The 130348-nt window shown below is 41.5% G+C and overlaps 1 protein-coding gene across 7 annotated transcripts; it reads left to right on the top strand.

The window, feature by feature from the left end:
• The first annotated feature begins 25273 nt into the window (after positions 1-25273).
• ARNT2 (aryl hydrocarbon receptor nuclear translocator 2) lies at positions 25274-121462 on the top strand. 7 transcript variants are annotated; one of them, XR_010029632.1, is made up of 21 exons: positions 25274-25414; positions 49884-49995; positions 55598-55645; positions 58638-58682; positions 61181-61394; positions 63232-63445; positions 80320-80422; positions 82383-82448; positions 82847-82932; positions 89939-90015; positions 91873-92007; positions 92796-92870; positions 96816-96967; positions 102734-102806; positions 102964-103087; positions 106537-106636; positions 109180-109318; positions 111774-111939; positions 114441-114577; positions 116892-120008; positions 120089-121462. XR_010029632.1 is itself a non-coding variant. In XM_063169831.1 (20 exons), exons 1-20 carry the CDS (start codon positions 25384-25386, stop codon positions 116988-116990), a joined length of 2196 nt encoding a protein of 731 aa, XP_063025901.1. In that variant the 5' UTR covers positions 25274-25383; the 3' UTR covers positions 116991-121462. The 7 variants fall into 7 exon arrangements, 4 of the variants coding, with proteins under 4 accessions (XP_063025901.1, XP_063025904.1, XP_063025903.1 ...); XR_010029631.1 differs by having other exon boundaries at positions 120049-121462; XR_010029633.1 differs by having other exon boundaries at positions 116892-120048; positions 120106-121462.
• The last annotated feature ends 8886 nt before the right edge of the window (positions 121463-130348 follow it).

The raw sequence follows: 130348 nt of genomic DNA, 5'->3' as shown, positions 1-130348 counted from the left end.
GATGGGGGCATTAAGATATCAGGAGAAGAGCAGCAGCTCTTTGTTGGTGAGGGAAGGTTTTGACCCCCTTAGCAAAGGCTTTGAGCATCCCCAGGGGCTGATTATCCTTTCTGATAGCACAGGGAAATCCCAGCAACCAAAACAGTGTGGCTAATAAATTTTTCAGGATTATTAATTGGATTCTTTAGAAAAAGGGCAGTCAAGGACAGGCATCTAGAAAGAGCCTATTTCCCCTTTGAAAAGTGTTTTACTACTTGTTTTTCTTGAGTTTCTTCTTATAGGAATTCCTATATAAATGCAGCTTTCTATGGTACCTGTCAGCATCATTGGTCCTGAACCTATTGTTTTCTGTGCTATAATTTCTGTCTGTGAAAATGCCAAAAATACTCAGTCTTCCTGGCTGACAGATGTTGCTGGGAAGGTGCTGCTTTGCACTTTCACAAAAATAACACCTAGGAGGAGAGGGGAAACCAGCACATAACAGTGTCAGCGCCAGTGGATTCCTATGAAATGAGAACATAATTCTATAGTAGCAAAACTGACTTTTTTTTCTCACTCTTGTTCTCACAACTGTGTTCAGCACCTCAAGGTAACAAATTTGTTGAGTCATAGAAAGGAAAACCCAGCAAAGCTGCCTTGAATGTTAAGTTTGTTTTGTATAGTAATTATGCATTATGTGAGCATCTTTACTTTTAAAATGCAGACAAGGCACAGTCCCTGTCCCTGGGAATATCCAGTCAAGTCAGACAAAATGATGCAGATGTAACAGCCAGGATTGCCAGGTGACAGCCTTGTAAACAAAGCAGGAAAACCTGGATGGATCTGGGAGCTGCAGTATTGGTAGCAGAAACAATTAACCCACACTGAAAGTTCTCAGCTTTTATAGGACCCTGTAGAAAGGTGCTCCAATTTCCCTCTTTATTCCTGCCTCGCCCTTTTGGAGTATATTGATCCTTCCAGTAAGTTCATTTACTTTCCTTGGTTGGGGATAAGCTGAGATGGATTTCTTTAAAGTATGAGTTGGACAAAAATAATCAAGTCAGCCCTGTAATTAGGTGTGGACCTTCTCAACATTCCAGGAAACACCAGCCCTGGCCATGGGCAGATAAGCAGTTATTCTAATAAGCATAATAATCTCATGTTCTGGAGCTGTGGTGGGGGAAGGAATATAGATTCCAGTGGATCATTTCCCTTTAGTTTTCTGCCTCAGTTCAGTAATGCAGGAACTATGCTAGGCTAACACATCACTTCACTTTCTGTTGGTAACAGTATTTTAAACCCTGATAACAAAGAACCAGGCAGCTGATTTACTGGGTAGAGGCACAAAGCATGACAGCATGGACTCAAAGCCTCCAGGAGAAATTGAAAACCTAAAAACACCATTGTGCCCTCACACAGAAACCCCTCAAAACAAAAAAGAAACACAAAACCATCTTTGCAGTCCACTTTTTTCAATAAAAAAGCAAATATGCTGTAAAATAACTCTCCCATTTAAGGACAGACCAATAAATAGCCTGGAAGTGTGGGGCTGTCAGGTGGTTGTTGTGTAGGGAGGTACCAGTGACTAAGAAGCAGTGTTGCACAAGATGATTTAACTGAGGAGCTTCTGCAAGCCAGCTGGAGAGTATATTGTATTTGCAAGCTGCAATAAAGGAGAATTGAATTTTAACCTTGCTGCTAGAGAAATATAAAGGTTTATAATTGATTCTGGACATGTAATATTGAAGAGAGCCATATAGTGCAGAGTGCTTGTCCGTGAGAAAAATAAGTTCAGGTACAAATTTATGTTGGTTGTAAATTTATTTACTTATTTATTTGTCATAAACATAGAAATATTTGTATAGTACCAGTATAGCTGTGTCAAGAACAGGCTCTGCACACTTAAAAAATTTGGGAGCAGTCTGGATTACTGTTACAGGATAATCGTGAGTGCATGGAATAGCCCAAGGAATATCCTGGGATAACTTGTGGTAGTTGCTGTACAGCAGGGTGAAGAGCATGGCCTGCAGACAGGGAAGATGAGCTGTAGACCAAAGCCTGCAGGAATATCACCCTGCCACTCTTCTTGCTGCTGGGCAAGAGAAAAATAGGGAAAAGACACTGAGCAAAGGCTGGTCAAGTCACTTGAGCCTTCAGAGGACTCAGAGAGCAAAACTTCAGGTTACAAAAAGCCAAGGGTGTTCTGTGCCTCCTTCCAAAGTTAGGCAAAACATCATCCTTTTTTCTCAGATATTTAAATGAACTGTAATTCAAATTTGAGTTATTCTCTTGCTTCATCATCCTTCAGCTGGCTCCATGGTCAGCTGCTCACTGCAACCTATAGAAATAAAGGACTAGACTAAGGATTTCTTACTGCACATCTCATGACAGTAATCAGAGGGAAGTCTGCCTGATATTGTGTCCTAGAAGAAAAATAGTAACAAAAAATAGACATTTGCACATTAAGGGTTAGGAAAATATTAATTTCTTTTATGTGTGAAACCAGATTTGCATCCACACTGAATTAACTTGTCACAGTTAAATTGTGTTTAATGTGTGAGAAGGACACCATTTCCTACCTTTAGTGCTGATGATCTGTATTTTATTATTGCAGAATAATTTAACCTAAGATGAATGACAAACAACTTAATTTTCAACATAGGCATAGAGCTACAAACAAATAATTTAGGAATCTACTTATTTCAGATGAATTGTCCTGAATATGTCTACATAGTCAGACCCTGAAAAAGTGAATGCAGGTGATTTATGTTTGCCTCCTCTAGCAGGACATTCCCAAGTCTTTCTTAAAATGATTTCATTGTATTCCATTTGAGATATTACAGTTCTTAAAGATGAGGAGAAAAAGGAACTGAGTGTTTAGCCAGCAAAGCATCTCATTTGAATTAGAGACATGCTTTCTAATTTAATAGGACACTTAACTGTGGGCATCAATATCTTAATTAGCTTATATTTTTCTCTTAAATTAGCAGATTCCATACTCTTCTATAATCTGTTTCAGCTTTTCTTCTTTAGTTTCTCTGGATGCTTGTACTTCTACTGTACAAATAAAAGGTATTATTTAATTCATAACTTTTCATCCCTAATGTTTTTCAGTTAAACCCATGAATTCAACTTTACTCTCCTTACACTTTCTATACAATTGTTCTCTCTGAAGCCAAGAATTAGGAGAAATCTTCCTGGCAGACAAATCCAGGTATGTCTCCAATAAAACTGAAAGTGGGATCATGGAATCTGAACCTGATCTAATGGAATATTTAAGGTCTATTTACATAAATTGTAGTCTCTGGGCCCAAAATTGCAATAGATCCCTCACAGTTGATGAGAGGGAAAAAACCCTTCAGTTTGGTGAAGATATGTGCTCTGAGAGGATGTGCTCTGGAGCCATGGGAAGCTGTGGTTTTGTATTTCAGGACGAGAGGGAAAAGAGCAGAATGTTACTGAGCACAGCAGATGATGTGAGCAGAGAGTCATGCAGACTGCCCATGAGATCAGAGAATGTCCTTTCTCCACACACATTCTGCATTTGCCATTCTTGGGGAGCTGCCTCTGAAGACTCATGTGCTCATTCTGGAGGTGGTTTTGACTGGAAAAGAGACGGTGACAGGCTGAAGGGGGGCCATGTGGTGCAGGTTGGATTTTGCCACCATGGGGAGGAGAACTTGAGGCACTTGAGGCAAGAGATTGGAGCTACTGAGAGCCCTGAAGAGCAGCTGAGGAGAGGGCAGGGGGTGTGGAGGAGGGCAGTTCAGCCCTTGGATATGCTGAAATAAGAAGCAAAGTCAGACCTGGAGTGTGTGAACAAAGCCCAGCTAGCCCAGACTATGGCAGGACAGAGGCTGGAAATTCACAGCCCTGATTCAGGTCATGGGATGGAGCCAGGACAGACCACTGGCCTCTTCCTGCTCTTCTGTGATAGTTATTCACTGCACAGCAGGGAGAGAAAATGAAGATTCTTTCCCATTTCAACAGTATTAATTCTACCTCTCAAGCTTCCTTTGGTGTTGAATATTCTGAGGAATAAAATTATTTTATGTAGCCAGTTCCCAAGAGCCTCCAAGAGAATAAAAATTGAATGGGATCATGGGGAAAATATTTTTTTTCTCTTTCTCCTGTGTCATTAGGGAAATGTATGATCTGACGAGCTCCTTATCTGTGCATCTTTATTCTTATTCTCCTCAGAGCTGAAGTCAAACATTCAAAAGCCTGGGTCAAAAGAATTGCAATAGTAGAGAAAGAAATCTGGCTGAAAATGAAGGACTTAGCAAAATGGGGTTTTTATGCAGCCAGCCTCTAAAAAGAGAAAGGCAAGTGCAGTGCCTGTGCTGCCCCATTAATGTTCAGCTGACTTCATTTAGTCAGGATCTGGGATGAGAGAGGAGTTCAGGTCTGAGGGTCCATAATGCTCTCTGAAGCTCATGGTTGATGGCTGATGGTTGTCTTGTGCCAGTAATGCTTTGGAGAATCTACTAAGAAATATTTCTATATGTGTATATTATATAAACACACCTATAATTACAATATTATGTAATTACAATATTATAATTTTTATATATATGATATGTGAGTTACATAAATGGCCAGTGTTGATCCAGGGCAGGACTGCTCCTGTTTTTACAGTCTGTGTGATGGGGCTGGGAGCTCTGAGCAGAGAGTTAATGAGCCCTCCTGAAAGCAGAGAGCTCCTGCTGCTTTGCAAAAAAATGTAAAAATGTGCTCAGTCTCTCAGTGGAACAGCCCAAATGAGCGTGGTTCCTGCTCTGGGAGGTTGGTGACCTGGACTTGATGTTACAGTGATGGGAAGGACTCATCTGTCATCTCAGATGGTGTCTGTGGGCAGACACTGGCTATTAGAGTTTGTTTCAACACAAGAATTTTAGCTTATTAGCTAATGTCTGAATGCATAAAGTAGTTAATGGTTGGGTGTGAATCTGTTTTTAATGCTTTGTATTAAGCAACAGCTTAAAACTTGTGAATTAAGATGTCTAGGGAGCAAAACTAAATCAAAAAATAATTACAGCAAGTTAGACCTTCTTAGGAGATGAGAAGAATCTCAAACCAAACCTAGGTTATTAAAGGCTGGATCACAGGACTGAGGGTAATGGGCTCATACATTATGTGTCTCCCTTCAAGAGTTTGCCATTGTCCATGGCACATATCCCTTGGAACAGCATGCAGGTAAAAAATGCATCATATCTGGAATGTGTAAGTCATAGATGAGGAATAACAGCTATGAACAACCTCATTCAGCTGGGCATAATTTTCAGATTATGTTGTTGTTACTCAGCATCACAAGACATTTATGACCAGGAGAATCAAAATGAAAATATGGACTTGGAACACAAAACAGTTCATCATGCCAAATGCAAGCTGTTTGTTTTTTGGATTTTTTTCTGGACAGCAAATTCCTGCCATGGATGCTTTGGGGTTTCTGTGCAGGAAGCAGGCATCTCGATGCAGTTCAGAGAACTGCAGGGAAAATATCTTCAAACAGAAACCTTCCAGTATGTCCTTTGTCAAAGGGAATACCTAAAAACCTAGGATCCAAATGAAGAAAACTTAAAACTGACTGGTTGTTCTGGAATGCCCTTCAGTGGATGGGATGCTCCTCTGGAAGTAGAATGAGTCCAGGAACTGGCCTTGAGTTAGTGGGCTTTGGGTGGGACATGTCTCTGCTTTGCTGTCACAGTCCTGTTTCTTCTGAAAAGCATTTTTTTGTCCTCTAAAAGGCTGCACTTAATGCTCCCAGCTTTTTTTCATTAGACAAAATAGTTTTCCAGGCTCATCCTCTGCGATTTCCAAGGGGTGCAGTAAAACAGAATGCCAAGCCCGATTTAGATAAGAACTATTATCTCTGAGGTTTTCTAGCTGATGTGCTTGGTAAGATACTTAAATTGCACCTGTGGGCTTATTATCCAGCCACACCACAAACCCCACTGTGGGCCTGAGATGAAGCTGCATGAATAGGATTTATATTTCACTCCTGTACCCATTACGCGTTAGTCAGTGCTTGATTTGGCACAAATGATCAGCTCTGATTAGAGCTGCAGAAGGAAGAGCAAAGTTACATCTGTATCTTGATTTACCTACTCCCTGTATCTCCTTATAAAACATCACAGCCCTAAAAATTACCAGGCAGTGCAGGGGAAAGCTGCATGAAGGTAATGAGGAGTTTTCTGAGAAATGCAGCTCACTCATTACGACTTCGTTCATTGCACTGTCATAGCAAAAGTTGCAGGAAAAGTTTCAGTTATTAGTTCAAATAAACTCAGCTCAGCTTGGGAACAAAATAAATCAACCTCAGGCCTCAGGCATATGACAAACAACAATTCCAGTTGAGACCTCCATTTCTTTCTGACGAGACTGTCAAACATTATTAAAAAATCATGAACACAATTTTTTTCTGTAAACAAAGAACACTTCCTTATAATATCTGCCAGCTGATCTTCTATGCCAGCATATATCAGCAATGAAAATTAAATTCCTTCCCTTGAAAAATAAAACAGAAAATAAAATTACTGAATGTAGGGTTTTTTACATACTTAGAAAGTCCTGGTTATATTGCCTGTATATTTATTTTGTTGCAACCATCTTTTTTAATCAAAATAAATCTCCATCTCTCTTTTTTGCTTTAGCAAAAAGCTCTACTCCAGTAAAACTGAGCCAAATTATAACAGTTCATTACAGCAAACAAAAAACTCAGTTCCCCAGAGAAAAATAACATTAAGGATGACGAGTTGTTTGCTGTTTTATGACCAAGTGTCTGTGAATGGCTCAGTACTGAACAAATTTCTTTTAATTTTTGCTTACATTGGAATTATCTGTCCTTTACTAAAATAGCTTTTAGATCTCTGCCTCAAGTTGAAAGACCAGAAAGCAAACCTAGATCTCAGCCTTGTTATTGTAACACAATTTTCTTTAGGCTTTTGAGCTTTTAGTTTTTTAGTGATCTGCTACTTTTTTCCCCATTTGGAAATATAAGTGATGTTTGTTATCTATTTAAGGTTGCTAAATATTTCAGTATTATGAAAAGACAAAGTCCAGAAAATCTGAGTCCTATCTCAGTTAGTGTGAGCCTGTCTGACCATAGTAGACATTCCAATGTGATTGATGGAAATCTTCATGGGAATCCCTCCACAGACTTTCTCATTCACTATTCAGCTAAAAAGGGAATCAGAGCTTCTTCTGACCTTTCTGGAGGAGCCTTTCCCATTGATAATAACAACTTTTCTTTCTGCTACAATGAGTAGCATCCACACTGATGGATTTTTTTCATCATCTGCCAGGGAAAAGAGAATTAATTTCTGTCAATGAGTCCTATTGTCTAGGATAATCTGAAGACATAGCACTGATTTAAAGGCATCCCAAAACCTGTTTCCACATCCTATCCCAAATGTTTTCCAAGAGAAAGCCTTCAAAGGCTGCAAGAGGACTTTCCCCTGCCAGAGCATCCGTGCACAGAAATGGTCCTGAAGCTCTGTAAGTGCTGCAGTTCTCATCCATCTCTTTTGTACCATGACAGCCCAGTTCATCAAACACCTGAGGCTTCCAGCTGTATCAGAGCCAGGGGTCACTGCTGCACCTCCTGGGGGCCAGAGGATGAGCAAGCCCTGGCAGCTCCATCCCTTCTCCAACAGGAGAGTCAGGCTCCATCCCTCCAAAGGCTGCTGTGCTCACACATCCACACCTCACACTCACCCTCTCGCTCCCCAGTGGATTAACACTGCCATTCCTCTTGGAAACAACATGTTCTCCAGGAGTTCATGACTGGGATGTGTGGCTGGTTACAAATGCCAGCACGCTGAGTGCTTTTGCTGCATTGCAAAGGAACATTTCCTAGCCCTGCAATGGGATACTGCATTTTGTCTCGCAGTGGGATGCTTTGTCTGGGTGGATTTTGTAGTGGCTCCAAAAGTTTCTTACAAAGTGCCAAAAACTCCTGCTGTTGCAATTCCCCCTCAGTGCTAAATTTGGAGAAAAGTGTTACCCTTGCACCAAGAATGAAGAGAGCCCCAGGCATTAGTGGAAGCAGACTCCAGATGGATCCAGGCTGCTCAAGGAAGGTTTTCTCCCAGTGTCACCCTGTTAGCAGTGGCTGGGGGCACAGACAGAGACAGGGTTTCCAAAAAACAAAAAAATTTTAATTCAGTGTTGTGTGGACCTGGACAGGTGGAATCAAAGACAGTTGGTGCAGCCTTATCTCCTCTTTCATTCACTCTGCAGCTTTCTGTAGCATCATGTCAGAGGTGTTCACCATACAGGCTGGCTGATAAATACAACATGCACACTGATAGAAGCTACACTTTTTCCAGAAAATTGGAAATAGATTTGTAAGTTATTTTTCTTCTTCCAGCAATTTATGCTCATTTCCTTAGGTTTTAGGTCTTAATTGTAACTAGCAGCAATGGGGAATTAGGCAAACAAATAAGATGCAGTGTTTTCTGTTTTCGGTGCATTGCTCTATCCACAAACAGTTATTTTAGGAAGTCTTGAAAAATAGTTTCCATTTTCTCTCAGGAGTTCCCACCAGTTTTTAAAAGGAATACAAACAGATTAAGAAACCTCAGGCTATATTGCAAAAAACAGTCTTTGTATAAAATGGTTTATAAAAAGAAGTGGTATGAAAATATGAGTTAGAGGGGAGGAGAAAAAAAAGATAAGGAAACAGATGTGTTGAAAAACTAGAAAATATTAAACAAAGGGACAATTTTAGCAAGGGAATGTACAAAGCATGAAAGATGTGGTTGCTAGGAATTTTTGGAAGGGAGATACTTGTTCATACAATACCTCAGGTGGCAACTCACCTACTCCCTCACCTCACTATTCATGTGAATAGCTGAGAAAACCTACAAAGGAGAGCAAATTCAGCAGTCAGAGACTGCAGCACAGAAACCTTTTCCACTGCTGACCTAACCTGGGAATTGTTAGTATAAAGTTTTAGATAGCTAATCCTAACTCCTGAGGTTTGGAGAACCAGGGGAATTAAGTGTACTGCTTTCATGAGGAGTTTCTGTGCTTCAGTCTGTGCATGTGAAGATTATTTATGGAGTTAAGGCCAAGAAAGCTGTTTAGTCTGGGAGAAGATGGAAACCAATGGGCAACAAAACAGTGATCAAGACATGATACCTGGGGTAAACAACTTCAAGGGAGTTAAAATAACAATAATCCAGCAATCAGTTGGGAAAATGCTGTTTTCCAGGCCCCAGGCAGTTACACAGCTGGCTTGCCAAGTCTGAGAGCCTGGAGATCAAAAAGAATATGAATCTCAGAAGGATTGTGTTGGAACAAGGAAGGGAGGAGTGAGCATCTGCCTGGGGATGAGAGGAAGAGTCTGGAAAAGGAAGGGAATGCAGCTGAACCCAAAGATGCAGATAACTGAATAGACAGGGAAAATGTGGGCTGAAACCTCACTCCTGCAGAGAAATTATCTCAGCTGCAGGTGGAAGTAAGCCCTAGCAGACCTGGGCACACAGTGACCAGAAATACCTGATTTCCATGAGGATTTGCACTGATAACCTGGGGTTTGATGGAGTTTGGTTTTCAGTGGAAGTTTAGTCCAGACTAAAACTGGAGCTGAAATTCCATTGTAGTTTGGAATTCACCCTTTTGTGCTAATATTTCACTGAGCAAGCAAGACTGTTCTTTCCACATGGTGGGGAAATTTCTTGTCTACTGAAAAGGATCCGTAGAGTCTCATATCTCTGTTCATCAAGGAATGTTCATCAACCACCATGTGTTGGCCGAGGTGCAGTAATAACTGGTGTTTCTGTCCATTATTGGAAAACCTAAAGTCTTCATTATATGTTTAAATTAAGTAAGTAAAATAATACATTTCATTGAAACTGTCTAGGAAGTGAATGCCTTTAAGCTGAACTTCTCTGGATAACACATTTTGTTTGAACATGATTGTGACACACTTTGTTTTCTCCTTCCTTTTCCTCTTTTCCCTTCTTTCCTTCCTCTAACACTGCTCCTGTGCCATACAGGGCAAGACAGGGCACACTCACCCCTTTGGTAAATTGTGATCATCCACGTGCTGCACTTCCCTGAAGTCAGTGTCACATCCCCAAATTCATCTCCTGGCAATTATATTTAGAAGCAATAAGGTTTTCTACTGAAAACAAAAGCTTGTTGAGACAACAGCATGTGAGTACATGCACTGTCTGTGTGGGATGAGAGTTTATGTTTGGAATGACTCTTTTATCTTTGAAGCCTTGAAAACCTTAATAAATATTTTGGAAGCTGTTTCCCTGACTGGGGTTTGTTTGGGATTTTTTTTGAAATCCCATCGTGCCTGCCTCCCACCCCATCCCACAGATTTGTGTTGTCTGTCTGCTCTGGCTTGTCAGCCAAGCTCCAGGCTCCATGGATTGTCATTATCTTCATGTTTCAATGAGCTGCCCACCACATGCTACAAAAATATTTGCTATAAAACAATAATAACAGCTCATCCAAGTGGTATTCACTTAAGTGTTGAGTTATTGCTTTTGAATTTGGAATTTCTCGTTCAGATCTTCAGGAATTTTCTGAGAGGAAATTCCTCTGCAGTAAACAGCAGAATGGGAGCTACCAGATAGTGACTTCCATGTTATGCTGCTAAACTGTCTCAAATGATCAGCATTTTCTATTGAATAATTGATGAATATTGGAATAAAATTTGTAGTTTTATGGGTGCTTCAAATTCTGCCAGTGGCTTCAAATTCTTCACTATGCCAGTGGCTATTCTTGCCAACAGCCCAGTTTGCTGTGCAGCTGCCCACAGGCCCTTATGGTGTAGCTGAGCCCATTCCCCTCTCTTCCATGGAATTCATGTTGTGTTAGAGCCAACACCTGCCCCAGTTTGTGCCACTATGGGCTCCATGTCCATGGATTTATGTCAGCATGGAATATTGAGCAGGGCAGGAGCTTGGGTTTTCCCATCTCTGTAGTGAGCTAGCTTAGTTTTTCCACTGGAGGTAAAACGATGCAGTGGTGCAGCAGGGGATTAGGAAGTCTATCAGAAATCCTGTGCCACTGGGCTTTCAATGCACTATCCTTGCTCATCTGCCTCCTCAGAATTAACATCCACCTGAGCAAGTCTCTGCACCCTGGCTAAGGGCCAAGCGCGTTCTCAGCCCAAGGCAGGGAAAGGAAGGCTCAGAGGCTGCTCTCAATAAACTGCCATCCCAGTGGAGGCACTGACAGCCTCCTGAAACCCATGGGAAGGCCAGGCTTAAATCATCACAGATTTACTGCTTTGACTCCTTACTCAACAGGATCCTGGCTGGAAGAAACGTGGGCTTGGAAAAAGTGAGCCTTGAGGTGTGACTGAAAAAAGGAGATGATACTAATGGTTGTGGTTCTGCCAAGGACCCAGAGAGAGCCTTCTCTGACAGTGCCCAGTGTGTGCAGGGAGTGGTTTGGGCTGTGAACTCACCTGTGGCTTTGGTACCTTAATTCTCAAATTCTCAAATGTCCTGAAGCAGCCTTGAGGCTCGGGGACCCACGAGGACAGACCTTTGTGCAGGGAATGCAAACAGGGCAATGTCCTCTGCAGCACCTGTGGGTGCCAGCCCAAGGGTGTGGGAGCTGGGAGCAGCACATCTGCTTTCAGGGCAACTCATTGGGTTCTATCCACAGTGATTTTCAGGATTTCTGCTGCAATTTTGCTTTGGCTCCAGCTCTTGACCCTTCCCTATGAATTCTCTTGCTTTTTTCCGATTCTGATTCTCCATAACAGGACCAAGCACTGTGTTTCATTTTCAAATGCAATGAATTGCTCAAACTCACCACCTTCTTCCTTCGTAAAAAAGGAATTACAAATAAATAATGAAACATTCTTAATCAACAAAAAATGCTCAGCATCTCTGACTGATGACATTAGGAATCTTCCCATTGACATTGGTATCCTTTATAGCTGGATAAAGGACAGAAAATTATGCACTATGGTTCAATATATATTTTTTTCATCTGTGCTTTGTTGAAAAGTGACATAGAATGTGTGAGACATAAATAAAGGTTAAATAATTATCTGTATAGATAAAATAATGGTAATTTGCCTAAATAGGTAGGATGAGTTATCAGAAATTTCAAAACAGCTTGCTGAAGACTCTCATTCCACTCAAAAAATTAATTTTAGATTTTGGCAGAAGGAACAATATTTTGTCCAGGAGATAGCCAGGACAGTCCACCTTTATGTTTTCTTCCCTCACTAAACACAGTACCTGGATAGGTATGAAACAAAAGTTTCATTTGATCTCTAATTTTACTGCAGGACAGAAGGAAGGCTGTGCTACGGAAGGATCTCCCATGAAATTCTGAAATATCTTTTCACACAGTTATCTAATAATACAGTCACTGAATATCAAGGTAAAACTCTATTTGCTCTGTCTCCTGACAGTCATTCTCAAAGAAGGTACTCACAGAAAGCAATTGCTTTCATCCGCTTACATTATTTTGACAATCTGGCTCCTTGTTTTATCCCCAAATTGTTCTAACATGATCCACAGGATGGAAACACAGTGTCTCTGTATCTGTCCCTGCCTTTTCCTCTCCCAGCACATATTTCAGTAATCTCGTGTGAGAAGTAAATAAATCCAACAATGTATATTATTAGTTCTTGCTGTTCTGTGTCCACTAGCCAACATTACTTCATAACCCACTGAGTTTATTAGGGTATTTTTAGGAGGAATTTCTGGAAATGCTGGTCAGATGTAATTCCATTGGACTGAAAAAAATATTTTTTGTCTTTTTGCAGTTGTGTGTCAAAGCCAAATTCACATCTGAGTAGACATTATTTCTTTCTTCTTCCAGATAAGACAGTGATAAAACAATACCACTGTCCGTGCATTCCTCATATTTAGGGATCACTGGTTCAGCAAGCTCTTACTCACAGGCTGATATTTGTCTCCAAGAAGCATATGAGAGGTGACATAACCCATGCCAGAATTTACTTTTGTGGATCCAAAACTCTTTCATTGCAAATATGAATTAGTGATCAGTGACAAATCTTGGCGCTGGGACTGTATTTACCTTTGCATCTTAGGTCTTTTATTTGCCTTGTGTCCATCCTTGGTACCAAGGGTACAAAAATTGATGTAATGTTATCTTTGTGTAATTTGGTTTTCTCAGAACTCCTGGAGGTCCAAGGGAGCTGATCCTGCCTCACTTTTTCACACCAGTGAGGGGCTTGGGGTCTGTCCAGTGCTCCCATGAACTCCAATTCCATCCTGCTGCTGCCCACAGGTCAGTGTGAACTTTGGGAGAGCCACAGCCCAGCCTGGCACGGTCCAGCTTGGCATTTCATCCTTAAACTTTATTTTAATGAAAGCATTTCATGGCATGGGATCCTGCAGGCACTCGTGCTAACCTGCTTTACAACTGGTCTATGAAATCTTCTTAGTTAGCCCTTTAAAATAACAAATTTATGCAATTTTCTGAGACCTGATTCTTTGCTTAAGCATTTACACCTTGTGTTCAGAGTAAGCCCCATTCCAGTGCTCATGGACTAACACACAGCCTAGCCTGCACAGTGAAAGCAGTATCTGGCCATTCATTAACATCTGTATGGCACTTGTATAATGTAAATAACCTCCCATGACCCTTGTGGGAATGCTAGAGTTTATGTAATTACCAACAAAAATTATCTTGCCCATAAAGCGAGTGAACTGTGTATAAATCCTTGATGTCAGGGATAGCATTCTCAAATGTAAGTTATATATAGAAGGAATATAACATGCAGAAGAAATTACTCTTGCCAGAAAAAAGATTGATTTACTGAGTTCTATTTAGCTTTTAATTTATAACAAACTAGCCTAATCTCAGTTTCTTTAGCTTCTGTTAAAATATTAAATAACATTATTATATCAAATACATCCCCTGTGACATTAAAGGAAATGGAAAGCTTAGGCGCACATTAATTGCATTCCAAAATGTGGCATAAACCTTAATAAACCTAATTTAAAGAACCTGAGAACAATGACATTTATGCTTTAATTAGAGCAAAGGAAAGCTGTGCTGCACACTTTTACATAAACAATTTTCCTTGTGGGACTCGACCTTCCTGGCAAGGTGCACATTTCCCTGCAGTGTGCCACGTGTCAGACTTCTTCCAGAGGCAAACCTTGCTTCCTGGAGATGGACACTGCCACAGCAAACACAGCAAGAACAAGCACAATGAGAGCCAAGCAGGCAGCATAGGCAACCTTGAAGCAAGGGTTTTTCAAAGCCAGACTGGACTATCCCAGGAAAATGAATTCATTTCTCTTTAAGGAGAACCCATTAAAATGGCCAGATATGCACCAAACCCAACAATAACAGTTTAAGATGGTAAATGTTTTTTTAATGATCCCTATCACTCTGGTATTCTTATCACAGCACATACGTTTAAAATGGAAAACATCCAAATCTGCAAAAAAAAAACCCATTTGACATGAGATTTAAAAAAAAATCCAAAATCAGATAGATTAATAGATCTAATTTACTTTAGAGGTATTCACAAACTGTTACAAAACCCAGATTGGTCATAGGACTCTAAGTTGTTGCCATATGCATCTCACAGGCTCTGTGTTATGTTCCTTATGCTGGCAAACTGACTAATGAGTTCAAGGCTGTTCCCAGACAAGAACATGACAATTTGTGTGCTGTGCATTACAGCACTTTGTGCTCTGCAGCAGAATGAAACATAAATTTTGTGGAAGAATTTAGATGTTCTTTCACAATCTGCTCTGGTAAAAAGGAAATTGTGCAGTAGCTTAATATATATTTAAAACTGAGAATCTCACTGAATGCAGATGAATGATGTAATACATATACTGCACTTGTATTTACTTTCTTTTTACTTTTTTAATCTTTTACTGCCATTGCCACAGTCTCAGCATCTCATTACTGTTCAGGTCTTCATATTGTTAATTTCTGTGGATCCTTTGTCTGTTGTCTCAGGAATGTCTGCTGTTTCTCTGCAATTAGAGTTTGGAGGCACTTGGGACCACTGGACAAGCAGAGCAGCCAGGTAAACTTGTTGAAAATAACAGCAATTTAATTGTTTACTCTGAAACCTAATGGCACTAATTAAAAATGTCAATACTGTCAACAATTCAATAATGCTATCAATTCCAAATACAGGCATTTGGAAAGACAGCCAAATTATTATTTTCAAAAAGCTGATCATAAAATAAAATTGCAGTTCCTTATGACTCCAGTTCCAGGACTTTCCTTGGTATCAATTTAAAACCCCTAACTTTTAGGTGGGGAGCTGGTTTGGCAATAATGCATTCAAGTCCAGAAATCTTCATAGACTTCATTTAACAGGATGGATGCTGACTTTTGAAATTAATGATTTTGATAGGACTGAAGTAAAATTTGTGAGTCAAAAATGCTTCCATCTTTTTGCAAAAACCTTTTTTTTGGGGGGAGGAAAAAAGAAAAAAAAAAAGGCAGAGTGTTCCAAAGGAATACTGTGATGAAACTGCAGATTCTGGAAAAAGCTGCTGCGTTGAAGGAATGTCATCAACCTCTATTTTGGGGCTCATTCAGGTAATTTAATGAATACAAAAGCTAGCACTTGTAATCAAGAAGGACTAGTGATACATTTTTTAAAGGGAGATTAATTTTGGAAAACACTAGAACTCTATCACTGCAGGACTCATGTGGCATCATGCCAAGTACTTGATATTAGCTGTTAATTGGCACTCAAATTCTCATTCTTTATGTGGGCATGCAAGCCTGAAAAGTGATGAACCCAGGGCAGCTCTTTGCAGGACTGGATGCTAAAGGAGTCCCTTAAATCCATTCCTACAAATGGTCACACCTGGCTAGCAAGAGGCACATGTGTAACATCCAAATCCTGGTAGAACAGAAGCTCAGAGTTCATTAATCTTAGGCTGTACCAGCCCCAAGCATTAGCAGAAAGCCCAGGTGGGTAGGGAACATGTTCCTGAGCTCCTGGGGATGAAAATGATGATGCTGATGAGCTTGGCAATGGATGTCAGGTGATTTGGGAGCAAAGCTCCAACCCCATGTGATCCCGTGGTGAGGGAAAGACAGGAATTTTCTGAGTATTATTGCTGCTGCCTGGCAGTGAAGACAGGAATAAATGAGCAGTTACTAATGAGTTCTCCTCTATTTAAATCCTGTGACATGACCCACAGCATCACACTTAATAATTTAAAAACACTGAATCATGCCTTTAAATTGTGGATACCTAGAATTTCATTTGACTGTGGCAGAGTTTTGTTTCTGAAGATATAATACAGAAAAACAGAAAATTTAAAGTTAATCTATAAATAAAAATGTGGGGTACATATAGTGTGAGTGCCAGAACAATCATTGGTATTTAAAGAAATTTTTGTTTTTTCAGTGTTACCTCTGTGGTGTTGCAGCACAACTCAGCAGAGTTGGCTTTGCATTTGCAACAAGTGATGCTTACATGATTAGTAACACAACTTGACCTTGAATTCCATCACCCACAGACTGGAAATCACACAGCTTATTTCTATTTTGCTATTGCTTTGGGCAGGAGAAAATAGAAGGATTTGCCTTCTTTGAGAATACCTTAACAGCAGGGCTAATCTGATTCCATATGGTAGTAATAGAAGTTCATTCCTTTTTTTTTAAATATTTGAAAAATGTCTGAGAACAGCACTTGATATTAGTCATGGTAGTATGAAAACATTGTGTCAATATTTTTTCCATGGGAAGTACTGTAAGAAGAGATGCATTTTGCAGATTCTGGTCTTCAGGACACATTGCTGCTATTCAGTCACTTCTGCTCAGGGGTAAGGCAGTGAGAGGTACAAGAAATATCTCAAACACATACTGAAGAATGTGTTCATTGGGAATGAGACACAGAGTATTCAGTCCTATTTTTAATGGCTGTCTTTCATCTCAGGAGGAGATTCTCAAAGATCTGATTTGCTCAGACCTTTTGAAGATCATAAATTCAGTAAGGTGTTTGAGGATCAATGAGGGGAAAGAATTTACCCAATCCACATTTTGGCCTTGGAAAATACCTAAACCAACTTTCTCATTCCCAGACCTTGACCATTCCAGAGGTGACTGTAGCCACGTGCCTCTGTACATTCAGCAGCTTTCAGGCAGTCAGATAATGAGTGGGAAGTCTCACTGTTCTCTGTGGAAATAATCTGTTTCAGGCAACATGAGGAACAGAAGGAAACATTAGACTGATGCTGAGCGTGATTAAAGGTGAATTTAGACCAGGACCAGCACCATTCCAGCTGGAAGCACTGGGGAATTATGTGGTTGTGATCCCATATCATTGCTTATGCCCTGAATAACCACATTTCACAGCTCTCCCTGCACCTGCCCAGTGCTCTGCTCTGTCTCCATCACGCACAGTCACTGCCATGGACTCTGCCCATGTAATTGGAACAAGAGGGGAAACCTGTGGCAGACAGACAGACAGACAGACAGACAGACAACATCCTCCCTCCTGGGGGCTGGGAATTTGCATAATCTCTGTGCTCCTCTGCAGCTTCAATGCACCAAGGGCATTTCTGGAAAATCCTGTTCTCTGATTTTGCCTCCCGCCGCCGTTCAATACTCTAATTGATAGATGGGAACTTTGAGATGAAGCACAACGTGCTTAGAATGGGAAATCCCTGGCAAAACCTGGAAACCTCACATTACAAAAGGGTAGCTCAGGCTCTGAGGAATCAGGCCCCAGCCCACCACTCTTCTGGTCTTTTTGGCTTTGTCTTTCTGCTTCACACCAATGGGCAGAATAGAACACACCATGAAAGAGGCAGTATGAAGAAACAGTGTCCTGCTTACCCCTTTAAAGCTATGTCCTTTCCAATTTAGCTGTGAACCCTGCAGTGAAATCCATGTGCACTCAGGGTAAAAGGTTGCTCTGGAGCAGCAGTAAGTGGCTCTTCCAGAAGTGTGAATTGTCCCATGAGCCAAACAGGAGAAGCCCAACATAATACCCCAACCCTCATCACATTCCATTTTGAAATATGGAGACAACTGTGAAAGAGCTTACCACGTTTTATTCTTTTTTTCTACTTTTTATTCTTGTTCTCTTAGACCAGGATAAGTAGGAAAAGAAGATGCTGATTTTCCAGCTTCCAAACACCTAAAATTCATTTGACTAATATTGTCTGGGAGCCTTATCCTCAAAATAAGGCTTATTGCATTGTGCCTGTGAACACTGACACTGTGAATTCAGATGAGATGAACACAGTAAAAATGCATTTCAACCTCTGGATACCCAGGATATTTATTGGCAATTTTTTCACTCTTTTGTCCAATTCAAAGCATACATCTCAGGCATTGCTGTTCCACAGTCTTTTCTTTATAAGCATTCATCTCAGTTGCCTTGCAGTGCTATTTGCACTGTAGTATTACTTCCTACCCCAAAAGATGCAGCTACCAAACAGGAATCTGTGTGCCAACTCTATCACTCCACTGTTCAAAATCCTGACACTCAGCCTCCTGTTTGAGGGGAATCAATACATGATCTGGCCTGGATGGATAGAAATTAATCGATGTGACATTTCTCAATAAATTCAGAGCACTGGGCTAATGCTCAGAGTGCATTTATTTTGCAAATGAAACCCCCTACTGCATGAATTCTTGTAGTTGCAGTTTGCTGGAAGCTGCAAGAGTACAGCAGAGGGAAGTATAGCTCAGTATTTGCCTTGTCTCTGCCTTCTTTCCTCAATTGTTGCAGAGTTAGTGGACATTGCCAGAAACAAAATGCTCAACCAGCTGTATCTTTGGTCTGATTAGTTTTTATATCTTGGCAACTGGTTTTAACATAAGCATATACTGACACAATGTTATTTATATATGTTAGCAGATATGGTAGAAGAATTTTATTATATTCAAGGTGATCTGGAAGAATAGACAGGAAAGAAAAATTATCTATGGCTGTATAGCCAGTTGTTCCTTCTTGTTAATGCAACTGCAAGAACCATAAAGCATATGGTAAGGGATGCTCCATCACTTTTAAAGAACCCTTCAGCTAATGCAGAAATTAATTATGCTGCATTCCATAATTCAGGGATTAGATTTTTGAACATAATTAAGTGTGTACTGCCTGGTCTTTGAGACACAGGTACATGTGCTCAGTTTTTCTGTTTCAGAAATAAAATCAAGTAGCAAGCTCCCAAAAATATTTTGTGCAAGCTCTTTAAATAAAAGGGTCTGCTGAAAATTTGCATAATATCTTACTTGTGAAATGTAAAAACCGTCATAAATCGTAATTCAATTTATAAGACAATTAAATGCAGGTGTTTCTGTTCTCTTTTATGGTTCTTGGAAATCATTATCTTGTGTAGCTGGAGAAAAAGGGGCTAAAGAAAACAAAGAAGAATTAGAATACAATTAGCATTAGGACAGGGGGAAAATATCAGACAGTCACTTCCTTCACATATTTGTTTTTTCTAGCTGCCCTGAGCTCAACTGAAATAGCACAGCATGCTCCACATTCCTCAGAATTTCTTATTTTCCTTAGGACAGAGGTTGCTTTCTATGTCTCATGGGACTCAGATGGTTTTGCTGCAATTAGCTGTGAGAGATTTTCTGCCATTGTAGTCTCTTTGCAGCTTATGATACTCATTAAATCTCTCTGATGACAAAAAGAAAACCCTGTAAAGATGATAGAATGTTATTTCTAAAACTTACTGAAACACTCTTCATAAATTCTCATTTCAAACCAGGCAAAGGTGTCCCATAATTTAGCAGCAGTATTTTTCTAACGTTCCATGTTCTTAAAGTATGTTTTTCAAACAGCTTTGTCATAAATGTAAATATGTCCTGTTATTCTACCAGTGGTTTTATTGTATGTCAGAACATATCAATCTTTTTTTGGTTACAAATAGGTCGAGTCTAGAAATATTAAAAAACTAGAAATCACAAACCAAGAGATGAAAAAATGAGAAACTTTTTTCAAGACGTGTAGTGTGGATGTTGCATTACTTGAATCTTTAAACTTTACATTATTTGCAGACTTTGCAATAGAGCAGATAGGGCAGCAGGAATCTGGGAAAAAGGCAATTTGGTCCCACACTGAGCAGTGAGAGAAAAAGGCTCTTTTCCCTGCAAAAGCCCAGCTCTGGTTTTATTGCTTGCTTTTACTAAACTGACTGATCTTTTACTCCAGCTGGTACTATAGCACTGGTGAGTAAGCGATGTCACACAAAATTGTTGAAGAAAAAGCCTTCACCTTATTGGAGCTACTAGTGATGTGCATGTTTTTGTTTCTGCAGAATTTCATTTCTTATTTCTGAAGGTCAAAAGAGATAAAGATGTTCAAGACTCTCTACTGATGTCGAACTCCATTTCTGCGTCCCCAACAGGTCTCCATGCTTTAAATCATTATATCCTGATTAAAGTATACCAGCAACACATCCCTTCAGAAGGAAAAGCTTTTAGTTCAACATGAGATATATGGCATTTGGGGAAAAAAAGGCTTGACTTGCTTAGTTCTGATTTTGTTGCTGATTCAGTGCTGTTCCTGGGATATATCTTTTTGCTCATGTCTTGGGTTTAGGTAAGTAGACCAGTATTCTCTAAACCATTTTGGTTTTTTACCCATTTGCTTTACAGAATGGTTTCAGGGATATAATTAGGTAAGCAGCGTGAAAAGTGTATTCCCAGATGCTTTTTGGTCAGTTCTGCCTGAGGTAACCACCAACAGCCTCTCTCAGCTTAATGATGCCTACTGTTGGCGGTGCTTCTGCCAGAGAGTGAGGTTAATGTCAGGAAATAAAATAAAATCTGCTTAGTAAACACTGCAAAGAAAACAGGTTATGTGTTAATGTGCTTGCACCACCTTTTCCTCTCTGAGGCTTCATTTTCAAGTTTTGTTGTTTAAATTTTGGTTGTTCATACATGGTTAAATTTATACAAACTTTGAAGAAGCTCAAAATGATAGAGATGAAATTAAGAGATAAAAGATGTCTATCAGGTGTTTAGCTCCTGGTCCATACTTCCACTAGCATAGGAACACTTGTCTGATCTCAGTTGAATTTCTTGGGTAAGAGACATCTGCCACACACATTTCACTTTTAGAAGGCTTTTTCTAATACTCAATGTCATTTTCCCTAAAGGAAAACCACTGCAGAATTTAACAGCAATAGCTGTAGAGAACATCATAGAAATTACATTTCTATACCTGCAGGACTGAATAGAGATTAATATAACTTTCACATTCCTATTGAGGTATTTTATTGCATTTTATAGGAAGAATACAATTTTCTCTTAAATTATATGGGATAGTTTAAAGAACAAGGTTGTAATTTCCTTAAATGCTTTTAAGACCTTCCTATGATAGTTCGTGTTTTAAATTTCACCATTGTCTCTATAGCTTATTTAGGCAAGTGTGGCCACCCATACGTGACAAAACAAATTAAAAAGGGCACATAATGTTCTAGTTTCAAGTACTTGGGTGGATGAGGTTGCTTTAATATACATATATCATACTCTTCCAAGCTATCAAAGACCTTTGGATGAATTGGGCGCAATATATTAACTCAATTACAATGGAAACACAGATCAAAGAATGTAGCTGGGAGGTCTTATTAAAGTATGAGACTTCATTAAAATGTCACTGGTTTTGATTATGCTGGATTAAAGTGTCTGAAATTTCACTTAACTTCTTCATGTGCTCAGAAAAGAAAATTCTGCAGGGTAACTGTAAGTTCACAGTTTCAGAACCTGTTTGGCAGTGTTGTTATTAAAGTGGACTTTTCAAAAATTAGTAAAAAACACCAAAGATCTTTTTTTATTAATTTCTGACACCGAATGTAAAATGTCTTTTGCTTCAATTTATATCCTTTTTCATTTGTGATTTTTGTCTTTTACTTATTCACATCCATCTTGGAAAGACTTCAGTTTTTCAAAGGAAATAATAATAAAAGACCTAACTTTTCCTCTATTTAAAAGAAATAAAACCATTTAGAAATTACTAGTTTACATCATGGGATGAACACATAGAAAGGTAAGAAGTCCAGTTTTTCCCAACTGGCAGAACAGCGCTGAGCTTCCCAAGGAAAGGAGTTAATGTGGAGCAGTTTCTGTGTGCTGCAGTGCTCAGCTGATCTATTTCTGCCTCTCCAGCCAAGAAACAGAACAGACATGAATGCTGAGCACTGCTATCAGTGGTAATAGCCCTTTAAATTGGAAACAATCACTGTAAAGACACCTAACCGACATTCTCTGGTACATAATAACAAGACAGAGATAAAAATCACTTTTCTTAATTTGTTTATTTTCCTGTTGCTACACATGATGTCAACACTTGTTTGTAATTTTATTAAAATGGTGACGCACCCCCTGTTGCGACGCAGGAACAGTGAAAAGTTTGCATTTTGCTATCTTGCACATCCATCATATTTTGTGCTTGATATTGATACAGCCCTGCTTAATCTCTCTGCAAGTGCCAGGGTAGAGTCCAGCTCTGTCTCTTCTTTAGTTGTGAGGAGCCCCATTCCACAGGATTTAGGCTTTCAAGGTACATAGCTCAGCATGGACTTAACAAAACATGAATTCATTCTGTAACTAAATTGATTTCTTGCTTTGCTGTGTACGTGTTCCTTAAATTACAGTGCAAGTAAAACACAGAGCGTGCACTTCCACCACAAGCAGAACACAATTTTATGAACAGCAGTTGCCAGTGTTATGGATCTCCCCACAGATCTGGAAAGGCTCAGGATGAGATAGCAAGGAAGGAGTGTATTACAGATAAACAGAATAATTCCATTCATTTATGGATTGTTTCAGGGATTCTGAAAGACTCTGCTAATACTGGCTATTAAGATAGAGAAGATGGGGAGGAGAGAAAATCAATTCATTTCTCAATCTATTTAAGTGAACAAAGAATTGTGTGTGAAACTGAACAGAGCGTGTCAACAAAGCTCACACCAAACAAAAAAAGAAAAGCAGCTTTATTTTGCATAATTGTGTCTGAATCACTGAAGATTTGACAGAACCTGTTCCATTCTAAGCCCCAAGGTCTTATTTAGGCAGAGCACAATATCAAATACCCTGTAATGTGTTTTTTCTGGGCTAATCTAACATCTCCCAGGATATCACGCAAGGGGACAGCACAGGCAGTTGAGTGGTTTGCTTGGTTTATATTCAGTCTTTGTAGGATTTATTCCATCTGTCTGTTGAAAGCTACGACAGTGCTCTGTCAGATCTCTCCAGTTTTTTAGGGAGGCTTCCTTATCTCTAAAATAGGAACGAAATAAGAAATATTAGTGCATTTCTGGTAAGAGAGAGATAAGGTTTAACCTCTGATTACTTGTAAAGGTCTTCAGAGGACACTTCAGAAGTACCTAATGCTATAAATTCTGGCTTTATAAGTTTTTTTACTATCATTAGACTATTAGGAACTCGACCTTTTAACCTTTATGCACATATGTAACCTGACATAATGGAGGCTCACGGAAAAGCTTTCATGAGCAGCATTACCTGTGCAATCTGAACACCAGAATTTGCAGAAACCTGAAGGAATTGAGCTATGACTCTGCAGCAGGGTAAAGTCACTCCAAATTTTGCCTTCCTCATAAAAGGTAAGGGTCTAGAAAAACTGTGACCAAGACTACCTCAAATCACAATGTTTTATCTGAACAGAAATAAGTTGCATTTTCAAAATTGCTGATATTAAGAGTCTAGTATTAGGAGGGTAAATGCCTTGAGATAAGAATTAAGATTGCCTGCTGAGCATCCAAAACCCTACAGCATCAGCAGGCACTAAAGCAGTAAGATGCTTGGGAAAATGGCTCCACATCTGATAGGGAAAAGCACAATAAATCAAAGATAGAGCAAACTTTCTAGATAACCAGGAGCATTTAGTGCCGTTCTGATTAAACTCCTCTACAGGAAATGAGTCAACACAGCCTCCATGCTTTCCCTGCCTTTCTGCCAATTTACATCTTAATGGATAAACTGGTTCAGGTTACTCATTTGGCAAAGCAAGGGATTGATTTGCAACTTTTCATCTTGACTGCTCCCATCAACTTGTGCAGGGCTGTTCAGGGCAACTGAGCACAGCCATGGGCAGGCATTTAAAGATTAACAGGCTTTTGCAGCATTCCAGGGGGATGACAAAGCCATCAAAATTCATTATTTTTTTTCCCCCAGTATTTCACACACATTACACGTGACTGCTGCAGTTATTACACCCAGTGGCTTTTCAGAAATCTTGCAGTTTAATTCTGGGATAGTGGGGGTTGTTCCCCTTGAAGACCTGATTTATGAGATTATGAGAAGAATCTCCAATTTCATTGAAAGTATATTTTTTGTCCTTGTGTTTGCAATGCAAAGCCTTGAAATGTGAGCTGAGTTACAAAGGATCTGTTGTTCAGTTATCACTACTTAGCATGAAAGCAAGTGCAGTGCGACCCAAAGCAAGGGTTTTAGAGGAATATGGTACCATTCATACACTCCACCCGGAGGGGAACAGAACGTCTGAATTCCTGCATACTTTTGTACACTTGATGAGTGTGAACTCATGGGGCTCTGTCGCCCTTCCATCTTCCAGAGAACCTTGTCACCTCAGGGGAAAAGGGATGTCATTATCTGGGGACAACACCGATGGCAGTAATGTCGTTCTACGGCATCCGCTCATGGGTAGTGGTGACCTGCACTTCGATCTTCCCCTTAAGTTTAGAAAGGCATGGATGGCACCCCAACCTCCTCCTTCAATTTAAGGGTGACAGAGAGCACCCCAACCTTCCTGCTCAGTGCTGGAGGTCATGGATAGCACCCCAACCTCCTCCTTCAACTTAAGAGTGACACACAGCACCCCAACCTCCTCCCTCAATTGAAGGGTGGCACAGAGCACCCCAACCTTCCCGCTTAATGCCAGAGGTCATGGACAGCACCCCAAGCTCCTCCCTCAATTTAAAGGTGACACGGAGCACCCCAGCCTCCCCCTCAGAGCCGGAGGTCAGCGCCCACTCCCCGCTGGTTTTGGGGCCGTTGGGCCGCACCCACGCCCGGCCCCGCGCCCCCTCTGCCCGCGGGCTGCGCTGGCTGCCCCCGGCTCAGGGAAGTTCGCGCCCTGGGGCCACGGGTTCGAGCCCCGAGGGGGGCGGCCGGTCCTGGGCCGTGTCGGGGGCGGCTCCCGCCGGTTCTTGCGGGGGGTCCCGGCCGGGCAGCGGCGACCGCGGGCCCAGCGCACATGTGCGGCCGCCCGGCACATGCTCACTGAGCGCGGCGCATGAGCAGAGGCGGCGCGGGGCCATCGGACATCTTGGGCCGCCCCGCACGGAGCGGGCAGCGCCGCCGGTCCCGGGGCGGGAGCAGCCGCCGCCCCCGCGCCGCCCGGCCCGCCCGCCCTGGCGCCGGCTGCCTGCCCCTCCCGCGCTTCCCCCGGGCTGCTCTGAGCATCCCTCCGCCCCTCTTGCATTTGTCTTAATTCTTCTCAGAGACAAGATGGCAACGCCGGCGGCGGTAAACCCTCCCGGTGAGTAGCTGCCGTCTCGCCCCAAGTGGCCCCGCCGCACAACACGCCCCCGCCGCCGGCTCCCCCCGCCCGGCCCGGCGCGGTGCCCGCAGCCTCGGGGCGGTCCCGCCGCTCCTCCCGCGGGGCCCCGGGCCGGGCAGAGCCGGGCCAGCGGAGCCGGGAGCCCGTGGGGCTTCCTCGGGACGCGGCTGCCGGGCTCGGTGCAGCGCTGCAGACACGAACAGTGGTGCATAAGCATTCCGGGCATAGAGCAGCGGGGACGGGCAGTGCGGAGCCGTGCCTGCCCTGGGCTCGAGTAGGAACATTGGCTTTCCCTGCCTCTGGTTTGGCAGCTTCATTGTCGGCTCCTGGAGCCGGAACGGTGCTGAAACTGACCAAGGGCACCTCGGCATGTGCCCTGTGTTTGTTTCCTTTCCGAAGGATGCAGTAAATATTTGCTGTTAGTACTAGAGTTATTGACTAAAGAAACTTACAAGCATTTTCCCATTCAGTTTTTTCGTGAGGGAAGGCATTCCCCGACGTTTTGTTACGTGTCTGTGAGATGTAACATCTATTTTGTTCAGTGCGTGGTGGAATAAAGTGAGTTTGGATGAAAGGCCAGGGTAGTATTTTGGAGATGGACTTGGGTCAACTTGGTGTGCATCAACAAGTATCTGACACTGAAAATAATCGGGATGATGAATCTTGCACTGGGCTCAGTACCAAGGAAGAATATTGCTATTAAAGGTCAATTTCAGTGTTACTTGTTTTAATTTGTGCTTGCATTGTGTCAATTTTTGTAGAATCAGATTGAGTTCTGACAATTAAAGGCTTGCTTGAGTAAATGCCAACTAATGTTTAAAATTTGTTCATTAGATTAAATCCTGCTGTAGTTGGTAGTGCGGTTGTCATGCTGAAAGTAAATATTATGATATAAACAATGAATTTGGTTCAATAAGTGCCAGTACAGTAAGCAGAAACTGATATTTGTCAGTCAGAGTAGGTTTTAATATCAGAATTCTGCATATTAAATGAAAATTAACAATTAAGGGAAGGTTATGAAATGAATACCATTTAGCTTTCAGGGTACCATGTTGTGCATCATAACAGAGAGTTTCACTGAGTGCACTCAGTGCAATCAGTTTTGCAGACAGAGGAGGATACAAACAGCATTTTTTGCCTTGGGTTTGGTTTGCCATTCTCCTGTCTGCTTTCCAAGCTACACACTGAAGGAACAGCCCTGTCCGCTTAGAGGCCAGTGCTGAAACTGCTGAGTTTCAGCAGAGCCCCTTTGGCACCAGCCTTTCCCACTCTCTGGACCACCTGCCTGAGGCTGAGCCCACAAAAGGATGTGGTTGCAGGAGGTTCAGCATGCATGAACCCCACTCCTAACTCTGAGCGGGGCTTCACCATTGTTCTCCCGTGACCGCTTGATGAATTGAGAGATTGTAATGGGATTATTGAGGAAACATAAAGAAAAGAGGAAGGAAGGGCCGAGTGTGTTGCCTGTGTGCGCCTCTGTGCATGTGACACGGTGAAAGTTGACCTGCAGTGTGGTCCTCAAACCCTCTGAAGCACAGATTGCTGGTCCATGGTAAGGTTGTGGAAAGGTGTTGGTTGTTTGAAGGGAACCAAGATCACCTTCTGCAAGGCTGAGGTTACAGAGCATCGTTCTGCTCCTGTCTGGGTGGCTGGAGCAGGTCTGAGCTGAAAGACAAATTCATTAATGATCCTCCCACGTTTTCTGAGCATGAGAAGTGTTGTTGTCAGACACTGGGGCGAAGTCAAAGTGGGGAGCTGTGAGGAAAGGAGATCCTCAATCTGTAGCACAGTGCTGCCTTTGCTCTACCACGGACAGCAGAAGAAAGAGCTGTGGGAAATACCTCCACTTGTAAAAAACTGTTTAAAATCATAATTTGTCACTGTTCTTTTTTTTTTTTTTTTTTTTTTTTTTTTTTTAATAACTGCAAAGCAATGCAGAGAACCAGTCAAAATCTGTAGCAAAATGATTTTAATCCTGTTGTTTTCCCTTGGGGACAGATCCTCAGCTGGAGTAAGATGAAAGTAGCCCTATTAGTATTAGTGAAGCTGTGCCACCTTGTGCCCGTTGACTTTCTGATCTGCAATGTTAGGGGAGCACAATAGAGGATTAACTTGTTAAGCATCTTTAATGATGATTAGAAATTACAATATGATTAAATTTTTATTAAGCAATTGTCTGGGGTTCTAATAACAGTTGGTAATTTAGGCAGGACATTAACTTGCAGCTACCACAATACAAATACATGTGGTTTTAGTCATATTCTAGATAGTGGAATGGGGATTAGCAGAGAGAGAAGAGCTGGGTGTTCTCTAACAGTGTGAAAGTGTTTTAGTTTGGGATCTCCTGCTGCAGACCCATGTAGTGCTGTAGTAGCATCATCTCTGTTGTGTGAGGTGCAGATTTATCCTTTTTCCCACAGATCTTTTTAAAGGAGAGTTTCAGTTAGGGAAGTTCATAGAAGTGGGAGCAGTTTGCATCCTTTCCCACCTGAGGCTCACGGGAACTGCAGTGTCAGGGACCGAATTTGTGGTGGCTCAGATTTGGGAGCTCTGTGGGCTCCCTGGGCTGTGTGAGATGTTCACTGATGGCTCTTTTTGGTGAGGGTGCATATCTGCAGCTGGCACAGCTGAGGGGCTGTGTGGGACAAGCTGCTTCCTCTTGCTCAGCCTTGGAACGGGTCTGGCTGGGAGTGCTGGGTTGGTTTCTCGTACTCTGGGTGACAAACTGAAGTGTGAAACAATACAGGTGTGTGGGAAGCTCATCTGCATTGGCACAAAGCATCACAGTTAATTTATTTCCTCCTGAAATAAGATTGGCATATTAAATGGGATTTAAGAACAAAAAAGCTGTGGAGGTGTTACAAGCATTTTGTATATTACTGCTTGCAGCACAGTAACTCTGTGCCATGTCTGTTTGAAATGTGTTATTTTTGGAATGCAAACTTTGTATATAACTGTTGCTGCTTTGGGTCCAGATTTTACTTAACTTGAAGTGGTGATTCTTGTATTAGCCAGGGTGGGATGAAAACATAAAACTCTTCATGAGTTTAGGAATTTTTTTTTCCTGAGACATCAGCTGGTTTTGGGGTGCTGAGTTCCAGTCTGGCTCAGTCTGATGGGTGAGCAGCAACTTTCTGCTGTGGTCTGATGATGAGAAATGAACTGAAAGGCATCCTCTCAGTTCTTCCCACTGAGGTACCCCTGAATGGAAGGTAGTACACACAGATGTATTGCCAAAATGCCACGAATTCAAAAGTCAAGACAAGAGAAATCATGAAATTTTGCAGTTTAGAGTTACTTTAGAGGGAAGATCCCACAGGATGCATTTTTGGTGATGTTTTACAATTTTATAAATCCTTAGGGTTGTATTTTTATATTTAATTGGGGAAAAAAAAGTAACTGAGTTGTTCATGTAATCCTTAGAGCTCCTTTTAGTGATTTCTTTTTAAGCTGAGAGCCCCAAATACAAAGGTATGGAGAACATGTCCTCCAAAGGGCATCTGCTAGAAATGTGTAGAGAGATGTTGTGGTATGAGAGAGAGGAGTTGCTGGGGCTTAGGACATTACTGCTGCAACCACAGCAGCTCATGAGGGGTCCTTTCAGCCCATGGCTAATCCAAAATATTAAAAAAATGGCATTTTAACTTAAAGAAATACTATTAAATGAGCTCTCTTTGCTTTCAGACTAATGCGTTAACAGCAAATTTTCTGTCATATTCATGAAGACTTGTAAGCCTTGCATCTGGGCTCTTGGTTTAGGTCAGTGCATTGGGTTCTGGGAGGTGCTTTTGGGGTTTATGTGTTTTTTTGACTTGGGAGTTAAGTGGACAGAAATCAGTCTACTGTTTGAACTAGATATTCTGAGAACCAAATCATTTGTTACCCAGTCCTACATTTGGGCTGAAGTTACTAAGATATGGAGTGCTGTGGAAGAATTCTTTTGATGCTGCCCAGCTCATATTCCCAAAAGGAACTGGCTTTCTGACAATCTGGCCGTTCTTTTCTTTAGTTTTCAAATAGCTTTGAAATTGATGATTAAAAAAAAAAAGAATCTACTTCAGTGTTTTAGATTTCAAAAACATTCAACCCCAAGCCCAAAATTTGTGTTTTATTGCTGCTGCTCAGCCCTTCATTACAAGACTATCCAGCAAACTAAAAAATCAATTTAACAGCATCCTGGGGAGTAAATGGAGTGTTGTAGTGATGGAGGTTATAATGAGCTCTGATGCTTCTGGTATGCAAAAAAGTAGTCATCATTCTAGGGTAAAGTTTAAAAAAAGGGTTTCAAAATTAGAATACTCATTAGCTAATGGGAGGTTTACATTGCAGATCTTTTTCTTCTTGTGTTTTCATACCTCTGGTACTGGAGAATTGGTTCTTAATTCAGTCAAACTGTGGTATGAGATGCCAATGCCTCTTGAATTGTTTTGTGATAATGTTTTGTCCTTCAGGACTGTGAACTGTACTATAACTGGCATTGAAGAAATGCCATTTTATTTTTATATTTCTGAGATATAGGTATAGGTCATACAAAAGATTTAATCTCTTCTATCACAAAATAGTTATTTGAAATTTGCATATGTAGCTTGTGGTTAGTTCCAAATATTTTTTTCAATAGAATAATGTTTTCCCATTCCTCTAATAAATATGCAAAACAAAAGAGATATTGCTGATTTCTGTAATACCATATGGTGTTGCTGATATTTCTTAGCAGTAAGGAAAATTGCAATAGAGATTAGGTAGAAAAGAAAAAAAAATAGCCTTTTCAAAATAGTCAAGGCAAAATAACCCTGTTGATGTAGTGATTATTGTTATTAAGAGGACAGAAATGGGGCTGTCATTATGAAGATGTATTCAGAGATTATGCTTAAATGGTTGTGAAGATCAGATATGTGTGTCGCTCAGAGTAATTTTGGGGGGCTTACTGCTTCAGAACTGACAAGCAGGAATGGAAAATGTGTTAATTCAGTGCTACCTGAAGAAATTACAATGTTATTAAAATTTGCAGTAGGAAAGAGAAAGAGGGGTCTCGAGTTCAAGAGATGGGGATTTAGATCGCGGCTCTTGGTGGAGATCTCTGGCAGATTTTCCAGTCCAGCAAAGTGTCTTTGGCTGGCCAGCAGTGTTTGGGGATGGATGAATCAGCTCAGGATGAGCTGTTCTGTCTGGCCAGCTCTGGGCAGGGCAGGGATGTGTGCAGATACCAACCCCAGCTGCCTCTGGCTGGAGGGCTGTGCTCAATAAAGGTGATGTGGGAAATAAATCAGCAAATTCAGAGCTGCTCCTTCACCATTCTGCGACTTATTTAATGCAAAACATTGCGTTTGCTGGACAACACAGGCAAAAATGTGACATTCCAGAGATTGTGGGTGGGTGCTTGCTCTAGAAACCATTGGTACAGTTTACTTCTTGCTAACAGTGTTTTCTTTGTTCAGCTCTAAAGCATTTCCTGTCACCCCATCTGTATCAATCATTCTGTCAAGGAGGAAAAGAAAAATTTTATGAGGCTGCATTTGTACATTTTATTTGCCTTCTGATTATAACTCAAGTAAGATAGATGCAAAGTAAGAACTTGAGAAAAATAATCCTTCAACATCTTCCATTGTTTCAAATAAAAATCCACATGAAAATGAATAGATGGAATAAACCCCCATGGACTGTGCACTTTCTGTCTGTTCTGAGAAGAACTACTTTGTCACAAAATGTTACAGGATTTTGGCAAGATCTGGCCTTTAATGTGCAGAAATTACGTGGTTTGAAAATGCAGGATGAAACGGAGAATGACAGTTTTTTAGCAAGAGCTGATTCAGAGTTTATTTTGGATAGTCAAAATTTCAAATGGATCTCAGTTTTATTGTTGGCATGGATTAGTGGCCGTAGTCATGCGATGTGTGATGAATTAGAAGCTGTTTTCAAGATAGATGTAATTTCCTTTTTTTTGTACCCAAAGCACGCTGGTCTTCCTTGAGCAGAGCCATCTGCACAGGGAGAAAGAGAAATCCTTTCTTTTGGATACTCTACATATTGATGAATGCTTCTAAACTTTCTGCTTCCTTTTTCTTTCTTGTGAGCGTTTGTTTCCATTTTGCTTATCCTTGCTGTTTCTGTCCTGTGGTTTCCATCCTGCTTTTCACACTTAGGTGTCTCTACCTCTCTCACAACTCCTGTAACTCCTGTATTTTCTCTGTGCTCAGCTTTGTATTGACTTCTCAGTGTTGTTGAAATGTAAATGAATCCTGGCATTGTGCTGGTGCTACTCCCAAGTCTTTCAACAGCTTATGAATTCAGATTTGTTCTGTGGGGAGCATCTCAAGTCCCCCTTAGAGAAAAGTGGTACTTTTTCTGTGCTGCCTCCCTGCAGCCCAGCAGGTACTGGGAGGTGTAATCAGCTGTGACAAATTAGGAGCCTCTATTAGCCTGCATCTGCCCTGGATGGGTGTTGTTGTTTTGTTCAAGGACAGCTCATGGTATTAATTTCAAATGCTTAGATCTGGGCTGCTGCAGGTTTTTCTCATCTAAATGTCAACTGCATGTGACAAGTAGAATAATATAAAATAATTGTAATTTTTTCTCTAATCAAGCAAAAGGGGTGTTGAATTGTTTAATTACTGGCTTTGCCAGCATGCAGATGGAAAGGCTTTTCAGGTAAGTTGCTCATACAAAATGCCTAAAATGGATAGTAATTAACAACTGGCTCTTCATTGGTATGTTAATTATGCTGCCATTTGTCCTGGTGCCTGTCGTTCTTTAAATGTTCAGTTACACTGAAGTGAAGCGTTCACTTCCTGGCAAACACAGAATGTATCAGAACAGTTTGACTCTCAGATATATGCAAATATTTTATGGGAAGAGGCATGCCAGTAAATCACTGAGCTGCAAAGAACAAAAACACTGCATATTTGTATTCCTCAGAGGTAAAAGCAAAGGAACCTGCAGGCCTGATTTTGAAAAATTATCCCTAATACTTTCCCAGTACTAACCCAGAGCACAATTCCATGCAAGTAGATAGTTTTAGGAACTTGTTTACTGCTGGCTGTTTCTATTAGTGAAGCTAGGTGGACATCTGGGTGCTGTTAAATGCCCTTGAAATGCATATATTTTAAAACTGTATTGTTTGTAATGTCTGAATGGAAAATTTGAACTGAACTGGAAGTGCTTTTAGAACTTGGGATAGAACTAATTATTTTGAATGCAAGAAGAGTTAAAATAGCTTGTGCAGTACTCTCAGATTTTATTCAATTTACTGTTAAATTCTTTTGAGAACAGAGATTGTTTCCTCCTTTCTGGACTGTGCTTTGCAGAGTGCATCCCCAACCTCCACATCCTATTGCAATAAGTAAAACCAGGCTGTGTCTGGTATGTCTGCAGCTCATCCAGTAGTGTCCTGAGGAGCGCCAGGCTGCTGAAGTTACATGGCAAGTTTGCTGTGCCCAGCCTGTGAGTATGAGGCTGGTATTTTCATTTGCTGAGCTTGGGAAGTGGTGAATCAGCCCAGCACACGGTGACCCTCACATGTGGCAGAAGTCAGCCCCTGAAATGAGGTGCTGATTGTAACAGTAGCTGTGGGAAGTGGATTATAGCCATAAAATTAGCTACTAAAAGGCACTAGCTACTGTGTGTCGCTGCCCTCTGCATCATGTTCCATCCCTTCATGGACAAAAAAATGTATTGCTGTTAGTACTGCCTGGCCATGGCTGAGCTGGATTTCCATTGTGTTGTGTCCAGTGAAGTTGCTAGCAAAGTTCCTAGCTCAATTTTGAGCCCAGCTTTAAACACTTAAAGTAGTGATAGCTAGAAAATCTTGGTTTGAAATGATAAATTCTGTTGTTCCCAGTCACTGAGAGGTGGCTCATTTAGCATCAGTCCATGGAGGTTGATCTCTGGTCAGTCTGTTGGCTACTCCTGTGAGTCATATTTCTATCACAGTATATGGCACATCAGTGTCTTCCTTGGATTTAATTTATTTTAAAGCATCTTTAAGAGATACCCTGGCCCCCCGCATCTAGATGTCCCACCCTGAAAATGGTTTGCATTTTCTGTAAATGAGTAGTGGTTTGACCAATAGAAAAAAGGCTGTGTAATTAAAGCTTCCCTTTGTTGTAATGAGATTTTCAGTGTAGGAATATAATGGCAATTTATTGGTACTGTGTTCAGTGTTTCAGAGATAATGGTTCCTCTGCTATGCTTTTTATGTTTTCATCTAAAATATTTCTGGTTTAAGAGAAAAAAAGAAAAAGTAAATTTATTTGGTATGCAATAAGTTTTGTGGGAACAGCAGTTGCTGTGTATTTTTGCTTACTAGTGAAGGTTTGAAATATGCATTTTCATTGTTGAAATTGAAGTAAATGAACGATCACTATGAAAAGCATAGCAGCCTTTTCAAGCCCTCTTATGAGGACTGGAAAATTGTTCTAATTTTCTAGCTGCATCTCCAGCAAAGGGACAGTGGACTGCTGGAATTAAGAATGTCTTAAGTGAACATAGCAATCTTCCCCAAATGCCAAGTGTTGAGGCCTACAGGATCCAAATTTCCCAGTTTTACAAAATGAGTTCTTAAAAATGTGTAATGTCTCTGTGGATTCTCTGCCATCTGTGAGTTAGGGTTGGTCCAAGTGAAGCTATTTCTCTGGAACTGGATTCTCACTAACTACAAAATGTTCTAGATCAGACTACATGGAACCCCTACCAAAAATAGCCCATTAGAGACACTATAAAATTAAGTGTAAAATTTCCATTATGGATACTTACAGAATAAGACAGCAATAGGGAATTTTCTTCCTTCTTTGTTGTTGATGATCTCTGTGAAGTACTTGGGTGTATATGAGTCTTTGGGCTCCTTGTAGTTTATTCATACTTGAGACTTGGTTCTTGAATGATCACAGATGTTGGGTTGTTTTTCTTCTAAGTAAAACCCGAGTGTTCCTGGACTTTCTGTACTCTCTGAGCTGTTTCTGATACACTCAATGAACATGTGCCTTTCTGAGATGTATTAGTCTTTTGCTTAAATATATCTTGGTACTCTTTCACTTTTCAGACAAGCTAACATTATACATTTCCTAAGTGTTTCCTGACTCAAAACTTAATCATATTTTGTTTTAGTGGTTCTCCTTCTGCTTCAGAGCTCTTTGGTTCTGAACTCTAAATGGGACTGAGGTGAGGATTATAATGGTCTTTAATGTTTTAGGGGAAGCTGCCAGTCTCAATATCTTTGCTCTCCGAAGTGTTCCTTTTTGTCACCTGTGTTTCTCTCCCCAGGTTCCATGCATATTTTAAAAAAAGGAGGCACATAAATATGTAAATAATGTGTGAGGTTAGGCAGCTGTGGGATGGAATGAAATCTTAGTGCTGGTGTACAGTAGCTGAATTAAAAGGTGTGTGGTTTTACTTGTTGGCATTTTGGTTGAGTACTATCAGCTGGAGATGTGTGAGTGGGTGGAAAGAACAGTAACGTGGAGTTCATGCTGAATTATGTTTTGCTGGAGGAAAGGCATTCATTAGTCTCATAGCTGGCACATGCCTCTTTATTCCTCCTCTAAAGCAGTATCTGACGACTTTGATGAAAAGGTTGATATGACATTAAGGAATTGGTTCTGCCTCATCTACTGATGTGCAAAAGCCTTTCTGCCCTTGGCAGAGCTGAGTGAGACACGGGCAGCATGCCAATCCTCACTTTGCTCTAGGAAGGGCACGCACGTGGTACATGGTGCAGGGTTTGAGGAGCCTTGGCTCCATCTCTGAGTGTTCAATGTGGAGTTAATGATGGTGGATCCAAACTCAGCTCTGAGTTCATGGTGTCTCCACCCACGCCCCTCTCTGGGTTTTTCAGGATGGTCCTAAGGACAAAATACGCTTTTCGTCATTGCTAAATTTAAAATGAATGTGGTAATTAGGAATAAGAATTTCAGAGACAGTAAATTGTCTCTGTGCAGCAAGATTCCTGGCTGCTTCACCTTGGCTGCACATTTCTCATGAATCACTGGCTGCCCCATGTCTGAGAATTGACCAGGGCAAGAAGGCAGGCTTGTGGTACAGCCCTGGACAGGGTTCAGGTTCACTACAGGCTTTCTAGTGAATCACTGACAAATAACATTCACATGCCACAATTAAGTCATCTGACTTTTGTTTTCATTTATCTTACCACCGGTTTGCAAGTCCTGTTTGTAATACTGCATAATTTGAGATGCCTTTTTCATATATATCAGTTGTAAAAATGTCATATTTGTAAGATGCCTATGCTGGGACAAGCAGAGAATGCGTTTCATTGTGATGTACTAATTGATAATGTTTTATTAATAGATTTTTATTTCAACCACTTTTATGTTGGATTAGCAAAAAATTTTCCTCCCTTTGGGAAGAAACAGAGAGAGAAAAAGGAAAATATACAGCTTCTTTCTCTCTGGAAACAGCAGTTATTATTTATGCCAGGCACATGAATAATCATTAATTTGTATTTTCTTTACAAAGTAGGTAGGATATTTGGATAATGTGCTTTTTAAGTGTATTGGCAGAATATACATATGATAGATTGTTATTTCAGTGCTGAACTAGCAACAATCCACTGGCTTTAAAGTATTAATATAGGTTTTACAGCTTGCATCGTGTTGTCTTATGGTTGCTTTTGACACTTAAATTTGCATTTGAAAATGCATTAGTTTATTCTTATCCTGTTACAGTTTGTATTAAGATTGAGAGCAAAATGTACATTGCTTCATAGACCAAAGAGATGATCAAACCATATGAAAAACACAGTTGCACTGAGTGAGAATTATGAGATAGTTTTCAAGTGTTCGTTGTGCATTTGCAAGTTAAATTTAAAAGCAGGAAAATGTATTATATGAGGGTATTTCGTTAGTGGGTTAACTCAAACTGCTCTTTAAATCAAATCAGTGAACTGTCCCTGGAAGTAAATACATTCTCAAAAATGAAATCATGATTCTTGCTAATGTTGAAATGTAAGATAAAGTATTTGCAGTGATTTCCTGGTCAATGCACGTGGCTGCCACTGGTTGTTTGCTTTGTTGCGTGGGGTCCCTGTAGTAGCTGGAACCTGATTGCCAGGTTTGGAATTCAGAATAATCTTGTGTGTCCTGTGTACTTGCCTGTGCTGCTCTTCAGTCAGCAAATAGCAAAGCTAAAACCTTACTTTGGTCAATATTTGCAGACAAACAATCAGCTTGTTTTTTGACAAACATCCAGTTTGTTTACAGTGAGGGTTTTTTCAGTATCATTCCTCACTTCTGCATTTGATGTATGCACAGAACTGTCTGTATGCTTTTGGGAACAAGTGGCTTGTAATGGATGTCAAATCATGTTTAATGTGAATATGGGGACATAGAAAAATAATGCTTTGTTGTTATATGCTTTTTTTTATTGTTTAGTGGTTCACTGGTAGAATATCCCGCAAATCTTGTATTCTGTAATTCTGAAAAAGCAAGCAAGAGCATGGCTGTTACTGCTGATCACTTCAGAAAGTGTAGCACAGCCTACCTGGAAACAGCATTTCTCTTATGTTAAAACTGGTGATTTTAAAATGAAAGCATGGGATTCACTTTTATGAAATATGTTCAGGAAGTAGCTCTGGGAAGAAGTTAAGCAGAAAAAAAGTGTTCCAAAATTCATAAGAAATTATTGGGAGTGTAGGAAACTTAAAGTAACGCTAAGGAATGTTTTACAGCAGATCTTTGTAGTATTTAGTATTTTCTACATCCCTGTGAAGGTTTCCCTTATGCCATAACATTGGGGTGTGCCATTTGGAATATATGTAAGAATGAAAAATTCTAGAAAGCAACAACAACAGCAAATGCCATTGTGAGCACCCAAAAGCTTGTGAACTTCTATTTTTTTTTTTTTTATTTGCAGATACTAAAGATATAATACATGAAATTACCTAAAAGGAGGAATATTCTAAAAAACATTTAGAGAAGTGAAGGGGCAGTGAAAAGTAAAAAAATCACTAAAATCTTTATTTGACATAATGTGGGGTTTATGCTTGCAGAAAAATTCAGGGTTTGGGAAACTCATCTGCAAGAAGGAGGGTGACTGCTGATGTGGGTTGCTGTATCAGATAAGGTAAGACATCAGATGTGAAGGTTGTCCTTGTTAGGAAGTTAAACTGAACACATCCAGGTTGGTGCCAGGTGAACATTGTGGGATCACTGGTGCACTCTTTTTCTGGTTGGTTTTCGAGATACAGTTCAGTTTGAATCTGGAATTTTCTTAACCATAGCCCTTTTCCACGGTCTGAAGGCTGGACTACAGTATTTTGTAAACTGAGCAAGGGGAAATAATGAGAAATAATGGCTGTTCACTTGTACTCCCTGTTTGAGTCATGTTTTTTCATCCTACTTGCTCCTATGGGGAAGTAACGTTGACTGTTTTCTTCAGTCTTTAGAGAAAAAAAAATTAATCATAAAATTTCCTTTGATTTAGAGGCATTTCAGACAGGCATAAAATGAACTGAGTATTTACAATGCTCAGGCTCAGGCTGGGTTTTTTAAAGGAGTTAAATGTGGGGTTTTTCCCCTGCAGTTTTGAGGCAGAGAATATTGTATTAGAAATCGTGAGAAAAGAAAAAAGTACTGAACCACACCCTATTTTTAGAATGTGTTTTCTATATACTGATATTCTTTTGAGGTGTTTCACATAAAAATTCTTATTCTTAGTAATGAATTGGGGTGTGAAAACACCTGAAAGGCTAATTAATTATCATAACATCAAATAAGCATCATTTGCTTGTTGATCAGGCAGAACTGAATTCATTAGTGCTATCAATAGGATGCTGTTTAATGAAAACAATAGCATTCTGATTACCCAACAGTGCCCAAGGACACTGTAAATTTACTGATAATTAAGTATTTGGTAACCCAAGTTGCTGTTCTGAATGAAATTTAAAATTAACAGACCCTTCTGAGGCACACTTAGAAATCTCTGTAATAAATAATAAAGGCATTTGAAGGATACGAGTCAGTAATTTTTGGTGGATAATTTGAATCAGAGTGATCCACATTTTACACCTTTATCGTTGGGCTCTGTTTCTCCCAAGCTTTGTGCAGCAGATGAAGAGTGGATGTCTCAGTCTGGTGTGGTGGGAGCAGCACAAAGGTCTCAAAGGTCTGTGACCACAGTGGGGCTTGCAGGGCAGATCTTGGGGCCACCCCGTGCTGGGTTTGGTGGGATGGCACCAATTCCTCAGAAGGAGGATGCACAAAGCCTTCGTGGTCTTCCTCACCATCCCTGGGTGACTGCAGAGATTCCTGCTGGGGATTGCTGTGTTGTAGGCAGGGACAACACTTGTGTTTTGGTCTGGCTCCAAGCATTTTCAAATTTCAGCGTTTAGGATGAATTATATAACTGCTTGCACCTGTGAACTTAGTGCTCAGTGAAAATGAGTTATAAGAATATTTTTATTAAATAATTGTAAGAGGAGAGCAAGAATTTATTAATTCACTTCAACGTTTCTGCTCATTATTTAAGAAATATGTTGTCAAATTTCTTTGAATTTGAACCAAAAGTTATAGTCATAAATACTGCCTCTTATGCTCATGAAATCTGATAGCTGATTTCTTCTGTAATTAACAGAAAATACAGACAAGTGATGTTGGCAATGACTTTTGTGTGAATTCTGTGCATTTCTGGTTAGAGGAAAAAATTAAATAGTTAAGAGAAGACATTGGATTCCTGGGGAAGCTAGGCTACCCTTGATCTGCATCTAGTTAAAACCCATTTTGGTGAATAAATCTGGACAGATTTATTAGCAATTAGCTTTATTTCTTTGCATTTATACAGCTATTGACTACATTTTATTTAGTTGATAGAAGTTTAGAGTGCTGTCATCTTGTTATGTTGTAAACTCTGGAGAGCCACGGTATTGATCTCAGTTTTATTTCTTATGTATACCATTGCAAGTATTTTAATAGAAGCTTCAAAATAATTTCCACAATTTGGCAGTTGAACCTGTACATGAACAAAATAGATTTGTGATCAAGCACTGAAAATGCTTGAAATCTAAACCAGCTTCTCTTGCTGGAAAATAATTGCTAGATAGATAGTAAGGATCTAGACTACTTGATAGAAGATTGTGGAAATATTATTTTTAAATAAATAGTTTGAAGCTGAATGAACAAAAATGAAGCCTCAAATGATGGCATAGTGCAGATAAACTATTGAGCAGTTACTGCTATTATTATTTATCATAAACCAGTTACATAGGAATTTATAAAAGGAAATTTGCTTGCGAGTATTTTTTTGATGATTATAGAAGAAGGAAAAGGAGATGATGTGTGTAGGAAAGAACAAATAGCAGCGGTGGTAATAAAACTAATAATCAGTGATCCAGAGCAAGGGCATACAATGGAAAATGCTTGGTTTTATTGTTAGTGAAATAAAGTAATAGCAGTAATTTCCTATCTTTTGTACCTTTGTAGAAGAAACTCACTTAAGAAATGCTACTTCTGCTGCTCCTGATGTGAAAATATGCTGTCTTGTCCTGAAAGTAAAATTTTTAAGCCCAGCATGTCTTTTCTAGCACTGACCAAAAGCAGGTGCTTGAAGGAGTATAAAATCAGAGTAAGCATGTGTGGTGCTTCCCCTGGCTGCCATCTCACCTTCCAGCCAGCCAGTGATGTTTATTTATTTTCCACAGTTTTAGCTAGGCACTACATAAATCCTATAGAGTATTTTTTTGGCATCCACAGCTGCCCATTATAGGGAGTTTGGGGCATCCAGAGATAGTTGTGATTGGTCAGGAAAGCTTGGCACAAACAGTAAGGGTGAGGGAAGGTAAGAAAGATGAGAAGGGGGAAGTTGTGGGATGGTGTGACAGTGGCTGAAATGCTTTGACATTGCCTTTGAGGAGTGCACTGGCTTGGGGTGATAACCAAGGGGGGGCAAGCAATGCAGTGGCAGAAGGAATCCAGGCTTAACTCTTCTGGTGTTTATATATTTATATTTATATTTATAAATTATATTTATATTTATATTTACATATGTATGTATACACATGTATATATGCGTGCACATACATCTATATCTCTGTGTGTGTGTATATATATATATGTATGTAAGTATATATATGTGGTCATGAGAGTGGCCAGCAAAAATGGGCTGCTGTGCAAGGCAGGAGATGAGGAGTGGTTGGATGAGAGGGCTTTTCTTTCTGTGTAGACAGAAGTCCAATCTCAATAAATCTTAAAAATATAGAGGCAGATATGACAAAACACATCCATAACTGAAATTACAGTGAAACTGATAGTATGGCCATGTGGGTTATTATTTTTTTTAACTTGAATTTGCTGAGTGGGTAACTCTCAAATTGTTCTCTTTGCATATTTATTAAGCAACAAATTTTACCAGGCCCTTTTAACAATTAGTGATAATCCTGTGGACAGGGCTGTATGCAGGTGTTTTGCCTAATTCCGGATTGTTGTGCCTTTAGCTGGTCTTGCAGCTTCCACTTTACTTCCTGATGTTTTACTGGATGAAGTACAGCAAGTGGCCTATTTTAAAAAGGGAAAAAATTGTCCTGTACATGAATTTCTAATTGAGTGCCAACCTAAACAAGATAAATGAAACAGACTTGTTAAATGAAGAATTAATGGACTGAGCATGATCTGTGTCTGAGAAACTTGAAAGAAAGTCCTTGGAGTTTATTATTTTTTTCCTCATGTTTGTTTGCCCAGGCTGGGTATGTGCTTGCACAGTTTGAGTTCATTAATGGGTCAGCTGTGGGCAGTTTTTCATAACAGAACAGCCATATATGCTATTTGCTAGGTCTGATGCTCAGTACAAAGTATGGAAAATAACACTGAATGTTACCTTCTGTTTCTTGCACATAACTTATAATTATGCAGTTACTTTTGGCAAATACGAAATGTCAGAGAAGCAGGGAGCATCACCATTCATTTCAAATGGAAATGATGCATAGTTTGGGGAGCCTTGTTTTTTGGTGATTTGCTTGGCACTTTTGCCACATGTCAGTAAGATCAGCCAAAATAACATCAATAAAACCAGGGCACATTAATGCAGAGACAATTAAGTGTGGAATTATGTTGTATGATTGCATTATCACATCTGTAGCTGCTGAAGACCAGGTAGGGTCACATTAAAACACCTTAAATGGTCCTGCTGCTCTTATCAGCTTTTTTACTGTGACCCTTTGTATAAACTAAGCACCTGCCTCTCTCCTTTTAATGATGTTTACATCAATCCTGGAGCAGCCTTTCCAAGTCAGATTTTCTTCCTCCCTGTAAACTGGTCTTTTAGTAGCTGCCCTACTTCCCTGCCCGATTTGCATGTGCACTTTCCCACTTGTAACTATTTATATCTGAGACATTTGCCAAGTGTTGGAGGCTCAGGTTGTGTTATCAATGTGAGTCTACCTCAGGTCCTTGGGTTTGTTTCTGGTTCACTCCTTCATGCACTTCCAGACTCTGGATTTAAGAAGCACTTTCCTTCTAATGTGTCAGTCCATCATAATCATGGTGGAGACCTGGGTGTCTTTCTGCTTGAGTTAGAGTTCCACCTCTGCAAGGGGCAGGATTATCACATTTTAGAGGCAGGCCAAGTGCTTAGGTTCAGGCCAGTTTTCACCTTCATTCTGCAGTGCAGATCCAAGCCTTGTTTTAATTCTGGGAGGGTTTCTTGTTTTTCCAAGACTAGAGACATGCCTTCAGAAGAGGAGCCATTAAGGCTTCTTTTTTAACCTTTGCTCCCTGTTCTGAATTTCAGCAACCTCTTTTGAGGTAAATGGTCATAGTTTGGCAGGACTTGTCAGCACTTGGATGCATTGGCTTATTAAAGAGAGTACAAGGAATAGTTCACCTCAGTCAGGGGCTGAATAGGTCAAGAAGAGATAACACAGAATTATTAATAAGAAGTGGAAAAATAGCCAGGGGAAAATGCAGGGGCATAAGGTGCAATGTCATTTGTCAGGAAGATAGGAGGAATGAAGAAGCAGCTACCTTTTCCCTTCTTCCCAGCCTAACTTTAAGTTGGCAAGTGCTTCTTCTCTCTGTTGCTTCAAGTTCAATTTTAGTCTATAACATCCTCTGCAGTGGATGCAGAGGTGTGACTCCTGGCTTCTGCTGGATTGTGCTAATTGATTCTGAGTTTATTCAGTTATATGGGTTGTGTTGGTCATTTAGGCAGTGAATATGAATGTGGTCCACATCCTCTCCTTACTCCACAATGTCTCTGTAACTTTGTGTGCCTTGACCACAGGGTAGATATGGATGAATGGAATTACCAACGTGACTGGACTGAATAAGGTGATTAACATGAAAATTGGAAATTAAAATAAGAAGTGCTGTCAAAATAACATTCTAAATCAGTTGCTAATGTATGAAATATTTTTTGGTTTTACAGATGATAAGATTGATGTTTCCACAGTGGGGTTTTTGGGTACTCTGGTTTCTGCATGGCATATCTAATTTTGGATGTTTCAGAGGATCCTGGTTTTGAGTGTTGGCTGCTCATCCTGTAGTGATTGGTCTCACATTGTCCCTCAAGCCGAGCACTTGCAGCAAGAATTCCCCTAAAGTAGACCAAAAGTCTCTTTTGTCACAGCTTAATTCCAATTCTTAGTCTGCATCCCACCTTCTTTTGCGCATCCAGGTGGTGTGGGGCACACAAAAGGGTGTGGATTGCAGTGAGATCCCAGGACATCCCACAGGGATGGCTTGTGTGAACACAGCGGTCAAGTGTGGAGGTACCAAAGAGGATTTCACCTCTTTGACTTCACAACTTGCTCTTCCAGTGTACTGGTGGGGCATATGGTACCAGTCTGCTGGTGGGGCATATGGTACCAGTCTTTGGCTTCAAAACTTGCTCTTCCAGTCTATTTAGGTGTGTCACTGACCCTGCATCTCGTGCAGAGTCACAGCAGGGAGTGAGGTAACTGGTTTTGGCCTCTGGAACACGTTAGGCCACTCTCTAAAATGCTTGGTCCCAGTCTCTGCTGAGCAGACATTGCCCCTTCAGCTGAGCAGCTCCATCTCATCATCTCCCCCCCTCTGAGTGTGCTTAACATTCACCTGTGATGCAGGCAGAGGATACAGCTCTGATCTTCATTTTGAAAAAAGAGAACGTTTCTCTAGCAACTGCTCACCATATGCCCTAATTTATCTTCAAGATTAGGGGTGGGCCCCCCTCTCACCCCAAAGCACAAGGGCATTGTGGTGGAGGGGAACGTTTTTAGTTAATTAGGATTTTTATATTATTCCTGTCTCAGTAGCTCTTTCCAGAACCTAAATGGTTAAAGTAGAAAATGTTAGTAATTTTGCTGCAAATAAATTGATCAGTATGCAAGACGGTTGTCACCGGCTGAATCATGGTCCACAGTTAAGGTAAACAGATCTGTGATGACATTTTCTGAGCAGAATACCAATGCTGCTACATTTCTTCCCAGAGGTTTCTGACTCTTCTTATATGCGGATAAAATTTCTCTCCAAGAGGGTTTTGTTCATAGGAAAGAAATAGCATCTTTGTAAGAGTCTTCCTGAAAGGTGGGATTTCTTGTATTTTGTGATTTATTTGTAATTGTAATTCTGTCGAGAGCCTGGCAAGGAATGTTTTTGCTTTTCTGCATATCGTCTCTGTACAGTAGATGTTTTTGATGTGGAGTCTATTTAAAGTATCTGGCAATGGAATGCAAGTAAAACAGCATTAACAGAGTTATCAGGAACAATGAAAATGGGGTTTCTTTTTTATATTCTTTGAGAGTGAGCTCTGTTTTATAATCTCTGTAGTTAATACATAAAAGCAATGACTAAATATACAGCTAGATTTTTAGCATTAGTGTTTCTGTGAAATATTTTTGACTACATGATGGCTTTGTATTTTTGTTGGCATATTCTAAAGTAAGAGCTATGATATAGTTTATTCTTAAATGTCTCTGTGCTAGGCAGAAAATCCCCCTTGCAATTGACTGCAATCAAAACCATTTAGCTGAGATGCATCTAACTCCCGTATGACTTCAGGGTGATGAAAAATACAGTTTCTAAAGAAGTTTTTGAAATCTGCTTTCTGAGAATATTTAAAAGAATATTTTGAAATCACTGTGTATGATGCTGTTGATGGGATTGGGAGCATTCATAATTCTGTGTTTAGCCTTAGATCCACATTTACTTGGAGTGATTGACATCTCAGCCATTCTGAGATGTGGATTAGTGGCTGGAAATCTGTCGCATTTGTATTGATAAAAGTAGAATTTCCTCTTGTTTAGTCAGACGTTTGTACCTCACTTTAGTTGTGTTTTTTACAGTAGATGCTGAAGGATAAAGGAGCCCTGTGGAGAGCATGCTCAGTGGTCCCTGGCACGGAATAGCAAACCTGGAGCTGGTCCTCACGGCTAATGTCAGGGATTCAAAGTCTCTGGGAGTCAGCAGAGCCATTTCTCCACTAGACTTTGAGTTTAAACCTGGCCCTGTCCATGTCTGCTGTGTTTAGGCAAGGGAGTATAGCTGAAAATTGTGTAATTAACAGGACCTTTTGTAGGATACACTTAGGAAGTCTTGTCATGCACAGCATTTCAAAGCTGCCCAGCAGGATGCATGGCTGTGGCTTGTGGAGAGGAGCAGAGCAGGAGCACCATCTCCAGAGCTGTGTGATGCTCCTTGTGAGGACACCTGGCCAAGAGCTGCCCTGCCCTGGGGGACACCTCAGCTGGTCACAAATCTGTGTCAGAGACAAGACAGAGCTGCATTTCAGGCAGTGGATCTGGGGTGGGGCTCAAGATTTAAAGTTTGGGCTTGAGAGCTGTGGTTTAATAATTCCCTAGCAAAAAAGGGAAGTCCAGTTTATCCTGACATGCTGGACTTTTCAGTAATTCTTGCTCTGATTGAGGTTCTCATGCACTTTCATGGTATCCTTGTGCAGCATTTAGCTTGCTCTTTGTGCTTTGCTTTGTGAAGTGCACAGCAGCTGTTTCTTTTTCAGATCTACAGCTTGACACAAACGTGGATTTTTGGGGGAATAAATCCCTGTATTTTATCCCAGTATTTTAATGTGCATTTGCAGGTTATCTTTTATTTCAGAAACATCCGTGAATATTTTGGGGTCGACCTAAATGTGGCATTGAAGTAAAGTGCAACGCCCAAACTTTGAATGTCCAGCAGTGGAATTAAATCTGGACAGAAATGGAGGGACTAATTCTGCTTTTACATCGTTCCTGGATTAATGTGGCTCCTCAGGGGTCCCCAAGATGAACATAAATATTAGTGGCAGGCTCTGGCCTGCTCCCAGACCTGACAGTGATAAGACAAGAGCTGCTGAGTGTTGTCCAGCTGGAGGAATGTTCACTAAAGATTGCCAGTGTTGTGCTGGGTATTGTTCTAATAACATTTCTGTGTTCTTTGGCAGATCTCTATGAACTCTCTAACCTCCAAATGAAATACTCCATGCATTTTTTCAGCAAAAAAATTATTTCTATTTGACACTAATAAACACCTTTTAAAGATTATGAGGCAATTTGTTCAGAACTCTGCCTTGATGATTACAGATGATTCTCATGAATGTTCAGCTTGACCTTGTTTCACTTCCTGAGAATTATGTTTGTGCTTTAATTTTGAGTAAAGTAAGCAACACTTGTTTTATTTCCATTGGCAGAAGGGAAGTCCACTCTTTGAAAATTCAGTCTCAGAAAGAGAACACCTTGTTTCCCTTGTTTCACTTGTTGCTGATGAAACACTTCTGTGAGCATCAGTGTTAATGTGTATCTGGACGTGGGTTTAGATAAGCCTGAAAACATGATCTTTATGATTGTTGACTCAGCATGGCTTTTTTGTTGTTTTTGTTTGTTTGTTTTATATATCTATAACCAACTTGATGCTGCAGGTCTGGGCTTCCATACTAATTTATGCTCCAGCAGAGTGACTGGGACTGCCCTAAATTTATGTGACTCTAAAGAATTGTGAGCTACTCTTAAGACATTCTTAGGATATTTTTTTCTTTTGGTCTGTGTATGATGCATGCTCCTTTTTTTGTTTTGTTTCTGCTAATAGGCTTCTTGGAATGCTTCTCTACCGTGGTGTTTCTATCTTGAGACTCCAGTTTATGAGTGCCATTTTTTCTTCTCTCTCTTGTTTTCTTCCCAGAGCATCCATAGACAGGTAACTTCACAGATGTTTAGTCAGAGTAGCAGCTGATGGTTCCATCAGATTTTGCTTTTGGCTCTGCCTTCCCAGGTTGGCTCTTGTTTTTGAGATAAGATGTCAACGTTTTTACTTTTCTCACCAGGCGTATTTTATAAATGTAAAAATATCATCAAGATCTGCTTCTTTTTTTATATTCTCATGAATGAGTAGAGCTGAAAGTAATTTGGGAAGCAGTTCAGATCCATTCCTTCTTCTATCCATATGTTCTTTCAGCCTTCAGCTCTTGTGAGTTAAGTTCTTCCAGCCACGATCTGTTGTTTACATTTCTGCACAGCCATCCAGCTTAGAGCTCCTGACACGCAGCTGAGCACTGAGATCACTTTGTCATCTGTGTCCCTGGAGTCCTGTGGTGTCACTGTTGGAGCACCAGGGCAGTGTGTGAGGAGCTCCACTGCTGCCCCGGTGTGCCGGGTTCAGGGTGTTCCCTGCTCCATGGTGCCATTCCCTTGGAGTTGCTTTCTTTGCTATGTGGCTTAACAGAGACCAAAGCCTCTTGGTTTCTCCATCAGCACAACTCTTCATTCTCTTGTATCAGGAGAGAGAGCCTGGAAAGCTGACTGCTTTTCTCAGCAGTGTATGTGCACCTCGAGCACCTCATGAGAGCTGCAGTGGCTCTCGCCGTGGGTGATGTCTCTGGCATGGGAGGCTCTGAAAAGGAAGGGTAAATTGGGTGTCTTACACACTGCTACATGTGCAGATCTGTCACATCTTCAGTGCAGTGCTGCAGAATGGAAAGTCCTGTGATTTGAAGGGCTTGAGCCTTTTCTCCCTCTTAGATGAGCTTTCATGCGGATGAGTGCCAATGATGAATTTTTTTTTCTTCTTGTGCTCATATCTTGGAAATGGAAACTTTTTAAGACCTCCTTCTAGGGCACAGTCAACTTGGTTTCATTCTCCCAGGACTGTGAAGACATATCTGAAGGCTGATTTGTCTAAGAAGTTATTTTCTTTGATGTGCAGTTCTCTAGAATAAAGATAACTACACAGTAATTCTTCAGCTTATAGGAAGATAGACACAGGATCTGTTTGTTCTTTCACGTGTTTTTCTCTGTTGTTTCTTTCACGTGTTTTTGGACACTGGCATAACTGAACCCCTGATTTGGCCATTCCTTTTACCTTTTTTCCCCTCTTTAAAAGAAGTACACTGTTCAGTTTGTCCTTCGTACTTGAATCTTGATAGCTGCCCTTGCCCTCTTATATTTTCATACATGGATGGCTGAAAATAAGTGCAGAAAAACAACTCATTCTGCCTATCTACAACCACATAAATTGGACAATGATCAAAACTATCTGTCTAGGTCTCCCTGACTTGTCAGGGGTGAGAGCAAGGGCTCTACAGAGAGAGATTTGCTCAGCCTGTTTTGGATGCACCTCTAAGCATGGAATGCATAAAGGAGAGCAAGGGGGCTTTGTTTCCTTTTTGTGGTGAGCTGTAAAGTTACCTTAAACAATTAGTTTTGGCTTTTGGATGCAACCCTTGGTGTGTTTTTTCATCATCTTTGGTTTAGATTGAGGAAAATGAGGTTTCTCATCACAGTACAGTATTGTTCTTACTCTTAAAATATTGCTAAGAGATATCTGAAATTGTCTTACAGTTACTACTTGAAGAAAATCTGATCTCCTTGATGATCTATACTGAAATGTGTTTCTGAGTGACAGGGACACTTTGCAGGTAGATTTATTGTGGTTTTTACCATCTGCTTTAATAAATGAGTGAGCAGAGCATTTCAGAATGCCCTTCGGTTCTACCCATGAGAGATGAGTTAGAATGTTCTGAGTGAATTATGGGCATTAGACAGCTAAGGGTACTTATTCTGGAAATAGTGATTTACCAGTTGTTTGCATGCTGAAGCTTTTATTTGTCTGCAGATATGCTAATGTGCATAAATGTTGTGTTTCCACATAGCTGCAGCTTTAGCCACTGTGGAAGTTTGTGGTGTGGGGGCATAGGCAGCAGTTTCAGTGTTTGGCCTTGCAGACTTTGTTAAAAAATATTGGATTGCTCTGTTGCTTTTTAGTTGAAAAGGAGTTAATAAAACTAAATGTACTAGAAGAAATCCATGAAATCAGTGAACAGATAAAATGTTATTATTTGAAATGCATAATGTTGTATAATGGATGTGTATAAAGTGTGGCAGAGATGGAAGTGCTCTCCAGACATAATGAAAGAACATGGATTCCTGTTTCCATAATTGAAGTTATTTCATACTTATCTGTTGGGGAAAAAATAGCAGGATTTTTTAAACAGATTTGCTTTCCATTAGTAATTATATTTAGCTGTAGCTCCAGATACCTTGCCAAGTTGTTTTTTTTTTTTAAGTTGGAAGGAAGATGCATTTTCTTTCAAGATAATTAAATGTTTTGACTGTAGATTTTTCCTCCAGAGTGAATAAAGTATATGTGCATTAGAAAAAAGTTTTAATTGCTCATATAGTTTATAAGAGTTATAAAGAGGAAAAACATTCTTAATCCCATGCTTAGTATGGGATAGAAGAAAAGGGTATAAATATGTTATATTCCACTTTTCTTTTTTGAAGTGTAATGAACTATTATTAATAGACTTTGGAAGTGCTTGCCATTAGAAGTCTGAATACTATTGCATAAGGTGAGCTTTTGCAGTTTCCCACATCAGAGTTTTGAGGTTTGATTAAACTTGTGGCTGTACCTCGAGCCCTGGCAGAGGGATGAATATCAGCCTGGATTTTGGGCTCAATTCTGCTCTGCAAGACACACACAGAAATGCAGGAAGCCTTTGAACTCTTCCAAGTTCAGTCTGGCCCTCTGAATGCCTCCAGAATATAAATAATAAAAACCAGTATCACCTGATAATTCTTCTCTGCTCTCAGCTCTTGGCCTCTCTGGCAAACTGAGTTTTTGAATTTTTATTTTTCTTGGTACCCTGGCACTATAATCCACAGCATCATTTCCCTTGGGGATTCAGCTCTGCATTTCTGCACAAGGCTTTAACTGTTGTAGGAGGTTGTTGCCCTTCATCTGACAGCCTCTTAGAGACTTAAAATGAGAACCATCAGGTCAGTGGAATTGCAGAGATACCTCCCTGCAATTCTCTCTGTCTCCCCGGCACTATAATGTCTGTTGACCTAGCTGGGCTTTTCGTAAAGGATCTGTGAATCTGCCGGGCATTAGTAGGAGAGCTTTACTTTTCCTTAGAAATGAAAAGGAAAGCTTTCTCTGTTTGTTTTGGGAAGGGCCTGTCTGTAATGTTATCAGCAGAGGTTTCTCTGAAGGTAATGCATTAAGGGATTTCCCCCACCTCTTCCCCTACCTGTGCCTTGCAGAAATGGCCTCAGATATTCCTGGCTCGGTGGCCTTGCCAGTGGCTCCCATGGCGAGTGGACAAGTGAGGATGGCAGGATCCATGCCTTCCAGAGGAGGAAAGCGTCGCTCTGGGTAAGCCATAAGCCATCTCCTTTTTTTCAGGTCTGAAATGGGAAATTACCTGCATTAGAAAACTCAAAATGCACCTGAATACATGTGTGTGTTCATTATGTAATGTTATATTTATGTAAGCTGCATTATGACATTAGTCACTGATGTTTTGTTTTTCTCTTCAATGCATCTGTTCTTCCTGCAAGATCAAACTTGCTGATAAGCATATGGCTTGTTGTTTGGCTTGTTTCAGAAGATTTTCAGGTTTGGCAAAGCATCCAGAAAGGAATTTGGATCCTGTGGCTGTTGTAGATATAATGAATGCATATTGCCCATACCTGTTTAATCTCACAGTGATTTATCAAGTGAAAAAAGGTAGCAGGATTGCACATGAAGACTTCCTCAACTTCATCTGAAGGTTACACTTGGAAGCTCTTAAAGAGAGGCCTGTTAAAGATATTTTCTTTATAGTTCGAGGTACAGAGATAGCATGAGAGCTCACTCTTCAGAGAGTGTGGACAGCAATATTCTAGGTCTCACTGGAAGCAGCCCAGTCTTCTTCTGGGAGAAGGGCCTGTATCAAATTTAGCCCTTACACAAGCTTCAGGGCTCTGCTAAAGAAGATTTGTTTTATCTAGCATCAGAGGCTGATGTGGTGTAGGGGTAGTTGCCCACATCAAATTGTAATGGAAATTCTCTGTGTTAGGAGAAAAGTGGAGCAAGAGCTTGAGAACAGAAAACTACTCTCTAGTATTAATAATTCCCTCCTGTTTTTATCAAAGGTTGGTCACAAATAGTAATGGTTTTTGGATGGTGTTTTCTCAGAGATAACTGATCTGAGAGTCTCTTCAAAAGAGATTGATTAGTTTTATATTTAGTCCTAAATCAGACAGTGGTGGGGCTTAACAGGATCAACAGTGAGTGAAATCTTCCCTGGCGAGCACCTAAGGAGGACATTATTCCTTGCAAGAGCTGCCCTAGGGATTGTTCACCAAGGTGTGTTGCCAGCTCTGTGTCTGCTCCAGCAACAGTGCTGGAGTCCCAGTCTTGGAGTGAATTAACAAGGGGGAAGGTTGACCTTGCCTCGAATGCAGAGTGAGGTTGGTGTGATGGAACACTCTGGATGGTTGTTCTGAGGGATGTTCCTTTGGGCAGAAGAGTTTGAATATCTCCCCCCACTGAGTGCCCTTTTTATGCTGAGCTAACTGTATGAAACTGGTTTGAGAAACTCCTAGAATCTCTTTCACAGGTATCACATTTTTATTTTCAAGCTGCTCAATGAGAAAGCCTTTTTAAACTTGCACTCAAAAGGAAAGACAAAGCATTAACATATTTTCATTGCTACCTAACATAGATAAGGTTTTGTACTTGAGTTGCAGGATATTTGATCTCTTTTTTGATCATAAACCATGTCAGCTCTGAATATCAGTTTGCAATTTACTGTTGCAAGGTTTGATGCTGCTGACTGTGAAATATTCTGATATTAAATACTGACTTGATATTAATTGAAATGCTTTATCTGTTGCATTTTAAGTATTGTCATCTATTTGTGAGAAGGTGAAGTGAGGGGAGGGTGGGAGGAACATAAAATCAAATTAATTCAAATGTCTTTAACATGTTAATTCACTGAGTAAATTAGTATAGATTCACTTTTTTACCTGGATCATGTTATTTCATCTGTGCACCATAGCTCTGAACGAATTGCCTTTCTCTAAGCCTGAGCTGAGAGTGCTTTTTTTTTTTATTTTTTTTGTAATATTTTTTTAATGTTCCCTCCTGTGTTTATTCAGACCTTGAGGGAAAGGATGCCTGCTGTGTCTAATTCCTCTGAGCTTCTTTTTGAACAAAGTTGCAACTAACACTTGTTCCTTTCGCTGCTGTTCTGGTGATACATCTTGGTACGCCCCAGTCCTTGGGCATTGTAGGAGTGTTCTGTGTCAAACATAAAGGAGTGGAGCAAGCATACACAGCCAGCTTTCCCAGTTTTGGTTATCTCTGAAAATTGTTTCTTTTTTCATAATTGCTGAGGCAAGCTGGCAGAATAATTGCTGTGTGGACTTGAATGTAGATCAGTTTAAACTCATTGCCTGTCCAGAAAGTGTTTCTGCCGTGTTGGCATTTGGCTTCATTGACAGCTTGGAAAAATATTTTTCCTTTCTATAAATTATACCAGCTACTTCACAGAAAAAAGTGACAGCATAAGATAATGCACTGCAGTGGTCAGTGACTATCTTATATTAATGCACCCTCAGTTCTTTATTTAATGTGGTTTTAATTGAGGCTTCGCTGTATTAGAGGATAAGGGGCTCTTTCACCTTCCTGGGCTGTCTGTACTTGGACAGGGAGGGTTGGGGTTTTTTGGATGAGCTGGTTTCAGTTGCATTGGTTTTGTTTTGGTTCATGGTGTAGTCTTGCCTTTTCTCTGAACCAAAACTATCAAAATCTGGGGAAAAGAGACCTCACTCCACCATTCTACCCCTCAATTTTGTGCAGAATGAAAGGCTGTAATACAGATCCCCATCTGCTTCTCAGCTGCATTTGCTTCTGACCATTCCTGCCTGCCTTCCCCATACACTGTGTAATCATGGCAAGCATCTTTTGACATTTCTTGGGAATTTTACATAGTAATTGTGTTGCAGTGTTGCAATCCTCTTGCATGTCAATTTTTTTAACCTGTGCAGGTCGACCTTGTTGGAGGCATTTTGGTTTGTAGGGTGTTTTTTATGAAAATGTTTCTAATTGAGAATAATTAATTTTTTAAAGTATTTTTATTGCTGTATTTATGGTAGCCACACATCTTCTAAGGAAAATACATTTTAATAAGTACTTCATGCATCAGGCCTTTTCACGATTGATGTGAACAGTATGAAAGAGGAAAACAAGATTTATGCTGTCTCTTCAAAACAAAAGAGCATAGTGCAGCTCTTTTCTAAAGCCTCTTTTTAATGGGAATTTTAAATGAAGATAAAAGATAGTCTTTCTGAATCTTCTGAAATGATGTCATTTGTCTTCTGGGAGGCTGCTTCTACTGTTTTGCTAATGTGCAGTATATTCTATCTAAACAGAAGATCGTATCTGTCAGGGTATGAGGAGGTTGATGGAATATTATTTTTACGTGTTCTGCTGTTTTCTGCTAAAGGTTACAACTGATTCACTGCCTTTCCTTCTGCCTTGCTGTAAAGCACAGTGGATCAGGCAGGACGCTGGAATCAATGACTTTATGTCTGAGGGGTTTTTTTAATGTTTCAAAGAGTGTTTTCACTTTGCACAGTGAAATTAGGAAATATGTTATTAACCAAGCTGGAACAGAGATACATTTGCTGTTGCATTTTTTTAAAGTATTGATATTTTAAATGAAATTTATGTTCAATTTCTATATGAAATAAAGGGCTTGGGTAGTTTACAAAGCAAAGTCATTATTTAAAGACTTAGTCTAGTGCAGGCTATTGTTATACCCCATGCATTCAGATTCTGCTGTGATGAGCCCACCATAAATGTGGGAGGTGTTACCTGAGGATATTAACCCATCAAGAATCTCCTAAAGGAAGAAGCTGATATCTAACCATCATAAATAGTTGTGTTAGTCGTCCTCACTCCCTCAGAGTGCAGGTAGCAGGATCAAGCCTTAAGCTGTTATCATCATCTCTAATTCCCTGCATTGTATTCCAGTAATAATAAACTAGATTAAATGCAGTACAGCTAATATTTGATTTTGGGGAAAACTCCTCCCTTAGCACTCAGCTGGAGTATTTGGCTGGAAGCTAAATACATCATAGAATCATATCCACCAAGGCATGTGATCTCAGTGTACTGGAGAGGAAGGAAAAGAGTAACAAAATTAATCTGTCCCAGATTAAAGCAGTATGTCATAAAATCCCTGAAGAAAAGGCTTTCCCCCACAGGTGTATAATTTTTTTCTGCAGTCCTTTTCCCCCAGTTTGAAACTGGGTGTTTCTCTCAGATGTGTTTCAGCTGCCAGTGAAACCCAGGTAAGGGTGTGATGCTTTTGTGAGAGCCATCCCAGTGCTGCCCTCCCCTTGTAAACAAACAGCTCTCCTTAACATTGACCTCTGCATTTTCAGTGCAGGTAGAAACATTCCAATTCCTATAAATGGGAAGGTTTTTCTGGAATGTCACATGATTGCATGTGGGGAGGAAGCAGGTAGGTGAGAGGAGACCCTGGGCTATACCACATGTGTAAATGTTAAATTTCTGGGAGTGCTGCAAGGGAATCAAGGGGGATTCAGGCTGCTGGTGCCACATTTGGGGTGCCAGCAGCAGCTGGGTCCTGGCTTAGCTGCAGCCCTTTGGCAGAGCTGAGGCCACTGGGGGTCAGTGCTGTTCTGCATGAGGCAGCTGAGGGATCATCACGGACCTTGGAACCGGATTTGGTGCTAATTAGGTGAGCAAAGATGTAATTTATAGTGAAAACGACGATTGCATCAAAGCTAAGCAAGTTAAATACACAGCTTTTCTTAAAGCTCTTTGGGGAAAATGGTTTTCTCTTTGCTTCCTCCAGAAATGAATAATCACTGTTACCATCTGGAAAATATTATTGTAGCTTTTCTAGTGCCATGTCCAATTCCTGTGCTGACTTGCTGCCCTCATTCCATTTGTACAGAGGTTGCTGTGACTCAGACACATCTCTTATGGGCCAGAGTCTCTTGGTTGTCAGAATTTAAGAAGGAAGAATTGAGAAGAATTTAAGAGGGTAGTGCCTTACTGGCACTTCTCTATGCTAATGTTTTAGACTGTTTTTGCATCTTTGTTCCCACACTCTGGACATACAAATCTCAATTTGTCATTGGTAGAAATCATTTTAATACTGAGATAAATATCATTGTCACTTTGAAGTGTTTTTGCCCCTAATAGGACTTATACCTGTTAATATGAACAGTATTAGAGACATGGAATCTCTAGTTGTACGAAGTTTTACTGCACTGAAAGGATGGAAAGCTTAGAGAGTTAAAGAAATCTGAAAAAATGTTTGCAAAACAAAACTATAATTTCCTGTCTACACAAATTAAGAGTGATTGATCAACGTCTGTATATTATACTAATGTATTTTTTATTAAAATAAATAAACTAATATCATTGTATATTATAGTTTTATATCAGCTGGACTGTCTAATGGCAGAGTTAAGTCTTTATATTTGGGGATATAAATATTTATCCACCTTTTTTTAGAGGTATAGAAATGTCTAAAATGCTTTGTAAATTATATTATTGTATAACTGTAGTGATAATATCTATGATACACTCACTCTGCCTAATACAGGAATCTTATTTAGATGTCTAAATCAGGAAGATAATCTTCCTAGTCTGTGTAAGAAGTGAAGAAACAGGTTTCTGCTTTTTGTGGTTCCTTGGAGGAGCCAAACTGGCAGGCTGGGATTTGGCCCAAGGAAGAACTCAGCTCTTTCACAGCCTTGAGAAGTTCTGGAACACAAATCAGCTGATGAGCTGCTTCTAGGTCTGGAGGGGATGAGCAAGACTGGAATCCTCAGCCCTCAACACCTCCAGGCAAAACACAAATCTAACAACACTGAGAACACCTGGCTTGAATGTTCATGCCACCATTGCCAACGCCTTGATTGCTGATTTGGAAATCTTGCTTTTACAGAATGGACTTTGATGATGAAGATGGGGAAGGGCCCAGCAAATTTTCAAGGTGAGCATTTACAAAAGAGTTGACCAAATCACTGATTTCTTTCAGTGGGGAAAGACAGCTGTCTCATTACTGATGTTTGAAAATCAATATAAACACAGGTGAAGAACTTGCCAACAGCTCAACCCAAATATTAGTTACTCTTTTTATCAGCTTCCTCTGAAAATCAGGCATTTTGGCAGAAACCTGCCTGATGTAGTTATTGGCTTATAAAGCTGACAGCCTGTGTGTCACAATTTCACTCTGGAGCTATATCAAATGAGAAAACTTGTGATTTTTAGCTTATTATTTCAACTGCTGTAGATGGACTTCAGTTATTTGACATTGCTGAAGTTGTCTTTTGGCCACTGAAAAGGAAATTTCATTTCTAATTTATTTCAGATGTTAATTGCTTATTAAGATGATTTGACAGATCATAGAGGTGGATTGTTTTTTTAAAGTTAGTGAACTTTACATTATGTACCTGAATTAGGTGTAACTGAATAGTAAAAATTGACAAAAAAATGTTAATTCACATGGAATATTCAAAGCTAGAAATAAACAGTAAAGCCTCAGTGCCATTTTTTCACTTTTCCTTTTTTTTTCCTGGTCACACTTTGCATTTTTTTATTAGAAACCAAGCAGCTGCAGTGAGGGGTGTAGATACTGGGAGGCCTGTGGGTAACTGCTGATTATCCAAATTGTAATTGCAGCTCTGTAGCAGCAGCCATGTTGCAGCACAGCTGTCACTGTAGGGTTTAACAGGGTCATTCCAGTCTGAAAGAGAAGTGTGCTGAACATCCACTGTGACACCATATCATCATTTACTGGACAAGACCAGCAGTGCTTTTGTTTGGTTGATGTCATTTATAGAACCAGTCCCTGTGTTAAAACTGGTGATTTGAGGGCTTGGTCCTAATATTTGGTAGAAGACACATGTTAAGGGAACAAGATTTGTGAGGAATGGGACCTGATCTGTGCCTGCACAAGCATCAGGGTTTCTGGGCACATTGATACCCATGTGTTGGTCCTTCCCCATTCTGGTTTTGGCCTTTCAAAATTTGGTGGTGGGTTGCACCAGTAATTCCATTGCTTTTAATGGAGAGGTATGCTGTGCTGTGCTTAGACTCAGTTGGTTTTTGGTGTCAGATCAAAGTCTAAGTCTTAAATTCTGCATATAGCCCAGATTGTTCTGGTTTTAGAGTACAGAAGAGGCATGCAGAGACACCCAGGGCTACATTCAGACATCCTCTTCAAGTTGTTCCCTTCTCCAGATTACTCACATGACCTAGCTTGTTTCAGTCAAAATTATTTAGTTATCAAAGAGCTGCTGTTTAAATGTTGAGGCTAACCCAGCTGGCTTTGACTGAAGTGCCTGAAGGAGCACTTGTGCAGAGTTCAGCTGGGAGGCTGGAAGGGATAACCAGTAGTTGGAGGCAAAAACATCCTCAGTTATTGCAGAGCAGGATGAGTGGCCAAGGGCCAGGCTGGTGGGCGCACAGGAGCAGTGCTGTCAGCACAGTGCCCCACGGCAGCTGACACACACTGCTGCTGCTCAGGGCTTCCAGCTCAGCTCAGCCATCCCTGCATGACACCCCACCTCACACAGAGCCTGTGCATGTGCTTCCCCTGTAATGTGCCCATTCCTCATTCAATTGGGCTTTTTGCTGAAAATTTCTTGGCCTCAGTCTGTTCTCCAGGCAGAGTCAAGGGGAATAGAGTGGTGCTGTCACTTGAATGTTCTGAGGGTGCTGGTGTTGAGCACAGCATAAAGAAATACAGCTCAAGATTTGCTTAAGCTTTGTCTTCACTGTTTGAGTGAGGAACTGGCATAGGTGGATTCCCTAAAATTAGTTTTAATTCATTTCAGACAGAAAAAAAGTAAAATTTCATTATTGATTTGTTAGAAGAGGAAAGCATGCTTATTTAGGCTGTATTACTTTTTTAGCTAATACATAGGACCTTCATAGGCTGTCTGTTGTAACAAATTACATCATTTTGGAGAGGTGTAATGTTAATAAAATTCTCATTGAACTGTTCTTGAGCAGTTATAGTCTTCACTTCTAGAAAAGCCATTACCTTATTTTTGTGTTTTCCAAAACATACAATTTGTGTTTTGGAAATCGCAGTTTCATTTCAAACAAATGAATCTTTCCATAACTATGCTAGCAAAATTCAATTTCAAATGATTAGTGCATTTTTAGCAAAGAGAAAGAAGAGCAGCATGTAGTTTTTTACTGAAATATCACATTGCTGCCTGTCTTTGGGACAATGCTTCAGAAACAGTGAAGCTTTAGTCCCACAGGACAAAAGTCCCATTGGTCTGGGTTTCCTCCATAAAGGTGCTGCTCAAACACCACACATACCTGCCTGGGCATCCAACTTCTCTTGATTTGAGTAGGAGTGAGGTACCTGTTTACTTCTAGGGAATTAAGCCAGTTTAAATTTCACTTCTGTTTACCCAGCAGTTTCACCTGCCTGCCTGCCTGTTGCCAGCCTCCAGGACAGTCAGTGCAGTGTCTGTCCCTACAGAAGTTTTTCCCTTATATAAGGCATCACCCTTCAGCCGTGTCTCTGCCCTCCTGTGTTATCTGTGGACCATCAGTGCCCTCTGCTGAATGGAGGGAGCTGTGGTTGCAAGCTGGAACAGATACAGCCCCTTCACTTCCAGCACAGCAATGAATATTTCATGGCCTGCTGTGGATGAAAGCTCACTGGTGTTTTCTGTACTGGTGCTGCTTGTTAAGTTTCCCAAGAAATCAGTGTATGTCAAAGTGTTTGCTTAAATCCACTGAAAATGTGTCTTCTGTTTTTTTAAATATACAAATGAAGTTTCTGGATTGGCATGGCTTGGATCAGGCTCTGTGTTTTCTTTGCTGTATCATTCTCATTCCCTTGTTTTTCTTGCTGTTATTTGTAATGGTTTGCAGTTGTGAATTCTTTTGCTTTCTGCTGTATGTTGGCTATCACACAACACATAACCCCTGCTGATTGATGTACTATCTTTTGTTTCTAGGTATGATGGTGATCAAATCACTGGTGATAAGGAAAAGTTTGCAAGGTAGGCGTGTCCTGTAGAGCTCTTCTGCTGAGAGAAAAGAGGGGGATGTTCGTGTCCAAAAAATCTCAGTACGTGTGCTTTAGCTTAGAGAGATGGTTACTCTGTTTTAGGTGGGATGATGATCAAAGTAGTGCTAAACCAGAAGGGAAAGGTGGGAAAAAGAGAATTCAAATATGGTTTTCCCCCATTTTTCTTTTATATGATGCTGTTCATACTGATCTTTTGGCTGTTCCAAAACTGCTTGAATACAAACCCATAGTGGTTTTGGATCAGCTCCCCTGTATCACAAAATTTAATGTCCCTTCATAATTTCTGTATAAAAACAAAGTTAGAAATGGCAGAATTAGGACATCATTCTGTATAAGTTTGTGAATGCCAGGACTCTTAGGACACACACACTTTGGAAGAGAAGCACAGCCCCTCTTTTTCTTTTAAGGCTTTAAATTTGAACTTGTTTCAGGAAACTTTTGGGGTATTGTCTGCTTGAACATTTCCACAGCCCAGTAGATTGACTTGCTATTACTTTCTAGCTTTTAAGATCCTTTTCTCTCAGGAAGTTTTAGAGTCTCTTTGTTTAGTCTCTATAATGGTTGTTTTCAGTGTCCAGAAGTACTAAAATACTTGAGTGGTAGACAATGTATTATGTACAAGTGTGAAATGTATGTTGAATCTGTCTGTTCTTTGTCTCTCTCTCTCTTTTTTTCTTAACCACCGCTTCTGTGAAAATGCTGAACATAGAGCAAGCTTTCATCATGTAAAAATGCTTTTATCTTCCCTGTGTCCATATTTATCTGCATGTACCAGCTGGCATGTACACACGTGTGCTCTGTGTACATGTGCAGTGTCACACCAGCTGTGTGTGTGACCCAGCTCCCCCTGTTCCCTCCTACACCTGTGCAGACTCACACAGGGGCTGTTCCTCAGCCAGGTGAAATGAAAGGTTCACTATTACAGTGTCCTGGACAGTGAGTGACTTCAGGCAAGGCTTGGCTGTAATTTACTGAGCATAGCTGGATTTTCTGCGTATCACACAGTAAGCATAGCAATAATAATTGTGCATGTAGCCCTAAAAAGTGTTGTTTCTGCAGACTGTGCCTCATGCATGTAACACCTGTATGTGCAGGGGCAGGATACCCAAAGCAGGGCAAGCACTTGCGTTCCTCTATTTCAGGAAGCAGCATACAATTCTTTCCTGCGTTTTAAGAAAAGGCTTAATTCCAGAGAGTATCCAAAAAGTGTGCCAAGCCTAGCTTCTGCTTTCATGTCAGTCTTCACAACAGTCAGCTCCAAAGATTGTTGCAGTTTCTTTTAATGTTGTGTTATCACATCAGTCAATGCTGGTGGACTCTCCAAGTGATCACCTGTCACATCTTGTTGGATCAGCCAGCGATCCCACAAGACAATGCCATGCACAGCTCATTGAAATCAGTGGAAGATGCTGCTTTGACAACTGAAGCATCATCTACCTGTCGTGTACTTGTATTTAGCTGCCACCTGACAGGTACAGTATGAGAAGAAAGAGTGCTGGGCACCGAAGTATTCTAGGTCCATTTGGACCATTTCAGATGTATATATTGGTGTGATTCCTTAATGCTGATCAAGCAGTGGTGATTTCCAGAATGGGAAAACTGAACTCTGAGATGTTTATTTCTGAAAGATTCTGGTGGATGTCCATTTGGGGATTTCTCAAATTTGACTCACCACCTCAGCCATATGATTGCTCTAAAGGATGAGAACATTGCAGCCTAGCCCAACTTGGGGCAGCATCAAGTACTGTCATTGTTGCTTCCCTGCTGTGCTAAATTGTCCCTGAACATAAATTCCGGTCTATGTCTGACAAGCCAGATGTTTACTTGCTGTCTTTCTTACTTATTTTATTTATTTATTGGGATTATTTTTTTTTTTTTGGTATGTACTGTTATCCCATATATGGTCCCAGTGCTGCAGTCTGATCCTGCAGGCATGTAGTGACTCCCTGCAGGGATGTGGGGTGTTCCAAACAGCATTGTTTGGCATCTGTGTTGTCACTGAGTGGGCTTTTTTCATAAGTCAGTGCTGACATTTCCTGCTGACCTGATCCAGTTGTTAGTGAGAGGTTCCTCTAAAGGACAGCTTTTATGAGAAGCTGAGAGATGCACCACAGCAAATCTGGGAGTTTGACTGAAGTTGGCAGATGTTAGCTCCTCACATATTTCTACTTCATTTTTGTCCTTAAACCGAAGGAGATTAAACTGGTTAAGAGATTAAGGCCACAAGCCAATAAATAGAAATACAGGTTTTTTTCGCAGCTATGGGCAAATCATATTTATCTGTCTGTGGCCTGGATTTTCTGTCTGTAAATGGAGGGATAACAGTAGTTGGCTTTGTAAAACACTTTGCTCTCCCGGGGTGCAAACAGCAAAACAAGTGCGAAGCATTATGATTCATTACCTCCAGTTGAGATTCTTACACTGCTCACGTCTCTTTCCTGTTGCTTTGGTGTTTCTTTAAATGCTCAGGGAGAATCACAGTGAGATTGAGAGGCGCAGGAGGAACAAGATGACCCAGTACATCACGGAGCTGTCGGACATGGTGCCCACGTGCAGCGCCCTGGCTCGCAAGCCCGACAAGCTGACCATCCTTCGCATGGCTGTTTCCCACATGAAATCCATGAGGGGAACTGGAAACAAATCTACTGATGGAGCTTACAAGCCTTCCTTTCTTACAGAACAGGTAGAATTTACAAAAGTGTTGGTTTTCCCTGGTTTTTTTGGTGTTAAAAGGTGCAGAGCCTCAGCTTGATCCTTCATTGTAGTGTAGCAGCTGGTGCCAGTTACGTATCCAAAGTGTGAATACAGACAGGTTTTTGTGACTGTTTGGACTTGATCTTAACACCATGACAGATCTTTCTTTTTGGAGAAGCAAATTGGCATTCTTACCATTGAGATATGTCCATCTGAAAAACAAGTACTCACTGCCTCACAGAAAGGAATTTTCACCTTCATATCTGGCTTCTTCCCATCCAAACAGAGATTCTCTAAAATAAGTAAAAACTAGTCTGGAAAGACCTGCCTCTCTCTCTGGGGATTAGAGGAAGGTTGAAAACATCATTTAGTCTTAATATTGGAGTTCCCAGCAGCTGAACTGGACAGAGATGAATCCCATCTCTCCTGGCTGAGGTACTTCTTGGTTGCGTTTTTGATAGAAGAAGGAAGATGCACCCAGTGCTTGAAGGAAAACTTTGTTTATTGAGCACATTGAAAATTCCTACCACCTCCATTGTTTGCGAAGTCCTATGGGTGTAGTGTTCATTTTTGTGGTCTGAAGTGATTTAAGCACTTACACATGGAGGTTATGGCTGGAGGCAATACTTACTTCTCTTAGATAAACAGCATCCGCTGCTGACCCCTCAGTGCTCATGACTGTTACTCCAGCTCTCCTGGAGTGTGTTTCTGAAGGGACTGTGCCATTCTGCTGGTGGCACACCCTAGTCACTTCTCATTGTAATTTTTTTTTTAAATCTTGCAGAATTACAAAATTTGCTTTCATCTTTTTTAATAATGTGGAAAACTGATTATACTATCTTCAGTATAGTGTGGCCAGGTGTGCTATGAGGTTTTTTGTTCAGTCAGTAGTTCAGGATCAGTGTGCTTTCTCTATAACAAAGCAGCAGAAGTTGATAATCTGTTGAGTGTTTCTTGAGATGAGTTATCCGTTTCTTAATAGTTAGCCAGATTTTTATCCTCACCTTAATTAGCTAATACCTACCACTGGCGCACCAACCCTGCTGAGACATCCCACCTGGAATGAGACTCGGTGTTTGAGTTCCAGGTGCAGGATCTTAACAAGCTCTGGTGGTCACTGGAGCCACCAAGGGCTGTTCCAGCTTCTTTTGCAGGAATTGGAGTGGTAGTTGTCATCCTTTGCCATGAGAGGGTTTCAAGCTCTGTTAAGGAAAGGGAGTATTTCTGGGTGATGCTGAGGCTTCACACTCACAGCTGGAAAACCTCCAGAACCTTCTTGTGTAGTGGCTCAGGGCCCTTAATGGAAGAAGAGGCTGGGGATTTTTTCCTCATTCCCATTACACTTTCTGCCTTTTATCACTTGACTGTTTAATTTACAAACAGAGCTCATCCTGAGCAGGGCCGGGGAGAACCAAACTAGAAAGTCTTATTGCTTTCCTTCCAACTAAATTATTCAGAACTTTTAATTAAGGGATGAATTTGCCATGAGTTAGAGCTGTTCATTTCCTCTGTTTGTACTCTGAAATACCTTTTTATTTTTTAATGTTAGATGCCTGTCACAGATTATGCAGTGAGTATTAGTTGTTTATTTTCCTTAAGTGCATGGAGATCGCCAGAGGAAAGGCAATAACAGAAAATAAAACATTGTTCGTTATTGAGATGGGCAATTTATGCCTTGCTGCAAGTTTGGTTGTATTGTGAAAATTTTTGTCTCGGTTTTGATCAGCTCATAAGATCACAAGAAAACAATATTTTCTGACAGTGACAGATGTTATATTTAATTCCCTTTCCTCGCTGGCATTCTAATAAAATCCTTTCTTTGGAAGGAACTGAAACACCTTATCCTGGAGGCTGCAGATGGGTTCCTGTTTGTGGTTGCAGCTGAGACGGGCAGAGTGATCTACGTGTCAGACTCGGTGACTCCGGTGCTGAACCAGCCGCAGTCGGAGTGGTTTGGCAGCACTTTGTACGAGCAGGTTCACCCAGATGATGTGGAAAAGCTGCGGGAGCAACTGTGTACATCTGAAAACTCCATGACAGGTCAGAAGTGGCTGATGTGTGCTTCTGGGTGTTCAGGATCCCTGGAGAGCTTTTCCTGACAGTCAGAGTGCCAGGTGTAAAAATCTGGTTGAAGTGAAACTTGGCTACATTAAATTGTGTTTACTTGCAGACAGTACAGTAGTGTAAATCGTCTTTTGAGTGACTGCATTTTGCTTCCTATTCATTGACTTCAGTCAAACCACCTTCATGTAGCTCTGCATTCAAACTCTGGTTTGGAATCTGGATTGTTCTTAGGCTTGGTCTGGAAATCTAGATTGTTTTCATTTCATCCTCAATGAACTTGTGAGTTCTTGACAAGTATGTGTTTCTTTGGGGCAGTGTTTAACTTGAAGTCAAAAATCATACTTGAGACTTTTCTGTTTTCATACAAGTTCCGTGTGGTTGGCTAATTGGAATCTTGAAGGGAAAAAATCCAGTGTTTGGCAACTAAAAATATACTGGATTTTAATAATGAGGTTCCTGTGCAGCAGTGTAAGTTACCTGAAAGTTGATTACCTATCATGTTGCATGTAAAACTAAACCATACTCATATCTACAACTCTGACTTTTGCAGTTATTCATGCTCAAAGCTGCCAATAGGAACCTACCTTGTCTTTAATAGGATATGTGTATGGTAGAGCTGTGAGAATTATCTAAATCGTGTTGTAACTCAAACTTGGAAAGGAGGGAACTTCTCTTTTTATTCTTCACGTATTATGTTTATAGCTGAAGGAGAAAAGGTAGGAGATAATATTCGAACAACTCCTGATCCTTGCAGAAGTCGTAATTTCGCTTTGCTTTAGTAGTTAAGATTTCTGACCTGGTTTGCTGGAAGTTTTGTTGTGTTTCATAACTCAAAGGACAGCGATCCAGTTTTGAGTGAACCTGCACACTGTTTACAGCTTCCATGTCAAAACAGTGCCAAATTCATGATTTCCTGTGGTTTGAATGTGATGTGGTTTTGGCAGAGCTTTCGTGTATTCAAATGGGAAGCTCAAAGCAAAATTCTGTGGTGAAACTCCAGATGGAAAGAAACCAAGTGAGCAGTTAGGGGAACCTGTGCAGGGCAAAACAGCTGAGTTTCATGCCACGAGACTTGCAAAAGAGCACAACCTCTGTTTTTATTATGTAGCCTGTAGTACATTTTAACATTCATACCATCTTGTCCAAGAAGCAATTACTCCAGTGCCTCAGTGAACAGTCATGTTTTGACTTCCAGAAGTGCTCAGTTATGGGACTTAACCTGCTCAAACCAGAGCTGGACTAGACAAATGTATTTATAGAGCTAAATCTTTTCCCTGCCTGAATCTTTTGGAGTTGTCAGATTGACACAGAAGGCCTGTAAATCTGGTGTACATGGACAGCTGAACATTTGCCCAGCATGAGCAAAGCAGGGTTGCCTGCTCAGCTTTTTAAATACTTTTGTTTTAAAGGTGTGGCTGGTGAAGTACAGTAATTTTGTTTACAAGTAGTTCTGTCAGTTTGTGGAGCATACAAACCGCCAGAAAGTTCTAGATTTGTTAAACTTGTATTTCTTCCACTCCACAAGATACTGTAAAATAAGAGAAGCAGTCTTCTATAAGGACTGTCAGTCCAGCCTCAATTTGTTTATAAACATCAGGCACCATCATTCTTGCTCCTTTGAGATACCTTTCTAGGAGAAAGGTGATTCTAGAGTCCATTCAGCTAGTTACACTTCCCTTGCTGTAGCACAGGCCATATGGACAGCAGCAGCTTTGTTACAAGTACTGAATGAAATCTTGCAGTGACCTGAAATAATATGTGCCTTAGTGACATTTTAAAAGATGTCAAGGAGGCAAATGCATTTCCTCTAATTTGGTGTTTATTAAACCAAGTTTTCCTTGGCTTTCCAAAGGCATGTTTCGTGCAGAACAAAGGGCAATGTAGAGCTTGAAAGTGATGGAAACCACAAGCTGCATCTAGTGTTTTTTGCTCAGACTGAAGTTCACTTCAGGCAGTAAGAACATCCTCATCTCATAGTGACGTCTGGCTGTTGAGCACAGGATCTGCTTAGGGAAAAGATTTTCAAGTGAAAGTTCTGATTTTTAATTTTGCTCTCTTCCTCATTTTCTCAGGGTCCATTTTCTCAATGCTCTAACCTCCCCCTTCAGCCCTTGAGCTGGGAAAGCAGTGACAGCATTTTGACTCAGGAGAAACTTCATTTGCCCTGCAGCAGTGTCCTTTGGTTGTAATTGTCTTGTTACAAGTGCTGATCATTAGTGTGGTGTTGCTGGGAGTTTCCCAGCACCTCTTAGCAGTCCTGCTACCCAGAGATGCTGTTCCAGACCCTGAGAACTTGGGAGGCTGCCACTGCCAATGGGGAGGGACAGAGAACGAGCCAGTGGAGGAAGCAGGCTCCTGCTCACATTTCTGCCCCCAGGAATAAGGCTGGGACTGGGGCTGTGCTCACATGAGCATTTCTTTGGCAGTCACACAGCTTATGCAATCCTCACCTCATTTCACCCTCTCCTCCTTTGGCATTTCTGTGGTACTTACATATGAGTCACATCAAGGGGTTGACCTGCTGAAAGCTAAACTCAGCTAAAACCCCTTGGTTTTGGTAGAGACAACTCTTTGGCCCACCTGATCATGGGGTTTCTCAAACTCTTCTGAGTGCTAACACCAAGGAGAAGCAGAAAGTGAATAGTTAGAAGACAGGACTTCAGGAGCTGTAAAATATGTGTTAAATTGTAGTGTCTGTTAACCATGACCTCAACCACGTGGTGTGTTTGGGGAGTTAATTGCTTGCTCTTCCTTGAAATTTTAGGATATGGGGAAGGATGGATAGTTTGTATTTAATTTTGTGTCCTTGGAGACTTTATTCCCTGGAAATAGAACAATTGTCTGCTTGTTTATTGTGCATTAATTGCTAACACATTGTAGCAACAGGAAAGCTGAACTGTGCAGTGTATGAACAGTTAGAAATTATCTAGAAAAGAGCAGCTGAGCCGTGATGATGGCAAAAAATTGAGCTCCCAATTTTTTTATGTGCGTCATCTGCGTGATTAATCAGAATGGGGCAGATATTCAGAGTGATAATTCATTTTCCCTCTTTGTTCTTGAAAATCTGCAGATGTCAAAATAAATCACTTCAAATATGATGAAGATCAGATCCCACGGGAGGATCCATTAGCAAAGAGCTCTTTGTGGTCAGGGTGCACTGGTGGAGCTTGGGGCATGTTGGGTTCAGGTGCAGGCTCAGTCCCAGTGCAAGTGAGACCTCTCAGCTGCAAACAGCAAATATCTAATGGTACAGGGAACAGACAGAGCTTAGAATTAAGTGTAGAGCAAAGCCACTTTTGAAGAATTCCTCTGCTACATTAGCTTTCCAAAAAATGACTGAGCGAGTATTGTAGTAGACTGTCCTTCTGTTAAAATGCAGTGCTCCAGAGCACTTTGCAAGACTGATTTCTACAAATCTAATTCTCCATAAGTAGTTCATGAAAGAAGAGAGTGATGAGCACAGACAACTCTCTATGGTTGCCTGGAAGTATTCCCAGTGATTCCATGATGTGTCTGAGATGTAAGATCCCCGTTCCTGCACCCAGCATCTCCAGTGGTGCAAATGGGAAACACCCAGGTTTGTTACCTTCAATCCTGGGCTGCAGGCAGCACAGCACATAGAAATTAGCTATAACATCTCCCTTCAGCCCCACCCTCTGTGCCTGGAGAGGCAGGGAGCAGCATTTGCCATCCCACCCATGGCACAAAGGCTCCCCAGGACAGTGGGGTTCCCCAGGAGTCCTTGCTGAACTGTTATGGGGTGCTGAAAGTGCAGAGCAGTGAAAATTATGAGAACCAGAACCTCTACAGCTTTCATTTTCAAGTGATTTAAAAATGACTAAGTCACTTCACTTGCTAGCTGACAAAGATTAGTTGAGGTTACTTCTGGACAGAACTTGTATGCCAAGTTTAGTCTTGGCAAGATCTTTTATTGCCATATTTTTTAAGTGCGACAAAGTAGAACTTGATGATGGAAATGGTGACTGACCAAGCAAAAGTTGAGCTGATAGGCATCTCTTGAGAAGAAAAAAGCATTGTGTGACAATTTTCTGTGGTTTGTGTATATTGTGGAAGCATCACTCCATGCTATACAAGCACAGATTTGGTCTGGGGAGCCTGTCTCACAGAACCTTCTAATAGCATGTTGTCTTGCAGTGATGATTTCAGCTTAGGCAGTTTTCTGTCCAGCTGCAAACCCTTGTTACCAAGCAGTTTGTAGTCACAGCCACAAAATCCAGATGTTGCAAATAGAGTAAAATTGTAAAATTGAGAAAACTGTTCAGTTTGAAAGAGGGAAGGGCCAGACACCAGGGGCTCACCAGTGGAGAGGCAGAGTAAGGCATTCCTCAGCACTGAACAGATGATAAATAACCATGTGAAAGAGAAAATTGGGGATAACTTTTCTCCTCAGCACACAATCTGACTGAAAATCAGTGCAGGATTTTTTGTGCTGTGAGCTGCCTTATGCTGCCATGTCTGTTTTCCAGCTCTGATTTCTGCATGATCTTTCTTAGAAGGAAGAGGATGGTTCTCATATTGACAGCCAGCCAAGTGAATGCAAATGTGTTTTGAACTCTGACTTTCCCTGAATTATTTAGAACTCCAGCTGATACAGAGAAGAGCTGAATGAGACTCCCATTTGGCTTCACATATAAAATTCTCCAAAGAAATTCAAAGACTGAGTTGAGCCATGACAAGAAACACAGTCCTGGCAAATGCAATCCAGTTCTGCCTTAAACGTCATCATCAGTAATAGTAAAACTCATATTTAATGGAAAAGTAATATATTATCAAAACAATGTATGGGTTGAGTTCTGCACTCTGTTGGCAAATCACTGTATTAGTTTCTCCACATCCACTTTAAAATTGGATCAGCCTATTTATTTTTAAAAAATGGGGTAAAAAATGTCTATTGCAGGTATTTGTGCCAAAAGTTCTATACCAAAAATATATTGTCAGAAGGTCTGTCTTTTGTAGACATTAAGATACTTCTCAAAGATTGATACTTTTCTACTCAGAGACTCAGAGCTCTTAATACTCTCTGGGAAAAAAAAATTGAAAAGAAATAAAAAATCCTTTTTTTCGGGGAAGCATATTTTTGCTGAGACAGTTGACTAAACAAGAAGCTGTCGTAGAGATCCCTTGGGACTTTGTTCTGTAGCCTTTGGTTCTGAAGAGCACATTTGTCAGAGGTTTATGCATCAGAAAGGTACTCTGCGTGTGAAGGGCTGTTTCAACTGACAGCACTTGATTTCTTTATTTATTTTTTTTTTACTTCTGTCTGTGAGCTCTTTTAAGTACATGAACCCTAAAGAGCCATCTGTCTGTGAAACGTGCCCAGCCCAGCAGATTGGAAAGTCAGAGAACAGAGAATTAAAACCAGATCCCTGCATTTTTGATTTTAACATCTTAGTACAGGGTGACTGACCTAGTAAGACTGTTGCCTCTGGGCAGGTAGGGGAATGAGTTGTATAATATTTTGTTTATAGAGAGTTAATAGCTACTTGTGCTTTTTATCCCAGGATACAAGAGAGGTTTTCACTGAATGTCCATGAAGCATCACAACAAGCAGGCACCCAGTAAACAACACACCAGAGCTGGTGGGATGGGGAGGAAAGTTTCCATAGACATGATATGTCCTGAATTCTTTTATGTCTCTGCAGAACTGTCCAAGACTTGACTCAGTTTTTTATGGGATTTTCCACCCACCCACACATACCCACACAGCCCCCACTTTATTCCTTGGAGGGCTGGAGACAGCTGTGTCAGGATTATTGTACCTGCAGTGGAAGGTAACAGAGATTTCTGAAAATAGATGCTTCAACACTGTGGTTGCCCTGAAAAAGAAGGAGCAATTCTTGAAACATACTGCCATGTATAGAATGTATATGAGTGGTTGATGTGGACAGCATATTTCAGGTTCCAGTCTGTTTTTACTGTAGAAAAAGCCCATTTTGGCAAGGCATCTTTTTGTCTTTTAAGTGTGAAATCTGGAAAGAGATTCGCCTTGTTGTTGACAACTACCAAATCATCATGTGATACCTGTTTTTCAGTGGAGTTATGTGGTCCCACTGGCATTGCTGAGAGTGAAGAGGATGTTTCAGATGTGAGACTTTCCATCCACAGCAGCCCACTGCTGTGCTGTTGTTCCAGAGAAAAAGACCTGCCCGTATTTTTGTAGACTGCTTGTTCTCATGGCTGGAAGGTCACAGTGCCAGCCAGAGATGGCCTTACAACTTGGGCAGTGCCAAGCATAGGAATTTGTGGATTTTCAGCTTCAGTCTGTTTAGCCTGCAGGATTTTTACATGCAGGATGGAGGAAATGAATGTCCTGCATCTTCCATCCCGATTCTGTTTGCAAGTAAATGATTTAGGGCAGGAAAAGGGGAAGTTGTGACTGTAGGGCATCCTAGAGTGCCATTCCTGCCCTTTGGCACACTAGAGAGTAACACAGAAATAAGAGGAAACAGTCTGCTCTCAAAAAAATGGTACTTTCAAATGATCATATTTTAAATGTATGGTACATTTAATCTCTCAAACATTCCAAGATAATTTTGTTTCCCTTTGGTCTTTAGGACTGTTTCTGGGGGGGAAAGGAAAAATCCCAGATGCTGGGAGAAGCCAACTATGTATAAAGCAGTTCAAAAGCAGCTCTTACACAAACACAGTGACCCAGTGGTCTCCCTGCTGCTGACACATTCCATTTGGGTGGATAGTACTGGAAGAAAAACCAGTGAGAATAAATTGCATTTTTTAAAAATTACTTTGGTAATCATAATGGTGGTTTAAAGAGGTCAGTACATGCTTTTACCAAAACAAGGAAACAACTTTAGCCTAGTACTCCTGAGACAAACTTGTTACACCTGATTAGCATTAGGGAATGCTTTTAGGGTGAATTTTCAGGTGTTTGGACATGCACGTGCAAGTGGGTTTTGTGGCTGCTGTTTCTATTCAGTCTTCACCTTGAATTTCCCATTTGGAAACTGCTGCATTCTTGGGTCTGTTATCACAGATGTTGGACTGGATCACTTTCACTTGCTGGGTTTCAAGGGTGGTGGGTACTTCTTTAATGTTCAATATTTGTTCAACCTCCTCTGTTTTGTTAAACACGATGAGATATATGGAGTTAGTGGGGGTTTCCCCCCTTTCAAAAATACTGGAGTTTTACAAATACCTGAACAACTTCCTTGGTTAACACATTGGCAGTAAAACAGTCCAAGTGTGCCTGGAGGGTTTTGGCACTGGCAAACCTGCAACCCTCTCAGGTTCTTCAGTGCTTTGATGGCAGCAGCTGCTGGGAGAATGCAGCTTTAACATCTGCCTTGTGGAACAGGAGCTTTCACTGTTGTGTTGTCTCAGTGAAGTCAATACAAGGCACTGAAGTATTTTATTATTGGTGATGAGCTGTAGTAGCAGCAGCCTAGGGAGGTGTGGGGAGGAGGGGTGCCTTGTGTGTAGGGATATTCCACCCATAAAATTGGTTTATCCCGTGCTGCTGTCATCTCTCCATCCTTAGCTGAGGCTCAGCTCTGTGGCAGCAGAGACAGCACTTCTTTGTCTTTGGTCCTGCCCTGGCCTCCCAGAGCTTGCTGAAACCACAGCTCCCTCTGGCTCCTCTCTGATTGGAGCTGTGTGGAGGGAAAAGCCTCCCATGTGGCAGCTCACAACCAGTGGGAACATGGTCCATGGGCAGAGTTCTTTAGTTTGATCTGTTTTATTGCAGTCCCTGGGGTGTGAACTTATGTCTCCAAATATTCTTCTTTCTATTTTTTTAGTGTGGAGACTTTTGCATGTGATTTTTTTGCATGTCTGGAGTCTCCAAAAAAAAAAAGAATTAAAACCTATAGTGGATGTTTTACCACACACACTTTATTTTAATTGAACTAAAGAAGTAGACTGTAAAAACAACCAGACAGCATCCTTGAGCCTTTTTCTCCTCCCTCTCTTTCCCTTCTCCTGTGTTTAAATTTGATTCTGTCCACAGCAATGGATCTTACAAGGTCATCTTGTGGTCATTGTTTCCTCAAACAGTATGTCACCACAGCCAGATTTCAGACAATACTAGAATTTACTAACAAAGCATAAATCCCAGTTCCTTGAGTTTGATAATGAAGTACAAATAATATAGAATGCCAGGAGCTGAAGCTTTTTTGGCAAAAGGGCTGTTCAGTAAAGCTTCTTGTTGAGCATCCAAGTGAAGCAAATAGATTAGTTTAGAAGCTACTTACAACATTTGTGTATTGATTTATTATGCAGCTGTGAATGGTAAAAGAATAAATCACGTATTTCAGTGTTGTTTTGGATAGCTGTTCTGCCCTAGGAGTATCTGCTGATGGTGCTTTGGAGTTTCTGGGTTTTCCATCCCTTTTTCTAGAAAGTCCAGCTGTCTTTTGAGGAGCTGTTTGTACAGGTGTTACTGTGATAGTTTTCTCCAGCTCAGTCTTTCCTTCAGGTACATCTGATATTTGTCACAGAAGGGCTACCCCAAGTGCCCAAATCATGGAGCCATGAACTTTGCCATAGGTACTTGTTTTGGGAATAAAAACACCTGCAGAGATCACAGGTAGATGCTGTGTATTTATGTCTACAGATCTGTATGGGCCTCAGTAAGCTATTTTACTTAATATTCTGAATGTGCCCCATACTTTCAGTAACCATTCTTGAGAGGTCAAAATACATTTGGTTAAAGTGTTTTATGGGTTGGTTTTTTGAGGTTTTTTTTTTTTGTGTGTTATAACTTAACTTTCAACATATGCTTTGAATTATTTGCTCCAGTTTCAAGTCCAGTTTTTCCAGGTCCATCAGCAAAGAGACTTGCATGTGATCTGTAACACTATCCCTTCCCTTCAGATAGTCCCTGAAAATTAACTGAATAGCAAGGCTCCGAAAGCCCACATAGTTTCTTTTTTAATTTAATTAAAATGATGCATATTTGCCCAACACTGTGGAGAATGACATGATGCAGACTGGTTAGTCAAACATGAAGGCAGGCACAGCAGGGACCTTTCAGCCTCGTGAGCTTTTGTAATAACAAGTTGTATTAAGCAAACAACTGTAGCATGAGGGGTTTCTTATTGAAAAACATGAGGGGGTGAGAAAGCTTTTCAATTTCCCCCTTGTGGGTCAGTGTCTCCAGTTGGTAAGTAGGGACCAGACAGATATTTAAAAATAGGTGCATTTCAATTGCATTACTTATTTTTAATTTTTTTTAACTTTGCTGTTGATTGGTTCAACTCTTCATTCTATTGTAGGAATGTCATAACTTGACTCTAATGCTTATACAACGCCTTTTGCAATTAGATGATGTAAACCTTAACATATTTAGAGAGGTTCAAGTAATCCCCCTGAGAAGCTAGGCCAGTGAGGAGAGCGAGCTTTGATGGTTTATATTTATAACCATGGAATGGTTTTGCTTGGAAAGGACCTTGGAGTCTCATTCCATGCTCCCCCCCTGCCATGGGCTGGGTCACCTTCCACTAGACCAAGTTTCTCAGAGCTCCATCCAACACTTCCAGGGAAGGGGCATCCACAGCTTCTCTCACAGGGCAACCTGTGCCAGGGCCTTGCCACACTCAGAGGGAAGAGTTTATTCTCATGTCTAATCTAAACCTGCCCTTCTTCAGCCTAAGGCCGTTTATCATTGTCCTTTTATTCCATGCCCTTGTAGAAAATCTCTCTCCATCTGTCTTGGAGGCTCCCTTCAGGCACTGGAAGGGGCTCTAAGGTCACCCCAGAGCCTCCTTGTTTGCAGGATGGACAATTCACTCTCCCAGCCTCTCTTCATAGCAAAGGTGCTCCTGCCCTCTGAGCATCTTCGTGGCCTTTGGGCTAATTTGTTTTATACTGATATATCCTGAGGCTGCTACTGCATGTAAGTAGGACATTCGGCCTGTAGTCTTCTCTTGGAAGCATAAATTTCAGCTGATTCTGTCCTGTTAAGCATATAGGTGTCATGAGATTTATATGGATTTACTGAGAATACTGTGCATTATATTGTTGAGTATTTTTATCTACAGCCACAGCATTTTGAGAACTCTTGTCAGTCATGTGAGCTTGGACCCTGTTCCTCTGCTTCTGACTGACTGCAGGCAGGAGAAATCATTCATTTGGGTTCACTGTCCTCACCTTTAAAAAACAGTAAAGGTGTCAAAGTCCTCTGGAAGCTGCTGGGATGTCTGCTAACAGCAAATGCATGCTCCAAGCCAGTTATTTATTTTCTATGTCAGTACATTTATTTATCAGTGTACTGCACTGTAGTGGTGTGTGCAGTGGGGTAGGGCTATGGGGCTGCTTCCTGCTGCAGGATAAAACAAACACATGAGGCCAGGGAAGCCCCAGCCTGGGGGATCTAAAGCAGTCTCATAACATTTGGGTGGAAGGCAGTGCCAGCTTTGGAACAGGAGCCAAAGAGCAAGAGCAACTGCATTTTATCCCTGCCATCCCACAAATTTCTTGGTTGGTATGTGTGCAGCATGATCACAGCTGGGAAGTCCTGTGTGGTCCCTGGTGCAGTTCCAGGCTGTGTGAGCTGACTGATTTTACACTTCTGCTGTATTCTCAAGGGATATTTGTACAGCAGTGTCCCCTTGACTTCATTCTTGTGGAGAATTTACCAAGCACAAAATCCCGTGTGGCAGAGGAGAGGTGTAGGTGTTGTGCTGCTGTACAGCAGGCTGGTGGGGTGCAATCCCATGTGGGCAGGTCCCATCCTCTGCACAGTCAGGCCAGCTGGGAAGCAAGAGTGGGAAGTATATGTGCAGAGACCTTATTTCCACCTGCAGTGCTTCTTGGTCCTTGAAGCTTCTGAAAGGACCATAATTTTAATATCATGGAAGATTTAGGTTGCATCAAGTGCCTCCACATGATAGGAGCACGTCCATTTCTGTCATTGTCCCCCCAGCTCACCCTTGCCATGTCCTCAGTTTGCTGTGAGCCAGGGATGGAGTGGTGGCTCTGGCCCATAAAGGCTGTGGCACCTGTAAGAGATGACCTGTGCTACCAGACACCTTCCAGGCAGAGCCAGGGGCTCCTGCACCACAGGGGAGGCAGTCTGAGAACAGACCATTCACTCTCTGACAGATGTGAAGCAGGAATGTTACAGTAAAGAGCAGCTTAGTGAGTATTGTCTTGGGAGCTGCACTGTGACCTTCATGTGAGCAAGAGAGGCAGGCTCTAAAAATCAGCACAGGTTCTGGGTGCACTGGGTAATGATGCCAGTCTGGTGCTTCTGCCCTTAGTTTGTAATTTTAAGTCAGGATGGTGTTAATTTCACCTGTGTTTTGAGTATTGATGCTGTTCCTGTTGCTCATGGGTTTGCTTTCCTCTCAGTGAAGGGCCAGAGGGATGCACTTTTTGTCAGTACAGTTTTATTATGATTGCACTGATTGGTGAGTACTCTGATATGGGTATCTGCATGGTAGGTCTTTGCTTTTATGAGCCTTGCCTTTATGTAAATAATAAAACCCAGAATGCAAAAAAAAGGCTGTCCATGTTTTGGGGGTTTTTTTTTTTAATTTGTATATCGCAAACTTCTTCTGGTTTATGTAAATGTGAGTTCCTGGAAGGAGAGTCTTCAAATGCTGTGCTTGCAAAGCAGTTGAGATTCTTAATGTGTTCTGTAATTTTTTTAATAGTGAAATCCACAGGGTGGGTGTGTATTTATTACACTTAATAGAGCTTAAAGCACTTGCTGAGCTGCACTAAACAAGAGATAAAATTGTATCCCTTACAGTTGTGAGGCGTACATTGTAAATTTTTTGGTTTTAATTGTTGAATTAATGCAGAAGAATTGCTCTGGCATAAGCTTATCAAGAGTAATTTAATATAAATTGATCAAATTTTGGCTATTTAGTTTTATTGGAGATGTTTTGTTTATGCATTTGTAATGGATCTGTTGTTTTGAAGCAGAGCTCTGTCAGCTGAGCACCTCAGTTGTGTAATGGTGAATGCTCAGCTGTAGTCTGTGCATATGTGTAAACTGATAAATGGCAGGTTCAAGAAGAGTTTCACCTTGTCTTCTTTAACTTGTTTGTCTCAAACAGTGACCTGGATCTTGATTCTCTATAAACTGTAGAGTGGTCAAAAATTTTTAAGCAGATCTTTTCTGCTAATTTCTAAGGACTTAATGTACTAATACAGAACATCACCACAGAAATCCTTTGTTCTCTGACCTTTCATTTTGAGGGTGAGCTTACATTTGGAGCTGTGTTCAGCAGCAGCAGTACCTTGACCATCACTTTGTTTTTATTTTTAATTATTTCCTCCATCCTGGTCTTGCTTTTTCCGCTTTTATAGTAAGATAAAGATGGTTTTAGTTTTTATAAGGATTTTTGGGTGCAGTATTCCTGTGTTCTGTTTGTCTTCCTTGAGAAGCCTGTGGAGTATTTTTGATGAACACAAAGTCATCTTTTGTTATCTTGTCCAAACCAAACTTAGTTTATCCTTTATTTTATTTTTCCTGGAAAGAAATATGTGGACAATCGGTGGCTGAGAATAATTATGAAATATCTAACTACTTCTTTGTAAGACAAGACATTATCATCTAAAACATGAAACTTGCTGGGTTGCTGAAGGTATTGAGGTCAAGGTGAGAGTCCATATATTAATTCAGACTGTTTCCCTGTCAGGTTCTGTGCAAGACAGGAGTCCATCTACTGATGAGTTTGAGGGAAATGGAGAATTATATCATGTGCTTTGCCAGCAGTATTTCTGTGCATGCCAGGCCAAACCAAATTTCTTCTGAGATCCATGAGCTGGGTTTTTCCATGCTGCAGACTGGATGTGGGCACTGTAGGGTTGTTTTAGACCAAACCATTTCAACTTGCACTGAAATCTCAGCAGAAGAATGTGCTTATGTAACAACCCTTCTTTCTAGTGACAGACTGCAGCGTTCTTAGGAACTGGGAATCCAGCAGAGAAAAAAGCATATGTGGTAGAATTAGATGTTGAAGTTTATGGAGGTTTGAATTAACAAAAAAAAAAAAAAAAGACAAAAAACCAAAAACCCAACCAAACCTGAAAAATGTAAAAAGAACAGACTGTGTTTGATTACCAGGCTATAAACCTTAACCTTAGCATACAGCACAAAAACATGGAGGAAAATTTTCTAACAGGCTGGTGCTATTGTGTGAAAGTGGATTTGAGCCAAATTCCCAGATTTGAAACCCCATGAACTTCAGTAGGCTCAGGCCAATCCTTGGCTTAGGTTCATCTCAAAACATTGCAAGCACAGAACACAAGTTTGAACATTTTCAGTAGGAATTGGAGCCCCAAAAGGAGAAGGTTTGTGAATAATGCAGTCACTGTTTGCACACGCAAGGGACACATCAGTGCCAACCGTGAGCATTTGCCCCTTGATCATAATGAGAATGTTTTTAGAGCATCTTTGAAAAACACCCTGCAGGAAATGTTTCTGGCATGTGTCCTCAGTACTTGAATATGTTATCTCTTTGCTGGTAAGAGCTTTATGTGGCTTCTCTGATTCTACCCAAATAATGAGCTTGCCCATTGTCCTCAGCTCCGTGTGCCAGCCCTTTCCTGTCACAGCAGCTGACATCAGGTTCCTGGATCACACTGTGGTTTCCTGCTTGGAGAACAACTGCTTTATTGCAAGTTGAAGCAATACTGCCTTCTGGATGGGGACTGTAGTGGGGAGATTTCAACAAATTATCAACTACACCCAGACCAGCCAAAGAGATTTATGTGCCCATTTTAATCAGCATTGTGCTCATTTGTTTGCTTTCTCCTTCTCAGCAGAGCAAACTCTGGTTTCCTCTGGGTTGTGCAGCTGCTGTAAAGGGCAATAAGGCAGCAGTGTCAGTCACAGCAGTGCTCCTGCACTTGCTGCATCCCAGGGTTGTGTCTGGAGCTGGAGAGGGGAAAAGTTTAACACCAAAATGAGCTACATGTAATTAACAGTTTATGGGGAAGCTCGTAAAGGATCCAGCTGGTGGTGGCACTGGGCTGTTAAATGGCTCTTCTGAAGAAACCAGAATGAGAAATTAAAAAAAAAAATACACACATGCACTGTTCAGTTAGTAGAAGTTGTCAGAGCATCCTGGAATATTTTTTATTAATAAGAATGTAATTTCCAAGTTCAGCATCACGTGTGCTTTGTGTTTGTCCCATGGAGAATCCTAAATGAGCATTTACCACAAAGGATGCTGGAGAGAACACAGGAATACTTTATGATTCTGTGACAGAGCTATCACCAGGACATGCCAGCTGAGCTGCCAGTGTGATTAAGGTGCAATTTATGTCAGTTTGCTTGATTTAGTCTATTAATCTATAATTAATTATATATTGACATTTAGCTATGATTAATTTATAATTCTTCCTCTTTTAAATATAATTTGATCATAAGATTCTAATGGCAGATGAGACACAAACTGCTTGTTCTATTTCAGAATCTGTAGTGTATTGTTAGAGCTCTGCAAGGTTGACATATGCATCCTGGACTATTGAAACAAGCTGCGGAGAGAGCTTTGTCATAATATCAGTACAGCAAACATTTCTCTGACTCACATACCCCCTGCAGTGATTTTGTAAGTCAGGACAAAATTTAGAACTCTATTTGTTATCTGGTACATATTTCAAAGACAGTGCCAAACAAAAAGCTAAATTTAAAATCTCTGGCTTTTGTTGTTGGGGGTTCCAGACATGCCAAAGGAACATGTGTCAGCAATTTTAGGCTTAGTGGCCACGTAATTGTGAAATATCTTTTTTTTTTTGCTATAGATGCTCTTGGATGACAAAATCAGAGAAATTTCTATTAGCTGTTTGAGTTACATTCACTGTCAGTGCTTTTTGATTAATATTGGTGTCTCTTCAAGAATTTGTATTGGAATGAAAAAAGAAAGTTCACAGAAAACAACTTTTCTTTTGTTTGCATGTATGACAAAGTTATTTTGCCCTAAGAGAATGTTACTTTTAGGGATTTGATTTGACTGGCCTGTTGACATGGACAGCCATTGGATCCTGCACATCTATTCTGTCTTTATGTGCTTTATTGTATATTGCCTTCATTTGTGAATGAGTTTCCCTCCTGCCTGATGGTATTTTATTTCTCTAAACTGTCTGATTAGTTGGTGGCATGAGGAAACAGACTGTGACTTTGGCTGTAGAAAATGTGACAGACTGTCCAGTGCAGGGGAGGGAGGTGTGTTAAAATTTCAGCATCCTGTATCGTGGGGTCAGCGCAGCTGAGCTGGGAAATGTGCTGTGATTTCTTCCCAGCTCACACATGGATCACAGACCAGGATTAATACACAGCCCAGTGCTTTAAAGTGAAGCACCTTTAGGAGTTGTTCCCCAGGCTTGCTGACTTCTTAACCATCTGAGGAATACCTTGGAGATAACACCAAGTGAGGTCTGACCTTCTGTTGGCAGGGTGACTTTCCTCCAGAAGGAGTTTCCTGGAGAATACCTTAATACTGAAACACTGCTGCCTAGTTCTTTATCTTAAAAATATTATGTAATGGTGTTGTTCCTAATCATGGATGGAAGTAAATATTTAGAGGTAGAGTAATTCTGAACTTAGTCTTTGGCAGTAAGTTTATTTCAGAACTTCATTCTTGGACAGAGACTTTTAGATCAGTCTGGTGTGGGAGACTTTGACTGTGTTCTGCATGTTTTCTTCAATTCAGTACAGACAGAGTAGGTGCCTTACATTGTGTAAACCTGGCTATTTGCACCACAGTGAAGGCTTAGGCTTGTATAGTTTCAGTTACTGAAGGATATCCACCTTAAACACGTGGATTTGCTCATGGCCATGTGTTGTCAGCACTGGTGGCTGTCATCTAATGCCTGGCAGCTGTTCCTCTGCATTTCTCTGGCCCACTGTCACTTCTGTGGCTGCATCCAGCCCTTGAGCCTTGTGGAACTGGTCCAGTGATTAATTTCTAGTCTGTGCTAGGTTTTGTAGTCATTTCTTAGCACTTGAGCTGTAGATGTGAAAATCCATTCTGTGAGTTCTTTGGAGATTAGCAGAAGGATTCTGCCTGATACTCAAATCCCTGATCTGAACCTGTCTATAGTAATCAATCTTCTGTTTTAAATGAAAAAATTAATATGTTACCTCCTTCATACCTTTGCATTCCCTCCCTTCTGTCCTCACTTGAGTTGATTTGGTGGCTGTCATCCCTTTGCCAGGCTGTGCCTCTGGTGTGTGATTCTGGGATTGTAGGGAGCAGGGTCTGGACCTTGCACAGCCTTGTGTTGCTGTGTGGTAAATCAGATCATCTCACTGATCTGTCTGAAAAGAAACTTTAGAAATGCTCTTGACATGTCGGTTTTTAAGAATTTTAAAAGCGCTCTAGCACAAAGGCTGTTGTGACAAGTCCTGTGTCTCATCATCAAGGAGAAAAGTTTGGTCTTTTGTGCATCGCACCACCCTGACAGCTGTGACTGAGGTGGTGCTGTGGTGAGAGTGTTCTGGATAGGCACAAGCACAGGGAAAGAGCAGCAGCTGTCAGGGGACTGATAAATGTTGCTTTATCCACAGTTCTGGTAAAGAGTGGAGCAAGCAGAGCAAGTCAAAAGCTGTGCCTGCTGTCATTGCCTTGTTTGCCTCCAGGCACTTGACTCTGCCCTGAAAGTTGGTCTTGGGCCAGCTGAGAAAAGAGCCATCACTCCTGTGGCTCAGAGTCAGCTTTGCTGAAATATTTAGTTAAACCAGCACATAACTGATCCTCCCCTCTGAGACCAGGATCAAGATTTTTTTGTTGTTGGTATTTTTTTCCCCCTAAATGGGCTAATGGCATTCAGCTCATGAATTTCCTGTTATCTTAGTTTCTAATAAATGGAATTAAATTTATGTACTGAACACCAGTTGCTCTTCCTGGCCTTTCTAGGACGAATCCTGGACTTGAAGACAGGGACAGTAAAGAAGGAAGGCCAGCAGTCCTCCATGAGAATGTGCATGGGATCCAGGCGCTCCTTCATTTGCAGGATGAGGTATGCATTTACCCTGTGCTCCATCAGAGTTCCAGTCCTGTCTCAGCTTAGAAAAACATTTTGTTGCACTAATCTGGCCTTGATTACAAGCTAAAGCTGTAATGACACGCTGCCATGAAGTATTTCTAGAATACTTGCTTTAGGAACTGGAGTGAAACTGAAACTAGTCTTCCTTATGGACAAACCAGCAAAACAGCACCTCATTTCTGTTGTAGTTATTCTTATGAGTGTGGGGTGTAAGTTCCTTTTTCCAGAGAACTTTTCCAGAGAACAGATTCACCCCTGGAATTTCAGCCATTCTTTTCTAGTAAAGTTACTCAAATCGATACCTTGGGAACAAAGCTTTCGCAAGTGTTATGAACACCCAGCTCTGTGTATTTTTTCAGCAAACCAAGAATATTAAAAGCATCTTAAAGATAAACAAGAATTCAGTTGCAAACCTGCCAGCTATGTAGGAATTAGCCTAAGCCTGGTATGAATTAACCAGATGTCAGCTGGCTGATGTTAGATAAATGAGTAATTGTTAGAGGTTTTTTTGATTTGCAGTTTTCCAGCTTCTCCTGCATTGTTTGGGCTTCTTTAAAGAGATTTGTCTGTCCAGTGTTTTTTTGGGGGGAGCTTGTGAGCACTTCTCTTGTTTTAGTGCTAACAGGCTAAAATGCCTTTTGCCATAGCAATAAATCTGTTCTGTGGTTAGGAGGGGAAAGTACATAATTGTATCTGTAGGCTATGTCCAGTATAAATGGTGATAGCAGCACTGCAAAATTCATTACAGAATGAAACACACAAAGCACATTAAAATACAGGTACCTGTACTTTGGTAATGTGGTGGATTTTTTCCAGTCCTGTGAGGGTGCTGAATGTATGGCTCTTGGGTGCTTTTGTAGGGTGTTTATGGACTTTATACCTGCGAAATCAGGCTTCAGAGCTGTAGAACCTTTTGCACCCATAACTGGGTGAGAAATAGAGCCCAGCAGAGCAGCAGTGAGAACACTGATTTTTCTTCCTCCCAAGATGCACATCATCTTGTTTGTACAAAGAAAACCAGGCCTAGTGTCCTGTTTGCAGTTATTCCCCAGCTTTCAAAACAGTTCAGATTGCAGTCATTTCCTAGCACCCTGATTCTATAAACTCCAGTGCATGAGAGTGATTTTACTCATTTCCCTAACCCCACTGTTTTTGTATTTCTAAATCTTATTTTAGTTGTTCACTTCTTCTCCTTGGCAGTGACTGATAAGAAAAAAAAAATTAAAGGAATAAAAAGAAAATCTTCTGGGAAGAATGGACCTCAGATAATGTGAACCTTCCTTGTGGTTTCTTCTTTCATTGTTGTTATTATTTTTCCATTAAAAATGAACTGCTTTTACCCTTCAAACTATTTACTCAGCTTCAGATGGATTGTTGAAATTTTACAGTTAGGCATACTTATAAATATCACAAAATACACATGAACAAGTGTTAAACAAAGTTAGTTGACAGTGTAAATAGTTTGATCTTGCAAACATTATCTTAATGTCCACAGACATTGTAGCTGGTGTATGGCAGTGGAATTTTTCTGTCCAGGGCAGCCACAGGAGCACTGAGATTGGTTTGTGTGGATATTTGGGGCCTGACATATTTTTCTCTAGTTTTCACCCCTGTTTCATGGCATTTTGAAGTGTGTCTATTCTTTAGCCACCCTTGGGATATCAATTTCAAACAGTCTTTATCCTGGGGGAGTGTGGAAGGGAGTCTTTTTCTAGTCTCTTTCATTTTGCTAAAATAAAGAAGATTTTTATAGCACATCTAAAAAGCTCAGCCTGTGGAAGCAGCATGTCCTACATAAACATGAATATGCAGCTTTTTGCCAGGAACATCTATTATTGTCTTCTTATATATGTAGTAAGGATCTCAAAATGTCTTTTTATCGTGTGTATTTATATTCATTTTTGAGCTCTTTAAAATATCAATTTACTTTTAGGTGTGGAAATGCTCCTCTGGATCATTTACCTCTGAACAGAATAACCACCATGAGAAAAAGATACAGGTACTATTACTGAATTTACCACAAAGCAGCTGTAGTTGCCCTAAGCCCTCTCATTTGCACTGGATTAATGCCCACTCCAGGAGTGTTACCTGCACACACTGGATCCTTTTGCAAACAAAATCTCTTGCATGTGTCACTCAGATTCTTTGCCTTACACCAGCTCCAGCTCTGAATCAATCTTCTCAGAGAAATTTCTCAATTTCTCAGAGAAATCTTACAGAAAACAGGTACAGCTTGAATAGCAGCATAACAGAGCTGGCAGTACGGAACCCTAGGTTGATTCTTGGGTGTTTCCAGCATAACTTACAAATACTGGTAAATAATTAGTAGCCATAGTTTGAAAGCATAAAGCTGTTCTGCATGTCAATGTGATGTTTTTGTGTTTCTTGCTCATTCAGGAATGGCCTGGGCCCGGTGAAAGAAGGTGAAGCACAATATGCTGTTGTCCATTGCACTGGCTATATCAAGGCTTGGCCACCAGCAGGTTTGTATCCCTTGTGGAGGACTGTGTGCACCACACTGTCCCTAGGAGAGCTGAAAACCTGGCTCAGGGTTCCTTGCTGCTAGAAAAACAGGGAGAGTTTTAGTGGGGTGGCTGATTAAAGCTCACCTTGAGCAGCTTTCAATAAGAATAAATCAGGTGTTGTACTCACTCAGGGCATCCCTGTTTTCCCTGTGACACCCTTCTCAATTTTGTTGTCACAGAGGACCTGTAGGAATTGCCAGTAATGCAGGATTCCACAAACTGGGGCCAAAAGTTTTCAACTTATGTTGATAAACCAATATAAAAGTGGTCTCATTTTAAGAAGGTGGATGCACAGGATTGTGTACCTCTAGAAAACAGCAGTTACTGCTTTTATACTTAAGTACTGAATTGCCAGCACCTTCGTATGAAAATGTGTCATTTCACCTCAGACACATGGAAGTTCTCAGTAATGGTGTTACTTGGGAATGTTCAGTATTTGTGATAAATTCTGTTTTGAGGCTGTTTTTCTGGGAATCAGGTCTTGGCATACCGCTTTGATCTACGGAGAAAAACATTTACCTGCTGAAACTCAGTATTACCTATGGGAATATTTACCTTTGAAAAATTCCAAGAGGAGACAGTGGAGCTCATCCAGACCTCATGATGAGTGGGGTTACCTGACCTTGGCGTTTGCAGGAGTTGAAGAGGTTGTTTGTGATGTGACAGCGCCTGCTGGCATGAGTCAAAGAATCAAACCAGGAGCTGTCCTGCCCTTTTGTGGCTGTACACCATGGCCATAAATCACATTGATCCAGGGATTATGAGTCCTAAGAGGTGGTTTGTACCAAATGTGTGCAGACAGCAGCGCGCAGATGTGAACTTCTTGTTGTTTTTTGCTGAAATGCGGTTTTGGAAGCAGAGGAAAACTGCCCCTCTTGTTGCTAATAGGATTTAATAGGAGTCAATTTTGCTTCTCTCTCAAAAGTATGAGAGCACAGTGTCTGTAGAGTGCTCTGAAAATTGATGGTTTTTTCTGTTTTGTTTTCTTCTACAAAAAGATTTAGTTTTCTATTGGTAATTCTAAATGCAGTTGAATTCAACCTTGATATACGGGGTGTCCACTCAAGAAGGTGTAGGTCAAATACGATTTTGTCTAGCCTGAATGAGAACCTTGCCTCATGTTATGGGATGTTTAAAGAGATCTGACTCTTCAGGGGTGTATGTTGCTAATACAGAGCTACACATGCATGAACTCATGTCAGCACTAGGTCCTGATGTTGGCAGTGTGTGCCCTTCAGCCACCAGTTCTGCAGGACAGCAGCTTGGGATTAAAAGGATCTTCATACCAATGGCCAGGTATCAATCATATTGCAAATCCCAGTTGGCAATAGTGAGGTCTTTTTCCCATCTCAACTCTTCCAAAACTGTGCTGCTTATTACTTCATGAGAAGTTTTTATTTCACTAGAGGTCAAATGGGAGTTTTCATGCCCAGTGCCTCTGTGTCTCTCCAGTGTTCTGGTCTGTTTCCAGAAGGAGGTTATATCCTGTCAGCCTAGACTTTGCAAAGACAATCCAAGACACCTCTGCTTTCCATTCTCAGAATGCATTCTCTTTACCCTTGTGGCTTTTCTCTGCAGTTGTTCGTGTTTTCACTTCTCAAAATGTAGGTCGCTGGCACTACACATTCTTATTTCAGATGAGATTGCATCCATCACTAGATGGATAACACAAACAATATTTCCTGTCTTGCCTGGCAGTGTAGGACACAGCATCCTTCTCTTTTGTGTGGTGCATCCTGCAGGCATCCTAAGACATCTGATACAAATTTTTATATCTTCCAGGTTGCCTTTTTCTCACTTGTCAACTTCAAACCTTGCTTTGAATTGTGTGATGTTTCAATTAGTAATATCAAGTTCCATCCTATTTCTGTTGGTTTAGCTTATGACTCTTACTGTTCCCCAAGTGCATGCTTATGCATTTAGTAATGTTGGATTTCATCCCATTTCTATTACTCCACTCCACAAAATCACATGGTGCTCCTTATGATATCCCAGTGCTCCTCCATAATGTTAATGTCTCCTAACTAATCCTTAGGGATGTTTTTGATTTTGACAGCCTTATGTGGAATTTCGTTGGTCTTTTATGTTACCATCCAAATTGTTACTTCTATTAGTCATGTCTGGGTGCCTTTTCCAGGGCACACAGAATTGAATCAGGGCCTTTTTCATGAGCGTTTATTTGCCTTCCTATTCTTCCCCACTTTGTGTTGGTGGTTGTCATGTATCCATTGACTTTCAAAGTTGATGGGAAGATCCACAGGCTGAATTGTTCCCCTGTATGTTTGAGTAAATAAGTGACAACAACACTGCATTTGTTCTCATTTCCAGTGGTAATCCCACCGTAATCTGCAAAGCAAATGAGATAACTACAGCAGTAATGGAGTTTGCCAAGGCTTCTCTACCCTGTAATAAAATTACTTTGTTGAAATCAGCAAGCCCTGCATGGTCTCTGGATTCTTGGGAATAAATGGGCTTGTGCTAAACCACAACTGTTTAAAAATTCAGTGATCAAAAAGACAATTTTCATTTATTTATCAATTGCCAAGTGAACACTGGTATAAACTCCAGTTCTTTTTCTTTCAAAGCATACAGTGTGGCTTATATATATATGTGCACATGCCACACTGCATATACAGTAATATAAGCTAATATACAGTACAAAGATAATATTTCACAATATTATCAAATACCTTTCATCTGTACTTAGTCTCATTTGTTTAGCACTTGGTATTTTCTCTTTCTGGGTTGAATTGCATTGTCTGTGGCCAATGTTCAGTTTTTTTGGTCCCACACTGAATAAATCAGTGTTGATACAGAAGCATCAGGAGAAGAACTGCTTTGTTGTCATTATTGGTGGGATAGACTATTTGACAGTGCTGCTGCAGGGAGGAGTCTGCAAATCTGGAGTAATCTGAGTACTTCAAACAGGTGAAAATGAATAAGCTACAGAGAGCTGGTGGTGTAATTCAAGGGCTGGGTTTGTTGTGTTATGGCTCAGGTCTGTGTTCAACATGACAGCACTGGCACATCCAGCCTGCCTTTGTGGTTTTTCTCATTTGTGTGGAGCAGCAAGGCTCATGTACTGGCAGACTGTCTTCAGCCCCTTCTTCACTGAGAAAGGGGAGACAAAACAGCCTCAGTTCAGGCTGTGTGTTAGGGGTCTGTTCATTTTTCTCCACCTGAAAGACAGGTAAAATTAAGATCAAGTTTAAAACCAGGCATGTGATACCTACACACTTGTATCCCCATATGCTGGCCTCAAGAAATGAGGTGTAAACTTGGTGTGGAAGTCAAAGGAAAAAGCAGTCAGATGTCTCAGATGGAGGTTCCAGCCAGTCATGGTGTATGTTTGGTTAAATAGTGAGAGTGTGGGTTGGGTTATTTGGAATGAGGTAAAAGGACCCCTGGTTTGAGGCTGGCTGAGCAGCAATCCCAGCCTTTGTCCCTCTGTTCCCAGCAAAGCTGCTCAGATGAACCTCAGCCCAGACAGTGCTTCAAGTTCATAACCAGTCATAAAACTGAGAAGTGCTGACCTTCTCCTGGGTTTTTTTTCCTGTTTTCAACTTAAGCAAGATTTAATTTTCTATTTTTTTCCCCTCTATATACCTCATTCCTGGAAGGAAATGAGTCTTCTCTGGTCCATATGATATTTTCCTAATAGGTTTGTTTTGCTTTCTTTTTGTGGCATAAGATTTGGTAGAGAGAGAAGATAAAGTCTGTCAGGAATTTGGTAGTTTTCTGGAAATCAAAGCCAGCATCTTGCACAAAAGCACATAGTGAAGCAGAGAGAAAGATACATATTTTGAAACTTCAAATAAAGAGTCACTGAATAATGTTAAATTCAGATAATGTTGAAATCTTTTTTTTTCTCTTTAGTTAAAAAAGAAACATTTTAGTCTTCCAAGTCAGACTTACGGTAACATCTTAACCACAGCATGCCAAAGCTGTTAGGTTATTTTAAAGTTTTGGCCAGAATCTGAACGTTTGTGCAAAGTACTCCCTCTTCCAATACAAAACAAAATAGTTGCTTGAATATTCCTTGCAGTGCTGTCATTTTTTAAGGCTTTATTTATTTTTCTAAAGAGTGGTTAATTTATTTTTTATTGGGACTTTTCACGAGATTTTTATCCTTAGTATGCTATCCGCAGCCTTTTTTGTGAAAGCCTTTTTCCATTGTTTTCTGTGAGAGATAAAGTCACACAGTGTAGTTCCTTCCCTGGCAAGTAACTATCAAAAGTAATCTAATGGAGACACACATTATCAGGGGATTGCTAGCGACCACTGGACACTTAAATTCCATCTTTTTAAAGAATTATAAATAAGTTCTTTTTTAGTGTAATGAAATAAAACCATAAACGCACCAACGCTGTTCTGTGTCTCACAGAAGATGTGGGGCAGAAGGGTAGAGAAAGAGAGCAGAAAATGAATATGCAGAAGAAAGCAGAATATGCTTTTCTGTTTTTAGAGCCAACTGGAAGCTCATTGGGGAAACTAAAAAGTTCTTTCTGTCCACACCAACACACAGTGTTGTGCTGTGGGAAACTGCTGGTATAAAGGACACTTGGAAATTAAATATAACGTCTGATTGCATTCTGTTTGTGATGCTCACTTGCAGCCTAGCTGTGCCAGTTGTTGATGTGAACTCAGGCAAGCACAGCACTGTATTTATTATTTTAGAGGGGTGTATATTTGGTGTTGAGAAATAAACCCTCTCCCAGGATTACACATAAAGAATGTGAATAATTGAAGGATGTTTATTTTGTTGATGCCCCCTAAAGGTCAGTTTCATGGCTGCTTTCATCCAAGCTCTTACAACATTTTTTAGAGATAATGATGGTACTTGGTGCTGCTAAGGAGCAATATTGCATTGGGTTAAGAGCTGGACAAAGTGGTAGAAAGTGCAGTTCACATCTTCATTTACCTGTCCATAGTGTGTTCAATAGGAAATGTGCTAAAGCAAAAGTAAATCTCATCTACAAATAAAGACTCCCAGAGCCGAATCTTTGAAAATATCAACTGAAAAATAAAGAAAATAATTTCTGTCTGTGGAATGCTGCCAGTAATAGCACCTGTATTGCAGAGAAGCTGAAAATCTTTTTATCATATTTTTTCTCTAGGCACTTTGGGAAGGGGTTGATAATCCACTGGGTCATGTATTGATTAATTCCAGGCAGATTGATTTTTATTCATAGAGGGTCTTGTGGCATAACCCAAGTAAGACATTTTCCATTTTGCTATACAGACCAAATATAATCCATCTTGGGCAAAAGGGGAAAAAAAAAAAAGATGAAAATTAGAACAACAGCCTCCCTTTGTCAACAGGGTGACATCAGAAATAATGTTTCTTAGCTAGGTTTAATTTTGGAGGTTTTATTTGAGCAGTAGCAAGTATGGACCAAGTTCCTAAAATGGTAATCACTGTTGAAAGCTGCAGAGAAAAAAAAGATTATGCAAAGTGGAAGCTGTCCAGCTGTATCTTTGCTGTCCTTTGCAATACTCTCTGCCACTAAGGAAATGATTGGAAAAAGCTTTTGAGGTTAGGGGAATATATTTTAAATGTGTCCTTCTCAAATGAAAAACACAATTTGAAAGGGATCTTTTGGTTAAGGTTATCCAACTGGAATGCTTACAGTTATGTCCTTAAAACAGCACTTTTTAGATGAGATAATAATGCTGCTCTTTTTTAAAGCTCCCTTTGATAAAATTCTAGTTATCACTAGGGGGCTGCAAATAATGTTGTGCACCCCAGATTGTGAAATCATTGCAGAACAAGTTTCAGTATATTATACAAAAGTATGGGGCTGTTTTCCTTCATACTTGGTGTATTTTATTTTATTGTATAGTTCAGTGAAGACCAAAAAATACCTGTAAAATGCTGTTCGGATACTGATTGTCAGATAAGATTCAACTGTTTGGATACAAGATAACATCCTCAGAGATTACTCCAGTTCACTTAGCAGCATTTTTAGTCCTTTTTCAGAGGTGTCATTTACGAAAGTGGTGTGCTGTCATCCCCTGGACTGTCCAAAGATTGGCTTACACTGGGGATTATACATTTCCAAAATAAAGTTGTTTCTGAAATGGTAGCTGCTTTGCAATTAATTTTGTTAATGCTTTGAAGTGCCTCTTAAATGATTCACTGCCTGTTATGACTGAATTCCTTGAAAATCCTTGTGAAAGAGTTTACAGATCACTTAAAATAGGTCAGTGGTGTCACTCCTGGAAGACGTTTTTCAAGAGTTTTATACGAACTTGGTATCTCAGTGCTGGAGTTGGGAAATAGCCTTAGCTCAAGGCTTAGCCAGCAAGCAAGTAAACAGTGCTAATCTAAATGTTCCTATTTGTGTAACACTCAGATGGAAAATAGTACACATGTATGTTTGGAAGCTGTTCCTGTGTTTATAGTAGTTACTCCTGTTACAGAGCAGTGTTAGCAAAGCATCCGCATTTTTTTCAGTCTTTCAACGTAGCCACACAGGTTTAGTCCATTATAGAAAAAAGTAAAACCAGCTGTTCAATATGAGCACAGAATTACTGATTAATTTAGGCTGTGCCTTGTTTTTAAGGCTCATTATAAAATATTATTCACAAAGAAAAATGAACATAGTGTGCCTTCACTGACCATGTTAAGTAACGCCATGGTTCCATAACGTGCTGGTGGAGCAGCACTCATGGATATGTTACTGTCCATCTTGGTGTATAATGGAATTTTAGTATCTGCTTTGTCTTCAGCAGCCAAAATTGCTGCTGTGGGTTCTGTGTATACATGTGAGGTATGTAGCATTGAGAACAACTGAGAAGCATTGTCTGATCTGAACCCAGAAATAGTGACTGAATCATAGAGAAGAAAATGAGGTTATTTTGTAAGATTTAGAGCATCTAGGAAAGTACAGAGCCAGGACAGCAGCATCTCTGTTTACCCCAATTTCCTAATTATAACAGTATTTGTCATTGTTTACTCCAGGAATGACTATACCAGAAGAAGATGCTGATGTGGGACAAGGTAGTAAATACTGCCTCGTGGCAATAGGAAGGCTTCAGGTAATGCCAGTCTTTCTATATACAAACTATTTCTGAAATCATGATCATTGTTCTGATGTGGTTATGAAGTATTTTCCTACTAGATTGTAACTTTTAACATGCCTCCAGTTTATAAAGTGTCTTGATGTCTGTGCAGTCAGTGACTTCTACCAGCAGGGCAAAATGAAACTGATTTTGGTGCTGGATATGTGTACTTAGTCCAGTAACAGCAGCAGAGATGCTCCTGAAGATGAGTGTGCACAGACCTGCCACTCTTCAGTGTGTGTAGGGCTGGGGTGCAGGTGCTGCAGGTGCTGGGTTAAAGTGACCCCAGAGCCAGTGATATGCTCCCTGCCATTTTTCCAGTCATTCACTCTCTGACTAATCAACTGCTTGAAAAACTGTGATTGCAGGAGCTATCCTGAAAATGGTGAAGGTAAAGCAGTCAAGAGGCACTCCAGAAATCATAGCTTTATTCTCAGCGTGTATTGTGTTATGCATTCAGATGAGATGTGAGCTGAAGGAACTGGGAAAATAAAATTTTCCTTCCTTTTTGTGCAGATGGTTGCAATTGTTGTAGTGCATTTCTGAGCAGAGTTCAGAGCTCTGAGCTAAAGCAACCATGGTGAATCTCTTTCCCCACAGCAGGGAGGACAGTTTTTATCTTCCTGGTCTGGGAATCCTGCCATGGGTGATCATATCTGAGCCTCTTGCATGATCCCCTGCACTCACTGCCATCTGCTAGGAGGGGATCACTCCTCCTGACAAGGTGGAATGACCTTTTCACAGGGGCCAGACCCATCTTACCTGAGGTGAACAGCCTGCAGGTGTTAGCACATCTGCAGAGTGGCTCTCCATGGCCATGGCAGAGCTACACAAGTACTGCAGCATGGGTTTCAGGTTTATAATGCTTTCATAATTAAGAGTAATATATTCCACTAATGGAAAGAAGAACGTTATGGGGATTCATGTGTTACAACTTCCAAAGAGAAATTATTTCCAAGTAATGTCAAGATGTCTGTTACGTTAGAGGAGCCATTGTGGTATGTGAGGGCAGGCAGGAGGAAGCTCTGTGGTGGGTTAAGTCAGAAAGGAGTCAGGGTGCACAAATTAAAAACTCTTGTCCTCTAGCAGCAAGTTGAAATCTTGCATATGGTGAGCTGGCTAATCAGCTCTGAGTTGGCAAAAAAAAAAAGGAGATTTTGCTCATTTTGCATTGTTGGCAGAGATGGCTCTGGAAGATGTAAAAAAATCAGTGGTCTCCTTTACACCTTCAGTGGGAAAGAATGGATATGAAGTGGCCTGATAGCACAGATTTCAGGCAGAGAGCTGAAAACACACAGTTCCCTCTGGTGAGATTTGAGAAGTATTCAGAGAACTGTGTTTTTCATTATGAGCAGCCACTTCCTGGTCTAATATCCCCTACCTCAGCCTCTGGAGAACTTGGTTCAGATTCTGTAGGTGTTTCAGGTGAGGTTCATGTCACCTGAAAGGTTAGGTAATGGGTTGGTTTCCTATCCTAAGATAAGTGGACTGCACTGTCCTCTGCAAGTCATTCATTCTTGGTTGACAGAGATAGGATCCACGATGCCTCATGTGCTGCAAAGTGAGATGAGTCCAGCTGGACTTTCATCCTCAGTATATCCCCCTTCCTGGGAACCTCTGGTGTGTTTGTTTCTCTGCTGTGCTGTTAATCCTCAGTAGATGCCATGGGGTGAGATATTTGCCCTGCAAACCGGAATAAAGCTGTTCTGCCGTTTATCAGTGCCGTTGTTTTATTTTACTTCCTTCAGCTGCTAGCAGTGTGCCAGCACATTCTGTCCTTTAGCTGTGTGTCAGACATGGCTCTGGGTGACTGGTGTGGCTCTCCTGCCCTAGGTGACCAGCTCTCCTGTGTGCATGGACATGAACGGCATGTCGGTCCCCACGGAGTTCCTGTCCCGGCACAACTCGGATGGAGTCATCACCTTTGTGGACCCAAGGTGCATCAGTGTCATTGGCTACCAGCCCCAGGTCTGTGGCCACTGGGATTGTGGAGAATGGGTGGAGCTAATGCAGAAAATGCCATGTGAAAACATGAAGTATTTGTAGCTGGTAATTCATACATCGGGCACTGAACGCTGTTCGTTTTTCTTTGCTGTCCATCCCTCTGTGTGGGGTATCTGTTTATACCTTTAGATCTGATTAAAATTCTAACAGCAGAGTGCTCTGAACCTTGCACAGCTTTCCAATGAAGACATTTCTGTGACAGAAAGTTAACAGTGCTTGGAGAGAGTTTTAGTCCTGTAGACCTTTGATTCTGCCAGTCTCTTGAACAGTAAGCAAACATAATTTACAGCATCTATTTTCCTTTAGGCTACATCTGCTCCTCTGAACAGGAGGCTAGTACAGAACTGAGTAGAATAGTAAATGAACCACAGCTCTTCCTCAGACAACTCCCAGCAGTTGCAATTTAAAGGCAAAAGTAGTTCCTTGTTAATTTGCTTATTTATATATTTTTTTTGTTTTAAATTGCTTTATAAGAAGTGTTTTTACAAAAATTAATGCCATAAAATGAGCTGTAGTAGCAGATGTCAGTCTTTTCAAGACACCATTTCACAGGTATTAGAAAATAACTTCAACTTTTGTGTAAAAACATGGGGCATTATGCCTACAAACCTTGTTTATATGGTTCATTCCTGATTAACTGAGTAATCTCGTTCAATGTGATAGATCTTGTGTTTGCAAAAATGACTTGTAGGTCTACATGTGGATTTGTGTTGTATTTTGGGTTTTTTACATAACTTCATGTTTTATTCTAGGATCTTCTGGGGAAAGATATTTTAGAATTCTGCCATCCTGAAGACCAAAGCCATTTGCGAGAGAGCTTCCAACAGGTACTGTGTCCTGCTCCTTTTGTTCCACACTTTATTATTTTGTCCACAGAAGTAGTTTTAATCTTATTTTATTTTTATGCAGGAGAATAAGTGGCAAGATACAAAACAATTTGTTGGTCAGTTATCAATTGGTTAAGCCGCATAATAAATGGAAGGAGGGGTTGACAGTATTTTCAGAAATAAATCTTCTAGTTATATATTTGGTTTTTTGCTGCACAGAGTGAACTGTTTTGGAGATGCCTGTGTTGATTTCCCTATGTTAAGTGGTAACCAAAATTATTTACCTTCCAAGATGGGCTGTTGATTTGGAAGTAGTTGCATCCCTCTGTGGTGCTGGATTGTTTGTAACTGAGTTCTCTGCTAGCATAGATGATTTGCTTTTTCATGTACCTAAATGGAGTTACACCACTTAGATCAACATGTAATTTGGCCCTTTTTGTCTGTTAGAAATTGAAATGTACAGGGAAGTAACAAAAGAAATACAACATACAGGAGGAGTTACTGGTTTGGATTCATTTTTACCATGGGCCACATTTACATCAGCTGAATCAGTGACATTTATTCCATTGCAGAGCTTGCTGTTTCAGCTTGGTCTGGGCCATGCATTAGTAGGGCTTTCCCCAAGCTGTCTCCTTATTGCTGGGCTTTTCAGTGCCTTTCCTGCTGCACCAGAACACCCAGCACAGGATGTTAAACCTATTGCTGAGGCTCAGTTGATCTAAGGGCTCCAGATTTTCCAGCAACAGCCAATAGCTCAACCAAGTTGTGTTGATCCATCTTGCATTGGATGCTGAGATGTATTTTCAGCTGTGAAATGTGGATATGAAGGGACTTCTAAGTAATTTGTATAGCCAACTGTTTGTTCAGGCATGGCATGCACAGACAGAGCCTCTGGGGGAAAAACAATGAAATGCTGTGTCCCTAGAACAGATTGTGAAACTGAGGTTATGGTCTCTGCAGAAGTGTTGGAGATGGTGTCAGATATTCGTCCTCCTGAGCTGTTTCTCACCATCCCCCCTTCAACAGGGACTGTCACAGCCCCATGGCCAAGTGTGGCTCCAGTTCCTTGCACAGACTGAGTGCAAACAGCAGCCTTTTTAAATTCAAGATGTTGATTTACGGGCTGTGAGAGTTCAATGCTTTAAACAGGTCACCACATCCAGAACATCTCCTGTGCCCCAGCTTGGCTGGGGATGTGATGCTGCAGCTGCATCCTGCTGGCAGGGTCTGTCACCAGGAGCCAGCTCTTCTCTCCTGCCTGCCCTCCTCCCCACCTTCCTGCTGCCTTGGTGCTGGCATTGCTGGGAGGGCTGAGGCCCTGATTCCTTTCGCATAGGACTCCAGCTTTGGGCTGGTTCAGCTCCCTGCACTGCTGCCTGATGGCATCAGCGGCACAGGAGCAGTGAGAACACATATGCTGTTTGTCAGCGGTGCCCAGATGATTGATTCCACTCATCTGTCCAAGGGACAGTGACAGAGAGCTGCTGGATAATGGGCTGTCAGACATCCTCTGCAGGGAATCCCTGCAGTGGTTGCCTGGGTCTCAGCAGGGCTGGCTAACGAACATTGCAGTTAATGACCTGGTCCTGCCCGTGTTCACTGCAAGGGAGATCAGGCTGTCTCTGTGTCCCTGAACTTGGCTGCTGGGGACTCCACTGTCACCACTCACTGCTGGCCATGTGCAGAAAGTGATTTGCTGGATCAGGGACCTGCGTGGCTTGCTTAAGGTCATACAGAAAGACAGCAGGAAAAAATGCAGTTAGAAATTAAAGTTCCTGCTCACTCAGTCTATGTCCAATCTATGAAAATAGTGTGTTGTTTCCTTAGCAGGCAATGCCTTCTTGCATGTATTTTTGTTCAGTACAGTAGCAGTGTGATTGGGGCTGTTATTCCCATCATGCAATAAAAGACTGAAGTAAACAGTTAAGCTTTGCACCAGGTGGTTTTTATTTCCGAAGAATATAAGAAAGTAAAGTTCAATCATTAGCTTTGAAATTTTTTGTGCTGGTTTGTTTGTGTGCTCTGTATTAAGACAGTTCAGGATTTTCCCACCAGCAATCTCTCTGCTTTATATATTATTACAAAATTACTGTTTGCTTAATCAGGGTTTCAGGGTAATAGATCACTGCCATTTGTTTTACTATTGTTAGTTTGGACTTAGAAATCTCTTAATTAAAAAGGTAACTGTGATTCCAAATAAACTCTTTTTTTGTTTTCTTAAAACCTGAAAGCTTGACACTTCTTTTTTGCTGACAGTATCAGAACCAGGCTGGTGCATAACAGAAGAGGGAGGGAGGGAGGGTGGGTTTTGCAATTTTTGGTCAATTGCCAGTATCTATCTCAGAGCTTTATTTCCTTGGGAAGATAAATTCATTCATCAGGGTGGGAAAAATCAGGCCAGAATAAGACAGTCTCAAGGCTAAGACAAACAAATACAGGTTAATATCAAAGGGTCCAGTATACAGCTGTTGGATACCCAGTAGAATGCTATTCAGATTGCACACTCTACACCAGCTCTGTGGTTTCTGCCCTGGGTGTGGTAGTAGAAAGCTGCTGATAAAAGAATGTTGCCCAGTGAGCTCAGAAAAACCCTGTTAAAGCATTAAAAACCCCCAACAAAACCAACAAAAAGTCATTTATTTCAATATGTTTTTGAGCTTTCCTGGGCTTTGCTAAAGGTTTTGTCTTCTATTTGCATTCTTTCCATTTAGTCCCATATCCAGTTGATTAATTTGAAGTGCAAACCTCTGAAAAAAGCAGGATTGGAACATTTTTCTTAATCTAATTGCTTGTCAATGAAGACAGAGGGTAAATAGTGGGACTTCTACTTTTAGAGAATACAGGCTGCAGATAGCTAATAAAAAGTAAATTCCAGATGTTAATGATTAAGAATCCACAAGATGTGGCATTTATTTGCCGTAGACCTTCCCTTTCCTTCCTTGAGGCAACCCTGAGATAGCCTGGTGGAAAAGCTGTAAAATATAAACAGAGATAGGCCAGGTAAGTGCCAGCTGAATGACTTGAAACCATGGAAGTTTTCTTCTGGCTTAACCCCAGATTGTTGGATAACACATGAAATGCAGTTGCAGGGCCAGTGTGAGAAGATTGGTTTGAATGTCCTTTAGTTGGCTGCTTCTTAATCCTCACTTGGTGCGCAGCTGTTGACTTGAGCAAAACTTCAGTTACCAAACTTAGACATTTGAATTTTTAGTTACAAACACATAACCTGTGCAGGCAAGGAGTTTATACCGTTAAAATGGGCAGTGGCTTATCAGTGTTCTCTCCATTCAAACACTGGCTCACTCTTTTAAGCCAGAAGCAAGTGATTCTTGTTAGCAATTTGCCATCCTAGAGAATCTTTTAATATGTTTGGGGTAGGGGGGAACCAATCCCCGGTTGTTTCTAGAAAAACAAAAAATAAACACCACTGTATTTAAGCATTGTCCTAAATTTTGCTGCTGATTTTTCACATATATTAATTGTATAGCTGGGTATCCAAGCAGTAAAGCAGTCAACCTCAAAATGGCTTTTCTTGTAGGCTTTTGTTTAGCTGCAGTGATTGGCTTATGGTTTACAGATAAACATTTAAAAGATCCTCAGTTTGGTTTCTGTCAATCTCTCGATAAGTGTTGCACATTAAAAGATTTTTAAAGTTTCTGTGTTGGGATAACAGCACAACCTGATGATTGTCCTGAGTCTGTATTCTTTTTCTAAGCAGGCTGGAAATTGGCATTTTATGTGACAAAGCATGAGGATTTCATCCTGAAGGAGATAGCTGTAAACATGGATAGGATTTTGCGTATTCTCTCCAAATTAAAAATTCCTCTGCTGTCCCCGTAGCTTTCTGGAATTCAAGTTTAAAATGCACCAGTTGCTGCTGTTGACTGTTCATTTGCACAGCAGATAGCAATCTCCTGTTACTAACCTTTCCAAATGGCTTTGCAGGTGGTGAAGCTGAAGGGTCAGGTCCTGTCGGTGATGTATCGGTTCCGCACCAAGAACCGGGAGTGGATGCTGATCAGAACCAGCAGCTTCACGTTTCAGAACCCTTACTCTGACGAGATTGAATACATCATCTGCACCAACACTAATGTCAAGTATGTGCCTTTCTAGGTGCTCCCCTCCCTGGGTTTGAAGGAACTGTAGCCATTCTTTTTCCCTGTAAAGCACATCCCAGTTTTTTAACAGATACTTTTTGTTTCTCTCTAACAGCGCAGGCTGTAACAGGGTTTTGCTGCATCGGGAGATCTCCCAGTGTAGCTATTTCTCTGTGTCATTATCCTGTGGTGCTTCCAGGGCCTGGCTGCACTGGGGGGAAATGTCACTTATCTGTTATGTCATTAGACAAGGCCATTGATCTCAGTCCAGGCTGCCTTGAACTAATGCAGAGCTTCCAGCAGCACAACAGCTGTCCTGGTACTGGAGGAAGGTTAGCCTGACTCCTGAGCCAAGAGAAAATTCCATGTCCATGTTCATACCATTCTGTATTCTGGGCTCTTCTGCTTCAGCTGTGTCTATTTTATGACCTAATGAACCTGGCAGAATTATTTCCTAGTAGGTTTGATTGGGAAGGGTTCCTGATAGTTTAGCTTTGATAGAATATCCCCAAGTATGGGGGTGATCCAACTCCTTATCTTAAGAGGAAAATGAAATCATCCTGCCTTGGAATTAACATTTTCAAAAATCTTTCATTTCATGGCCTCTTGGGAGGAAGTCACACTCAGAGTATGGTGGAGGTTGATCTCTGTGGACTGAGCAGAGATGCTTTTGGAGCCTGCTGAGTTCTCAGCCAGTAACTGCAGAACCTAATCTGGCCGTGATTGCTTTATATTGTGAGGGGTTTTTTTAATAAATGTTTCTTCTTTCCAATATAAACTTAATCTATTCTTAAAACTAAATCTGCTTCTGGTCTGACCAGAGATTTTTTTTTTTTTTGCCAAGTCTTTAGCTGGGAGGAAATTACTGAGTTTGAGATCTCACCCTTAGACCATATATCAGAAATGCTGCACGAGCAGTCTGCTGCTGGAGGTGCCCGCTGAGAGCTCCACTGTAGAACCAAACCCCTGGGGCTTTGGCACTGGGGTTTGCAAGTGCCTCTGGGCATTCCTTGTCTTGCTTCTTTGGCCTTGGCTCATACCTGGACTGGAAGAGCTGTGCATTCACTTCCATGAAACCCAGCATCACAATTGTTTTCCTCTTTTTGTTTTTCTGCATACCCAAAGAGTTGGGTTTAAACTGAATAGTTAAGCTCATTGAAAACAGGCAAATGTGTCTTGAGATCAGACAGCTTGTCTGCACTGTGCATCAAAATAGCTATTTCCACATTTCTGCTGTCCCATAATACTTTTTCAAATAATTTGTATATGCAAAAACAGGCCTGCAAAGTAAAAAACATCTTCTGAGGTTTGTCCCAGGCTGGCTTAATTGTGCTTTGTTCCCAGGAGGCCACGGATGAAAAAGTGGGGCTGGAGGCTTATGTTGTGTTGACTCTGGGAATGCTTTTTGTGAGCCTGCCCTGTACAGTTGAGCTTGGCACCACAGCCCTCCCTGTGATGAATAGCACTGTGCCAGCTCCTGGCTCTGCTTCCATCTCTCTTGCTAGCTTTGAATAACAACCCAGAAATGCTGACCTAATATGGAAGCTGCCTGCTGCTACTTTGACAGAGGATGTTCCCTCTTTCCTGTCATGTTGAAAATGTTCTGAAATGGGCAAGATACAGCCCATTATACTCCTGCTTTTGAATAGTAGAAAGAATGCATTATTAGACTGGTTTTGGTTTTCCCCTTATTCTCTCCCAGCTCTCAGATTTCCAAAGAGGACTTTCTGTAAAGTACAGCAGTTCCTGCCTGTTTCTGGCTATTTTTTTCCCCCTACATTTGGGGTCATGTTTTGATTTCTGATTTCCTAGCTGCCCTGAAGAGTTGTACATCATGGTGTAGCTGTGATTTCCAGCTGCTCATTAAGCTGCTGCTGGGACTGGTGGTTTGGCACCAGCCCTGCTGTGTGTGGCCATCCTTACATGGACCTGGAAGGTGCTCTGTGTCCTGGAAGGTGCTTCCCATGGAGACCAGGCAGGCATGCCTTGCTCTGCCCAGCTGAGGCCACAGAGACAGATCTGATATGCCTATCACTGTGGTAGCCTAGGCAGCCCCGTAAAGAACAGGCTTGAAGTGGTTAAAAATTCAGCATGAAATCATAAGGACAATGTAGCCAAAAAAAGGGGCTTTAAGTCAGTTTTTAACTGATCTGTGTGTTGTTAATGGAATAGCTTAAGCTGGTCAGTGAACAGCATTTTCCCAAAAGACTGTAGAGGGCAGTGATGATTCCAGTTGTGCAGGGATTCATTGATTTTTACTGGTATTTGTTGGCTTAGTTTGGTTGTTCTGTTTCTTTTTTCTTTCTTTCTTTCTTTTTTTTCCCCTTTTTTAAAATAAAGATACTCCTTTGGAGCTTCACACAGTGAAATGTCCAAACTTGCTTTTGGTACAGAAGGATAAGGAAATAATTAGGTTCAAATGTTCACTTAGTTCTTTGCAAAAAAAAAAAAAAAGAAAAGAAAACTTCTCTCAGTTTCACTTGGGTGTAGTCATCCAAGAGAAACTTCCTGGAGAAATGAAGCATTTAACGTTTCACATTTGTGCTGTGCTGGGCTGTGAAGAAGAGTCCCCTGTTTGACCACATCTTCCTGTGTAGTTGGGACTGTTTGATTTCCAAAGAGAAAAAAATAATTGTTATCAGTATTTATTTATTATACAGACAGAGCAGTGTTTGAATCAAATAATGTTGTGGTGACAGGTTATATAAAGGTCTTATATGTATATATATATATATATATATATATATATATATTGATATGTATATACATCAAAATAAAGAAGAGATGTATTTTTGTGGGCTGTGTGGAATATCTGACGTTTCATTTTTGGAAGCCACAAGTCCTGTGCTGCACTGTGTGAATTTATGAGTCCTGTGGTTGCCCTGAGTCTCGGGATTTGTTGTGTTGGAGTGAGCTGGCCCAGGTCACTGCTGGATGAATCAGCCTGTGGGAGAGATGCTTTCTGCTCTGGCTTCTCCTGGGCCAAAACACTAAAGAGATCAGCAATGCTGATAAAATTGCAGTTGGTGGTGGTGGTGGTGGTGGTAAAGACTTTCTCGTGCTCTGGTATCATCTGTGGTCTGTCTGACACTGCTGTTAGAGCCTTCCCAGGGCTGAGTTGAAGCTCTAGGCTAGAAGAGGGACATACTGGGAATTTCTGAAAGAAGATTTTACAACCACAGCCCCAAGGCTTTTACTACTCTGCTTTTGTCCAAACCAGATGCAGGAAACACATGTGCCTGTATTACATAAAAATAGCTTGGTAAGGATGCAGTATTGTTCTTTCACTCCCACCAAAGAGCCTGTTAATTTTAAAGTTCAAATCATTTTTATTTCCTCTGATGCCTGGAAAGGGAACCAGTGACTTCAGTTTTCATAGAGAGAGCTTAACATCCTCTCGAATGTCAGGAGATCTTCCACGCTGTCTTCCTTTTTCCTCCATGTGTATTTACTAAAGTAGATTTGAAGTAACTGTCAAAGCCTTCAGATTTGCTGAACCATTCTTATCCAAGCCAAGGGTTTTCCCAGTTTCATACTGAACCTGTGGGTCAGTACAGACAGAATCCTCTGCTGACCCAATCAGTGCCTCACTTGCTGTCTTGGGTAAACTGTAGAGCCAAGAAATTCTTCATTTACTGCTTGGACCCCTGAAACTGAAAGTGAAACCAAGGGCAAATTTTGGGTTCACAGTTAGAGGGCAACTTTGAGTTTTGCCCAAAGTGATGATAATCCCTTGTTGTGTTTCATTTTTACTGTCCAGCAGTTGGGTGGCTGAAGGGACCTGCCTGTGCTGGCTGTCAGAAGGGCTGGTAGGATGGCAGGGTCTGAAGCAGCCCCAGCAGCAGCACTGAGCTCTCCCTGGTTGATTGCTCCATGAATTGCTGCACATTTTCTTAAAGTTTCAAGCACCATTTAAACTATTTATGCAGTAGCAGCCAACAACAACAGAAGATGCTACCCTGGCTTTGCATTTCAGTCTTAATTAAGTGCAGTGTAGCTTGCACAGGGTTTGGTAAAGATACACCCAACTATTTGGTTTTTATAGGAAATGGATTTTGGGTGGTTGTTCCGAAAGTTCAGTGCTGTTAGCACAGTGTGGTGTTTATATTGTAGTGCAGCTTAATGAGTATTAGAGATGAAAGATAGAGAGGGGAGAAGGAGCACTAAGTTAGAGAAGTGCCTACAAAACAAATAACGAGTGAGTGTGTGCTGTTTGGTTTGGCTCATTTGTATGTATATGGCTGAATCAAGAAAACATTCTTTATAAGGAACAGAGGAGAGCCTAATGTGCTGTTTATTGACACATGCACCGAGTTGGTGGTAATAAAAACAAATGAAAGAGTGTAATTAGCTTTCACGTTAACGACGGGGTTTAATGGGTGTTTATTGTCCACGGGGTGGGTTTTAGAAACTTCCCCATAGATTCCCCACGATTCAATTGCCTCCTGTAGTTCTGTTGGAAAAGTTTGCATTTTCTGCTTGTGAACAAAGAATGCCTTTGCATTCCAGAGGTAATTTTTAGGAATTTTCTGTTTGCTAAAATAATAGGGAAAATCCTCTAATGGTTTGGGGGACTGCCTTTTTTTGCATGTTACTGCTAGGACAATCATTCCCTGTATTATGTGTTCTCACACTGTAAGGCTTGCAGAAGGCTTCTGGCCACTTACTCTGACTTGCTGTTTGTTGCAGGACTCAGATTTTTGCCGTGGAGCATAAAAACTGACCAAAGTGTCTCCTGGAAAAGCTTCAAGGGATAGTAAAATGTGTTACTTACTTCAGTGGCTTGTTTGAGTGATTCCTCAAGTTTCCACGAGTTTGTGTCTAATTTGTCATTTGACTTTGCAAGTTTATCTCTCAATCCCTTGGCATTTGAATCTATTTCAAAATTTAAAAGAAGATTTGGATGAAAATCTAAAATTTTAACCTGTGGCTAAAAATACATTGTAATTTTCCAGAATTTTAATTCCACCATCTTGCTGTTTTGCCAAATCTCATCTATTCCTGCCTGCCCAAGCATCATCTCTCTGGGGAAAGGCACGCATGGTGTGTAATTCCTTTTTGGGTTTTGGTAGTCTTTTCCTTCAGAAGGAAGCCAGAAACATACACAAACTGTGAGCACTGTCAAGGATCATTTACAAGTATCAAATCCAAGTATTTTGTCAGTTTAAGTCCAATCCTGTTGTTATCTCTGAGTTCTAGCATAATTTTGGGTTTTGTATCTTTGCTAACTGAGCCAAGAGCCTCACAAAGATGTGTTCGACCTGTGCATCTCCAGGCTAGAAGTTTTCTTGTTTGTTGTGACCAAGCAACAGAAAGCAACTGTTAATCAGAGGTGCAGAACATCTGGATAACTTCCCAGCTGCTGAGGTGTTCTGTCATTAAGCATCTTCCTGGAGAGCAAGCTTAATGTTTCCTTCAGTAGAATCAGAGAGGGGGTCTGCTGTGTTCATCATTAACATGAGGAAGACAAGGAATTAAGAACAGTGAATTTTTAAATCCTTTAGAAGGAGATTGTGTTCCATCCTCCATTACTTACCCACCTCCACTTCAGTGCTATCACAGCAAAACTTTTCCTGTGCCATGTTGCATTCCTGTGGTGCAGGATTTCTCAATGAGAAAGCTGTAAAAACAGATGGATCTCACAGGAAAGGATTTAGTAAATCACCTGAGACACATTTCACCGGGAGTGTAAAATAGGAGACCATGACTATTCCTTTTTGTATCTTAATTGGTTTTTGTAAGAAAGTCATTTTGTCTCCCTTGCAGACAACTTCAGCAACAGCAAGCAGAACTCGAAGTACATCAAAGAGATGGGCTGTCATCCTATGACTTATCTCAGGTGAAATTGCTCAGATTTTTATTTTTGTGCCTCTGATCATTTAAGATGTAAAACAACAGCACATTTCAGCAGAACTAAAAGTACATTGTGACTGTCCCTGAATTGCTTTTTGTCAAATACAGCAGAGGGTATCACCTTCCTCTCTGTATCTCAACAGGTGCCTGTTCCAAGTATACCAGCTAATGTTCATGAGGGTGGAAAGTCTGTGGAAAAGCCTGATGCTATCTTCTCCCAAGAGAGAGATCCTAGATTTGCTGAGATGTTTGCTGGAATAACTGCTTGTAAGTGAATGTCCCTGATGTTTAATTTATAATACTCTGTGATAAGCTTGGTTACATGGTGTAGAGCACAGCTTCAAGAGAATAAAGAGAAACTGCTGCATGGCAGAGAATTTTCTAAGCAGCATCAGTCTTTGGGACCTTTCCTAGCAATTGTCATTAGTTGATGTTTTCCCTAAAGATGAGGGAGTAAATTCAAAGAGGGAAGGATGGCTTTACTGTCACCAGAGCTGCCTGGTTTTGATTCTCTTTTCATTTCACAGGGACACCTTAGGCAGTGCTCCTAGATGTTAAATATAGGAGCAGAACATTTCATTTCTGTGTTTATTTTCTTTCCTAAACAGCATATGTAAATTTATTTCTCTAAATTAGGACATATTTCTCTAAAAAGGGACAAGAAAGTTACCATATAGTCTTAAGACAGGCTGCAGTTCTTTATCAAATCACCAGCTTTTCTATCAATGTTTTCAGAGTCATGCTGCCAGCAATATAATTGTTCTCTGGTTAGTTGAGGCATCTCCACCCATGCTACCTGGTTGTGAGGAGTCCTTTCTCTTTTTCCCACAACTTTTAAAATTTTCAGCAAGGTCTTTTAAGATTGCTAGGAGTCTCAGGAACAATTTGTTGTTCTATATTTCTTGGAAATTACTGTGAGGACAGAGTCCTTACTGGTTCCCTCACCAAAGGATTTTCCAGCCTGTTGTAAGAGGTAACAGTCAAATTGTCAGTCAGACAGATGGAGCTGTCCCAAAGCAGCCCCAGCCTGTGCTGCCTGGTGCCCTAACAGACAGACTGGCAGCTGAAGGCATCATCTGAAATATATCTGCAGGAAACCAGCCAATGCCATGGCTTATGGAAGAGCTCATTGATTGTTTATTGTTCTTAACTGTCCTCACTGAAAAAGAGGAATTTTTACATTTGTTTTAAATAAATCAATGTGCAAGTGTCGTGCAGTGCAGGGAGGAAACAGCCCACAGGGTTTGACTGCAGGGGTGTTGGAAGGTGACCTCGCTGTTGGTTTCTTATGTCTGGATTGGCTTTTTCAGTTGGAGAAGACATTGTAATTGCAATATATACTTGATACTCTGTCCTCCTGTTGCTAGGACTGCTCTGCTATTCCTGTTCATCCTTCTCTGTTTGCTTGAACAGCGGAATCAACAGCTGGGGCCATAAAAGGGGTCCATTAGAAGGTAGCAAGACTGCAACCTAAACACCAGAATATGTTTTTCCAAGCAAGAACATCTTGCTTTTTGGCTGCCTTACTGGCTCCTCTTCAGGCAGCTCTCAGCTGTTTGTGGGGAGGGGTTAGGGTTAAGGGTGTCACAAGCTGTGAGGTAGCTGGGAGGTTATGTTCTTGGAAATGCCATTTCTCCTTTCATTCTTATCAATTTACAGGCTGTGCTTTTTTTGGGACATTCTGCCTCTCTGAATTTCTCATGGGAGCTGTGATCAAGGTCTCCTCTGAATGATAAAGGATGGTTCCCAGTCCAAAACCAATATTGACAAGCCTGTGTGCTGCCTGCCAGACATTTGCCTTATGTTGATACCCGATCTTGTCCTGTAAGAACATGGGCTGCCACAGGGAGAGTGCTGCTATTAAAATTTCATTAAAAACCCAAAGGTTGGGAGAGGAAGCCTGGCTTCACCAATTCATGCAAGTGTTTTGAAGCATGGGATGATGCAGTTCTTAGAGAGGGATTCAGTTAAGAGGCAGAAATGTTGGAAATACTGATCCTGCTGGGGGAAGGGGCATCATTGACCAGTGGAGTTTAGAGAGAAACAGGTAAAATTCACCAAAAAAACAACCAAAAAAAGTCAATGCTGTAGCAAAGGTGAGAGCAGAGAATTGTGTGAAAAATCCTGGGTAGGAATACAGCTGGGAGAGATGTGGGCCAGATTCAGAGGCTAAAGGGCATTCAGGGTAACTCAGGAGGGAGAATTAGCTGCTTGCTATTAGTTTAGCTGTTCCCTTTGTCTTGGCCTCATCCTGTGGCACAGACCCTGGTAGCTGCCATGGCAACTCTGCTCCACTTGAGGAATTCCAGTTCATTTGGGGCACTCTCAATTTTTCTGGTGAGTTGTTCTCAAATATCTAAAGCACCCGCAGGATTTTGGCTCAGTCTCTTCCAGCCCTGAGAGTTTGGTTTCCCTGCAAAGGGTGGCCTTAGAAAATGGGGCATCTCTCTCATGCAAGAATGACATTACTGCAGAAAAAGAAAAACTCATCTGTCCTTCTTATCAGAGATATATCAATCCATTCTCAATTCTTCCTGCTATATGCACAACCTCCTCCACATCTTGTCCCCATTTCTCCCTGTTGTTGTTTTTAAACATGAGAGCACAGTTTTGCAGCCCAGCCTTGGTTTCTGTGCTGGGCAGTAGGTAGCCAGGGAGGAATTTCTAGAGATTTCTACATGACAAAGACAAGCAATGCTAGCCTGCATCAGTGGCATCCACTCTCCAAGGCTCCTGTGAGGGAATTTGAGGTGACTTTTTTCTTTTGAGAGGCAAGCTTAGGTTCTTGTTAGGAACATAATGTAAGAACAACTTAGGTAACAGGGAAGATCTGCTGTGTGTTGGAGGCCTTTGGTGAGTCACACTCAGGAGGTCTCTAAAAGCTGGGGAAGGCTAAAAAATTTAAACACCTAAAAAATACTTCTGTTACTTGTGAGTTGAGGGGGCCTTTTGTCCAAGAAAGCATCTTGTGAAATGAGTGGGAATCTGGAAAGAGCAAAGAGGAAAATGAGGGGGCAGACTTGATTTCTAGGCCTGTCAAGTACCTGGCAGCATATGGGTGCAAAACCATCAGTGAGTTGCACTTGGAGGGGAGATGGAGAAGGTGAATAAAGGGTGGTGTAGCAGACCTGTAAATTATTTTAAGGGAAGCAGTAGTGAGATTTTCCTGAGCTTTGGACTTATCCGGTACCAGAAAATTAAATTAAGGGACCAAATGGTGCTGTTCACCCAATCTTGTTTCATTCAGTTAGAGATTGATCTCCAGTTGCCACTTTAAGGGTAAACTGTAAAAGTTAATGGCATCTCTTTGTGCAATTTATTCACTACACTCATTTGTCTTCCACCCCTCTGGGGTACTTCTATCCTACTTCATGGTTCCCCATTCTGTTTCATGACTCCCCATCCTATTTCATGGTTCCCCCTAGCCACATGAGGACAGCAGATTCCACAACAGACCCGTGTTTTGCCTTGCCTCAGCTCAGGTGTGCAGGTCTTGTGACACTCAGGAGCAAAGTGTCGCCTGGGATGCAGGTGGGGCTGCAGGTTGTCACCCCAACATCAGCAGGCAATTGAAGCTAATGTGTTCCACAGGGCTTCTTCGTGAAGCTTGAAGAAGGGAAGAAAGCATACATTGCAATTGTCTTTAAATATTTTTTCTTTCATTTATCTCACCCCCTAAATTAATTATTTTTCTGTGATGTGTTTTTCTCTTGCAGCAGATAAAAAAATGATGGCCTCTGCATCCACAGCAGGGAACCAGCAGCTTTACTCCCAGGGAAGCCCATTTCAGCCAGGACACTCGGGAAAGACTTTCAGGTATTTGGTGCGGGTCTTAAATGTGTCAGTCCCTGTCTGAGAGGGGGACTGTCCCCTGCAGTCCCCCTGTGGAAACAAAACCAGCCCAAGGTGCAAGAGCTTCCTTTACATGAATGAGTTTTACTTTGTGTACACTTCACTGCTGGTGGTCTTTCACCATTTTGGCTGGGCTTACAAGCTGAGATGATTTGGGTATCTCTCTTAAAAATATTGGCTGGTAAGTAGATGCTTTTTGCTGTGATACTGTAATTGGAAAAAAGCTAAGGAGCAGCAACAAATTCTGAAGGGAAATAACTCTGACAGGTGACAGGACAGGGTCAGAGATCTGAGGATCATTCAACCAAGCTGGGAGGGTGCAAAGATCTGTTTTGCACTTCAGCTGTCACTGCTTCTGCTGAAGGACATTGATGTGGGTACTAAAGGGAACAGAAGGATGCTGCATCCATAGTCCCAGGTGAGGACTGGGACAGGGGCATCAATACTTTTCTAAGGCAGCTTCCAAATAAATGTAAGGTGGTGGTCTGGAATGTTCCAAGGCATTTTTGAGTTCCTCTAAGTGTGTGTCATTGCCTACCAGCTGGCAATACAGGTTCCAGTTGCTTTTGGAGAGTGTGGTAACAGCAGTCATGTTGACCTTAGTGCCTTGTGATATCACCACTGTCTTACTGGAGTTCCATTCTCCTGTTCAAGCCAGCCAAGGCTGTGAAACTGAAGGAGCAGCCACTCAGAACCTGCCAGTTCCTCGAACTGGAAAACATTGGCAAACACTGATTTTATTTAAATCAATGTGCTCCTAAAGTCATAATTGCTAATAATCTCAGTGAAGAGAAGTAAGATCCCTGTGAGTGTGTTTTGTCAAATTAAAATCAAGTATAACCTGGAGAGATATGAGAGTAAATTAAAATGTCTTTTAATTGGATATTGTGTATTACTGGGTGACTGACTTGCCATCTGGGGGTTTGGCTTGTGTTCTGTTCATTTCCTTTGCTAATTCCTGATGTTTAACTGTAGCCTTTCTCCTACTGCTATTCTGTTACACCAAGTAATGGCTTGCATTTCTGCCAGCACTTCCACCCTCAGTGCACTGTCTTGTGTATAATCTCTAGCCTGGCACATTCAGTCACTGGGCCTGAGCAGCCTCTAGGCGCTGCTCTGCAGAAATCTGCTTTCAAAGTGCAGTTCCAGATACAGCCCAAGCTCCTTAGGTGATGGGGCTTGCCAGTCCAGCTGAGAGGTGTTGGCAGTAGGGCCAGCCCTCCCCAGCAGCTGCTGTGTGCTCCAGCCAGATTTAGATGAACTTTCTGGTCTACATTTCCCTCTTTGGAGACTCTGTGATAGTACAAAATAAAAATAAAACAGATTTTTTTTAGAAATTAGAAAACTCTACAAAGAATTTCTGAACGTACACTTTGCTTTTAGGCAGTAAGAAATTCAGAATAACAACTCCCATATTCACATGCCTGCCACGTTCTGCTTGCACTCTGGGAGGGATTCTGTCAGCCTTTTCCAAGGATTCAGATCCCTGCTTTTCTCTCTGCTCAGCCTTGTTTACTTCTTTTCCCAATCTGCGTTCTTCTCTCTCTGTAAGATTGTGAAAATAAACAATAGGGATGGGATTGGAGAAAAGAACAAGCTGTTTCAGTGGATCCACAAAAGTGGTTTTGTGGGCTGTCTTCATTTCTATTCATTTATATATGACATGTAAAAAATGTGGTTTTATACATAAAAGTACAGTCACAATGTGTAGTTGTGTAGATTCCATTGCTCAAGACTTCCATGAAAATAAAATGGTGAAGTGGAGCACTTGCTTCATATAATTTTTCTTATAATTAATTTCTGGTATTTCTTTGTAGTGAAATTCAGTAAGTAGGAAACAGCTAACATAAAAAAGTTCCTTAAAAATACCTTTTTTATTATTATTAGTGTTCCAAATTTACTAAATGAGTTTAACTTCCTGTCTTGATTATTGTTTTGCTTGGGTATATAACTGCCTGTTCTTCTTTAGCATCAGTTGGTGAAAAATGGAATTAAAAGCCCTTATTTTTAATATGTAGCACATAATTCTTCATTTCCTAGGCAGGAAACAAATAAGGAAGTGCCTTATAAGTATCATCTTTTGTGCCCATCTTCATTTAGAATGGCATTGAAGGAAATGCTTAAATACTGTTGACTTTTAGCCCAAATTTGTGATGAAGTACCTGCAGTACTCTCTGCAAGCCGGATTTTTAATGCATTAAATGTTAAACTGGTGTGAGGCTAAGTGTGTATGCACCATGTGTGGGACTGTATTTATTCTTAGAAGCCCTTTCCAAGAGATTACTGAAGTCTAATTCAAAATAATTTTGCCTGCTGTGTCTATTAGGACTGACATTTAGAATGCCAGTACGTTTCATACTTTTGTGACGATTCTCACTCATTTTTCTTACCAAGACAGATTGAATAATTATCTTTAACGTATTGTCAGTATTTCTTTATCCGAGATACAATCTGTGCATTGAGAACAGGCCCTACAAATGAGGCTCTGTGTGTGTTTGAACCCTTAGTTCATCTGTGGTGCATGTGCCTGGTGTCAACGACATCCAGTCCTCGTCCTCAACGGGGCAGAACCTGACCCAGATATCGCGGCAGCTCAACCAGGGCCAGGTGGCCTGGACGGGAAACCGCCCTCCATTTCCAGGACAGGTACTCATTCTAGTCCTTTATTTCCATGGGCATTGAGGATTTGCATCTCTGTGCTTTTTGCAGAAGTGTTAGTAAACCCATTTATGGTTTCAGGGTCATTAATTTGTGGTTGGGGCGGAGGTGTGGCAGTGTGAGCCACACCTGTGTGTGTACCTGTGTTACCTGTGTGTAACTGCTCTTGGTTTGGAGTGGTGGTCGCTGAGGTGGCAGGGGCTGCACTGACCCAAACCCCACTGGAAGTTCTTGTCCTGCATTTGTTTTATGTGTGCACTGGATGAAGGAAGAAGGACAGATCTTCTGCTGTAGTATTAAACCTGTGAATTTAATCTATTTGGGCCAGGACCTTGCACCCACTTGTAACTAACACCTTGCAGTGTTACCCACCATTATCAGGGTGGGCAGAAGGGGCAGGTGCAAACCCAGGCATGGACTGGGAGCAGAGGCTGCTCAGCCTGGTGTCCTTCTCTTAGCACTGCAGCACTGCCCAGTGTAGCTCACACTGCTGTGTGCTGGAGGAAACAGTACATACCTCCATCAGATGCACTGTGCTTTAGCCCAAAAATCACCTCTTGTTCTGTGTAACTGTTAAAAATGGTTCAAAACTCTATCAAAAGACAAATAATATTAGATTAATTTGATCTTAATAATGCTGCTCTTAATCCCTCTTGAGTTCTCATTGTTTGGCAGGCTGGAATGGCATGCTGGAGTGATCACTAAATGAATTTCCAATAAGTGAATTGTTTCCACGTTAATCACTGATTATTCCCAGCCCCCAGAGCGTCATGGTTCTCTGTCACACCTGGTTAATGAAATCCAGTCACAACATTTCTTCAAATTATATGGATGGTGCTGAAAATGACTAAAACAAATTACTCATCCCTCTTACTGTACAAATTCTGTCCAAGTCAACCGAGTTTGGATGTGAGTGTAAGGAAATTGGAATTAATTCTGCATCCTAAATAAAGTAAGATGTAGCTAAGCCTTGCAAAAGTGACATGCTGAGCTCTCACTGCCATTGTGGAAACCTTCAGAAGTATACAATTTCTTAGCTTGGAACTGAACTGAAGACTTAATAGCATCTTCCACATGTTATATGCCTGTTGGGATCTCTTTTGCTCCCCCAGCTCCCCTGCATTTGCCCAAAAGTCATAGAATCATTAAGTTTGGAAAAGACCTTTATGGTCATCTAGTCCAGCCATTAACCCACTGCTCCCAATTTCACCACTAACCCACATCCCCAGGTGCTACATTTACACATCTTTCAAACCCCTCCAGGGATGGTGACTCAGTCTCTTCCTTGGGCAGCCTCTTCCTGTTCTTGACAGCCCTTTTGGTGAAGGATTTTTTCCTGCTGAGGAGTGATGGGAAGGGGCTCAGTGGGCACTTCTGCCAGCTTCCTCAGTGCCCTTGCGTGGATGCTGCCCAACCCATGGAGCTGTGTGTGTCTGAGGGGTGTAGCAGGTCACTGACCTTTCCCTTTGGGATTGTGAGGGCTTCATTGTGCTCCCTGTCCCTCTCTTCCAGGGAAGAGCAGCTTCCTTTGCATGCATTGATTGCCAGTAACAGTGCTCATCATTACAGATACCCAGAGATGTAATCACCTTCAGTTTTTGTTTGTGGGCTTGGTTAGGCAGTGAGTTTTTCTTGGGACTGCTGGACTTACTCATCATGTGGAAAATGGTTTATAGTCAGATTCTGTCTGTGCCCCATGACTTTGGAGGGAACACTTCACTCCCTTTAGTCCCAGTGCACCAGTTGTACATGTCTCAAAGCAGCCTCTGCAGTGTTTAACCACTTGTGTAACATTCTGGGAGATCCTCTGACAGAACCATTATGTAGGTGAAATGACAGTAAGCTGGATTTTAGTCCTTCTGAATTAACTTAGCTGCCCAATTAAAGCAGTGTTAGACTGTTTCCTCCCTTCTACCAGGACTTGGTGATTCACCCTTTACAAGGCAAAGTAACTGCTGCCTGTATTTCATAGGCAGGGAGAGAAAGCAGCTCATTAGCTTTGAAACTTCTTTGGCCCTTTAGTCCCAAGCACTGGAGACTGTGGTCATCTGAGACCTGCATGTGTCCATGCAGATAACTGATTTCACTGTGGCACTGCAAAATCAACACACCTGGAAAATAAAGATGAACTCTTCATACCTGTTGAGTTTGAGATTAATCCTCATAATAGCAGTAAAAGAAATCCTGGTTTTCCAAATAGCTGTGATACAGAGTACCTGTGAGCTAATCAGCAGGAGAGCTGTAGGTGTTGGTTTATAGTCTGTTGGATTCCTTCTGCAGCAGTAACCTGGCTTGGACAGAAGTGAAATACAGCTGAGACAGGGGAAACATTCCTGTTGATATCCACAGAGTTTGTTTAGTCTTTGCTTTATGTTGTAAAAAGTGATTCTGCTGTGCTGTTCCCCAATAAAACTTTTTTCTTCTTTTACACTTTGTTCCTCAGCAAATTCCATCTCAGTCTGGCAAGGCTCAGTCATCTCCCTTTGGCATTGGAACAAGTCACACCTACCCAGCTGACCCATCATCCTACAGCCCCCTGTCCAGCCCAGCCACCTCTTCTCCAAGTGGGAATGCCTACTCCAGCTTAGCAAACCGAGGGGCAGGCTTTGGTGAGTTTTAAATGGTGTAACACAGAAATGCACGTAGAAATTAAACTCTTCAGCATTAACCATTGACTTCATTAATGGTTATCATCTTTTATTAATGGTTAATCATCTTCCAATATTTAATCAGTAAAAATTGTTTTTTATTGTTCTTTTGGTGGGTCAGTCAGGAAGCCCACGTTGTGAAAGGGTTTTTCTTTCTGCTGCCGAGTAGAGAGAGAGAGAACTGACTTGTTCTCTCCATGCTCCATCTCCTCCACATCCAACACACTTCAGAATATTGTCATTTTATGGTAGGAGGGAACTTTTTTTGTCCCCAGTAAACTGTGTCTTGAAAGATTCAAAATTTGTTTATATGACTAGTAACCATCCTCCTCAATTGTGGTCAACTGGTTCAATTTGCTTTTTTTTCATTTTTTATCTCCGTCATAGTGGTATCCCCTTGCACTGAGATTGCACGTTGTAGTTTGGCTGAAAATGGGACTTATTTTGTACCCCCAGTGCTACCAACCTAATCAGAGTAGGTGCCATGTTTTGAAATGGTTTTCTTTTCCCATTATGTGCTAATTTGGTGGCTTTCAGACCGTGACCCAGTAGGTAACCCCTTGACAAGTTTCTGCGCTCCACCAGAAGAATAATCAAGAGTAAAATATATCATGGATTCCATGAAAAATGTCCGAGGGTGATAATAATGTGCAATCCCAAAAGGCACAGGTGGCAGTGTGCTGGTGTGTGTTGTGTGCTCCTGTCCCTGAGGAACAGACCTGGCACAGACCTGTGCCTAGAAAAAGGACATTGGGATGGAGCTCTTCCCACACAGCTTATTCCTCCCTCCATTTCCATTTCCACCAGGCATTGTACATTTGTTTATGAGACAGCCTTGTATTTCAGGCTTAAGCTACTTGGCAAGAACCCTTTCACTTAATGAGAAACATCTCCTGACCTACATCAGTTTGGGTGCTATTAATAACCCAGCCCTGACGGGGACGAGCGGCTTCGAGCGCCGGCTGGCAGGAGCTGCTCTGCTGAAAAGATGCATCATTTGCTTCACTCACTTAATTTCAATGTGTTGTTCTGAGGGGAGGTAAAACAAAACAAACTTGCAGCTTGCTTTTAAAGGGGAACTTAGATGAATTTTATTTTGGCACTTAAAATGTCTGCAGGGGTTTTAGAGTCAGCTGAATTACTGGTTGTGGTAATGTCAGTGAGGGAAGAAGTGTAATCATCTACTTGGGATGTGATAGAAATGCATCACTGCAGCCTGTTTACTTTCCTGTAAAACCTTCCATTTATCTGTTTTGCATGGCTTAGCTGGTGGCCAAAGGGATTGGGTTAAATATGTGTGTCTGTATTTTCTGAAGTCATAACTGTGAGTGGTGGCTGATTTGACAAAACTGAGCCTGGCTATCAAAGTCTTGGCATAGCACAGGTGTGGAAGTTTGGCACAGGAAATTTGGCGCCCTTGGCAGAGGGTGCTGGTGATCAGGAAGAACCAAACATGCACAGCTTGATACTCTGCTGTAAGAGGGAAACAGACAAAAATAGCTGGAGCACTTATAGAGAAGAACATTAACAAGAAAAAAGAGGAAGAACTATTTGGAGGAAAAGCATAAGCCTGGTGGCAAGCTTTCTAAAATGCTAGTTCTTAGAAGGAGATACTGTAACTAAGGAATGGAAAATGATGCAAAAATATTATAATTCAGTGGCAGTCTGTAGGAATGCAGGGTAAAATGAGTCCAGATTAAGTGTTACTGTACTCATGAAAAATGTATGTGTAATAAGTAACCAAATTAATGTGTGGCAAGATGCTTTTTTTCTGCTGGACCATTTAGAAGAAAGTAATCTCCTTGAAATCATCATTTAAACTGTATTTACAATGAAGCCTTACTATTCATGCTACTCTGTCAAATGTAAATGGCCTGAGACTTTTAGGAAAGTATCACCATATTGACAGGATAATAATTTGTTATGAATTGCATATTAAGTAAATAACTTTGCAGATGTATCACTGGAGGACAAGACAGTCCAGCAATGCCTGTATTTAATCAGGAAGTCTGTTGTCTGTTGATCATACTGTTTCTACATCTGCTTAAAAAAATCCTGGATCTGCTTACTTGCTTCTTAGATGAGTATCAAACTGTGCAGCCACTGCTCCACAAGAATTCAGTGTTTTGAAGAGAAACAGCATTCAGATGGTGAAGTTTGGTTTTTAAGTTAAATGAAAAATACTCCTTATTATTGATTAAAAAATGATGGGGGATGCTTGAAAATTGTCTTGCAGTGCCTGGCTCACTGTGCATTTTGCCCTGGGCAGTTCTTGGCTGTGCAGCCATGGCCCTGAGCTTTGCTCTGGGGCTGGAACTCCCTCCAGCTTCCTCCTGGCAGGGCTGGTGCCACCCAGGGCCTTTCTCCAAGGCTCCTTTGCAAATCCAGCAGTGACGGATGCTGCCCCAGAGCAGGCAGGTGTTTTGGAGGAGCTGCTCCCTGACTTGTGCCTTTTCTTGCAGCTGAAGGCGGCCAGAGCAGCGGGCAGTTCCAGGGCAGACCGTCCGAGGTGTGGTCGCAGTGGCAGAGCCAGCACCACAACCAGCAGAGCGGTGACCAGCACTCCCACCCACAGCCCAACCAGACCGAGGTGTTCCAGGTGAGCAGTGAGGGTCCCTCTCATCACCTCTCAGTCTGAGTTAGAGCTGTGGCCCTTGAGGAGCAGGTGCAGCAGGGCCTGCAGCCCTTCCCTGCTGCTCTGTGCTGCCACAGCCCTGCACTGCTCCCAGCTGTCCTTAGCTATTGGAGTGGTTTGTGTTTCTGCCTCACAGCAGCATCTTTGCTGATGTAGAATGCTGCTTTCCCTTCTCTTTGCACCCTATACTTTGGGCTTCCATCTTTTGCAGTGAACCCATGAAGTATTCCCAAGTGGAGTGTCTTTCTTATCCTAGTGCCTGCCTCTGACATCTCAAGTTCAATTAGATATCACTGTCATTCTCTTTGACAGTTCAAGCAGGAAAGGAGTCTGATAATGCACAGACGATAGTGGACAATATTTTTTTAAGGTTAAACCCAGTCAGATATCAGACAGGGGGTAAACAATCATCTTCAGCTATCTAATTAACTATAATTCTGAGTCTTGACTACAGATAGCAAAGTCCTACTATAGAGTACATTGACTAATAACATATCTGTCCTTGTATAACTGGTTTTTAAATTAGATGAAGAAGACAGTTTACAAGAAAACAATGCAGATAAATGCAGGAAAGACAGTTCAAGCCCCAAGCAAGGTTTAGAAGCAGGGCACCTCCTTGTCTTTTGGAAAGTAAATCCACCTGCAAGACTGGGCTCGTGTGCAAGAATGCTGCAGAAGAGCTGTGAGAATATTCCTGTGTGGATGAACCATTGCTTTCACACAAGATCAAACAACAGCCCTTCATCTGGAATAGCTGCATGTCTGTGTGCTCTTAGCCCAGAGCCCAGGCAAGATTGGTCTGTGGCATTTCTTTGTGTTAGCAGAGGTTAATTGCTATCCAAGAGGATATTCAGGGTAATTCCAGTGGAGCTGATGGCAGCACGGTTTGATGGCCAGAAGAGACATGGGGCTCCAAGCAGTGTCTTGCTTGTTTCTTAACAAATTTCTCATGAAATTACTGGAAAGGAAGACCATGGGATAAAAGGAGAGCTGGGCTCATCTGCAGAGCTTTGGAGGTGACCATGTGTTTGGAGGACATTAGGGAAATAGCTGGATGGGATAAGAAACTTGGATGAGTTTAAAGGCCTCCAAGAAGTTGCCTGGCTTGTGCCCAAAGCCAGCCCTGGGTTAGCTGGGCTTAGGGACAGAGGCAGACTCAAGAGGAGACCTTGCTGGATCTGTGCCTGAGGAGACTTGGCCACAGAGGCTCCAGCAGCAGAAATGCCTTCAGAGATGGAAATGGAGACAGGAGGGAGCACCTACAGCTTCCCCTTGGCTGGGAGAGAGTGTGGGAAAACATCAAAAAGAGTCCAAGTTTTGGTCAGAAGACGAAGGCTGACCGTGGCAGCTCAGACACTGCTAGCTATGTTCAGAGTCTCTCTCACCACATTGGCAAGGATGCTATGAAGATTTTGGATGGATTTTAATCAGTTTTTATTTTGGAGGAACTTCCCAGTACGCAGCAGCTCTCAGTTCTTTCACAGAGCAGATCCCTTGAGCTTTCTTACTTGCTTTTTGGTTTTGTTTTATTGTGAGGATACTGAGCCATCCCTGGCAAGACTTGGCTTTGTGGTAAGAGTTTATTATTGTACAGACTGACAGGAAAAGCAAGTGTAAACTCTGGTTTTCCCAGCAAGGGATATCTTCTCCCTGTGGCTGCAGTCTCCAGCTGAGAGGAAAGGTTGAGTGTTTTTTGAAGCCTCCTGCAGAGACCTCACTTGGCTCAAGACACGTGAGAGCAATTACCACGAAATCCCATTACTCCTGAGAACTTCCTGCCTCTGTACATCCATGAAGGCTGCTTGGGCACCTTGTTAGCTGGGGTGATGTTAGTCCTGAGTGTTCCACAGAGCAGCGTTCACCTAGAGTGTGCTGGTGGGAAGTGAGACCTTGCCCAAACCCATCCTGACACAGCTGCAGCTCCAGTGTGTGAGATATTGCACACTCCCCATGCAGTGAAACCAGAGAGTTTGCTTCTCTCCATGTGTAGCTCCCATTCCAAGAGGAGCTGTTTCAGTCTGGGAGGAAAATGTGTTTTATTTCAAAAGAGCAAAACTTCTGCCCTGCTTAAGTTCCACCTCTTGTTCAGAAACACTCCAGCAAACCATAAGTAGCACATAAACCTTAGCCCAGCCCTCTGCACAGGTCTGGTTTTCACCTTATTTATGTAAACGTGGCCTTTTCTGGTTTTACACTGGGAAGATGAACAGGAAACAGTTTGTGTCTGGATAATGTGTTGGCAAGTGAGACCTCACTTTGATTTTTCCTTATCGTGCAGGACATGCTGCCGATGCCTGGGGATCCCACACAGGGTACTGGCAATTACAACATTGAAGATTTTGCTGACCTGGGCATGTTTCCACCATTTTCCGAGTAGCTTGCAAAGCAGAAATGGAAGTTCTTCTACTCCAAGGCCATTTCAGTGTAATTTTGGCGCTGCTTTTTCTGTGTTGCATTTCTGTAGAAGCTACTAAACCAGAAGACACATTTCTCACATTTCAGATAGTGGTGTAGGGCTTGCTCTCTCCTCCTTGGGGTGCACCAGTGCCAACAGAGGAGCTCCAGCACTTGTTAGTGTTCATTGACAGCTCCATTTTTTTTTTATTTTATTGTCATCTACCTCAGAGATAAAAATTTTGCTTGTTTTTTAAAAAAAAAATCTCTGAGTCTCAAATATTTGAATGTGAATGATGCATAATATTTCCTTTGAATGGTAATTTTTCAATAGATAACAAAGTAACAAAGACTAACAGAGAAAAGGTAAGGTCATGTCTCGTTACAGTGCCTACCGCTCAATTTCGATGCCTTGCTTTAAGCTTAAGTTTCTGGAAACAGACACAATATTCTGTTTTCTTTGGTTCTTGTAGGTTTTAGGTCACTTTAAATGTTGAGATTAAGCAACATAATGTAGGCCTCTCTCCACCAGAAGATTCAGCTCTGCCTTTTCTAACTTAAACTTGAATGTGTGTACATTTTGGTACTTTATGTATATCTTGTGCTGTATGAAGTGATTTCCTGTACTGGTTTCTTTTGCCTTTACAAAGGGTCCATTCTGGAGTGTACTGGAAAGGTTGATGATGTATGTGAAGGGTTTGAATATCGTGGGGGTCTCCATCACTTCACATAGGTGTTCTTACTTTTAATTCAGGTGGTTCTCTATTCAGAACAAACATTTACTTACATAAGCTATTAGTCTGGTTTTGCACTGAATTGAGGCCTATAACCTTGTACATTTCTCACTGGCTGCTTTAATTATTATTGTTCTTGCTTTCCCAAAAATATTGCCTCTTAAAAGATGACTGTAAACACATTGAGATTGCATTTTCTATATTAGCTGCATTTCCTTTCTGTGGAGTACTTTTTATACTGTGAAACCTCACATTTTAACTGTGGAAGGTGGTGGCCTGTTACTAGGAAATCGTTCAAGCTCATTTGCTGCAAGCAGTGAGATGGTTTTGTAGTGTATAATTTTTTTAAAGTGAGTTGGTAATAGATATTGATTGGACTATTGTCCACTGCATACACGGTGATAACTTGAATTTTTGCTTGGATTCCCAAGCAAATGCTTCTGTTAACCCTGTTCTGTTAAAAATGGCATTTTCAGCATACCAGGTTTGTTGAGGACTCTTGACTGCTCTGAATGCTGTATGCTTTTCCACAGAGGTAAGTTAATCACCTTCCTCTTGGGCGAGTCACCTGCCATATATCTTCATGAGACATGTGGTAGGAATCTTTTTGTTCAGTATTTCATGTGCATGATGAGTTACAGAGGTTGGATTGTCAGGATTTTATCCCGATCATTTCTTCTGGAATGGGAGCACAAAGAATCACTCACAAAGCCCCAAGTTCCTGCATGCAGGTTGTTCATGACCTCTGAGGTTGGGTGCAGAGGAGGAAGGGGCAGCTTCCCTCAGCTTTTGGGCATTCAGGGAAGAGCAGCCCCAGCCCCCATCCAGAAGATCTCAGTGTGTGCAGCCATTCTTAGACTTCACAGGATTGAGCTCTGCCTTCTCATAGCCCCTCTCAAACTGTGGGGTGTGTCTGAGTGGGGACAGGGTGCTCATCACCACAGTCCATATTTTGGGGTGAGGTCCTGGGGGGCAGGCAGGCCCTGCTCTGTCCAGGCAGGGTTCAGGTGAGCCTGGCCTGGGACAGGGCTGGCACTGCTGGGGCTGTCCCAGCCTTCTCCCAGATCTGCATGCCGTGTTCAGTAGCCAGGAAGAGTCCTCCTTTCTATTTCTGTCACTAAATCTGGGACCAATCTCTTACCCTATGTGCAAGTGGGGCTAGGGAGTCTTTTATTTTTAGGACAGTTTTGTATATCTCTAGATGAGGTACTGGAGAGGCCTCAGATCTCCTGGTCTGCACTTGCCTCACCAAATCACACTGAGAACAAACAAAAATCTTCCTATCTCTTCTTCCCCAGAGATCTGGAAATACCATCTTAGGTGAGCAAGCCATGTGCTTATGCACTTTGCTTTTAAATACATGGATGTTTATTCTCTTGGAGCCATCCCCCTTTCCCCTCATGCTGCTCATGGAATTGGAGAGGCAAAGGAAGTTCTGCTGTAAAGTTCACTGGTGTCTCTAAGAGGTGTCTGGGTGCTGCACCAGTAGTGAGGTGCTCATTGTCTGTGCAGGGTTTTGAAAGTGGCTGCCTATGAGGGAGGGAGAAGTAGGTGAGCAGTTTGTGTCTCTCCACAGAAGATGCTTGACATGATAAATGTCAGTTCTTCTGAAATTTTTATAAATTTTTCCATAAAGTGAATAATGAATTCAGCTAAAAAGTGCTGTTCCTGTGTTTTATTTTACCCAGCAAACTGCTCTGAGTATATTTATAGTTTACTTTACTTCCTGAATTCAATTTAAAAATAAGGTTTTAAAAGTCATTTTCTTTCTCCTGACATCAGCAATGATAACTTCCTCAGTGTGCTGTGGGTTTTTTACTACTGAAGAAGGCTTCCCGTGTACAGATTTTGGTTGTGCAGTTCAAAGTGCACTGTTAGAAGAAACTTAAGCACATTTCTCTTTTTCTTGTTGTTTTTTTTGACGTCAGTACACCTGAGGGATCAGAGCATGGACTGCTCCTCACCTTGTGGGCTCCTTCCTGCTTGGGGAAGGTGATGGCTGCTCTGTCCAGGGCAGTGTGGGCAGTGCCAGCTTTGGGTCTTCCCTGTCAGCTGTTTCTGTTGTGCCATCCCAAGCCAGCTCTTTACTCTTGGCATTTCCACCCTTGCCCTGCTCCTCTGCCGTTCCTGGCCCCCCATCTCCCCCAGCCTGGCTGGGAGGTGTTGGGCTGCCATTCCCAGCCACGAGGAGGGAGCAATCCTTGAGTTTGGCAGTCTGGTGCTTCTGAGGCAGAACTGCTGCAGGTGAGGCTTTGCTCATGCTGCAGGTGAGGCTTTGTTCATGCTGCAGGACAGGCTTTGCTGCAGGTGAGGCTTTGCTGCAAGAGAGGCTTTGTTCATGCTGCAGGACAGGCTTTGCTGCAGGTGAGGCTTTGATGCAAGAGAGGCTTTGCTCATGCTGCAGGTGAGGCTCTGCCCTGCCCCTCTGTGTCCTTCCTGCCTGCTCCTCCCCAAGAGCCCCCAGGTGCTGTGGCTGACAGAGCTGTGTAGCCTTGGCTGTGCTGTATCTTGTGTTTCCTTACTTAGCTTACTCTGTAGCTGCAGTTACAAGGTGCATTGGGAATGCTGATGTTTTTATTACGTGCTCTCAGTGTAGCTTTGTTGGCACTTTGGCTTCCAATTTCCAGAATTTCATAGGTGGTGGATTTCTCATTCCTTTTGTGGGTTTTTTTCTAAGCTGGAAATAAAGCTGAGATTTCTGATTGAACTGTTGCAAACACAGTGTTTCTTGAAACTGAATCTTTTGGGTTTTAAAGTCATGGAGCAGGAAACTGCAAATAGTGATGGTCTGGGTGAGTTATTTCAAGGAGCAGACATGTAGACTGAGACAGTTTTAGATACTAAAATATTTATATTCATTTATTCAGAACAATCCAAGACTCCATCACATTACTTGTACAAGTGCTACTGGCAGTACCTACAGTGATGCTTTAACCAGATAGTTCCATTTGTAGCTTTGTTGCCTTTTCTTTTCTTTTGAAGTACAGTATGAAACTGTAAATACTTCTTGCAGAACTGCCTTTTTAACTCTTAATTACTTTTGGCACAGTGTTAAATAGTGTTGGATTTACCCAATTGCTATGACATATATTTTTATACATAGGTGTACTCTTTTTTCAAGAATAATACAGCCATTTTGTCATTAATGCCTTATTGGTGTCATACTGCTGTTGCTCTTTGTTTGCAAGGTATCGAGTGGACTAATTTCTAGTTCAGATATTTTCACTTTTCCTGGCAGTGCTCAAGTTTGGCTTCAGGTGATTTTTGCCAGAGCCCCATTTTTCACAGTTGTTAACTGTGAGAAGAAGAGAATGTGGGCTTGGGCTTGTTGCTGATAATGGAGCAAAGAAAAGGTGATGGCGTCTAATTGTCTTTAAAAGGTCAGACTTCTCCTACTCTAAACCAGAGTGCATTTCATGAAACTGATGACCGTGGCACTGATTACTTTGTGTAGATTAATGGTCTTTTAAAAAGAAAGGGAAAGGAAAAAAAAAAGGGAAACAACTCCAAAAATGGGCTTCTGTCATTGTTAGGCACTTGGTTACGTATCTGTTTAAACTCTTCATATTGATGTGAAATTGTGCTGTGGATAAAGTGTATTTTGTACTTCTGAATGTTCTATATTTATGACTAACAAGTACAGAATCAGTTGTGTGTATGTATAACTAATAACTGCCTTTTTAAATTTCATTAAAATAAAAATGCCATGAGTTGTTGTTAATTCCTGTCTTTCTGTAAATAAGTAAAATGTGCTTTTGGGAATTGTCAAGTAAGAAATAACCCTGAGTTATAAGATCCATGCCAAAAATCAGAAGATGAGGCATTGATCTTTGTCTTTGAAATCTCCTCCAGTGCTGTGTGGTTGGGGACAGGATGTTCCTCTTTTATCTGCCTTGTAAAGGCTGTCCAGAGGGAGCAGGAGAGGAATGATAGTTTGAGAGCTCAACTTTTAAAACTGTTCCAGAAAAGCATTAATTAACAGCCTGTTCTACTGATGATGCTGAGGTGTGTGAACTGGTGGCTGTATTGTAGAGGATTTCATTAGAGCACAATTGGTTTGGAGCTAATTCATGGTCTGGGGCAGTATTTATTCACTCCGTGGGGTGGTATCGCAGTGGTTTCCTTGTCTACCTTTTGGTCTCATTGTTCAGAGTCAAAAAATACTTGTATCCTTGCCACAAACATTCTGGTGGCCTTTTCAGATTGCCTATGTAAGGCCCATTTGCCTTTCACTGTGGGTCCTCATTGCATTTATATTGTTATTTCTTTGTTTACTTGATGCTTTGTGAGCAGGACTCACCTTGCTCATGAACCCAGGAACCTGGTGACTGTGCCATGGCAAGAGCTGAGGACACTGTGCTCCAGGGCCTGCACTCCTGGCTTGGGGTAGGTGGTGTTTCCACAGCTCATACTCCATTTTTAGAGCTCTGCTGGGACCTGTCTGGGAACTGGGGCACTGGGATGGCATCAATCAGAGGCAGCCACCAGCCCCTCCTGCTCCGCTGGGCTCTGCTCACTGTGTTCATCCCAGAGACACAGGTTGCTCAGTGAAAATGGGCCATTTGTGCTGTTTTGCTGTGAAAATTGAGTTTTCAACGAAGTGATGTTCTCCTGGCATTTGCTCAGGTGCTGGTGAGGGCATCTCTGATGAGCAGGCATGTGCCAGACCTTGAGCCCCATTTGGAAGTGCAGCCGCTTTCATCCTGGCAGCTCTTTAAACTGCTTTTTGGTGCAGTTTAATAGGCTTGTAGTTGCTTTTGAAGAACATTATCCAAATAGAAAGGCACACACAGAATGGTGTTGCACCCATGCCAGGCAGGGTACAGTGAGGTTGGGCTGTTCTAAGATCCCTCCTAGCACTCCTTTCGTGTGGGTCATCCTTAGCTGTGCTCTCACGTGCCAAATCAAGTGTACTTCTGTGGTGACAGCTGGGTGTGGAGTGCTGGGAGGTGCTGATTCTGGTGTGGAATCTGGGTTTGGAGATGCTGGGTGTGGAATGGAGCCTCGTGCTTGGTGGCTGATGGTCACTGATGGTCTCAGCAGGACACCATGGCAGAAATCCATCCAGGCTGCATGCAGGGATAAAATGCAGCTAAAGCTCATTGTATTGCTACACTCACCATCTTTGCCTCTATCAGCTGGCACTAATGAATCATTACAACAGGTTGAGTCTTCGTTATGGTGATAGAAATACATTTTTCTTTATTTTTCCATCAGAGCTATTTCTTAGCCTTATTTCTATCAAAATACCATCGTAGTTCAGGAGGTATTACTCATTTAATTTTTCCTCTTTCTCTCCAAGTTGTATATAACAGGGACAGATACAGGATGAATTCTTCCATCCTTTTTTACCAAGTTTCAGCATATTCCTGCTTGAAAATACTTGGCAGCATCTCTCTTCAAACTTTGTGGTCTGTCCCACATAAAATGAAATGGAATCACTTGAGCTGTATTAATGGACTTGGGATCATATCCAGGGGTTGCTAGGGCATCTTTTCATTAGCTCTGGAAAAAATTATCTTCTAATTATAGACTGGCACTAAATACTGATATACAAAACGTGCCATTTGGGACCCAGTTGAAAAAAATGTCACTGCTAGGCTCACCCTGGACAGTGCAGAAGTGCAGAAATGCATTGCCATGGCTTTTGCAGACAGAAGTGTAAGGGCTGTACCCACACCAATGCAGTGACAGCTGTGCAGACAGAGCCTGGGGACAGGGGACATCCCCATTGTGGATTTGGAGCTTTCCCCAGTCACACACCCCTCGTTAGAGATCCCCCAACATTTGGTGTCCTGCTGCTGCCTGTTAAAAATAGCAAAGCACCTCTTTCCAGTTAGGAAGATGAAGTTTTAAATACTTGGAACATTTTTGAAAACAAGAAGCAGTGCAAGGTCGAGCTACTTTGGTGCACTCTGTCATCCCAAGCATGTTTTGGGTGTCTCTCAGAGCCTCCCCAGTTGCTGCCCATCCCTGGCTGTGCTGGGGCTAATGGCCCTGCCCTGGGAGCTCAGTGCAGTTCTGTGTGTGGCCCCGATGGGAAGTGGCTTCAGTCTACCAAATAAAATCACAGGATAGTTTTTTTCCATTTAGCACTGGGATTACTGGCCTGACAGACCCATTGCCACTGAGGAGCAAGGATTTTGAAGACCTGAGTTGGTGTTTGCTTTGTTGTCTGTGGCCTCCAATTTGCTAAATGAGCACAAAAGAGCACACAAGCTCATTGTATTGCTACACTCACCATCTTTGCCTCTATCAGCTGGCACTAATGAATCATTTACAACAGGTTGAGTCTTCATTATGGTGATAGAAATATATTTTTCTTTATTTTTCCATCAGAGCTATTTCTTAGCCTTATTTCTATCAAAATACCATCGTAGTTCAGGAGGTATTACTCATTTAATTTTTCCTGTTTCTCTCCAAGTTGTATATAACAGGGACAGATACAGGATGAATTCTTCCATCCTTTTTTACCAAGTTTCAGCATATTCCTGCTTGAAAATACTTGGATACTGCCCTGGCACTTGTAAACACAACCCACTGCAATCACTGCAGGGCATGTGCAAGGGGGCAAATGGTGAGTAATAATACTGCCCACTCAATGAAGGAGTTTGTCCAGTGGAATTGTTCCAGGAGCAGCCCTTCTCTCTCCTCAGCACCTCCTGCATGTGACAGACCAAGGACACCAAAGCCTGACTCACAGAGGTGTTGTAAATGCTGTGGGATAACTTCCTTCATGTAAATCACACTCAAACAAATGTTACATTGTTTGTGGTTCACATAATCTGGAGCAAAAGTCATCAGGAGGCAACACTGTACAGTGCTGGTGCTGCTGATTTAAATTATATTTCATTTTAAAATGGGACTGTTAATGCACGTGTGCCATCCTTCTTCTGCTTAGTTACCTGCTGCTGCCTTCTCCAGGCACCGAGAGAGTGCAGAGTATCCTGAAAATTTGGAGCTGGTTAAGGTAATTCAGGCTGGTCCCTGGATGTGGGGACAGATGGAGTCAGCTTGCTGCAGCATGCTCTGCTCTGGGAAATGGGAATGACATGGAGCTCCCCTGCTTAAGAGGTACCTGGAAACACCAGCTTGTCACCTCCCCAGTGTCCCCTTGGCACAGCTTGCAGAGGTGGGATTGCATTCCTGGGCCTCCTCCCAGTGCTCTCCAGTGTGTGGCTGCTCAGCTTCTGTTCCAAAATGGAAAAAATGATGCTATAGTGAAAGAAGGGCTGGGCTGGGACAGTGATTTTGTGCAGTGTCAAGGAGTCGTGGCCTCTTCAATACCAAGCCCATGTGTCATCGTGGTTGTCCTGCGTAGTCAGGAGAAGTTCCTGCCTGATGATTTATTTGGTGATGTAGGAAGGGATCTTTGTCATTATACCCACAAAGCTCAAGCACTGAATGTTTACATCCATTCTGATATGGCACGGAAAACTACCAAGCCCTCTGACTGAACATTATTAATCTATGAAATCCTGAAAGTAGATGGTAGCAGTTCTGTGAAAAATTTGCAGAATTGATACTTTGGTAACTTGAAATGCTTATCTTTGCCTGTTTAAAAACTCATTTGGTGAGGTTGAGAAAAAAAAGTATTCAGTGAAATTTGTGAAATTCCGATGAGACATTTTAATTATTGAGAAACTATAAAGCATTGTGCACTTCCTTTAAGCCATATTGATCCCCCCCACTGCACAGAGATGCTTAATCTAATGGAGTTCTGAATAGGAGTTTATTTAGATTCTTCACATATTTTTTGTGACCTCTGTGATTTAAGGTCGGAGGCCTCAGCAGGGAATCAATGGAAGTTGTCACTTTAATCATTTTAGTTCTAAAGGTTCATCAAAGTTATGTGAATTGACCTAAATTTTCAGATCCTGCTGAGGGAGTGGGGTTCTGCAATAACCTGCCAAGGCTGACCTGGATATATCAGCTGGTAATGAAATACTGGAGCAAACCCACTGAAGCAAGTGTCAATTATATAAATAAGGCTACTAAAACGCAAAAATCTGAATTCAGTGAAAGGTAATGTTTGATATTTATAGATCACTATAGATACACAACACTTCATTGCAGAACTGTCGAGTCCTGGAAGCAGATTTCCTTTGACAGGTTTGTAAAATCCCCATTTTGTCCCTTGCACCACCGTGTCATGAAGGGTGGGTGGATTTTTGTACTAATGTTGATAAGGTGTCAAGGTAATTTTACAAGACTCTCTTTAACACCAGCCAAGACTCCAGCATTGAAAAAGAGAACTTTATGAGCAGGGGTGGGAATATCAGATAACAGATTCCTGTTTTCCTCTTGGTTTTGTACTTGTTCTCCCATCAGGAGCATTTAAAACACTGGAGCTGAGCTTCCAGCAACAAGTCCATTAATAGCTCTGACTTCCAGGAGGTTCTAAAATTGGGTTAAAGATACCCTGAAGGGACAAATTTCTTTGCTGTTTAAGTCTGCCATCCAGAAGAGAAAATGTTTCTCTGAGAAACTAAATGCTGCTTGTCAGATTTGTTGATTCCCTGTCACCTATGAAATTGAGGTAAAAGTGGTACTTTTCTCACCTATGCCCAGAAATGCCACTGAAATGGTTCCCAGCTTCTTCTGTTTCCTCACCAGACTCAGAGCTGGGCAGTGGAGGAGGAGAAGGTCTGATTGCTGAATCACACAGGTCACAGCAGGCTTTGCAGGCACAGCTGTGAGTGTGCAGGAGGGGCAAATTGGATATCTTCTATCAGAGAGTTTGTGGGAAAAGATCCTTCTGTCTCCATCCTTGGCTGGACAGAGCCGTGGTTGACCAGGTGTCACGCTGGGGAGAGCCCTGCTTTCCCAGGGGGTCCATGTGGGGCTGCACCTTCAGTGCTCCTGGGGTTCAGTGGGGGCAGCTCCAGCCCTCAGCACAGCCACAGGGTCAGAGAAGCACAAAGACCCAGATGTGGTCACTCACCCTGAGCCAGTTGAAAGGTCCATGTGGCCTCCTCAGCCAGGCAGAGCTGGCCAGGACTGAACACCCATGGCCATGAGACTCAGGCTGTGACCACCTCCTCACCCCCTGACTCATCCTTTCCCCATGTCCAGAAGCCCTGAGAAAGTGCTCTGTGCCACATCACCTGTCAGACCTTCCTGCTGAGCTGTTCTCACACCCATCCTTTAAAGAGCAGACCAGTTCTCCTCTAAAATGACTCAAGCTGTTGACAAAAGTCCCCTGAGGTTGCTGACAAAAGCCCAGAGAGAGTCTGTCAGCATAGCCAGTCCCTGAATTCTGCAAGCAACTTATTACAGGCCCTGAGACACTGAGAAAGGAGAGACCATCTTGATGTAGCACAATAGCTGTTGTCCGATTTGGAGCATTGTTTTGCTGGAGAATCTCTAATATCCCATCAAATAAAACCCTTTTTAACAGCAGTCAAGCACAAACACAGCAGTGGCCAGATGTGACTGGTGGGAGAATTAAACAAGGAGGATCCTTAATGGGTAAGATCACAATTTAGCTACCAGCTAAAATGTTTTCCCATAGGATTAATTCCATTATCACCACCCAGAACTATGAATTGGTGTCCATGCAGTTTGTAGGACAGATGTGAAGGCTACCCTGTCGCCTTGATGCTGCGGCAAAAGTATCCTGGATGGAAGGAATCTAAGAAGGAAGGCTGTAAGTTCAGTGGTGTCACAGTGTAGGCCCTAGTTCAGTATCATTGAACTGTCAATTACATCAACTTAGGTTTTATTTGATTTTTAACCACCTGATCTAGACCTATAACCAGTCATTCCATGGTACTTAAAATCCTATTGTTGTGCAAGCTCCTGTTCAGATGTAGTATTTGATGGGCTCATCGGGTTTTTGGAAATTGATGGTTTTTAGCCATTCATATTCCTGAGCTAAAAGTTAGCTCTGCTGCTTGTTGACTTTTTCACTTCACTAAGGATCTGCAAAGCTCTGGGGGTCTCTCCAAGAAGGTTGTGATCATTGCTGGGAAGAGTGCTCATGGATGAGTGCTCATGGATGATCTCAGTTTGGATCAGGAGAGCCTGCACAGGACCGTGTCAGGTCCATCATTTCTGACTCAGGGACTGCCTAAGCCAAACCCACCAGAGGTGAGGATGCAGAAGCATCTCCAGCCCATCCCTCCAGAGTCTTTAGTTGTGTGTTTCTCGCTCTGGGTGCCACATCAGGGCTCTGATCCTCTCCCAGAGATCCCCATGTGGATTTTCAGCACCACGCTCCCAAATGAGGTGTCATTTTGGGACACTGACATGCACAGGGGTTGGATGGTTTTGTGCACCAAACCAAACCACTGGTGACCCAAAATTGCAACGTGGGAGTTCCTGACTGCTAGGCCCGTGCTTGTTCCACTAGACCACACTGCCTCTTGAGAAAATATGCTTCAATGGTATCTGGCCAGCTGTGTAAACATGTCAAGAGACAACCGTGTAAAACTGAACTGCTCCCATTAGGCAAGTTATAGTCTATTTTATTTGTAAGCACAAATCCTAAATCCCTCCTCTAGGATGATATTTTCACAAACAAAAAGTAAGGAAATGAAAAACAAAAGTTTTACAGAAAATGTTGCTGTCTGGGGCTGTGGGTGACATGACCAAGTTCATTTTCCCTGGAAGAGTGAGTCTCTTCCTCTCTACCAGACTCTGCTTTCCAGCGTGGTTCCTGACTTGAGAGCTGCTTTTGGGGACAGATGTGTTGGTGTCCATATGGCAGGTAGGAAAGGCACCTCTTCACCTTAGGAGATTTCCTCAGCTGATGACCATCCACCCCTGCTTAAAAATATATTGCTGTAATAATCAAAGCTGTCAGTTAATGAGTCTGAGCACCCATGCTCAGTGCTGTGTTTTCTCATTCTGTCTGTATTATGACAGGACAAAACTTGCCTGGTGTAGGACATGGCCAGCCACCCAACAAGTGATCTTTATTTTTTCATTAAAATGCCTCTTTTCTGTCTGTGCATTGCAGGGTACAGAAGAACAAGGGATGTATTTAATGTGGCCCATCCTCCCAAACGCAGTTGTAGCAGCGTCCAATACAATGAATTTTTGCTGGGTTTTGTTAGAAAAAACAGAATGGGTTGCCATCTACTACCACTCTGAGAATAGAAAACAGTGGGTTTGGGTAAGTGAAGTGCCTCAGAACCTGAATGAGCTGATTCCTCTGACAAAATGTTTCAGTTTGTAGTGGGACTCACATCTTAAGAGGAACACCACTGCTGTACTCACTCCCTTGTTCACTGTTAAGGGCCCTTCTCTTGGCTGTGTAGGTGGCACCAGCATCCCAGGCCTCAAATCCCTTCCCTTTGCTCCAGCATGTGGGCACAGCTGCGCCAAAAAATAATGACATTTCTCACCTCAGTTTGGTTCTGGTTCTTGTGTTAATGCAGTTGCTAAGTGACAGCATTTCCCTGATCCCACTGCTGCACACTCTGCTCTACAGGATGGGAATGCTTTCGCCACAGGAGCAGCCTCTGGCTCTCGGCTTTGCTTTCACATATGTGTCACGTTGTTTCTGCAGTGTTTATCAGTAGTACTTTCTCTGCTCCTCTCCAGCAGTTACATGCAGAGCCAGGTTCCCCAGGGAGGTGGACCCATGCAGGGCTGGAGATCCAACCCTGTTCCTGTGCTGCCGACTGCACGGTCACAACAGGAAAGAGGAACATTCACCTGCTGTGTCACCTGCAGCAGACTTGTCTGACAGTCTTCAAGGTCCACAGAGATTTTCTGGGTCTGGACTCTGAATGACAGCAGTAAGTAGTGAGCCAAGCACTGCAAAAAGCACAGCTCATCTCAGGCTGGGGCTCTGAGCATTGATAAGGAATTACTTTATTCTTTGTTCAAGGGGGCTTGTGTTGGAGCCTGCAATCCCTACTCATGCTATCATGTTGGGCAGTGGATAATAGAAATCAAAAGGCACTCTGTCACTGGGAGAGAAATCACAGATGATTCGGAAATTCCAGGTGTTCTAATGAAGCAGGAATGCCTGGTACAGGCAGGAAGATAGTTTGAGTGTTGGATGTTAAAGAAAACGCCCGGGTTGGCAATGCTGAGAGCGGATATTTCTCACAGAGCAGATCATGGCTAGGGAGTTCTCATGACTTATTTCTTATCAGGGTTTCCTGCTGGGACCATTGCTTCCACGATTTCCCCCTTCTTCCTTGCCCTTCCCTTTCCCATCCCCAGCCCTCTCTGGGCTGGATTTCTCTCCAGGGGGTGACCCCACCCGGTGGGTGAGAAAATGCCTCCGTGGATGTGTTGAGTGTGGTACCTGCCCCAGGTGCAGAGATTTGAGCTGACAGTGATAGCAATGAGGTGGATTAACCTCTTACCTGGCCTCAGTGCACCAGCAGAGGTGTTCTGCTCCCTGGGTGAGCAGCTCTGGGTCTCTCGCACACTCCAGGAGTGAGGATGAGCTGAGCATGGGAATGGAGCCCTTCATGGAGCAGGTGAGATGGGATCCTGCTGGGCTCGCCAGGAGATGCTCCAGCAGCCCTGTCCTGAGCAGGCAGCTGTTGGCAGCTGTGTGAGGCTGCAGGTGGGTCCCTCAGACCTGAGTTTCTCACACAGGGCCTTGTCAGCTGTCCGAGGTGATGGACTGGCTCTGAATTCT

This window comes from Melospiza melodia, chromosome 15 (genome assembly GCF_035770615.1).
Source record: "Melospiza melodia melodia isolate bMelMel2 chromosome 15, bMelMel2.pri, whole genome shotgun sequence".
NCBI classification, from domain to species: Eukaryota; Metazoa; Chordata; class Aves; order Passeriformes; family Passerellidae; genus Melospiza; species Melospiza melodia.
This window is presented reverse-complemented; position numbering and strand designations above follow the sequence as displayed.

Excerpts from the sequence above, each read along its gene's own strand:
- ARNT2 (XM_063169831.1), top strand. The coding sequence starts at position 25,384 with ATGGCAACGCCGGCGGCGGTAAACCCTCCCG. Across the intron at positions 82,933-89,938 it reads CAAGGCTTGGCCACCAGCAG|GAATGACTATACCAGAAGAA; the intron begins GTTTGTATCCCT and ends TGTTTACTCCAG. Across the intron at positions 103,088-106,536 it reads GTTTGCTGGAATAACTGCTT|CAGATAAAAAAATGATGGCC; the intron begins GTAAGTGAATGT and ends TTTCTCTTGCAG.